Raw genomic sequence first — 123,854 nt, 5'->3', positions numbered from 1 at the left:
AATAAATAAGTAAAAACTTAAAAAAAAAAAATTGCTACGTGGGTCTGCCAAGTGGGGCCAGCAGGGAGGAAGATGTACAGTCACCGGTTGCCAAGCCCTGTATCCCGGGCCTCCAGGATGACTGTGGCATAATTTGCTTTCCAGTAGTACAAGGAAAGCTAGCAGATTTCAGGCAGTAATTTTAGAGAAACATCCAATCCCCACGTATCTGAATCGTAAAACAGCAGGGAAATTCTGGACATGACCCAACCCTCAGGGATCCTCCCTTTGGTCCACAAGCTTCCAGAGTCACTGTTTTACCCTTCAACTTGACTCCTGGTTCTCAGAGTGGAACTGGCACCAGTCTCTCCAATTGTCTGGGGCCACCGTCATGGTCACTTGCCTCTCACTGGTGCCTCAAGGGGGCAGTTTTTGGGTAGAAGTCACAGAGCAGATGTGGGGACCCCTGAATGGCTGTGCAAACGAGAGTTGCTGACTCACATTAATGGTGACGGATTGAGAAGCAAACTCTGTCTTGTTGCACCACTAAGATTTCAGGATTTATTTGATCCTACAGTTTAGCTTAACCTACCCCAATACAGAAATCTATAAGCGAATCACAGAAATGTTAATACCAGTGTATATATAAAAACAATATGAAGACAATATGAAGTTAAGACAATATGAATTTGGGTTTTTTTTTAACTTACATAATTGGCAAGAATTTAAAAATGGATAGAGTCCAGGGCTTTCTTATCAGTGTTCATGATTACTGTTAAATGGTTGAAAAACACAATAAAAATTTTGAGAATTATCAGTAATAACTCCAGAGAGTAGAATGGTGGTTGCCAGGGGCTAGAAGTAAGGGAAATTGGTGGATATTGGTCAAAGGGTACCAACTTCTCTTTTTTTTTTTAATTTTTTTCTTAGCTTTTATTTTTGAGAGACAGACAGACAAAACAGCACAAGCCGGGGAGGGGCAGAGACAGAGGGAGACACAGAATCCAGGCTCTGAGCTGACAGCACAGAGCCTGACATGGGGCTCGAACTCACAAACCGTGACATCATGACCTGAGCCACCCAGGTCAATCAGCTGAGCCACCCGGGTGCCCCAAAGGGTACCGACTTCTGTTTGGAGGATAAATAGGTTCCGGGTATTTAACATATAGCACAGTGACTATATTAATAAAAATGTATACTTGAAATTTGCTGAGAGAGTCGACATGTCACCACACACACATACATACAAAGATAACTACGTGAGGGTGCCCGGCTGGCTCAGTCAGTAGAGCAGACGACTCTTGATCTTGGGGTCATGAGTTTGAGCCTCATGATGGATGTAGAGATTAATTAAAAATGAAATCTTGGGGCACCTGGGTGGCTCAGTTGGTTGAGTGTCCAACTTTGACTCAGGTCATGATCTCCTGGTTCGTGAATTCGAGCCCTACGTTGGGTTCTGTGCTGACAGCTCAGAGCCGGGAGTCTGCTTTGGATTCTTTGTCTCCCTCTCTCTCTGCCCCTCCCTCCCTGGAACTTTTTCTCTCTATTCTCAAAATAAACATTAGGAAAAAAAAAATGTTTTTATGAAATCTCTAAAAAAAAAAGATAACTATGTGAGGTGATGCTATGTTAACTCGAGCATGGCCATCATTTCACAACGTATATGTATATCAAATCCCATTGTACACTTTACATATATATAATTTTATTTGTCAATTATACCTCAATAAAATGGGGAGAAAAAATAATCTGTAACTCTACATCCCAGGAAATCATGGTTTTGGAGAATATTTATCGATGGCAAAATGCTTACACTATCATAGAAGGTGAAAAAAGATACCGATTTTGTGGAATATATACATATGCATATATGCCAACTATATGTGAATGGAGAAAAATACATGGAATTTTAACACACGTTTTCTCCTGGAAAGCAGGAATAGGGACCAATTTTATTTATTTGATTATTAATTATTTTTTAAAGTTTATTATTTTTTGAAGTTTATTTCTTTATTCTGAGAGAGAGACAGAGAATCCCAAGTAGGCTTCCTGCTGTCAGAGTAGAGTCTGATGCGGGGCTCAATCTCACAAACCAGGAGTCAGATGCTCAATGGACTGAGCACCCAGGTGCCCCATGTGAGAGAGAGAATTTTAGTTTCTAAAAATGCCTTCTCTATCTTCAATTTTTCTACAATACATATGGACTCTGTTCGATCACAAAACATTAGACCATGTCTGCATATAGGTATTTATTGATTATATATACTTAGCTAAATATGTATACGAACATGATTAATGCCAAGATGGTACGTACACAAAGCACCATCGAAGGCCAAGATTTTCCAGTAGGCCTGACAGGCCCCTTTCTTTCTTCATTCCGGGGCAATTTGGCATCACAAGAGAAACTCTGTTTCCCCCCTGCGGGGTCTGCTTCCTGCCTCTCTCCTCCTCCGGCTGCGGCTGCACACACTCCCCGTGGAGAAATCCCTGTGCAGATTGGTGAGCCCTTGCTAGGTACTTCCTGTCTTCCTCTCCAACTGGACTGTGAACCCTTTGCTAACAGGAAACGTTGCTGTACGCTCTCTATTTTCCTCTGTACTTTGTAGACAGCCCTGCACAGACGAGGTGCTCAGGAAGTGTGCAAAGCTTTGTTGGCTGATTTATCCTTATTTCCTGCTAGATAATTTACCCCCGCCCCCTGCCGCCCTCTTGACGTTCCTCAATCCACACAATCCCATAAGTGATAATTTTGTCCTTTCCTCTTCTGCTGGATTTATGCGTACATATCTTGGAGATTCTAGTTCGTGCTGAAAGATCACAAATCTCTGACCGCACACCGTGGCTAATCTTCAGACTTGTTTTTAATTATGGCTGACATCAGAAACGGGCTTGGAGAAAATGTGCTTCTCTTCGTGTGCAAGTGATTTATAGAAAGTTTGACTTACAACTCCAGCAACAGTTTATTTATATTTGTGCTCTTAGAAATATCTTTATCTTAAAAAACATTTTTATCCTGTTTTTCTTCAATTTTCATAAGAGATCTCTATGGGACAGATTCTGAAATTGCAATTCAGGTCTAAAGGAATGGAAATGAGTAAGGTGTGTGTGTGTGTGGGGTGTGTGTGTGTGTGTGTGTGTGTGTGTGTGTGTAATTTTTTCTTGTTTCCTTCCTCTCTAGTCTGCCTTCACCACAAAATACCAGAGATCAGTGCTTCTCAACAGGATAGAAGTAGGGGTAGTGAGATGCTCAGTCACCTGTAAAGATCTTTCCCTGGGTTTAGGGCTCACTCAAATAATCCAAGATGAATTCATCCCGAGTTCCTTAATCATATCTGTAAAGACCCTTTTTCCAAACAAGATCACATGTACCCTTTCCAGGGATCAGGATATAGACATATATTTTTTATTTTGGTGGTGGGGGAGCCATGATTTGGGAGGGGTGGTAGGTCAGGAATTCTGTCTTGAAATGTCTGTTAGAAATTCTGGTGATGGGGCACCTGGGTGGCTCAGTGGGTTAAGCGACCAACTCTTGATTTCAGCTCAGGTCATGATGTCACAGTTTGTGAGTTTGAGCCTGGTGTCAGGCTCTGCACTGACAGCGCAGAACCTTTTGGGATTCTCTCTCTCTCTCTCTCTCTCTGCCTCTCCTCCACTCACATGTTCTCTCTCTCAAAATGAATAAATAAACACGGAAGGAAGGAAGGAAGGAAGGAAGGAAGGAAGGAAGGAAGGAAGGAAGGAAGGAAGGAAGGAAAGAAGGAAGGAAGGAAGAAAGAAAGGAAGAAATCGTGGTGATGATGTGAAAGCAGGCAGTTGGATACAAAGTCTGGAATTTGCTAAAGGGTCCAGGCCAGAGATATAAATCTGTGGATTGTCAGTTTACAGAAGGAGCTTACAGTCAGGAGACTGGAGGTTACTGAGGAAACCCATGTGTATAGAAGAGAGATGCCAAAAGGAGCCTGGGTATGAGAGTGAGCCAGCAAAGGAGGCTGAGAAGGAGCAGGGAGTGATGTCGTGTCAGTGTCTCACTGGGTCCAATGATGCTTGGGGGTCTAAGAAGCTTCCAGATAAGGATCAACTGGTGGATGCCCCACATGGCGATCACTGGCCAACCTGAGAAGAGCAGTTTCAGTGGAATGAGGAGGGTAAAAGATGGATGGGCTTCCAAAGAAAATGAGAGCAGAAAAACCAGAGACAGTGAATTTATACAATTTTTTCAAGTTTTGCTGCAAAAAGAATGGAGAAATGGATGGGTGGGAATTGGAAGAAGTTGGACTTACGAGGGAGCTTTGTAATCTAGGGAAACAGCGGCATGGGCATCTGCTGATGGGAGGGGGGACGGCGGGAGACCCAACAAGGTGGAGAGGGGGAGGAGAATCGCTGGAACAAGGTTCTGGAATTGTCAAGACAGGAGATGGGAGTTAGGGCACAAGGGGAAAGCTGGCTTTTGCTGGAGTGCTGGACTGCCCTACCGTAGCCGGGAAAACTGAGTATGGGCGGATTTGCAGGCGGATGGCCAATGAACTGGCTTCTGTTTGGTGCACGAATGCATCCGATGAACTTTAAAACTTGCTACTAAACCACTGGCCACGATCATCTATTCTCAGAAGGAATGGCATTTTGAATCTGGGATTGATTGCAATTTCTCATTCATATAATGGAATTGTTATCAGTGTGCACAACCCTTGAACAATTTAATTCAAGGTTCTCAGGTCAGACTATTTTTTCTTAGCTGTTCCACTCTGGCTATTATTAAAAATCATTTTAACTTCTTATACATTTGGAGGAAACTATTCCTTAGGTGGTTTTGAAAATCGTTGTGTCTCAACATTTGTCTTTAAGTTTACTTTCAATGTTTGAGTAAACCAAGCACGTTGTTTGAAGGGGAGGGGAAAAAGGTAATTTTGAAATAATCTTCAAAATTCTAACTTTAACAACAAATGAATAAATGCCAAATGCTGAAGGAGAAAAATTATTCTTGTGATAATGTTTGTGCTCCATTAATGTTCCATTTCAATCATTCCAAGATATTTTTATTTTAATAACACAACTGTTAATGATGCCTACTTAGGGAATTTCCAAATAATCCAAATTGCTGTTTTTTTAAAGTTTACTTATTTATTTTGAGGGGAGGGGGGAGGAGGGTCAGAGAGAGAGAGAGAGAGAAAAAGAATCCCAAGCAGGCTCTGTGCTGCCAGTGTAGAACCCAATGCAGGGCTCAAGCCCACAAACAGTGAGATCACGACCTGAGCCAAAATCAAGAGTTGGAGGTTTAACCAGCTGAGCCACCCAGGTACCCCCTGAACTGCTGTTTTTAAAAACTGGTAACATTCATCAAATTACCTCTTTACTTAAGGAGAAATTATTGTTTTAATTCCCCATGGGATCTTAAATGAAAAATTTTAAACCCAGCATCCTCTAATTTTAAAAAAGGCAGATAACAAGTGGAAACATTCAAGGATTTCCTTCATCTCTTTTAACAACCATAAACGTTATTTTTTTTAATGTTTACTTATTTTTGAGAGAGAGAGAGAGAGATACGAAGTACGAGTAGGGGAGGGGCAGAGAGAGAGGGAGACACAGAATCCGAAGCAGGCTCCAGTCTCCAGACTGTCAGCACAGAGCCCAACACGGGGCTCGAACTCATGGACCGTGAGATCATGACCTGATCCGAAGTCGGATGCTTAACCCACTGAGCCCCTCAGGCGCCCCAACAACCATAAACTTTAAACGCATCTGTTGTGAATGCCTTTTAAAAAAATGTTTTTAATGTTTATATCTGAAGGAGAGAGATACAGAGCATGAATGGGGAGGGGCAGAGAAAGGGGGTCACAGAATCCGAAGCGGGCTCCGGGCTCTAAGCTGTTAGCACAGAGCCCGATGCGGGGGCTCAAACTCACAAACCACGAGATCATGACCTGAGCCAAAGGCCTATGCCCAACCAACTGAGCCACCCCTATCGTGAATGCCTTAGGGTAGGGCAGGGAATTTCACACACTTTTAAAACGAAGGTATTTTGGGAGACCATTAAAACTACAGGTGTAGATACAGTCACCTCATTGTATTTCCCAATGGTCAGGAAAGCCAGTAACTTTCAGGGCCTGTGAAGGTAAAGGTCTTGACCTGTAAATAATCTGTGTTGGGGTGAACTTAATTTCCATGTTCCTCCTCCTAGCAGTGCCCACTGTCCTCCAGGCGAGGGCAGTAAGGAGACACCTATTCACCCATGCCCATTCCGATAGTTTTTCTCTGAAGCAGAATGATAGAGATTCTCTTTCCTGTACCTGCCAAAGGCCAGATACTTCATTTTAAACTATGATAAACATAAGTGCCTCTCCTGAAAACTCTTGGCAATCTAATCGACGATTTCAGGGTCAGGTTCCAGCCATGTGATGATCAATTTGTGGGGGATGAGGTTAAGAGCTAATGAGGGAAAGCCAAAGACATTTCTGTTAGCCTAAAAAATTTGGGAGTCTTGGTAAGAAGGAATCATGGAAAAAGAATAGAGAACCCAAAGATAAAGGCCAACGGGCAAGCCTTGCTCTGGATGCTTTCTCCTCCCTACCTGAGAGGAAACAGGCCACAGCTAATAATTCTGAGTCCTGACCTGCTTTTCTCCCAGAGTATGGCAGATTCACCACATTATATAAAGACATCACTTAAGAAATGATAACATGTTGGTGTACCTGGGTGGCTCAGTCAGTTGAACGTCTGGCTCTTGGTTTTGACTCAGGTCACGATCTCGCAGTTTGTGAGTTTGAGCCTGGTGTTGGGCTCCATGCTGATGGTGCAGGGCCTGCTTGGGTTTCTCTCTCTCTCCCTCCTTCTCGCTCAGTCTCTCTCTCTCTCTCACTCTAAATAAGTAAATAAATAAAATGACATGTTCATAAGGTGAGACGTTCTGGAAGTAACTAGTTAAGACAAAGAAACAATGAGAAAAATGAGGGAGAAGAAAGAAACAATGAGATGCTATGTCAACCATCTGCAGACTGTGGATGGAAAAGATCTTACAGAATTTCTAGTTCTTATGGCCATTATGGAAAACAGCATGGAAGTTCCTCAAAAACAATTGAAAATAGAAGTAGCATACAATCCAGCAATCTAGATCCAAAGGAACCGAAATGAGACCTGGAAGAGACATCTGCACTTTAATGTTCAACGCAGGGCTCTTCCCGATAGCCAAGATAGGGAAAGAACCTACGTGTCTGTCAACAAATGAATGGGTACACAAAATGTGGTCTGTACGCACAATGGAACAGGATCCAGCCTTAATAAGGAAGGGCATCCTGCCATTGTAACAACATGGGTGCAGCTTAAGGGAATTATGCTAAGTGAACCAAGCCAGTCGCAGAAGGACTAATACTACATGACACCACTTCTAGGAGGAGTTTAAGAGTCAGACTCATAGAAGCAGAGAGAATGGTGGTTACCAGCAGTTACGGAAGGGGTACAGAGAGGTGATGGTTTAAGGTACAAAGTTTCGGTGATGCTACCTAAATAGTTCTGGAGACCTACAATACAGCACAGGGTCTATAGCTAACAGTGCTGAGTTACGTACTTCAGATTTGCTTAGATCTCATGTTGTGTTCTTACGACAAACACCCAACATACTGAGGTAAAGAGTGTGGGAGGGAACTTGGAGAGGTAATGGATGTTTATGACCTTGACGATGGTGGCAGTATCATGGGGACTTATCCCCAAAGTAATTGAATAATAAGAAAGAAAGAAAGAAAGAAAGAAAGAAAGAAAGAAAGAAAGAAAGAAAGAAAGAAAAGGAAAGAAAGAAAAGAAAAGTGAAAGAACAGAAGGAAGGAAGGGAGGAAGAAGGGAAGAAAGGAGAAGAATTTCTAGTTTTTCAGGAAATTTAAAATAATACTAGACTGTGCGGATCAAACATTTCATGGAGACATTTATTTCATTTACTTTTGTTTGTTTTTAACGAACAGCCAATATGTTTCTAGTATTTCAGATGGGATTCCCAACAAATTAAACACCTCTTTTGAACAGCACGTTACTTCTAGGGCTGAACATTTGGATTACTCCAGCAGCATAGTGAAAGGCATGGTCACGTGGAATGAGATAAAAACTATGCAGTTGGGAATGTGGGTCATATTCTGGCTGATTTCTCATTGGGCGACCTTAACCCTCTGAGTTCTTCAAAACTAGCTTTCCGGCTGTGTGAGGCAGCGATGCTCTTTGTAATCGCTTAGAGGCAGGGTGTGCGGGCAGCGAGTCCGCACCCTACGGTAGCCCAGTGCGTGGAGCCGGGCGTTTAGGGGCTTCTCCGCGGAGGCGGTGCAGGGGAGGAGGAGCTTCTCGGGAGTCGTACCAGGTGGTCGACGGGCCCGCCTCCCTGGGACGGGACCGAGGCCCGGCTCACTAGTCCGCTCGCCGGAGCCATGGAACACACCCGCGCAGCCTTACGCTTGCGCACCGTGCTGGGACACCTCGGCCGAACCTCCGCCGGGGCCTACGTATCCTTTGGGCTGCGTGGGGCTCGGGCTGCAAGAGTGGTCACAGCTCTTCCGGGCGCCGGGGAGGGGCGGGGAAGGGCGAGATGATAGGGGAGCTGGGAGCTCCCGGAGGGGACCTGCTCGCTCGGCGGGAGCGTGACAGTGCCGACCTCTGTGGCTGATGTGGCGCCGCTCCGGCATTCTGGGCCCTCCCGGGGCCTCTTGTTTCCCTGCTTTGCGGGAGGGGAGGATGGAAGTCGTGACTGAAGGGCCTGCTTTCAACTACTTTGGCATTTTCTGCACTTGGCCGCTCGTGACCCGGCCGCCCAGAGCCCGAGAAGCGCGAAGCACGGTCGCACGGTAAACGGAAGCGCAAAGCTTTCCGGAGCAGTCGAGACGGGCCGGCCGGGCAGGCAGGCAGGCAGCAGGGCCCTCTGGCGGGACACCCGGCCTCCGCAGGTGGAGGCCGGAGCTGCTGGCGCCCTTCGGCTTTCCCTCCTACGGGCGCGCAGAGAGTGTCTCCGCGCCCCGCAGGAGTCCACGCTGCCTCTCCAGATTTGACCTTCAGAAGTTCATCTCGGGGGCAATGTGTGCGGCCGCCCGGGGTCGGCTCCAGAACGATGTCACTCTATGACACGTAAATCCAATTGCTTTATTAAAAGAAAAAAAATTTTTTTAATGTTTATGCATGTTTGAGAGGCAGAGACAGAGCGCGAGTGGAGGAGGGGCAGAGAGAGGGAGACAGAATCCGAAGCAGGCTCCAGGCTCTGAGCTGTCAGCACAGAGCCCGACGCGGGGCTGGAACCCACGAAGTGCAAGATCAGGACCTGAGTGGAAGCTGGGGGTTCAACCGACTGAGCCTCCCAGGCGCCCCCTCCAGGAGCTTTAGAGAATTGTTTTTCCTACTCCGATTAAGTGTTCTCATTCAGGGGGTAACTTTTGGAAGCGTGGAAAAACACTGCCTGGGATTTTTCTTTAAGGGATGTGATTGGACTTTGCTCTGCTGTGTGCAGGATCCTGAAACCTTTCACGCAAACGATTGTACTGGTTGTTTCATTTATTTTTACTACTGCTCTCCCGGCTGAGTTCCACCCAGTGATGTAGCAGAACCACCATAACCTTAAAATCCCGTCCATACACTAATAAAGGTGATTATCTCATTTCACAGGTGAGAAAACAAAGCTTGAGGCTAGGAGAAATTAAAACCCTTGAGGGGCGCCTGGGGAGGGCTCAGTCGGTTAAGCCTCCGACTTGGGCTCAGGTCATGATCTCACTGTTCCTGAGTTTGAGCCCCACGTAGGGCTCTGTGCTGATGGCTGAGTCTGGAGCCTGCCTGGGAGTCTGTGTCTCCCTCTCTCTTTGCCCCTCCCCTGCTCATTCGCTCTCTCTCTCTCTCTCTCAAAAATAAATAAACGTTAAAAAAATTAATTTTATTTGCCTTAATTCACATCCTAGACAGCTCACCCCACAACACAGGCTGTTTCTTCTACCAGTTTCCATCCTCCGCAATTCCAGTAAGTAGAGCTAATTTTCATTTTTAACCATAAAATGTATATAAAGCTTTTTCTAGTGGTAACTGAGATATAAAATACAATATATCATGTTGCCTGGTGAAAATTCATTATACAAATCCTCTGTTGCCAGGACCTGTTCTAATTAGAACTGTGGAAAATTGTGAAGACCTGGACTTTAATTTTTATATGTATTTTCAAATTCGGAAAAGAGAAAAAAAATGTCAAGTGTGTAATCTGTTTTGTTTTGTTTTCAAATTCAGGCATAGTGTACCTCATTTAAGTTAGCCTGTAGTCTGGTCATACTGCTACATTAGCTAGTATTTCTGGTTTAACTTAAATTACCTTTGTAGGGGGAAGTCATTGATCTCCATGGAATATTCTCATGGAGCCACTGTTCCAATCTAGAAAAATGGACTGGGTGATTTGAGTTTGTGCCTATGCCATACATTTATTTGGATTTTTTGTCACTTTGATTTCCTCTGAGAATGTATGATCTAGACAATGTAAAATATAAAATCTATTCAATTCGTTTTCTACCTGAAAAACCATATATATTCATTACAAAACAAATTTTAAAATCAGAGAAACAAAAGGAATTTTAAAAAATCATCCAAAATTCTGTTACATAAAGGCAACCACTTTTTTGTATTTCTTTGCATTTTTTTACAAGTAATAAAAGGTTTGGTTTTATAGAAATCTAACCATATTTTATTATAATAAGCATTTCTATTATATGCCTTTCATTAAAAAAATTTTTAATGTTTATTTGTATTTGAGACAGAGAGACAGAGACAGAGACAGAATCTGAAGCAGGCTCCAGGTGCTGAGCTGTCAGCACAGAGCCCGATGTGGGGCTCGACCTGAAGAACCGTGAGATCATGACCTAAACCGAAGTCAGACACTCAACTGACTGAGCCACTCAGGCACCCCCCTCTTCATTCTTAATGATTTAATGAATCATATCTCATTGAGTGGATATAATTAATTCTTCTTCTATTTTTTGGTGACAGTAGTTAATGCTTTGGATTTAAACCTTAAAAATTTTTTTTTTTTTTTTTTAATTTTATTTTCAACGTTTATTCATTTTTGGGACAGAGAGAGACAGAGCATGAACGGGGGAGGGGCAGAGAGAGAGGGAGACACAGAATCGGAAGCAGGCTCCAGGCTCTGAGCCATCAGCCCAGAGCCCGACGCGGGGCTCGAACTCACGGACCGCGAGATCGTGACCTGGCTGAAGTCGGACGCTTAACCGACTGCACCACCCAGGCGCCCCCAAAAATTTTTTTTTTTAATGTTTATTTTTGAGACAGAGAGAAGGCAGAGCATGAGCGGGGGAGAGGCAGAGGGAGAGGGAGACACAGAATCTGAAACAGGCTCCAGGCTCTGAGCAGTCAGCACAGAGCCCGACGTGGGGCTCGAACTCGTCAACCGCGAAATCATGACCTGGGCCGAAGTCGGACGTTCAACCGACTGAGCCACCAAGGCACCCCTGGATTTAAACCTTTTTAAAAAATGTTCAGATTAGAGGCGCCTGGCTGGCTCAGCTGAAGAGCATATGACTCTTGATCTCAGGGTCATGAGTTTGAGCCCCACATTAGGTACAGAGATTACTAAGAAGATAAATATGCTTAATAAAAAACCCAAAGACTTGTTTAAAAAAATGTTTAGATTATTTTCTTAGAGTAAATAAAAAAGAGAAATGCCGGGTGGAAGAGTATGAACATTTTTCAGGTTCTTGACACATCTTGTTGGGTTGAGATTTGAGATTTTTTTTTTTCCCCTTTAGGTATACTCTGCATAACGACATTCTAAGCCTAGAACAGAGAAAATTTTATGAAGAAAATGGGTTTCTTGTCATTAAGAATTTGGTATCTGATGATGATATTACACGCTTTAGGTACAGTAACTCTTTGTTATTTTACAGAAATATGTTATATGTATGCAACGGGAACCTGAGTAAGATTAGCGTGTCCGTGTTCAGATATTTTTTGGCGATTGGTTCGCTAGGAAGTGGTTAGGAGCGTGAGCTCTGGAGCCAGACTGGCTGGCTTAGTGAGGAGGCAAAGGCTTCTGGGTTGGCCATTTTCTCCTCCCTGTCCTCAGAACTACTCAGCCTGGGCCGGAGGTCAACCTGGCGCACAGAAACCACCTGCTCGGTCTTTGAGAAGCTTTCCACAGAATGGGCCAGGCAGGTGCTTGAAGCCTGCAGTGATGACGCCATCTGCCAATTTAATTTTCTAGGAACCAGTTTCAAAGGCTCTGCAAAGAGGAAGTGAAACCCCAAGGCATGATGATCATGAGAGACGTAAGCATTGAAAAATCAAAGTTCGTTCCAAGTGAAGAGCTGATTACAAAGGTCCAGAATTTTCACCAGGATGAGGAGCTCTTCAGATACTGCACTCTCCCTGAGGTTCGAGACCCTCCTGCATTGTCTTTCTCTTTCAGTTAATAGCCCACCTGCATGCTTGCCTCTGCAATTGCTACCGTTTAATTTTTTTGTAGAATGTTTGTTTGTTTGTTTGTTTGTTTATTTATTTATTTATTTATAGCAAGGAGGAGACAGAATCCGAAGTAGGCTCTAGACTCTGAGCTGTCGGGGCGCTCAGGTCACGATCTCATGGTCCGTGAGTTCGAGCCTCACGTCGGGCTCTGTGCTGACAGCTCAGAGCCTGGAGCCTGCTTCGGATTCTGTGTCTCCCTCTCTCTGACCCTCCCCTGTTCATGCTCTGTCTGTCTCAAAAAAATAAACACTAATTAAAAAAAAGAAAATTTAGATTCCAAGCTGTCAGCACAGAGCCTGACGCGAGGTTCAAACCCATGAGCCCTGAGGTCATGACCCGAGCCGAAGTCGGACATTTAACCAACTGAGCCACCCAGGCGCCCCTGGAATTGCCGCTTGTACTTTATCTGGCCCCCTTCTCTGGTGGCTGCCGAGGAGTGGTTCTCCACCCGAGGCAGACATTTGTACCTGCAGCCAAGGTGGGTAGTGTGTCCCACCCACGGGTAGAGGCCAGGGAGCCTATAAAATAGCCCCCTCCCCCACAATAATGATATACCCAGCCCCAAGTGTCAGTACTGCCCCAAATAGAGAAACCCTGCTTTGGAGTCTGGTAATTATCCTTGGTTGAGAAGGGCAGGACCTCTGTGTTAGAGAGAGACCCTCTCACCCTTGATATGGGCATATCAACTGGAGTGACACCATGGAGGCTTTTCACTGTACATCCATTTATTTTGTTCTTTTTGTTTTGTGAGTCTGGTCCGTAGAGGTTTATGTTTAGATTTAAACTTGTCTTTTAAGAAAAATTGTTACTCGGGGCACCTGGGTGGCTCAGTCGGTTGAACATCAGACTTCAGCTCAGGTCATGATCTCAAGGTTCGTGAGTTCGAGCCCCCGTTGGGCTTGCTTGGGATTCTCTCTCTCCTTCTCTCTCTCCCCTCCTTCACTTGTGATCTCTCTCTCTCTCTCTCTCTCAAAAATAAATAAACATTAAAAAAATAATATTATTAATCAGGATAAGACACGAGTTAATTTAGAGAATTATTGGCTAACTATATTGGACAGCTCTGTAAAGTACGACAGAAATGGTGACATGGCTCTTGAGTCACTGAGGTTTAGAAAACACTGGTCTGGGGCACCTGGCTGGCTCAGTCAGTATAGCATGTGACTCTTGATCTTGGGGTCATGGGTCCCAGCCCCACATTGGGAGTAGAGATGACTTAAAAAAGAAAAAAGAAAATACAGGTCCAAAGGGGCAACTGGGTGGCTCAGTCGGTTGGGCGTCCAACTTCGGCTCAGGTCACGATCTCACAGCTCATGAGTTCGAGCCCCGCGTCGGGCTCTGTGCTGACAGCTTAGAGCCTGGAGCCTGCTTGGGATTCTGTGTCTCCCTCTCTCTCTGCCTCTCCCCTGTTCACGCTCTGTCTCTCTCTCTCTCCTTCAAAAATAAATTTAAAAAATTTAAGGGAATACCAAAAAGTGACATGCTTTATAAAAAAACAGGTATGAGGCCCGACTCCTAGGATTTGAGTGTTTTGTGCTCAAACTGCCAATATTCCTTATATGGGAGATGAAATGGTGAGAAAGTGCTGGAGTATGCTTCATTTTTTGGAGTCTGGCCGAGTTGGAGATTGAGCACCGTCGCTTTCATTTAACTGGCACTGACACCTTGGCCGGTTTCTTAGCCTCAGGCTCACGCGTGTGGGGCGTTCACTTTAAAGGATGATTCATTCGTGGGGCATTGCTTTCCAGGCCTTGTTGTGTGGTCCAAATGGGAGGCGTAAAGTCCCTGGCGGGTAGGAGGCACGCAGGGTCCTTCGTGCTGTTTGCCCCTCCCCAGGTGGGTTACATGCAGGAGGCAGCGACCCAGCCTCCAGACCCCGGGCCTAATTCCGCCAGCCGTGTCACGTGTTCTCCTCAGATGCGTCCCAGGCACACGTGCCCGTGTCACTGTTTGTTTAACTTCGCCCACCAGGATATAGACGAGGGCAGGGACCTGCTCATCTTGTTCCCCTCTGTGCCCCCATCTCCTGTCACTCTGTCTGGTTGCTAGCCCTCAGTAAGGAGCTGTGGGTTAGGAGGTGCTCTGATTGTGATGTGTCCCCCAGTTCCTGTCCTTCCCTTCCTTCCTCTGGGCTGTGCACGCGGCTGCACATGTGTTGGGACCTCTCATGGTCCCTTCTGGGTTTTTTGTTTTTTTTTTAAGTAGACTCTCTGCCTAGTGTGGGGCTTGAACTCATGACCCTGAGATCAAGAGTCGCGTGTGCAACCACCTGAGCCAGCAAGGTGCCCCTCATGGTCCCTGCTTATGAATAGTCTCGGTGAGGGGAAGAGGAAGCTCCCTTCTCACCAGACAACTGTGGACAGCTTCAGCTGAAAGGAGGGGACTCCTGTCCTTCTTCCCAGTTGACACCTCAGAGAAACTCCTATCTTTTCTTGCAGAAAAAGTGGTTAAGTTTCCAACTGGCTTGAAAAAGCCTGTTTAATTCAGGCTTTTTCCCAACTGGCTCGAAAAAGCCTTTTTAAATTAATTGCAGATTTCCGGTTGCTGACCTTCTCATGTTTTGTTTGCAGTGTTGTGAAATCCCAAATGTTTTTTTTGAACTATTTGGCATCTTGGTTCTTCTCTAGATCATTATACTTTGTGCTGCTTGCCTGTGTATTCGATTTCTTGTGAAACTTCGTTCCCCCTTTTCTCTTAGATTCTGAAGTATGTGGAGTGCTTCACTGGACCCAATATTATGGTTGTGCACACCATGATGATAAACAAACCTCCAGATTCTGGTAAAGGGCTCTTGTTGAGAAAAAAGAAAAAAGTTTCAAGCATTCTAACTATAGCTGTGCATATAACTGCTAAACTTTGATAAATGAATGAATAAGTACTTTTATTTAAGTCTTAAAGTAGTTTGTATTGTAATAATATTGACGTAGAATAGTGATTTCAGAGGTTAACTGTAGGGTTACTGGCTGGCTTCTCAAAAGTGTGGTTTAATAAACATGATGGCTCATATACCATAGGCTCCTATTATTATAATCATGATCTCTGAGCTTTGTTACCCGTTCTCACCTATGAGAGTGTAAATTCTGCTTTCCTGATGTGAAGACATAATTATTACTAACAAAACTAAAACTATTCTCATAAATCATATACTACAGTTCTTAAAATTTCTTGCTAAAATGTAGCTTTTTATTTTATTAAAAAAAATTTTTTTTAACATTTGCTTATTTTTGAGAGACAGAGTGAGGCAGAGCATAAGCAGGGGAGGGGCAGAGAGACAGGGGAGACACAGAATCAGAAGCAGGCTCCAGGCTCTGAGCCATCAGCACAGAGCCTGACGCGGGGCTCGAACTCACTGACTGTGAGATCATGACCTGAGCTGAAGTTGGGTGTTCAACCGACTGAGGCACTCAGGCGCCCCATAAAATGTAGCTTTTTTAAAAAAAGTTTTATCCTCAGAAAATTAAAAATAGACCTACCCTATGACCCAGCAATAGCACTGCTAGGAATTTATCCAAGGGATACAGGAGGACTGATGCATAGGGGCACCTGTACCCCAATGTTTATAGCAGCACTCTCAACAATAGCCAAATGGTGGAAAAAGCCTAAATGTCCATCAACTGATGAATGGATAAAGAAATTGTGGTTTATATACACAATGGAGTACTACGTGGCAATGAGAAAGAATGAAATATGGCCCCTTGTAGCAACGTGGATAGAACTGGAGAGTGTGATGCTAAGTGAAATAAGCCATACAGAGAAAGACAGATACCATATGGTTTCACTCTTATGTGGATCCTGAGAAACTTAACAGAAACCCATGGGGGAGGGGAAGGAAAAAAAAAAAAAAGAGGTTAGAGTGGGAGAGAGCCAAAGCATAAGAGACTGTTAAAAACTGAGAACAAACTGAGGGTTGATGGGGGGTGGGAGGGAGGGGAGGGTGGGTGATGGGTATTGAGGAGGGCACCTTTTGGGATGAGCACTGGGTGTTGTATGGAAACCAATTTGACAATAAATTTCATATATTAAAAAAAAATAAAAATAAAAAAAAGTTTTAATTTTAGGGGCGCCTGGCTGGCTCAGTTGGTTAAGTGTCTGACTTCGGCTCAGATCATGATCTCCCAGTTTGTGAGTTTGAGCCCCACAAGGGGCTCTCTGCTGTCAGTGCATCCCCTACTTTAGATCTTCTGGCTCCCTCTCTCTCCCACCCCATCAAAAATAAACACTTAATTTTTTTTTTTTTTTTTTTAGTTTATTTTAGAAAGAGAGCAAGCTGGGAAGAGGGGCAGAGGGGGGAGAGAGAGAGACAATCTCAAGCAGACTCTGTACCTGCTTGACCCTGGGATCCCATGACCCTGGGATCATGATCTGAGCCAACATCAAGAGTCAGACGCTCAAATGCCTGAGCCACCCAGGTGTCCCTAAAATGTGGCTCCTAAGATCTCACTCCCAGAGAAACTGATTTGGAAACTGGAACCCAGGAATCTGCATCTCTTTACGCCATCCCCAGAGTCTAATGCAGATGGCTCTTGGGCCATGCTGAGAAATTCTGCTATACCAGCAGTAATAAATGGGCCCTTCAAGATTCTTTATCCTTTTCTACTTTTTCTAAAGAAAAAGAGGCCAGGAGAGGTTTATGTGACAGGCCCATAGCTTAACATCACCAAATCTCTCCCACCCTGAATGTCTTGCTTTAGAGAGATGGGGGTTGGGGGGGGGGGTGGGGAAACACCAGGTTCAAATTGCAAAGCAGGGAAAAATGTAAATGTGGTTCTTTGAGCTCTGGTTCTACCCAGAGACTGCATACCGACTGCTTCCAGTTCACTGAGGAACTTCTTGGAGGCCTCTTATTAATTTAGTTAATTGATATTTTTTACATTAGCCACTTCGAAGGCTAATAGGGGACTTCAGATTTGGCACTGTGTTCAATTAATCAAAAATTTTTTGGGGGTAGGCTCTGTGCCCAAACCAGTTACAAAGGAACAAAGCACAGTAGAATTGTGACATATGTAGGAATTGCTAGAAAGTGGTGTAAGTAATGGGGCGCTTGGGTGGCTCGGTCGGTTGGGCATCCACCTTCGGCTCAGGTCATGATCTCACTGTTCCTGGGTTCGAGCCCCGTGTTGGTCTCTGTGCGGACAGCTCAGAGCCTGGAACCTGCTTCAGATTCTGTATTTTCCTTTCTCTCTGTCCCTCCCCTGCTCATGCTCACACAAAAGTAAACATTAAAAAAATAAAATAAACAGCATTTCAGACTTAAAAAAAAAAAAAAAAGGGAAAGATGGTGTAAGTAAGCACTCAGCTACCAGAAACCCAGAAAAAAAGTACAGGATGTAGAATCACCCTGTTGATTTGATAGTTCACTTTGGGGCTTATCTCTCCAGGCTGATTTTCTGTAGTGTCGTTCCACTTGTTTGGTTTTTGCAGGGATAGGTCATTGTTCAGGCAAAGAAGAAGAATTCTGAGATTCAAGTATCTTTTAACAGTAGGTTCTGTTTCAGGCAAAAAGACAACCCGCCATCCTTTCCACCAAGATCTACACTATTTCCCCTTCAGACCTAGTAATAGGATTGTTGCTGCTTGGACGGCCATGGAGCAGGTCAACCGGAACAATGGCTGCCTGTCTGTGCTCCCAGGCACACACAAAGGCTGCCTGAAGCCACACAGTTATCCCCCGTGGGAGGTATGTCTGCTTAGAGGATATATCTTAGTTGGAAAATTTATTGTTTTGATTTCACGTCGGTATACATAAAGAGCTTTAACAATGAGATGGCATGTCCTTTCTTAGCAAAACTTTGTTTTAAGATTTGGAATTAGGATCAGGGAAAATTCAAGGGTGTCAGACGGAATAGTAATTTTTCTTTCAACAAGGGTTGGAAAGTTGATCAGCGTGGAGAACTTTGGTAGGCGCTGTATAGGATCTGAGATTATAAAGCCTAATTGAGAGGGAACACTTAAACACTTGCAACACCAGGTGCATGTGTCTAGCGCCAAGTAAGTCTTACACTTGCTCTGATTGATGGCTCTTAGGATAAAGAAGGGAGGGATCATCTCCTTCCCGTTGGAGAGACCAATGAAGGCTCTGGGAAAGGCTGACTAGTATTCCATTGCATGGGCATTCCATGGTTCATTGACTCAGCTATTGATGATAGAGGACTATTAAAGTTTTTGAGCCCATGAATAGTGAAATCAAGTCAAATGGTGAAATCAAATTCAAGAATCATAATCCTGGGACACCCGGGTGGCTTAGTCAGTTAAACATCTGACTCTTGATCTCAGCTTGATCTTGGGGTCATGAGTTAAAGCCCCGTGTTGGGATCCGTGCTGGACATGAAACCTGCTTTAAAAAAAAAAAAATCATAATTTTGAGGTCTAGAGCAAGATATACTGGAGGTGAGGAGTCCAAAGGCAGAGAAACCGAAGAGACTATTAGTGTTTTAGGTATCAGGCAATAAGGTCTCGAACACCCATAATGATGGTCAGAATGAGAAGAGCATGTGTTGTCAAGGCACGAAGAGTGAATGTGGTTCTGTAGGAAGTCAAGAATGTGGCTTTAAGGCTTCTGTCTCAATTAGAATTCTTGCACTGAGTATTAGTGCCAAGTGAAAACATTTGAGTCTGGATCCTGATACAAAATCTGAAGTTGTGAGATTTATCAATTGAGTTGAGGTTTAGGGAAAGTTTGATGCAGACAATAGAAGTGGGCTGTGGCTGACTTAAGCCAGAGGGGGTGTTTTGGAGGGTTGCGGGCACATGCTGAGTCCGTGGAAAGGCTGGCTGGCTCTGGTGAGCAGGAGGGAAAGTGGGAGTCATTGCTCATTGGGAACAGTGAGGGCGGGGCACCTGGTGTGGGCAGTTGAACCTTGACTATCTCTGGTCCCTTCAATTCTCTGCTCAGATTCAAAATGACTACAGTGCTTAGCTACTTAGCTTAGCTCACATATCTACCCTGGCCAGGAAAGAGGTCCCAACACAGTCCAGCAGGAAAGCTGTCCTTCCTCCAAAGAATGTGGAATAATCTTAGGAAGGGGGATAGGATGCTGTCCTCTCCCCATAACCAGTACTCAAAGTAATAACCAGCTTTGGAAATCGTTATAAAAAAAACCCCACAATGTGTTAATATACATTATTCTTTCTTTTCTCTGGATGTGTCCTGAGTGCTTTGTGAGCTGAGACAAATTGGACATTTTCTCCCCGCTGGTTTGGGAGAACAGTTAGTTTCTCAGAGTTACTCCTGAGTTTTAGAAGAATGATTTATGCAAAGTTCCAGGTTAGGAAACTGTCATGTTGGGAAAGAATGATTACAGATTCAGGCTGGAAAGGTGATCTCCTGTGTTAACTCCACAAAATGCAAAGTTGATGTAGATCTTCATGTACAATTTAGTAATGAAGGTAAGTGGAAATTTCAGATTCTTTATTTGGTCCCCCAAATCCATGATATTAATATAAAAATGTGACTTTGAAAACCAGACATCTGAGAAGCTTTTGTATATTTATAATTTCCTTTAATAACCTATTTACCTCTTTCTCTTGGAAGAAGTTAGGAAACCTTTGCTTTTCCTGATGAGTCATTGATAGAGTTTTTAATTATTGGGTTCCACAAATACAGACTTGTGTTCTCTTCTGCATTCTAGGGGGGAGTTAACATAATGTACTATGGGATTCAGGGCTATGATGAAAATAGCCCCCGAGTTCACCTTGAGATGGAGAAGGGAGACACTGTTTTCTTTCATCCTTTGCTCATCCATGGATCTGGTTGGAACAAAAGTCAAGGCTACCGGAAGGTATGCGATAACATCCCTGTACTTTCCAAAGACGAATTGGTTAGAAACAAAAATGTCAAGATGTGTTAAAATTTATGAGGCTTGTGGCCTATAACTAAACTGGCCTTTAGTCTGGTTTATTTACCAGGAAATCTGTTTGCTACCTCATGCTTTTTTGCTCATATTAGTAAGAAGCCAAGTGACTTCAGGTCCCAATCCTACTGATACTGAATTATGAACATTCATAGAATCGCTTCAGAAGAAGAGCTTACTTAGGAGCCCACAGCCTGTGCTTTTGGAGGCAAAAACAATGGCTGACATACTGAAATAATAAAATTTGGAATATAAATAGTTCATAGTAACTACGTAAGAGGAAAGTTCATAATAGCATTGTTATTGGGAAAAATATTATTGATCCTAAACAAAGGTTCTGAATTGGCTTCCCAGAAATCAGATTTAGCAGGCAGCCATATTTTTCATCCCTTAGCCCCAGAATGTTTTAAACCTAATGATTTCATTGCTTACATTAAAATCTGACAACATTTCTCATGTTCCCAGATTTCTTGCTTCTTGAAAATTCAGCAGATCTGACAGTACTGTGGATTCACATTTCTCCCATGATAACACGGGTCTTGATACTAAATGTTGGGGCTTCTTTGGGGCTGAGGTCGTCTTCTGGTTTGTCACACCAACCCCTATTGTCTCCCTGAAGTCATGGGTCATCTTCTATTCATTCCTGTTTCTACCAGGGCCAGGATGAGGGTGAGGCAAGAAGAGAGTCTCCTCTGGGGCAAAATTTAAGGATGAGCGGAAGGGGCTAAAGAAACCCCTCCATGGGGCGCCTGGGTGGCGCAGTCGGTTAAGCATCCGACTTCAGCCAGGTCATGATCTCGCGGTCCGTGAGTTCGAGCCCCGTGTCAGGCTCTGGGCTGATGGCTCAGAGCCTGGAGCCTGCTTCCGATTCTGTGTCTCCCTCTCTCTCTGACCCTCCCCCGTTCATGCTCTGTCTTTCTCTGTCCCAAAAATAAATAAATGTTGAAAAAAAAAATTTTAAAAAGAAACCCCTCTACAATCCAGTTAAATGATATTTAATGCAGCATTTAAAAAATCAAAACTAATGCAAAAATGTCCATGATGAAGACGATGCCAAAATTTTAAATAAGCACTAGATCAGGGGCACCTGGCTGACTCCCTCGGTGGAGCATGTAACTCTTGTTCTCAGGGTTGTGAGTTTGAGCCTCATGTTGGGTGTAGAGAATAGAGATTACTTAAAAAAAGAAAATCTTTATTGTATTTTATTTATTATTTTTGTTTTCTTAAAAAAATTTAAATGTTTATTTTTGAGAGAGAGAGAGAGAGAGAGAGAGAGACAGAGTGGTAGCGGGGGAGGGGCAGAGAGAGAGGGAGACACAGATTCTGAAGCAGGCTTCTTGCTGTGAGCGCACAGCCTGACATGGGGCTTGATCCCATGAACCCTGAGATCATGACCTGAGCTGAGATCAAGAGTTGCACACTTAACCGAATGAGCCACCCAGGTGCCCCTTGAGTTCCAAGTTTGTATCTTTATAACTTTTTCAAGAATGGGGAGAACCAAGTAACCTTCATTTTACCTTCAGAAGGAAACAAGATGGGTATCGTATGTGAATGCTCTTGGATTTCACATGTCCTTTTGATTTGCAAGGGGGGGGGGTTGTGTGTGTATTATTTTCCTTTACAAGGTATTTTTGTGGTTTTTCTTTCATGATCTACAGCCATCACAGACTCAGCTGAGCAACTTCTGTGACCAAGTAACCCTGGAACACATTCCTTTTTTAGGACTTGAGGACACCCATTCTTTATAATTTTTTTTTTCAACGTTTTTTTATTTATTTTTGGGACAGAGAGAGACAGAGCATGAATGGGGGAGGGGCAGAGAGAGAGGGAGACACAGAATCGGAAACAGGCTCCAGGCTCCGAGCCATCAGCCCAGAGCCTGACGCGGGGCTCGAACTCACGGACCGTGAGATGGTGACCTGGCTGAAGTCGGACGCCTAACCGACTGCGCCACCCAGGCGCCCCTAGGACACCCATTCTTTAGAAAAATCACATGCTAATACATTAAAATCCCCTTTCCACATCACTGTGTTCCCTGCCCATTTTGAGAACAAGAGTCACAGGTAGCTAAAAACCTCTTGTAGGGGCACTTGGGTGGTTTAGTTGGTTAAGCCAAGTTCAGCTCAGGGCAGTCTCACGGTTTGTGAGTTTGAGCCCTGCATCGGGCTCTCTGCTGTCAGCACAGAGCCCCCTTCAGATCCTTTGTCCCTCCTCTCTCTGCCTCTCCCCAGCTCATTTTCTCTCTCTCTCCCTCTCAAAATAAACAAATAAACTTTTAAAAAGTTTTAAAAAATAAAAAACAAAGATAAAACATAAAAACCTCTTGTAATTTCTCAGCCTTTAACTGTACCTGGGGAAGAAGATACTGAACCCTGAGGAGTCTAATACAAGACACCATGGAATAGCTGTCAATCTAGAAATCAGCTGCTAAGTGAAATAAATGACTTTCCTTCAGAAGTCTCCTTGTTTGGTTGCTGGTGTTCGTGGAATGTTTTTTTTCCCCAATATTAATCATTTCGCTTGGCATAGGTAATTTCCTGCCATTTTGCCAGTGCCGATTGCCACTACATTGATGTGAAAGGCACCAGTCAAGAAAGCTTTGAGAAGGATATCCTAGAGACACTGCATAAACTATACGGATTTCCAGAAGATGCCAGCCTAAAGGTACGTTTGTTTGAGATGACAGGTAAAGACCCTTTTTTTCCCCGCCTCTTCTTCAGATGCTTAATAATTCTCATACCTGATTTCCTTTGGAAATAGAAAGTGCTTTGTTTAGAGGGCTTTGCTGAGATCTGCTAACAGTGACAGTGGAATTTCAGTTTGTTCTTGCTTCCCCAGTTGGAGGGGGGGGGGACCTGAGCACCATGTGCTTCTTTATGTCTTTGGTGTGCAGGCTGTCCTGTTCCAGGACTGACAGGTAGGAAAGGCAACATGAAACAGATCTGGAGGAGAGGAAATGACGGACCAAGGCTACCTGCTAAATGCACATAGGGAAAAGTGAACGGTCTGGAGGGAGTGTCTACACTTAATGTAAATCCAGTAAGACTCCCAGAAAGCAATTCCCAAGCAGGTTTTTGTTTGGGTCAATTGGCATCTGGAGTGTCATGAGGAGACAGCTTGGGTGAACAGACATCAAAAATCGCTGATGCTCATCGAGAGGGGGCATGAGACCGTATTTCATGTGCTTTCTGGATGAGTACACATCACTTGCAAATTATTCATTTTTAACTAGTAGACATTCAGTGCTGATGATGATCACCGGATAAATTTAAGTAAACATGTTTGCCTTCTAGACAAAGTACATTTTAGCCTCTGAACCAAGGGGCTGATCCTACTTTTAAATGTGCAGTAATCGTAAATGCACGCATTTCCTATGGGGGTGACACGGCCCCCAAACAGACTGAGTGCAATGATAACCCCGGGCCTTCCAGTCCTGCAAAGACACCAACGCTAAGCTACCAACTGTGTCTCTGGGAGTCCAGAATCTGAAACTCCTTCTCCGTGTAAGAATCTTACTTCTCCCTCGGCCCTTGAAAAGGCACTAACTTCACATTTGGACATTGTAGGAAGTCTTGTCCTTCTCCCCTTTGTCCAGTCCTTAAAATGCTTTACAAAAGGGCATCATATTTTGAGGCGGGGCTTCCATGCAACATTTTGAGTTTTATTTTATTTTTTAAAAGTTATCAAGTAACAGAAAAAAATGTTTATTTTTTTAAAATTTTAAATAATTTTTAGTGACTTTTTAAAAAAGACTATTTATTTATTTATTTTGAGAGAGAGACAGAGAGAGACTATGAGTGAGGGAGGGGCAGAGAGAGAGGGAGACTCTGAAGCAGGCTCCACACTGTCAGTGCAGAGCCCACGTGGGGCTGGAACTCACCGTGAGATCATGGCCGGAGCCGAAATCAAGAGCCAGAGGCTTAACTGACTGAGCCCCATTTATTTATTTATTTATTTTTGAGAAAGAAAGAGAGAGAGAGAGAGAGAGAGAGAGAGAGAGAGAGAGAATCCCAAGCAGACTCCTCACTGTCAGCGCAGAGCACAACGCAGGGCCTGAACTCATGAACTGTGAGATCATGACCTGAGCTGAAAGCAAGAGTTGGAGGCTTAACTGACTGAGCCACCCAGGTGCCCCTGCAACACTCTGAATTTTAAAGTAGAAACAAAAGCCTATGTTATGTTTGAGGTTTGTCAGGGTTGTAATCAATGAATTGCCTCCTGTATTTATTTTAGTTATTCTCTCAGATATAGTTTATCAGCTTTACTTACAATAATGATATTAACTTCTGCCATATAGTTCTTTATGAGGAATAACACCAGTTTCATATCCCTTTTCTTATTTTCTTCACCCAAAACCAGTGGAGCAGTCATTATGGCTCCATGCTCTTTTTGTTTGTTTGTTTTAAGGTTCATTTATTTTTGAGAGGAAAAGAGAGAGAAAGCAAGCAGGGAGGGGCAGAGGGAGGGGGACAGAGCATCCCTAGCAGGCTCTGGGCTGACAGCAATGAATCTGATGTGGGGCTTGAACCCACAAAGTGCTAAATCATGACCTAAGCCGAAGTCAGATGCTCAACCAACTGAGCCATCCAGGCGCCCCTGATTCCATGCTGTTTTTAAAAAACTTTTAATAAATGTTTATCTTTGGGAGAGAGAGACAGAACGCAAGCAGGGGAGGAGCAGAGAGATTGGGAGACACAGATCTGAAGCAGGTTCCAGGGCTCGAACTCATGAACCACAAGATCATCACCTGAATCCAAGTCGGTTGCTCAACCAACTGAACCACCCAGGTGCCCCTGGCTCCATGCTGTTAATGAGAAAGTTAAAAGTCCAAGAGTTTGGCCTAACTGACCTGAAACAGAGCTGGATTTTGGACTCAGCTGAAATTCCAAAATCATTCTTCCCATCATACCTTGCTGTTTGCTCAAAAATAAGCAATAAGAAAGACGGAATTGTTTTATTAAGAACAAAGAAAAAAAAAAACAAAACCTGTAACTCATGACATTATTTTCACTTGGGAGCAGATCACTGTAAACGGGGCAGCACAGTGGGGCACATTGGGCATTGTGACCAAACACCGTGCTTACCCAGCTCATGATCCCTATAGCCAACAGGAGCGCGAAGTAACACAAGCTAGCCGTTTGGAGACTCTGCTGTCTCAGTTTCTTCAACACTATGTAAGATGTTGGCAAGTAAATTATTTGGAGTCTTAGAATATGGTTTATTTATTAACTGATAGGACTGCTGTTGAGGTTTTTTCTATGTGGCCATTTGTAAACGCTAGAACTCTACTTTGTCTTGTGCTGAACAGATTCTCAGGGTTTCATCAACTCATTGTATGTGGCTTTATTCCCAGGATATATTCAGATTAAACGTACAGCTGGTGAAAGGAGAGAGGACCAACCTTTGAAGTAGCCGTTTGCTGGAGCTCTTTGAGAGAAAAGCAAAACGAATCAAGGTGCCTAAGGAAAATGTTTTATTAATGAGCTATTGTAGTCTTTTCTATCACTTGTTAATGAAATTGCAAAGCACGCATCAGGTACTTAGAGGCATATGGTTAATTCTGCACGCAGTGGTGTTGCTTTGACGGAGGAATGAACAGTAATGGTGACGTACTACTGTTTTAAGGAAAATTAACTGAGGGCTGCAACTAATAAAGGTGATTGATGTCTAATTTAAATGTGTTAAATTAGTTTCTTTCATTCAGTTAGCTCTTTGACCAGGCAGAAAGGAATGCTTTGAAACTCAGGGTATGCTGGCTTTTGCACACCCCACTTCTGGAAAACCCACCACCCACCAATTTCATGTCATGAGAGACTTAGCGAATTGACAACAACGTCTAACACAGGCACATTTAATGAAGAGCATCTTGGAGTAAGAATAAGGATGGATGTTTGTGCTTGGACACAGGATTCCTTCCATGACTTCTCCAACCCAACAAACCTCCTTAAAAAGAAACCAAAACAAAACAAAACAAAACTAGGCTGGGGGCACCTGGGGGGCTCAAGTCAGTTGAGCATTGGACTCTCAATGTTGGCCCAGGTCATGATCTCATGGTTCGTGAGTCTGAACCCCACACCAGGCTCCTTGCTGATGGTACGGAGCCTGCTTGTGAGTCTCTCTCCCTCCCTCCCTCCCTCTCTGCCCTTTCAGCATGCTCTCTCTCTCAAAATAAATAAACTTAAAAAAGAAAAAATGAGGCTGGATCTTTCTAAGTCCTTTTCTCTATTCCTAAAGAATGAAGACAGAGGTAACTTCATCTGCTGTTTTTTTGAGTAAGACAGCTGAAAACCTTCAGCATTTATGAATGAAACCTACACTCTTTCAAGGTCCAGGGATTTTTAGATACTTTTGGTTTAAAGGATTTCGATGGGCATGAACTGGGGGGATTTATTTTAATAGAGTGCTGTATTTGTACAGCAGCTGAGGGCAGCAAGGAGATATAGTCCTTATTTTTAAAAATACCAGTTAGGATTTTGATAAGAAAAAGAGTCCTTTTCTTGTCATCCTGCCAAACACAAATTTTCCTAAACCTAGTTTCACTGTTTTTGTCAGTTTCTTTGTGAAGACACAGAGTTTAAGTTCAGTTCCAGCTGGAAACTGGAGAAGGCAAGACCATCGCTGACAGGGTTTAACAAAACTGGATTATGGAATAATTGGACATAAAATGTACGTGAGAAATGCCTGTGTAAACAGCATGGATGGAGCTCTGTTCCACAAAAAACTTTTCAAACTCCTTTCACATTTAAAATAAACTTCAGTAGAACAACTAGACAGCACAATTTGTTATTTCTCTTATGCAGTTTTTTAAAGTTTATTTATTTTGAGAGACAGAGAAAGAACATGATTGGGGGAGGGGCAGAGAGAGAGAGAATCCCAAGCAGGCTCTGTGCTGTCAGCACACAGCCCAACTTGGGGCTTGAACTCATGAACCATGAGATCATGACCTGAGCCGAAGTCAGATGCTGAACTGACTGAGCCACCTGGGCGCCCCTTCCCTTGTGCATTTTCAAGTGAATGCCAAGTAGTCAGGAAGCAATTCATTTCCTATTTTGTGTCCCTTTTGTCCACTGATTCATTTAACAAACATCCAGGCATCCATTCTGTGTAACAGATGTGGAAGAAAGACCACATCAGGGTGAGTTAGGACAGTTCATTTAGTGTGTGCTCCCACCTGGGAAAAGTGGGAGCACTAGTCAGCTGGGAAATGAGCTGGGATAGGAATATCACCAGATCTTGGCAGAATGAGGAATAGCCTGGTTTCACAGAGGGTGTAAGGGGATGTACCCTGGACTAATGTTCATTTCACCAGAGACGAAGCTCAAAGGGCAGAAGGTGTTCAAAGTGTAGATCAAACACGGGGCACCCGGGTGGCTCAGTTGGTTAAGCATCCGACTCTTTTTTTAATTTTTTTTTTTCAGCGTTTATTTATTTTTGGGACAGAGAGAGACAGAGCACGAACGGGGGAGGGGCAGAGAGAGAGGGAGACGCAGAATCGGAAACAGGCTCCAGGCTCTGAGCCATCAGCCCAGAGCCCGACGCGGGGCTCGAACTCACGGACCGCGAGATCGTGACCTGGCTGAAGTCGGACGCTTAACCGACTGCGCCACCCAGGCGCCCCAAGCATCCGACTCTTGATCCTGGCTCAGGTCATGGTCTCACAGTTGGTGAGTTCAAGCCCTGTGTCGGGCTCTGTGTGGATGAGCCTACTTGGGATTCTGTCTCTCCTCTCTCTGCCCCTCCCCGACTATGTGCGTTCTGTCTCTCTCAAAATAAATAAACTTAAAAAAAAAAAAGCTGCAGACCAAAACAAACAAAAAATCCCCTTCTATGATGTAGGACTAACAGCCTAGGAAGAACGGACCTTTGCCTTTGTTATCTGCTTGGAGCTCCTCATTTAAAAAAAAAAAAAAAATTTTTTTTAACATTTATTTACTATTGAGAGACAGAGCAGGAGAGGGGCAGAGGGGGGGAGACACAGAATCCAGAGCAGGCTCCAGGCTCTGAGCTGTCAGCACAGAGCCCAACATGGGGCTCGAACTCACATGCAGAGTTCGGCTCAGGTCATGATCTCACTGTTCATGAGTTCAAGTCCTGCATCGGGCTCTCTGCTGCAGCACTAAGCCTGCTTCGGGTTCTCTGTCCCTCTCTCTCTCCCCCTCCCCCGCTCATGTGCTCACGCTCTCCTTCTATCTCTCTCTAAAAGACAAACATTAAAAAAGCCCACATGTGTGTGTGTAACTTGGGTCATGATGCAAAATGGATTTCTTGCTCTGGACTGTGGTCACCGAGTATGGAGGCCGGTAGCCTTGTTGATGACACACACTGTGTTGTTATGCTCCAGCCACCCTCACAAGTACCCCAGAGGAGCAGCCTAATTACACAGCCTCCTAGTTCCGGAGCCTAGAAGGCTGAGATCAAGGTGCAGGGAGGGCTGTGTCTTCTGAGGCCTCTGTCCTTGGCTTGTAGCTGGCCGTCTTCTCCCTGTGTCTTCATGTGTCTTCACGAGCTCCTTCCTTCTGTGTGTCTGTGTCCTGATGTCTTCTTACAAGGACACCAGTCACACTGGATTATGGCCCATCCCAACGATTTTATTTAACCCTAATTGCCTCGTTAGTGACCCTATCTCCAAATACAGTCCCATTCGGAGCTACCGGGGGTTGGGAATTTGGGGAAACACATCAGCCCGTAATATACACCTTGAAACTTTCAGGGAGACAATGAAGCTTCAGCCTTGTTTCTGTTCTCTTTGGTAGCCTACTTCCAAACATGGTTATAGTTTTAATACATGTCTTTATTTTTCCAGCATCCAGATTCTTTTATTTCTTGGCAGAATTGGTATTTCTTGATGTCATTTATGCGTCTTTCAGCTTAGCCCATCTTTGTTAGTGGCCTGAGACAATTTGAAAACATTATGGCAAGGATGGTTTGGAGATACTTCTAGGAGAAAGGAGGAGCTGGAGCCAAGAGGATAGAAATAACTTTTGTCTTCCTAAGTCCCTGATTTTTGTGTCTTATTTCCTGAGCAAAATGCCTCAAAGAACATGGCCTTTCTGAGAATAAATGTGGTTGGCAGGGTCTTCAACTCCCAGAGTACCTTTCACTATGCATTTATTCATACATTATTATTATGGAGTTTGACATCTTTTCCCGTGCATTTTGTTCCTCGGACAAGCAGAAGAGTACCGTGGAAAGATGATGAGCTTGGAGGTCAGATAAACCTGCATTTAATTCCTGGCTCTGATACTAATGAGCTGTGTGACCTCTCTGGGTCTTACAATGTTCATTTGAAAACTGGAAGTGATAAGGCCCATCTTTTTTTTTTTTTTTAATTTTTTAAAGTTTTATTTGAGAGAGAGAGAGAGAGAGAAAGAGAGAGAGAGAGCAAGAGGGGGGTGGGGAGGGGGGGACAGAGAGAGGGAGACAGATTCCCAAGCAGGCTCCATGCTGTCAGCACAGGGCCCGATGTGGGGCTTGAACTCACGAACTGCAAGATCATGACCTGACCTGAAGTCAAGAGTCATCAAGAGTCAGACACTTAACCAACTGAGCTCCCCAGGTGCCCCCCAGATGCGAGACCCATCTTTCAAAATAAAGCTACCCGGCTTGTTGATGCGATACCAAGTGCCCAGTAAGTGCTAGTTGTAATTAATGTGTATTAACCCTCATAAACGTAAGCCAGGGAGGTCAAATGTATGTTGCTCCTTTTTCTGGTAATACATTCTCTGAAAAGTAACTTAGTTGATTTGTGCAAGAGGTAAGCCAGGCAAGTGGAGTAGTTCTGATTCCCAGCCCAGGCATTTTCTATCACACCACACTCAGCATACTTGCTGATGCCCTTTCCTCACAGTTGCAAAGAAAATCAGGGATTGTGGTTTCGTTTCCTCAGTGAAACTTGAGGATCTGCCACGGGAAATGTCTCTCTTGGCCCTGCTTCCTTAACCTTCAGGGCTGGAGGCAGAAGCGGGATGTCCCAACTCTTTGCAGGAGAGTGAAATCCCAGGAGACAAGAGTGAGGGAAGGGGCGTGAGGCAGGAGAGGGGAGGGAGTGAATGCCAGGTGACACTGTCACAACAAAAGAGCCTGTCGATAGTCACAGGGCATTTACACAAAGGCTCCCTGGAGTCACTGCCATGGGAGGAAAGGTGAGCAATTAATTTAACTGCTGAGTCTTTCCCTTCTCCCAAGGTAGGGACACCCTGCCTTTCCGGGTTGAGTTTCTGGCCCTTCAGGCATTTGCTGGAGAAGCCAGCCTCTGAGACTGCAGTGTGCACCAGGTATGGGGGTGCCTGGGCAGTCGATTATGTTTGAATAATTTCCACTTCTCCTTTAGTAACAGTAGTAGCAAACACTTGCATCATGCCTTACTATATGACCAGCACCGCTGTGTGCACTTAACTTGCATGGATGCTTTTAATTCTCACCACTCTACAGGCAAAACACCGCCATCATCCCCGTTTTACTCATGAGACAACTCAGGCGCAGAGAGGTTAAGTGACTTGCCTAAGATCACACAGCTAGCAAGTGGTGAGCCAGGATTTGAACCCCAGTAGTTGAGCTGCTGAGTCTTTGCCTCATCATTGGAATAATGCATTAAAAGATCTTTTATACATTTTTAGTGAATTTTTTCACTACATTTTCGTAAAATTTCAGCTACACTACAATTCAACTTGTATTTCTTGAAATGTAACAGAGGTAGATGGTGAGTAATCTTTTATATGGATGTTGATCATGTTATGGAAGTTGGTGTTGTAAAGGGATTCTACCACACGCACAGAAACTGTCCAGCAATCTGCTGATAAGCAATTTTGGGCAAGTGAGCAGTTTATAGAATCAGAATACAAAGAACATAAAAGAGAGGGTCTTATGGATCATGTAGTCCAATTGCCTGATTTCACTCATTCATTCAGTTATCAATACTCTGTGCACTTTTTTTTAAAGTTTATTTATTTTGGGAGAGAGAGAGATTGGGAGAGAGAGGGAAAGAGAGAACACGAGCGGGGGGGGAATGGAGAGGGGGGGGGAGAGAGAGAGAGAGAGAGAAAGAGGGAGAGAGGGGGAGAGAGAGAGAGAGAGAGAGAGAGAGAGAGAGAGAGAGAGAGAGAATCCCAAGCAGGCTCTGTGCTGTCAGTACAGAGCCTGACGTGGGGCTCAAACCCATGACCTGAGCCAAAGCAAGAGCCAGACGCTTAACCGACTGAACCACCCAGGCCCCTCTACTCTGTGCACTTTTTGTGAGTCAGGTATATACTGTGTGTAAAACACATAAAGATGATGAGGACATGCTTTCTGACTTCAAGGAACTCGAGTCCCTCTGGGCTATTAAGTCCTGAGCTCAAATGGGCCTCTGGGCTGATACATGTGTCTGCAATTTAAAAATTGCTAACCAAGAAATGAGAATTAAAAACCCCTAACAATACTTTATGACCTTGAAATTTCTGTAATAGTTTAATTTCTATAAAGAGAATGTATTCATGTATTACTGTAATTGAAAATTAATTTTTAGAAACGCTTGCAAATTACTCTTGGTAGTAAGACCACAATGTATTTCATCGGGCTAATAAGCAAAGAGGTCTGCAGGTGTTTTGGTCCTACTGAAAAGAGCAGATACTATTACAGAAACAAATCATTATACCCCAAATCTGCTTGAGTTGGGCATGCACACTTGGTTGAGTGAACTGGTTGCAGGAACCAGTGTGAGCACAGTGGGACCTTTACGATAAGGGTCTCGGGCCAGTCCGTGACCTCTAGAGAGTCAGCCAGGGGCCTAGTGCTTCAGGGAACCTAGGTCTCCTCCAGAAGCTGCTTCATCGTCTCTCCCCACAGACCAGCTTCTCCTGAGTCCCAGTGATGCTGGAAATGGGCTCTCACAACCAGTTCTGAGTTTAGGTCTCCCCCCAAACAGAGCAGTCAGATGGTGAAAATCTCAGCTTAAGTCCCAGATTCCTTGCAACCCCCATGCAAATACCAGCAGCGTTTCTCACAGAACTAGAACACACAATCATAAAACTTACATGGAACCACAGAAGACCCCGGGTAGCCAAAGCAATTTGGGAAAAGAAAAGCGAAACTGGAGGCATCACAATTTCAGACTTCAAGTTATATTACAAAGCTGTAGTAATCAAAACAGTGTGGTACTGACACAAAAACAGACACATAGATCAATGGCACAGAACAGAAAACCCAGGAATAAACCCAGAATTATATGGTCAATTAATCTTTGATAAAGCAGGAAAGTATATGAATGAGAAAAAGACATTCTCTTCAACGAATGGTGTTGGGAAAACTGGACAAAAACATGGGAAAAAAATGAAATGGGACCAATTTCTTACACCATACACAAAAATAAACTCAAAATGAATGAAAGACCTAAATGTGAAACAAGAAACCATTAAAATCCCAGAAGGCAGCTCGGGCAGTAATGTCTCTGACCTTTGCCATAACAACATTTTTCTAGATATGTGTCTTGAGGCAAGGGAAATAAAAGCAAAAATAAACTATAGGGATTCCATCAAAATAAAAAGCTTCTGCACAGTGAAAGAAATAATCAACAAAACTAAAAGGCAACCTACAGAGACAATATTTGCAAGTGACATCTCTGACAAAGGGCTAGTATCCAAAATATATGAAGAGAGGCGCCTGGGTGGCTCAGTTGGTTGAGTGCCCAATTTCAGCTCAGGTCATGATCTCACACTTTGTGGGTTCAAGCCCCTCATTGGGCTCTGTGCTGACAGCCAGAGCCTGGAGCCTGTTTTAGATTCTGTGTCTCCCTCTCTCTTTGCCCCTCCCCTGCTTGTGCTCTTTCTCTCTCAAAAATAAAAATTAAGCAAAAAAATAATATATATATGTGTATATATATATGTGTGTGTGTGTGTGTGTGTATACACACATATATATACGTGTGTATACACACACACACACACACACACACACATATATATGAAGAACTTCTATAACTCAACACCCAAAGAATAATCCAATTTAAAAACAGGCAGAAGAAATGAACAGACATTTCTCCAAAGAAGACATCCAGCTGTCCAACAGACACATGATAAGATGCTCAACATCACTCATCAAGAAAATGCAAATTAAACTACAATGAGATAGGGGCGCGTGGGTGGCGCAGTCGGTTAAGCGTCCGACTTCAGCCAGGTCACGATCTCGCGGTCCGTGAGTTCGAGCCCCGCGTCAGGCTCTGGGCTGATGGCTCAGAGCCTGGATCCTGTTTCTGATTCTGTGTCTCCCTCTCTCTCTGCCCCTCCCCCGTTCATGCTCTGTCTCTCTCTGTCCCAAAAATAAATAAACGTTGAAAAAAAAATTTAAACTACAATGAGATAGCACCTCAGAATGGTGAAAATAAAAAAATACAAGAAACAGCAAGTGTTGGCGAGGATGTGGGGAAAAAGGAACCCCCCTGGGCCGTTGGTAGGAATGCAAACTGGTGTAGCCGCTATGGAAGACAGTATGGAGGTTCCTCAAAAAGTTAAAAATGGAATTGTCCTGGGGCACCTGGATGGCTCAGTCAGTTGAGCAACTGACTTCAGCTCAGGTCATGATCTCACTGTGAGTTCGAGGCCTGCATCGGGCTCTGTCCTGGCACCTCGGAGCCTGGAGCCTGCTTCAGATTCTATCTCCCTCTGTCTTTGCCTTTCCCCCACTCATGCTCTGTCTCTGTCTCTCAAAAATAAATAAACGTTAAAAAAAAATTTTTTTTTAAATGGACCTGTCCTATGATCCAGTAACTGCAGTACAAGGTATTTAACTAAAAAGTACAAAAACACTAATTCAAAGGGATACATGCACCTCTATGTTTATTGTAGCATTATTTACAGTGGCCAAATTATGGAAGCAGCCCAAGCATTCATCGATTGTTGAGTGGATAAAGAAGGTATACATATACCTATATATACATATACACACACATATATGTATATATATTTATACGTATGTGTGTTTATACACACACAGAGACACATACACACACACAATGGAATGTTATTCAACCATAGAAAAGAATAAAATCTTGCCATTTGCAACAACATGGATGGAGCTAGAGAGTATAATGCTAGCTAAGCGAATTAGGTCGGAGAAAGACAAATACCATACGATTTCACTTGTATGCGGATTTTAAGAAAGAAAACAAATGAGCAAAGGAAAAAAAGAGAGCGATAAACCAAGAAACAGACTCTCAACGACAGAGAACTGCCCTGATCTGATCATTTTTCAGCATTATCAGCTTCTCCCTTAAATAATGTTAGCCGAAGAAGCAGTCCCAATCAAGTGTGTCAGGGCGTGGGGGATGAAGGTTGGGGGACACAAGGTATGGATTATGTGAGACAAGGGCAGGGAAGAGCTGACCAAAGTAGCTGTGGCTAGGACAGTTTGTCTACTTGGAAACACATCTCTATTAAAAATGCTGACCCAAGGGCACCTGGCTGGCCCATTTGGAAGAGCATGCAACTCTTGATTTTAGGGTTGTGAGTTTAAGCCCCACGTTGGGTATAGAGATTACTAAAATAAAGAAACTTAAAAAAAACTTGCATTTAAAAAATGCACTGTGCACTAATCATCAGGGAAATACAAATCAAAACTACAATGAGATATCACCTCACACCTGTCAGAATGGCTAACATTAACAACTCAGGCAACAACGATGTTGGCGAGGATGCGGAGAAAGAGGATCTCTTTTGCATTGTTGGTGGCAATGCAAGCTGGTGCAACCACTCTGGAGAACAGTATGGAGGTTCCTCAAAAAATTAAAAACAGAACTACCCTATGACCTAACAACTGCACTACTAGGTATTTATCCAAGGGATACAGGGATGCTGTTTCGAAGGGGCACACATACCCCCATGTTTATAGCAGCACTATCAACAACAGCCCAAGTATGGAAAGAGCCCAAATGTCCATCAATGGATGAACAGATAAAGAAGATGTGGTATATATATACAATGGAGTATTACTCAGCAATCAAAAAGAATGAAATCTTGCCATTTGCAACAACATGGATGGAACTAGAGGATATTATACTAAGTGACATTAGTCAGAGAAAGGCAAGTATCATATGACTTCACTCATATGTGCAATTTAGAATACAAAACAGATGAACACAAGGGAAGCAAAAAGAGTATAAAAGCAGGGAGGGAGACAAAACGTAAGCAACTCTTAAATATAGGGAACAAAATGAGGGCTGCTGCAGGGTTTGTGTGTGGGGGGATGGCTCAAATGGGCAAGGGGCATTAAGGAAGACACTTGCTGGGATGAGCACTGGGTGTTATGTGTAGGGGATGAATCAGTGGACTCTACTCCTGAAATCATCTTTGCATTATATGCTGACTAACTTGGATGTAAATTAAAAAAAACAATAGTCGGTTAAGCACCCGACTTCGGATCAGGTCATGATCTTGTGATCCGTGAGTTCGAGCCCCGCGTCGGGCTCTGTGCTGACAGCTCAGAGCCTGGAGCCTGTTTCAGATTCTGTGTCTCCCTCTCTCTGACCCTCCCCTGTGCATGCTCTGTCTCTCCCTGTCTCAAAAAAAAAAAAAAAAAAAAAAAAAAAATTTAAAAAAAAACAACAAAAAAATAAAAAAATTTAAAAAATGGACCGCGGGTCCATTTCTAGGTTCTCCATTCTGTTCCACTGATCTATGTGTCTGTTTTTGTGCCAGTACCACACTGTCTTAGGAATACTACTCGGCGATCAAAAAGAATGAAATTTTGCCATTTGCAACAATGTGGATGGAACTACAGTGTATTATGCTAAACGAAATGAGCCAAATTATGCGATTTCACTGATAGGTGGAATTTAAGAAACACAACAGATGAACACAGCAGAAGGGAAAGAAAAAAAAAAAGATAAAAGCAGAGAGGGAGGCAAACCATAAGAGACTCTTAAATACAGGGGCGCCTGGGTGGCTCAATCAGTTAAGCATCCAACTCTTGGTTTTGGCTCAGGTCACGATCTCACAGTTCATGAGTCCGAGCCCTGCATTGGGCTCTGGGCTGATGGCGCAAAGCCTGCTTAGGATTCTCTCTCCCTCTGTCCCTCCCCCTCTTTCTCTCTCTCTCAATAAGTAAATAAACTTTAAAAAAAGAGAGAGAGAGACTCTTAAATACAGAGAACGAACTGAGGTTGCTGGAGGGAGGTGGGGGATGAACTAAATGGGTGATGGGCATTAAGGAAGGCACTTGCTGGGATGAGCACTGGGTGTTGTATGTAAGTGATGAATCACTGGGTTCTACTCCTGAAACCAAGACTGCACTGTATGTTAACTAAGTTGAATTTCAATAAATAAATTTTTAAAAATGCACTAATCCAACCCAGCAGTTCCACATCTGGGTAGATATCTGAAAGAATTGAAAACAAAGTCTCCAAGAGATACCTACACACCTATGTTCACGGCAGCATTACCTACAGTAGCCAAAGGCAGAAGCAACTGTGTTCATCAAGAAATGAACGGATAAACAGAACGTTTACGCATACAATGGAATATTATTCAGCCTTAAAAAGGAAGGAAATCCTGACTCATGCTAGAGCATAGATGCACCATGAGGACACTATGCCAGGGAAGATCCACCGGTCACAAAGGGACATATATTGTATGATTGCACCCATATGAGGGACATAGAGACAGCAGAATGGCGGTGTCCAGGGCCTGGAGGGAGGGAGGATGTCCAGGGCCTGGAGGAGTGTTTAATGGCGACACAGTTTCAGTCTGGGAAGACGAAAAGAGGTCTGCGCGTGGATGGTGGTGATGGGTGTAGATTTGGTTAAGCCTAATGGTTAAGACTTTCATGGTAACATTTACGTAATGGTGAAGGTAACTTCTCCATTATGTGTATCTTACCGATATCTTAAAAAATAAAAACAAAAAAATTTTCACATGAAAAAAGAGAACACACCCAAATTTCCTGAAGTACTAGAAAGGAGTATACACCCAACCATAGTAATCTGACAGAAATCGCTTCTCTGCACTTGGAAAGACCTAGAAAGGGCCACCTGGATGAAGTCCCACCCACCCTTGGCTGGGCCCCTGCATTAACTCCACAGCTGCTCCAGTCCGTCCTGCACACAGCCCAGCACTGACTCTGGGAGCTTTGTGATTCAGTCCTGGGGCTCTGGTCACTGGAGGCACGGCTCACCCTCTAAAGAAACAATCTCCTCTTGGTCTTAAACACGCATTTCCTGGCCTGTGAGCATTTCCCAGACCAACAACAGGACCAAAGAACCAAAACAAAAACAGAACAGCCCTCGGTTTTCCTCGGGGATTCCCTTAAGGACCTCCTCAGGCCAGAGGTGAAATCCTAGCTCCATTATTTATACACCGTGCGGGTCAGTCAACATCTCTAGACCTCCGTTTCTTCATTTATGAGATGGGGCTCCATGGGGTGGTCTTGAAGATGAAATAAGAGTGTTGGGTATATTTTTTCCTGTTTGTATTGTTTGTTGAGAAACCTATTCAGACTTCACTTACCAAAGATCTTAAAGATGAGGCCTACGTTGCCACTAAACACAAAGAAAATCACCCCAAAATCAATAACAACTATAACTAGGATATTGCTAGGGAAAAGGGGTGCCTCAGATCAGCTTCAGTTAGGGTGACCCCTGGACCCCTAATCTTGTGTTGGTTCCTCTTCGCTCTGATGGGACCAGAAATCTTCCTCCAAACAAAAACAACAAAAGCAAAAACACGTATCTTCTGTCACCCAGAAGATACAAATTTCCTAAAGTACTAGAAAGGGAGACCCTTGGGAGACCCTCAGATTATTCCCATTTGCTCATTACATATTTTTATTTATTTTTTAAAGTTTGTTTATTGATTTATTTTCGAGAGAGAAAGACAGCACACGAGCAGGGGAGGGACGGAGAGAGAGGGAGAGAACCCAAGCAGTCTCTGCACTCCCAGCACAGAGCCCGACGTGGAGCTCCAACCCACGAACTGTGAGATCATGACCTGAGCCGAAGTCGAGAGCTGGACGTTTAACCTACTGAGCCACCCAGGCGCCCCTTATTACATATTTTTAAACAGCAGGGTTATATATATGATAGGTAATGAGGACATTTCGCCTCATTAAATTCAGATAATTTGGAAAGGATGTGGAAAATTTGGGCAAGTGCATGGGAATGAGCTAATCAGACAACTGGGAACTAGGACTTACAAGATGGCAAAGACAGCTTTAGAAGAAGATCTTAGGCTGACCACACTCTTGAGTGATGTGCAAATTTTGCATATGTTCCTGCCACACTTGTGACTCAGCCCTCCAAGCTGCACTCCAAACAGCCTCACAGACACCCCCAGTCGCATGAACAAACTCCCTTTCACACATCATGACACAGAAGACTGCACTCACACAGGCCCACATTCACCTGCCTGTTGACACTGGTACTGTCCACACAGACACCCTTTCATGAGTTCCCTCAACAGAGAAACCCGGATGGCGGCCAACATGTGCGAGCGCCTGCACACTCGTGCCTCGCCCCGGCGTTCCAGACCTCCTTCCCTCACGGCCGTCTGGACACGGTTGCTGCTTCTTGGGCTGTCCTCCGAATTCTCCACATAAATCCCCTGCGACAAATATTCATCGCGTGACTGTGCCGCTCTGGGCACTGCCATGACCCCCCTGGGAGCAGCAGAACTGAGGCAGAGGTGGTCTTTGCTCTGAAGGAACTCAGTCTACTGGAGAAGGCGGATGGGAAGGGGTGGGGGGCGTGCAAAAATCTAAATGCCTGGGCTGAGGCTGGTCCTAAAACAGAGAGGTAGGGACAAAGGGGAGAGGGCAAAGGGGGCGAGAGGGAGAAGTGGGGCCACAGGAAGAGAAGGTCTCTCTTACCTGGAGAAGGGGTGAAAGACTGGCATTGAAGAGAAGGGGATGCTGGAGAATAACCTTGAAAAATGAGAAAGCCTTTGCCAGGTGGGGAAGGAGGGGACATTGCTCACCGGAGACTGTGAAGAAAGGGAGAATCCGTAGGGATAGACAGGGTATGATACGCCAGAGCACGGAGGGGAAGATGGGGGGGGGGGACAGTGTTGTGGGGGGTAAAACAGGATACACGATGAAAACACTTTTTCGCTGTATGAAGTCACTTGGAATTTATTCGCTATTCAGTGGCGAGGCACTCAGGATGCTTTTCGGGGCAAGTAACAGAAAAAGTTGATTCTGGAGGTTGAACCGATAACAAAATGGAGTAACTCCTCCAACTGGGAGCCCAGATTAAGGGTACAATACGCTCAGTGTCATCCCAAGATCCAGGATCTTCTCACCTGTTTCCTACTCCATCTCTATCATGTGTGTTGCTCATGAACACAAAATGGTTGCGGCGGCTGCCGGCACCGCATCCTCACACAGCATCCAGAGGCAGAAAAGAATGACCTCTCTCTTTTTTGTCTCCTTTTCAAAACTGAGAATCCTATTCCGGAATCTCCCCCATTCCAGCCAGTTTCCTTTCACCCCTCAAGTTCATACACCATTTCCCAAATCAAGAATTAGCAAGAATATTTACTTGATTGGCCTGACCAATTAAGACCTGTCCCCTGGGGCTGGAAATGGGACTCCAGGGGTCCTGGAGGCCCCCGGCTGACAGAGGACGGGATGAAATCTTGGCTCTGCTGGCAAAGGGGGTGGCAGTCACCATCACAGTGCCCTGCAACCCTCGTGGGAGGTGGTGCAATGCAATCACATTTGCAATGCAGAACAGTTACTCTGACAATAGTCTGCAGGGTGAGAGAGAGAAATGAGACCAGAGGCAGAAAAACCAGCCTTGGAGGCATGAAATGACAGTCTCTATCAGGACAAAAGCACTCAGGGAAAAAGGGACAAAAATGGATGCTGTTGAGACATGGAAGAGATGGGGGGACACCTGGGTGGTTCAGTCGGTTAAGTGTCTGACTTCGGCTCAGGTCATGATCTCATGCTTCATGAGTTCAAGCCCCCCATCGGACTCCTGGCCCTGGGGCACTCACTTTCCTGTGCCAAATTCACCTGAGAGACCTCAGCAAAGCCACTCTGGGACTCCCCAAAGGAAGGGCTTACCAAACCCTGGGAGACGCCCCAAAGCAATGAGTAAAGTCTGTTGATCCAGTGGTTGACCAAATTAACAGAAGGCATGCTTGTGATGACATTTTTGTTAAAGTATTTTATTAGCAAATGTTTAATAATGAGGCTTGATAAAATAAATCTTTCTTATTCTATTTTCCAGAAGCGGAGAGAGCAAATGACTTTAATGACGGGTAACAAATCCTTTTCCAACTCTGGTGGTTTCCAATTTTTGGCTTTCATCAAAATTGAAAGAGGTCTCATGGACCTGTCAGCTGACGGGTCTTTACAGATAATATTTTTATTTTATTTTATTTTAGAGAAAGGAAGAGTGTGTGATGGGGAGAGGGGAAGAGGAAGAGAGAGAATCCCAAGCAGGCTCAGAGCCCAACATGGGGCTTGGTCTCACAAACTGTGAGCTCATGACCTGAGTTGAAATCAAGAGTCGGACGCTCAACCACCTGAGCCACCCAGGCGCCTCTACAAATAGTATTTGATGATAGATCACTGTGTGATTTTTGGCTCATAACTAAGAAAGCTTTAAAAGAATTGGGTGACAGTTACTATACTAAAACTTGTTGCCTCATCTATTTATTTAGAAGCAAAGTTTTGTCAGTTCTTCTAGCAATAAAAATGAAAAAACAAACCAGTCCCAGGAAGAATACTGTTGCTGATTGAACCAATGTAGCAATAATAGCCACACAGAAATAACCTGATCTGCAAACAATACACTCATTTCACAAGGAAATGACTAACATCTACAAATAATCATTTGTTGTTTCTAAATTAATAAATAGTAATTATGTTGTCTGATCAGTTATGCACTAATAGCAACTGTGACAACAACTCAATCCAGAAGAAAAAATTCTAACACAAGGAATTATGGCTTCAGAAAAAAAAGAACACCACACAACACTTGTAGAGAAGTATGACACGGTGATAAATGAGCGCCTTACAGCTTAAGGATCCATTGCATCAGGAGAACAGTTTGTGAACAAGTGGGATGGAAGGGCTCTAGGATCTTGGCACCTGCCGTATCATCCCAATGCACTGAAAATAAGAGTTCAAGGAGAAAGAGGAAAATATGTCACAGTTTCAACTGTTAACGAAGACCCTGTTCATTCATTTTTTAAAGAAATGGATGATGGTGGCTATAAAATCACTACTGTATTTGGATTCCCTTGGATAAATTCAAAAGGGCAATACAGGAACGTCACTTAAAAATGTGAATGCATGTAATATGCCTACAGTCCCTTGCAATTATTTAAGCTTTTAAGCAAACTGCAGCTACCACCTTAAAATGCGTGAAGAGATGCATAGTTTTTCCAAAAAAAATTTTTTTAAGTGGCCTCTGTGCCCAACCTGGGCTTGAACTCATGACCCTGAGACCAAGGGCTGCATGCTCTACTGACTGGGCCAGCCAGGTGCTCCTCAAAGCATTTTTTTAGACATTGATGTTGATAAAACATGACACCCCATAACTGCAGAAATCAAAGTGAACCCAAATTTTTATCAACACACACCAAATACTGGTCATAAACAAATCTCCATAAATTTCAAAGGACTGAAATCATACTTAACAGATTCTCTGATCATAAAATTTATCAGGAAGAGTCCTCTGGAAAATCCCCAATTATCTGGGGTCAAACGAGGTCACAGGGGAGATTAGGAACTGTTTAGAAACTAATGACAAAAGCACAACATATCAAAATTTGTGATAACGCAACTAAAGCAGTGCTGACAGGGAAATCTAAGACTTTCAATGTTTACCTGAGAAAAGAAGAAAGCTCCTTAGACCAGTGATTTAAGCTCCCCTCTTAAGAAGCTACAAAAAATAAGACAGACAAAAAAAGAGAAAAATAATGAAGAGCTTAAGTCAATTAAGTAGAAAATGGACAAGCAACGGGGGGGGGGGGGGGAATCAATGAAAACAAAAGCTGGTTCTTCCAAAAGATGAATAAAATCAAGAAACACCTAGCAAAGTGATAAAGAGAAAAAGAGGAAATGGGAGTCTCCAATTTTAGGAATGAAAGAGGGGACCTCAACACACAGCACAGAAAGCAAACAGGTTAAAGAACAGGAAATTGTGTATAGCTTTCTACCAATCAATTTGACAGCTTGGGTTAAACAGAAGATGTGAATAGCTGCATATATACGAGTGTGTATGTATGTGTGCATGTGTATATGTATGTGTGTGTATATACACACGCACACATATATATAAGAAACTGAAACTGTAATTTATTTTTTTAAATATTTATTTTTGAGAGAGAGAGAGACAGAGAGAGACAGAGACAGAGACAGAGTACAAGCAGGGGAGGGCCAGAGAGAGTGGGAGACACAGAATCTGAAGCACAGAATCCAAAGCAGGCTCCAGGCTCTGAACTGTCAGCACAGAGCCCGACATGGGGCTTGAACCCACGAACTGTGAGATCATGACCTGTGCTGAAGTCAGATGCTTAACTGACTGAGCCACCCAGGCACCCCTGAAGCTGTAATTTAAAAATTTCCACAAAACTCCAGGCTCAGAGAAAACTCTAAGCTCCGATGGCTTCACTAGTGGATTTTCTCAAATATTTAAAGAAGAAATAATATGAATCTCACACACAGTTGAGAAAGTAGAGGAGAAGACTCCCTAACTCATTCTAGGAGGCCAGCATTACCATAACACCAAGACAATCTTTAAAAGATATTACAAATTAGGGGCACCTGGGTGGATGAGTCGGCGAAGTCTCCGACTCTTGGTTTTGCCTCAGGTCTTAATCTCACGGTTTTGTGAGTTTGAGGCCCGCTTCAGGCTCTATGCTGACAGCGTACAGCCTGTTTGGGATTCTCTCTCTTCCTCTCTCTCTCTCTCTCTCTCTGCCCCTCCCCTGCTCACACTGTCTCTGTCTCTCTCAAAATAAATAAATAAACTTAACAAAAAAAATGATACTACAAAGTAACCACAGACCAGTAGCCTTAAACACAGAGGTAAGAACTCTAAGAAAATATGAGCAGTAGAATTCGGCAGTAAATAATAAGGATAATCCAATACAACTAAGTCGGGTTTACCCCAGGAAAATAAGGGTTGCACATTTGAAAGCCAATTAATGTAATCCATCACATTAACAGAATAAAAAAAAAAAAGAAAGAGAGAAGGAAAACAGTCTAATTCACAAACATGAAAATCCTCAAGGGTCTATAAAAGCCTACTATAATAAGGGTATTTAGCAAGATTGCAGGATAAAACATCGATACACAAAAGTATATAGGATTTGTGTATATCAGCAGCAAACAATTAGAAAACAAAAAATTTAAATTCCGTCTAAAAAAAAATCTTAAATTACTTAAGAATAAATCCAACAAAAGCTGTGCAGGGCCTCTATACAGAACTGTATAAAACACTGCTGAGAGACATTAAAGATCGAAATAAATGGAAAGAGATACATTATGCCCATTGATTGGAAGACCCAATATTCTTAGGATTGCAGTTCTCCCCAAATTAATCTCCCTAGAGTGCTTCTAAAATGTATGGAAGAAGCAAGAATGTAGAATGGCCAAAGAAGGAACACAGTTGAAGGTCTTATGCTATGTGATTTTAAGACATAAAAAAACCACAGAAATCAAGACAATTGGCATTGACATAAAGGGAGACAAAAGGATCAATGGAACAGAATAATCCCCACAGAAGTATAGTTAGCTGACCATCAAAAATCCCATGGGGAATGGAAAAGTTTTTTCATCAAATGGTGATGGAACAGTTGGATAGCCATAAGGAGAAGAAATAAATGTTGACTCCTGCCTCATACCACACACACAAATCAGTTCAAGGTGGATTATATATCTAAACATAAAACCTGTCTAAGAATATAGAGGAAATCTTTGAAACCTTGGAATAGGTGAAGAGCTCTTAGACAACAGAAAGCACAAACCATAAAACAAAAATCCACTAATCATACTTTGTTAAAGTTAAAAACTGCTGGGGTGCCTGGTTGGCTCAGTTGGTTAAGAGTCCAACTTTGACTTAGATCATGTCTCCTAGTTCATGGGTTTGAGCCCCATGTTGGGCTCTGTGCCGACAGCTTGGAGCCTGGAGCCCACTTTGAATTCTGTGTCTTCCTCTCTCACTGCCCCTCCCCTGCTCGTGCTCTGTCTCTCTCACCCTCAAAAATAAATAAACGTTAAATACAAAAACAAAACAATTTGCTCATCAAGACACAGCTATGAAAATGAGAGGGCAAGCCACAGACCACATATATTTACTGGCAAAATATTTAAAAGTATATTAAAAATTTATTTATTTAAAAAAAAATTTTTTTTCAACGTTTATTTATTTTTGGGACAGAGAGAGACAGAGCATGAACGGGGGAGGGTCAGAGAGAGAGGGAGACACAGAATCGGAAACAGGCTCCAGGCTCTGAGCCATCAGCCCAGAGCCTGACGCGGGGCTCGAACTCACGGACCGCGAGATCGTGACCTGGCTGAAATCGGACGCTTAACCGACTGCGCCACCCAGGCGCCCCTAAAAATTTAAATCTGACAAAATATTGTATCAAGAACATAAACAATCTATAATAAAAAGACAAACCAGTAAAAAAAATGAGCAAAAGACTTGAACAGAAACTTTGCAAAAGAATACATACAAATGGCCAACAAGAACATGAGGAAATGCTCGACATCCTTCATCATCGGAAATGCAAACTGAAATCATAGCGTAATATGATTTTATTAACACTCATTCAGCTAAATTAAAAACAGTAACGTCATCAGATGTTGGTGAAGATTTAGAGAACTGGAATGCATATACATTGCTGGCTCATCACACTCTAGATTTTGAGTCGTAAAGGTTATCTCTGAAATGGGGATAACTGCCCCGCCACAGGGTTGAGGGTTGTACTGAGAATCAAATGTACTAATTCTGGTTCTGGCACTACACACACCCACACCCAATCATACATTGGCTCCCTCTCATCTTATCCTTGAACAGCTATTCCTATGCTTGGAGAATTGTGTCCCTACCCTCTTTGTGCCACATGATAGCCAGTCTCTGCTTCTCTCGGTTCCCAGCTAATTTTTTTTAACGTAGATTTCATTTTTTTTTAAATTTTTAAAAATATTTATTTTTGAGACAGAAAGACAGATCTTGAGTGGGGGAGAGGCAGAGAGAGAGGGAGATAGAATCCGAAGCAGGCTCCAGGCTCCAAGCTGTCAGCACAGAGCCCGACACGGGGCTCGAACTCAGGAACTACAAGATCATGACCTGAGCCGAAGTTGGATACTTAACTGATTGAGCCACCCAGGCGCTGCAGTCCTCAGCTATCTCTATAAGGATGGAGAGCCTCAAGGATCAGGCTGCTTCTCTACCTGTCCATCACTATCTGCTCTTCCTGGAATCAGCTGTGCCAAAAAAGTGCAAGTGGCAAAGATTTGGGGCAGGGGGACTTCTTTTCTTTTTTAATGTTAATAATTTCACCCACACTGACAATTCATGCTGTTATGACACTGTAAGATCTTAGAGAAGCTACTTGCCTTGTTTTAACCTCAGTGAAAACAAAAAACAAATCAAAACAAAATATGAGCTGAACTGAGCTAGGTAGAAGGATGTCAGCCTTCCTTGGGGACTGTCCAGCAGCAGCAGAGAGCTGGGGCAGGATCCTGCCCTGGCAACAATGGCCACAGCTTGCTACTTGCCTTGAGTTCCCAGAGATGTCTGGAGAACTGATGACATGAAAATATAGTGTGCCTGCAAAAGGGCTGCTGTTTCTAGGACAGATTCGTTATATGCCTGAGGCTTTGGTTATATACAAATGAACAATGATTTTTGAGTTTCCATGCCCTAAGGGGCTGTTTTTCAAAAGGATGTTAATCAGAGTCTGCCCAGGTCATAGGACCAGACGTCATTTTTCCCTGACATTCTCTCTGGTCAGAACAGATGACCCCAAATTCAGAATCTTTCCAATTTGGCCCAAAGTCGGACATAGGAAGGGCATGACTTTCCTTCTTTTGTGTGCCCATATGTATATTTGTCCTTCCTTTGTTGGATTTTTTTTTGCTTTATCAAAAGGTAAGACCAATAACCCGTTTAGGATGCTTCTCCTGGTTTCTGTGTTCATCCTTCAGAAACTTGCAGCTTCCTCTACACTGGAGCTTTGTCGAAAGCTTTCCTGTCTATCCTGACCACAATAGACCATTCTTTGTCTATATCAATGACTTTGGTGCTCACAACTTATTATGCTGTCATTAAAACAATACAATACAAAACAAAACTGTTTCCAGTTAATAATCTGCCAATTGGCTAATGTACTGTTTGAGGACAGTGTTCCAAATATGTAATACTTATGAAATTATGACTTTTTAAAAAAAAGATTTTATCTTTAAGTAATTTCTATACCCAGTGTAGGGCTTGAACTCACAACCTTGAGATCAAGAGTCACCTGCTCTACAGACTAAGCCAGCCAAGTGCCCCAAATTATGTTTTTTCTTGGAAATGGAATTGGATTATTGGCAAATAACATTCTAACTATGGACTCTCTTGCCATAAAGTAACCAATTCAGATCTTCCCAAAATAGGTCCTGGATGTTAACAGGTGCTCCATGAATAAAGATGATATGGTCGATTAAGTTTGGAGGGATGCGGCAGTTTTCCAGCTGTAGGACTTGTCAGAGCCTTTAATATGCTCCTGCATTGTGAATCTGGCAGAGAGGAGGGAGATAGTCTAGTAGTTCCCAAACTTATTTGACCCTGGGATCCTTGCATCTTGTAGTGCTAGTGTTTTCCAAACTTTAGGGAAGCTACATCCTAATACATTCCCCAGCGCTGGGGTGGAACTGGGACATCACATAGGACAATGCTTTCTTTTTCCAAGTAAGATACATTTTGACGTTTACTAGGAGGAAGAAGGCCAGGGTTCTTATCTGTCCTTTTCCAGTCCTTTTGGTTTCCCAGGCCTGTCATATACGGCTTAGCCTAGCAGAGCACCCACAGAGGCTTGTTTCAAAGCCATCCCCGCGAGGATGGCAAGACTGGGGCCTGTGTGCCTGTTTCCTTCTGGCACGGTTCGCCCCTGCGTGGGCTTCCTGAGGTGACTCAGTTCCTTTCCTCCTGGGTCTGCCTTAAGCCATGCCGAGCCGCCCAGAATTGTGGAGAACTCGGAATATAAGCCATACATTCATTCACCAGATTCCTGGACAGACAGGGACCCTGAGCAGCTTGGCTCATGCTTCTTATCCCACAGACCTCACTTGTATGATCTTCCATGGGCCTTGCCAATGTATCCTTTCCCTTCCGTTTTCCTAGATAGCCCATGCTGAGACCAGAAAGCTGCTCTGTGTTTCATATCCAGAGAGAGAGAGAGAGAGAGAGAGAGAGAGAGAGAGAGAGAGAGAGAGTGAGTCTTTGTTCAGAGAATTGAACAACTCCAGGCCCAGGTTATCAATAATACCCCTGTCCCTGCACAGATATGCCAGACCCTGCCCTCCAGGCACTTCTTGGCTGGAGAGCCACGATACCAGCATGGAACAAAGAGGAAGTGTCTGTAGTCTCTGTGAAGGTGCTAGATGATGGGCTGGTCACAGGCTGGGAGGAATTCAGGGGAGCGACGACAGGCGGGTGTTGAAGCGGCTCATATAGACAGCTGAGCTGGGTCTAGAAAGATCAGTAAAGTTACTTAAAAAATAGCACTCTGGCTTCTCTCCTTGTGATTATAAATGACTGCATGATCAATGTATAAAACTTGAAAAAGAAACCTCAAAAAACTAAAGGAAGAAAATTAAGACCACTCCAAGTATTTTTCAATGCATATATTTTTTTTTAATAAAAAATTGCAGGAGTCTGTGAATATGGGTACATATATACATGTGCATCTGTACACATGCATAATGAGCATATATATCCTGTACGAGCAGTTCTCAGCCTTAGCTGTTCGTTATAACCACCTGAAGTGTTTGTAAAAAATACTGGTGCTCGACCCCAAATAAATTGAACAAGAACCTTAGAGGCTGGGGTGATAGTTATGTTAATTAGTTTGATTATGATGATGATTTCACAATGTATACAGTTTACATATGTTGTACAGTTTATTTTATTTATTTAAAATTTTTTATCTTTATTTATTTTTGAGAGAGAGACAGCGTGTGAGCAGGGGAGGAGTAGAGAGAGAGGCAGACACAGAATCGGAAGCAGTCTCCAAGCTGTCAGCACAGAGCCCGACTCAGGGCTCGAACTCACGAATCATGAGATCATGATCTGAGCTGAAGTCGGATGCTTAACCGACTGAGCCACCCAGGCGCCCCATGTACAGTTTAAATATATACAACTTCCATTTGTCAATCGTATCTCATAAAGCTGGGAAAAAAATAAAAGGATTCAGGGAATTTTAACCAGTACTCACTGATTACACGTGTGTGTGCGTGTGTGCGTGCACACGCGCGCACACACACACACACACACACACACACACACACGTTGAGGCCCAGGCACTGTGTATTTTTACAGAACCGGGGAGATCTGACTATGCACTCAAATATGAGGTCCACACCTCTAGACCCTTCAGAGTAAAGTGAATGCGCCTCCATCCATCTCAAGAGTGAGAACATCTGAGTCCCCCCAACTGATGGCAATAGCGGAGTCCAAAAATTCAGTCTATGTCCTGCTGAACGTTGAGGATCTTGAGGGGAGCAATACAAAGTGCTTTGGCTGCATCTTGGGAGTTTGGTCTTGGGACAGTGGCCTGGTGAGGCTGGGGTTTGTGCTAGAACCTGGGTTGGTGAGATGCACCCAAGTCTTGCCAGCTGGGCCAAGTCTTTGGTCCCTAAAGTAGCTGCAATTGCTAAGCTGTCGTCATCTCCTAGAGCAGTAAATCCTTAGAGGTGGGCTTCTTCCCCTCAGGTGTCATTTTCAGGAGAGGGGCTTCGAGCTGCTGTGACCAGGATGCTCTTTAAATTACTGATGGGTCGGCTTCTGAGCAGTGAAGATCTGGGCTGTGATACACCAATAGCCATGGACACCACAGTGCCACTCCCCAAGCCAGGGGCAGCGCAGCATACGGGCAGTGTTTCAGTCTTTTAGGTGAAGGTGCAAGAGGCTGCTGGGGAAGGGAGGAACAAGCGAGCCTCAGTCAGAAGGCTCAGGGCCCTAGAGATGGGGGCACAGGCTGCCATGTTGGAGGCTACATGTTGGTGGCTGAGTGCTCTGCTCTGGTAAAGCAAAGGTCCTTCACTTCATATCTTTGGGGGAGAGACAAGGGGCAGGAGAGAGTCTAGCTCAGTCTAGGTCTCAAGCCCAAGGTATAATGAATCTCAGCAATCTTAGTGACCAGCTCTTTCTGGATCCATGGACAAGAAGCCCAAGGAACACAGTCAGGACTTACCCAAGGCTCCCCCCTACAGACCTGAACCACCTCTCCACCTGTCCACCTCTTCCTCTTCCTTCTGAAGTTTCTTCCCGTTCTCACCCACAAAGTGTGAGGCTAATTTTTTTAAGTTTGTTTGTTTGTTTGTTTGTTTATTTAGAGAGATAGGAAGGGAGCAGGGGAAGGGCAGAGAGAGACGCTGGGGGGTGGAGGGGAGAGAATCCCAAGCAGGTTCCACGATGTCAGCTGAAAGCCCAATGTGGGTCTCGAATTCATGAACCATGAGACCATGACCAGAGCCAACATCAAAAGTCAGACGCTTAACTGACTGAGCTACCAGGGCGCCCTAAGAGGGAGGCTACTTTTTGTCATTTGGAGCACTTCTGAAAAGAAAGATCTTTTCACACACTTTTCCTAGACCAGCCAAAGTGATTCACTTTCAGAACAGTGAAGATCTACCTATTCATTCAAGGTGACCTTCTCCCAGAAAAATGGGGTCAACTCACCCTTCCCTTACACCAGTAACTTACTTTACCCTACCGTATTCTAGAAGAATCAGCAAACCAGGAGAACCTGTTGTAGTTACACTGTTATGTCTTCCCTTTGTCAACACCTATTATGATACCATGTTTCCAAGGGTTTGAATATATTTCCAATATACATACCCTTCTTTCACACATATACCGTAACATGTGCTCTACTTTTTCATTTAGATTGAAATCCATTTTTGTACTCTTATAAATAAAGATACTATAAACCTCCTTATACATGGGCTTTGCAGTAGACACAGGATTTCTGACGGTGGTTGGGGGTGGTACTACATAGAGAAAACAGAACAGAGGCGGTAAGGAGAGGTGGACAACATATAAGGTAAGTTCATAGGAACAGTGAGTTATCAGAAAGCCCCTAATTCAGAGTGATATGAAATACGTTTGGCTGGCAAAGGACAGGCACTGGATCAATCAGGCTAGCTGTGGGAGCATAGCAGCGTTCTGGAGGTTCCCTGCTGGGTCAAGCATCACCCACCTACCTACCTACCTACCTACCTACCTACCTACCTACCTATCTATTTAAGAGGGAGAGAGAGAGAGGGAGCGAGTGAGTGAGGGGCAGACAAAGAGAGAGAATCCCAGGAGCGGGAGAGAGAAAGAGAGAGAGAGAGAGAGAGAGAGAGAGAGAGAGAGAGAGAAGTGGGGCTCACCCGAAGCCAGGCTCATATTTTACCTGAAGTGGGGCTCATGTTCACCCGAAGCAGGGCTCGAGCTCACTGGAAGTGGGGCTTGAGTTCACCCCATGTGGGACTCAAACTCCAAACGTGAGATCATGACCTGAGCTGAAGTCAGATGCTTAATGACACAGCCACCCAGGCGCCCAAGCATCACCCCTTTAGGGAACGGATTGCAGAAAGTGGGGTCCTGGGGCAGAGCCTGGGGCACTGGGGCAGTAGAGGGCATTGGGAAGATGGCTCAAGAAAGTGTCTATTTATCCACTAATAAGAAAGTATTTTACTATTTTAGTGATTTTGGAGCCATTACAGTGCTTGTCTACTGAACAGCAACCCAGATAGGGTGATCTCATGGCAGTTCTCTACACAGCTCTAGAATGTCCCATGCCTTTTTTCTGAATGGAGACATCCCCTGTCAGACTTAATTCTACAGGGAGACCTGTAAGGACCATTTTCATAGGGACTGATAATACTTCTCTGCAGCATGTGAGAGAATAAGCTGTAAACAGCCCCACAACACCCTGGCGAGGTGCTTAGAAAAATGAATGGCTTTTACGGGAAAATAAACCAGAGAGGTCTTAGAAATGTTGTCCTGACTCACGAAGCCCTCATTCTCCACACTCTCCTGTGTCGACACAGTTGACTCCAGAGGGACATCAGATGAGTTGAAACTTTGAGTTTGCAAGCTATCACTCTCTTGCTCAACAAAAAAAACATACACCTTTGCATCTAATGGGTTTGCTTCTCACTGCTCCTGAGACCTGAGGAGGTGGCAGGGAAAGTGCTCACCTAGACCTGCTGTGGGGGCTCCTGAGGAAGTTGAGCTCCAGGGAGCTTCTGGTTCCAAGGGTCATGAGTCCCCCTTTTGAGATAATCCTTCACTCACCCTACCAAATGTGCAGGGAGAGCGGGCTCAGGAACATAATTAGTCCATTGAGAATGCAAAATCATGAAAGAACGTAATATATTCTTGATGTCAGGTATAGAAAATGGACTTTCAAATATTTATTCTGGAAAAACGCTTACCATGGGTCATAGCATCTAATAACTTTATTTGTCTGGACACACTCTCCTCAAGGGCCATTTCCACTTGACCCTGGTGGATCAGGTGATAGGTTGAATCAATGACCCAGTCCAAGTTAAATCTGCAAAAAGCAAAGCTAACAGGCAAGGAAGACTTTTCCAGGAATACTGCACCAGAGGAATGACACAAAGGTCAACTCCACTGAAACAGAAATATGAGAATTTTTGAGAGCTGGGGTAGGGGGAATCTCAGGTCACCTGCAGTTATTTTTTTCTATTAATTTATTTTTAAATTTACATCCAAATTAGCATATAGTACAACAATGATTTCAGGAAGATTCCTTAATGCCTCTTACCCATTTACCCATCTTTCCCTCATAATCCCTCCAGCACTCCTGTTTTTTCTCTATATTTAAGTCTCTTATGTTTTGTCTCCCTCCCTGTTTTTATATTATTTTTGCTTCCCTTCCCTTTCATCTGTTTTGTATCTTAAAGTCCTCATATGAGTGAAGTCATATGATATTTGTCTTCCTCTGACTAATTTCACTTAGCACAATACCTTCTAGTTTCATTCGCATAGTTGCAAATGGCAAGATTTCATTCTTTTTGATTGCTGAGTAATACTCCATTGTATGTATGTATAACACCACATCTTCTTTATCCATTCATCCATTGATGGACATGTGGGCTCTTTCCATACTTTGACTATTGTTGATAGTACTGCTATAAACATGGGGGTGCATGTGCCCCTGTGAAACAGCACACCTGTATCCCATGGATAAATACCTAGTAGTACAATTGCTGGATCATAGGGTAGTTCTATTTTTAGCTTTTTGAGGAACCTCCATACTCTTTTCCAGAGTGGCTGCACCAGTTTGCATTCCCACCAGCAGTGCAAAAGAGATCCTCTTTCTCTGCACCCTCGCCAACATCTGTTGTTGCCTGAATTGTTAATGCTAGCCATTCTGACAGGTGTGAGGTGCTATCTCATTGTGGTTTCGATTTGTATTTCCCTGATGATGAGTGATGTTGAGCATTTCTTCATGTGTCGGTTGGCCATCTGGATGTCTTCCTTGGAGAAGTGTCTATTCATGTCTTTTGCCCACTTCTTCACTGGATTATTTGTTTTTTGGGTGTTGAGTTTGAGAAGTTCTTTATAGATTTTGGATACTAACCCTTTATCTGATATGTCATTTGCAAGTATCTTCTCCCATTCCGTCGGTTGCCTTTCAGTTTTGCTGATTGTCTCCTTCGCTGTGCAGAAGCTTTTTATTTTGATGAGGTCCCAATAGTTCATTTTTGCTTCTGTTTCCCTTGCCTCTGGAGACATGTTGAGTAAGAAGTTGCTGCAGCCAAGGTCAAAGAGGTTTTTGCCTGCTTTCTCCTCGAGGATTTTGATGGCTTCCTGTCTTACGCTTAGGTCTTTGATCCACTTTGAGTTTATTTTTGTGTATGGTGTAATAAAGTGTTCCAGGTTCATTCTTCTGCCTGTCGCTGTCCAGTTTCCCCAGGACCATTTGCTGAAGAGACTGTCTTTATTCCATTGGATATTTTTTCCTACTTTGTCCAAGATTAGTTGGCCATACGTTTGTGGGTCCAGTTTTGGGTTCTCTATTCTGTTCCATTGATCTGGGTGTCTGTTTTTATGCCAGTACCATACTGTCTTGATGATTACAGCTTTGTAATATAGCTTGAAGTCTGGGATTGTGATGCCTCCTGGTTTCGTTTTCTTTTTCAAGATTGCTTTGGCTATTCAGGGTCTTCTCTGGTTCCATACAAATTTTAGGATTTTTTGTTCTAGCTCTGTGAAGAATGCTGGTGTGGTTTTGATAGGGATTGTGGTCACCTGCAGTTTTTAATTGCCCATCACAGCCAAGTGTCTATGCTCCCATAGGGATTGGGGGATGGGGTGACATCTCCTTTGAGGTTTTCCTTTCCTTTCCTTTTTTTTTTTTTTTTGAGAGAGAGTGAGAGGGAGAATGAGAGGGGGAGAGAGAGAATCTTAAACAGGCTCCATGCCTAGCACAGAGCCTGATGCAGGGCTGGACCTTATGACTGAGATCATGACCTGAGCTGAAACCAAGAGTCAGATGCCTGACTGAGCCACCCAGGTGCCCTGGTGTCTTCATTCCAAAAAGATGTCTCCCAGGTCCCTGAGAAAGACATTCCTGGATTATAAGACCAGCAAGAGACTGGGAGAAGATCTGCATTACATCAAAGGGGCAGAGAAAGAATTTACAGTTTCAAGTTTTCTAAAGTAAATGCTCTAGAAAAGGGAGCCTATCATCAAGAAGAAACCTGTCTAAACTTCAGTCGAACTGAGGCAAATGTTAAAGCCATCTTGTTTGCACTTTAATCAATCCATGAATGCACCACAAAATTTGTTCCTGCTAACCTTGAGAACAATCCTGAACCCAGGGATACATTAACTTGTAAATTTTGGGTCCGTGTGTGTACCTTCTTATAAATTGTCCACTGAAATAAACTTATAAATGTTTCCTTTTACTGCCCTCACCCAGGAGTATTTTTATTAATTAATTCAGTAAACACTGATGAAGTACATCTGTGCTGGGCATCATTTTAGCAGAACAAGATAGAAACTTCTCTTCATCAAAGAGACCTCACAGCACTAGAGGAGAAAGATGAGTAAATGAACATGTAAAATATAATGTGAGATTTCCTCAAAGGTTAAACATGAAGGTACCATTTGAACTAATTCTGCTCCAAGGTATCTACCCAATGGAAATAAAAACGGATGTCCACACAAAACCATGCAGCACAAGGGTGTTCGTAATAGCATTATTTAATAATAATTAAAAAAATTTTTTTTAAGTTTACTTTTTTGAGATAGAGTGTGAGTGGGGGAGAGGCAGAGAGAGGGAGAATCTCAAGCAGGCCCTGCAGGGCAGAGTCCACGTGGGGCTTGAACCCATGAAACTGTGAGATCATGACCTGAGCCAAAATCAAGAGTTGCACACTTAATTGACTGAGGCACCCAGGCACCCCACATCAGCCTTATTTATGATATTCAAAAGGAAGAAACAATCCAAATGCCCATTTAGTGATGAATGGATAAATAAAATATGGCATATCTGTACAACAGAATATTATTCCGCATGAGGGAGAAATGGGAGTACTGATGTGTGCTAGAACATAAATGAACCTTGAACACAGTATCTAAAGTGAAAGAAACCAGTCATAATGGGCCATACATTGTATGATTCCATTTAGATGGAATGCCCAGAACAGGGAAATCCATAGAGACAGAAAGCAGATTAGTGGTTGCCTAGGGCTTTGGGGGTTGGAGAAAATGGGGAGTGACTGCTAATGGGTATGGTGATGAAAGTGTCCTAAAATTGATTGTGGTGATGGCTTAGTATATTCACAAAATTATTGTTGTGGGAAAATGAGAAGAGCACTGGATTTGACATTAGACCTGGTTTGAATCCCATAAGTGTTGGATACTTGATTTGTCCAATGATATGCCCTTTCTCCATGTTCTCCACCTCATTAAATGGTCTTGCCAACCATCCCCCCCAGCTACTCAAACTGGAAACGTGGGAGCCATCTAAATCCACACCTCCCAGCCTCCCATTGCCCTTAGCTAATTAGCTGAGTCCTACTGATTTTTTTTTTAATTTTTTTTTTTTTAACATTTTATTTATTTTTGAGACCAGGAGAGACAGAGCATGAACAGGGGAGGGTCAGAGAGAGGGAGACACAGAATCTGAAACAGGCTCCAGGCTCTGAGCTGGCAGCACAGAGCCTGACGCGGGGCTCGAACTCACAGACCGTGAGATCATGACCTGAGCCGAAGTCGGCCGCCCAACCGACTAAGCCACCCAGGCGCCCCTGATTTTTTTTTTTAAAGTTTATTTATTTAGAGAGAGAGAAGGAGAAAGAGAGAGAGAGCACATGTATGTGAGTTGGGGAGGGGCAGAGGGAGGGTCTCAAGTAGGCTCCACACCCAGCACAGACCCTGGGATCATGACCTGAGCCAAAATCAAGAGTCAGATGCTCAACTGACTGAGCCACCCAGGCGCCCCACTACTGATTCTTTCTTCAGTCTTTGAAGTGCTTTGTCTTCTCCATTCCTGCCCACCCCCCACCTTTTGCTGACACCATCTCCTACCTGGACTACTGCAGAAGCCTTCTCTAAGTCCCAGCTCTTTAACCTAATCCCTCCCACCCTCCACATCACTGGGAGGGTAGTGTTCCTAAAAAACAAAAATCAAAAAACAAAATCCCTCCTGTCACTTTGCTCAGTACCATTCAATGGTTCATGACTGTGTCCCGACAGCAAACACATATCTGGTGATCCACGCATGCCAGGCACCATTCTAAGGACTTTGGATGCACTAACTCCAATCCTCAGGTCAGTCTACATGGCAGAGGAGGGGATTAGACACGGAGAGGTCAAATGACTTGCCCAAGGCCATGCAGATGGCCAAGTGGGAAGCTGGGGTTGAATCCAGGGAGCCTGGTCAGGTCTGTGCTTACAGCCCACACACTAGGGTGCCTCACAAAGATGGAGACTCCTTCCTGTGACCTTGGCCCTTCCTACCTCCAGCACCTCCACATGCTCCTGGGCTCTGGTGTTACTGAACTATCTGCATTTCCTCAAAAGGGCCTCACTTAGCCTTGCCATCCCAGGCATGGCCAAGAAGCTCACTGGTGAGACAACTGGGGGACAGGCCTCCCACAGGTGCCCTCACTCTCCCCACACCTTCGGGTACATGTGGGCTGTGCTCTAGGCCTAGCGATGGTTGTCATTAAGAACTCTCAACAATGACCAAAGCGCAACTCTCCAGCTAGTAAGAGTCGAGGCTGGCTCATAATCGACGAGAGCATGAAGAACACATCTCCAGAGGGACTGTGTTCTGATGGCCCCACAGAGCTCTGACTGGGTAGCATTCCCACTTCTAGGAATTCACTTCCTCCCCCACATGGGGTGTGCCTTTGTCTCCTTCTAGACACCCATGCTCAGCAGTGGGCTTTTCACACACTGTGCACTGCTCTCCCTCTGCAGTGAAAGGCTCACTGCCTCTCTTCCTCTAAGTCTTGGAAGGGTGCTGGGACCCCCGGAGCAGGGGTCTATGTTTTGCTTGACAGGGAACATCATCAGCTGGGTGACTCGTCGAGGTGAGGGGTACTCTGGTTACGGTTCTAACAGCCCATGTATCCACATGAGGGTTGCCCGAGGGGCTCTTCCAGGCTTTCTGGTCCCTCCTGGCCTAATACCTCAAAGTCTCTCACTGAGGCCCTCTTCCCACCCCCTCTGCAGGCCTTAGCCTCCAGGACTAGAGTCCTCACCTACCCTGGAGCAGATGCCAGGAGCTCTTTGAGATCCTGAGTCTGGGACCGGGCATTCCAACAGCAACTCCTTAGGTGCGGATCTTGGAAAGGCCTCTTCAAAACTGTCTCGGCCGGGGCCCCAACGACAGGCTCTGCTTCAGTGGAGGTTTGCAGGACGCCAAAAACATCTCCAGTGCTCCAGGAGGAGCAGCCAATGGAAGCTGTGGCTGAGACCCCTCCCACTCCCCACCATGGGCATCCGGTCTCCTGCCTCCCTCCCCCCTGGCATGCCTGGCACAGCAGCGAGGACCTGGCGGCTGGCTTCAGGGTCTGCGGAACCCTCTCCGTCTGCCTTGTGGTTCCCAAACGGAGCCTCAGCCCATCCAAAGATGGCCTGGAGACAGCTGCTTCTCGCCTGCTGTCTCTCAGCTGCTGTGCTCCTCACTAGTGAGTATGGGGAGACTCCAGGTTGCGCTGGTGTTAGGTGAGGCTGCTCAGGTGGCCCAGGTGGAAAGGGGGTGCTTACTGTGCAGATGACTGTGTCTGGTGTGTGTGTGTATAACAATAGAACGCAGAGAAAATAGCTTGCCTGCTGGTTTCCTGGGGAGACTGCTCTATGGCTGGTATGTGAGGGACCTGGGACCCCACCCTGGGGCCGGGCAAGACACAGTGCCTAGGAAGGACTGTCCCAGCCCAGCTCAGGGTGAAGGTTCCCCTTGGGGTGCTGCAGCCCTCATGCTGTGCTCTCCCACAGCGCTGCAGGAGGGCGCTGGTGCATCGGTGGGCACCCAGCAGGAGGCAGGACAAGACGTTCGGGAAGGTGAGTGCAAGGGCCACCCCGGGGTGCAGGGCTACTGAGGTGCCCTGGTGAGCCCATGCCGCTCGTGACCGGCCTCTCTCGAGTTTCAGATGTAGAACAGAAGATCTTCATGCAGGAATCAGATGCTTCAAATTTCCTCAAGAGGCGCGGCAAGCGGTCCCCAAAATCTCAAGATGAGGTCAACGGTAAGGATGCTGGAGGCCTGCCTTCTGCTCCCCCCTCCCGTTCTTTCTGTCCCAGTGGGCTGGGCTGTGGGGCAGCAAGGGACCCAGGAGGGCTCAAACTGGGCCATTGGGTATCAAAGTGACAGCAGCTCTGAATTAGAAATTACACGTCCTCGATGGCAGGTCACGTCTTCAACTACACCGTCAGGGTAGGGAACAGAAAGGACAGTGCCACATCAAATGCACTTAATAGAGCTGAGATGCATCCCAATTTTGGAGAAGTTTAAAATGTTAAGGAGAAATACGTTCTAGTCAAGAGGAAACATGGTATCTCAGTGTGTGCTTTTTGGCCTATAGAACAGGGCCTCGCATGCGAGAGCAACAGCATTGCAAGGAGAGGGCACCTGGGAATAGGGGCTGGGACTCTGGGTCTGGTGACAGCTGTGCTAAGTGGCCTTGGCCACTTCCTCCCCTCTGGGCCTATGTTTCCTTATTTATAAGCCCCTGAAATTGTGGTACTCAGCTGGCAGTGTTTTGTTTTTTTTTAATTTTGTATCTAATACATTTGAAAGGCTTTTGAGCTTGGAATGTGTCTCCTCAGTCTGAAGTAGGTCCTGGTGTCCCCTGCCTGGCAGGGACCCTCATTTCCATGACCTGCTGACCCTTGAAGGCATTTGAGTTTCCTGCCCTTGAACTAGATTCTTCCAAGGACTCTGAGCTCTGTCTCCAAGTCTATGGCTTGATCATTACTTGTGTGTCTGAATAAACTCTTTGTTTCCCTCAGCACACTCAGCAAGGTAACTTGCTCGGTAAAAATAACAGGACTGTTTTCAAATAATGAAAATGCTTGGAGATGAAATTCCTCCCCCCCCCCCCCCCCCTCCACAACTGAGTAAATATTAGCCACACTGGGAAAACCTCCAGGCCTCCTACAACTTGAGATTTAGAAGTTAACAAATGTCAAGAAACACTGAAAGGGCTGTGATGGATGGAGCCCGGGCAGTTCTTGATGGAAATCAGAGAAGCAACGTCCTGGCAAATTTTTAGCAGGGAGCAGGAGTGAATTCAGGACAGGAGAATAGTTTCCATCCTCATCAGCTGGTTCAGAACCACAAAGGGCATGGGAAGTCAGAGGCCCCTCACCCCAAACAGAAGCTCTGTGCATCGGTCGTGGGGGGTCCAGGACAGGCTGAACACGCAAGGTGCCCCTGAGCTCACCTGCTGTCACTTGGCCGACTCCGTGCACGGGAGAGCCCAAACATGTCTCAGGGTGGGTAAAAGGCATGTGACACTGATAGACTGGAATTCGGAACCAGGAAAAAGGCATCTGACATCGCAAAGCTTCTGGGGAAAGATGCAGGGTCCTTTTAGCATGAGGAGGAACTAATCCCTTCCTAAGAAGGGACACCCACAGTGCACCGGATGCGGTGTTGACGTGGCACTTTGTCCCAAATGTTGTTGGCCATTGCTGAGTCAGAGGTCTCATCTGTGGCAGCTCCAAAAAGGCAATGTGGGAAGATGATTTCTTTTTTGAAGTACATAGGAATGGTAAATGCTTCTTTAGGATTGGTGATGTCTCCTTAAGGCCTTGCTTCCTAGACTCCAAACCCCTTCCTTCCCATCCTCAGTGGCTTTCTGGTACCTGGAGCACACTGGGGCTCAAGGTGGGTCAAAAGGAAGATGGTGCCATGACAGGTATGTTCTGGGCCAAGGTGTGGAGTGTGGGTACCTGGGGCTCTGGCTTGTCCCAAGCTGTACCCTGACCAACTGTATGACTTCGATTAGGTCACTGTACCTCTGTGAGCCTCAATTCCCTCCTAAGAATTGTATGAATGTTGGGCAAGGGTCAGGGGAGGCTTGGGAAAGGAAATTCCTTCCACCAGGCTCAAGAGTCCCACAATTATGTGGATAAAGGCACAAGTGTGGGGAAAACATGGGATTTACCCAAGGAAATCTGCATGGAGATCAAGTCATAGTTAACTGGGTTTTTAATCTGAGTTCAACGATAATAATATAATATAGTGTAATATATTATAAATAACTACAGCATGTTAGTCCCCCCTCTTTGATGTGATCGTGCCAGAGGGGTGTGAGGTGTCCTTCAGGGTCCAGTGCTTCCTGCACCAGACACGGCCTTCCTGATGTTGTGGATTTGTCCAGTTGAAGCCCAGTTAAATTTTTTTTAATGTTTATTTTTGAGAGAGAAGCACAGAGTGTGAGCAGGGGAAGGACAGAGACAGAGGGAGACACAGAATCCGAAGCAGGCTCCAGGTTCTGAGCTGTCAGCACAGAGCCCAAAGTGGGGCTCGGACTCCCGGACTGCGAAATCATGACCTGAAGTCAGACGCTTAACTGACTGAGCCCCCCAGGTGCCCCAAGTTGAAGCCCAGTTAAAAGAAATATCTTGATACTAAGAGAGCTCTCGATAACTTCCTCCAGACAACCAGAGTCCTCACACCAAAGCGGTCAAGATTTAAGGGTAGAAGTGGATGAACCTGGAAACTATTTTACACCTAAAAATCTATAATCTTGAATGGTTTTCTCAGGCTACTTTCAAGTGTGAAGTGTGGTGAGGTGTGATGTGCTAGTTCAGGTGGGGATTCCCACCGGGGCTCAAGGGGCTACTGGTGTAGCAGCCGCATAGAAGTGGACCTCCAATGTTATCATGTAGAACTAAGAGTTCTCTGGCTTCCAGCAGAGCAAGAGAGGCCCAAGAAGGAAGCCACATTCCATCATGGTATGCCACCTCCAGTTCAGTAGAAGAGTCATTAAGGCCAACCCACACAAAGGGAGGGAATTGCCTAAGGAAATGGATAGCAAGGATCATCTAAGATTTCCCTAACTCATGCCATGATCGTGCCCTGTGTACGCTTCTATCACAGCAACCACTAGGCATGACTTAAAAAAAGATTTTTTTTTTAATCTTTTATTCATTTTTTGAGACAGACACAGAGCATGAGCAGGGAAGGGACAGAGAGAGGGACACAGAATCCCAAGCAGGCTCCACCTGTCAGTGCAGAACCTGATGTGGGGCTCAAACTCATGAACCGTGAGATGATGACCTGAGCTGTAGTCGAACACTGAATGGACTGAGCTACCCAGGTGACCTTGGGCATCCACTTATTGTTATTTCTTTCTCCTTGTCTGAACTACTGGCCCCTAAAGTTGAGGGACACAACCTTTTTTACTTGCCTTTTTAATCTCAGTGCCTAACACACATTTTGGCTGTGACAGGTGCTCAAAGATGTTGAGTGGATTTGAAGGTATGAATGTGAAATTGACTTTAAGTTGATGACTCCCTCCTGATTTTTGATCACAGGATTCCTAGTTTCTAACTGGCCCAGGACACTTGGACGCACCATTAATTTTATGAGTGATTGCTTTTCTCACTTGCAGAATGGCATGGTTGGAGAGGGTGAGTTCCTGGGTCCCTCAAGTTTTAAAGTTTGCGCCAGGAGTCAACCATCTTAGCGAAACCGCCATCCTTCTCCCTCTCAAACAACCCCTCCCAACCAGGTTAAGTTTCTCAGGCAAAACAATTAGTGTTCCCCTAAATGCGTGCGGCTGCCCCCATTCTTGGAGGCAACTCTCGCCTCTTGCCCTTTCCCAGCGGAGAACAGGCAGAAGCTACGGGCCAATGAGCTTCGGAGAGAGTACTACGAGGAACAAAGGAATGAGTTTGAGAACTTCGTGGAGGAGCAAAATGATGGTAAGAGCTCTTCAGCCAGGGTCGTTGGGGAAGTGGGCCTTTGTGGGAAAATCAAAAGTTGCCTCCATGTCTCCCTCAATTTAAATGTTAATTTATTTTATTTTGAGAGAGAGTGCACAGGCAGGGGAGGGGCAGAGAGGGAGAATCCCAAGCAGGCTCTGTGCCTTCAGCACAGAGCTCGACCCAGGGCTTAATCTCACGAACTGTGAGCTGAATGCAAGAGTCGGACGCTTAACTGACTGAGCCACGCAGGCGCCCCATCCCTAAATTTTAATTAGAGGAGGGAGGGAAGAGAGGCTCTTTCAGTTCACATCTTTGGGAGTCTTGAAGGAAGAAAGGCACAGACATGGCTGTAGACCTTGAGAAGGCGAGGAGAGGATACAACACGTAGGTTTCCACTGGCTCAGGGAATGTTCAGCTGATTCTATTTTCTACTCTTACGTGGGAATCACTGTGTTCTCTTAGCGGCTACACCTAGTGGCTTAGCTCGGGTACACGTGGGTTATACCTTTCAAGTACCTTGGATTTACATCAATACAACAGCTCTAGGAACTACTCATTCTGGAAAACCAAGCCCTTCATTTACCTATTCACTCTGATCAGCATTTTATTTGATGGCTGTAAGCAAACCAGGAAACCTGACCTCAGAAAGCAACTCACCCATCGTGTTGGACACACCATACATTTTGTGTTCTGCTTGTGTCCTATGCAGTTGCTGTTCATATCTTTTCTAGGCTTTGGCCTTTGCCTCAGTCTCTTCTTATCAGGCAATCGGCATACTTTATTCCCTCCATTAGCCCTCGGGCAGATGGGACTCCCACCTCCCTCAGGAAATGTTGATTTCATCAAGGCCTCCATGGAGGCAGCTGGGTATGGGCATGGGCAGAAGGAGGTTCTGTCTTTGAATCAGTCTCCCATGGGGTGGGATTTGACTTTGCATCTATTAAGCGTACTCAAGTGGTACCCGGAGCAAAAATGTGTAGGAACGTCTAATAGGCCTGACTGGCTGGCCAGAGTGTGTCGGTTTGAGTCTTTCCTCAATCATTAAGATGGAAATGCTCCTGATGCACTTGAGCTTGGACACAAGGCCCCAGGTTAGATGACCTTTGCTAGAGAAAGTCAGTGATTTCAGTTCTGAAGTTGTGGTCCTCCTGGCTTGTATGCTCTAGTGGATTTGCCCTTTTATGGCATCTCTTAGGAAAAGGATACAATCAACAGGTACCTGAGGGCTGCAGGCCATGCCCACTGCCTCGCAGGTGGCCCCTGAGGTATTGGGCTTGGATCCTGCCAAATCAAGCTTTCCTGGTAACATCAAGACCAAATTCAGGCTGTCTCGACTCAGAGGGAAATATTTCTGTTGGATATGTGTTTACCTTGGTGAACAGTTGGGAGAGGCATTTAAAAAATGAGCATATGGCCTGCAAAATTCCTTCAGTTTTTTGTTTTGTTTTTTTAGCACTTTATTTTGTACATTTTTAATGTTTCAGGTCCAAATCCCTTGCATCTGGGTGGAGAACACTCACTGTTTTCCCTTTCACGATGAGTTAGGGTGAGGGGCCAGGCACTCCGGGATGACAAGTCCTCTACTAAAGGCAGAGGAGACAGTGATCAGGGGCCTCAGGCCTACGGGGACTGTAGTGACGGAGCTGTGATTACTGGCGGAGCACTTGCTCTGTTGGGCACTGTTCTGAACCCTCCAACCCTGACAACCAGCCTCTCAGGCCTTAATAATTTGTTTTTTAGTTTTAAACACTCAGGCTTAGAAAGGATCCCTAAATATCCAAGGTGCCATAGCTAGTCAGGGATTTGAACCAAGGTGTTTTGCCAGGAAAGCAACGTTCTTATAAATGAAGGAGGATCACGTGCAGAGAGGTCTCGAGGACTCACTTTGATCTAGGAATTGGCCCGTGTGGACAGATGGAGTGAGGAGAGAAAAGAAAGCACCCCCACCCCCCAAACCCAGGAGAGGTCTTCTCAGAGCTTGATAAAGGAAGGAGGCAAGGAGGTGAAGCGGGCCCAGCCTGCCTGAGAGTGAGTGGGTGAGCATCGCAGGAAGTGAAACTCATTTCTGTTTTCCTCCTCTTCCCTTGCTTCTGCCCCAGAGCACCGCGTCCTGCGTGGGGGCCGGGCTGGTAAGACCTCTACCCTGGGGGGGGGGGGGGGGGCGTTCCAAGCCCTACACTCTCCTCAGTCAGGACCTTAGTTTTTCAGTTGGCTATCTTGATGTGACAGCGTCACCTGTCTCAGAATAACTGCCAGTTGAGGTTTACCTCCCACCCCTTAAAAGCAAATGCTGAGGGGGGCGCCTGGGTAGCTCAGTCGCTTGGGCATCCGACTTCGGCTCAGGTCATGATCTCGCAGTTCGTGGGTTCAAGCCCCGCGTCGGGCTCTGTGCTGACAGCTTGGAGCCTGGAGCCTGCTTCGGATTCAGTGTCTCCCTCTCTCTCTGCCCCTCCCCCGTTCATGCTCTGTCTCAAAAATAAATAAACGTTAAAAAAAAAAAAAAGCAACTGCTGAGGAACTACTATGGGTAAAGGAAAGGACTTGGATTTTCAAAGCAGGAAGTTTAGGCAGGTGGTCTGCGAGCGATTTCTGGACCAGAGTGACCTTCCTGAGAGGCTGAGAACCCCATCTCCAAGGCCCATCAGTGCATCTAAGACACTGGACCTGTTCTGTTGTGGTGCCTGGCTGCACCTCTATTCGAAACCACCATCTTTACAAGGCAAAGATGCCTCTGAGTTCTGCCTCTGAAAGTGCCAGAGTAAACAGTGTGCTGAGCCCCTACTTCTAAGGTCTGCGTGGCAGCACAGATCTGCTTCCACCTTCAAAGCCAGAAGCCTGGGTCAGGCCATCTGGAGTTGGCTGTGTGACACCTGACTTGGCTGAAGATGCTCAGCCACATGTGGTTCCCTGCACAGAAGGCACATTGTTTGGGTCTTTGGGTCTTTACCAGGGAGGCCTTCCCTCTGTCGAAGTGTAATGGGGTGAGAAGAGTTTGGCACGACCTGGAGAAAAAAACAACTTTTATGCCAAAATCACGCCCTCAAGAGCCTTTTACTTTGAAAAGTTTCATTCATATGGAAAAGTATATATATTTCTTGGTTACCCCCACGTAACCATCACCCAGAATTAACAATGATCAAATTTCCCCACACTTTGCTTCATCCATGCCCTTTTCTGGTTGGTTTTTAAAACATAATGTTGGGGGCACCTGGGTGGCTCGGTCAGTTAAGTGTCAGACTCTTGATCTCGGCTCAGGTCATGATCTTTCGGTTTTGTGAGTTCGAGCCCCACATCGGGCTCTGCGCTGACAGTGTGGAGCCTGCTTAGGATTCTGTCTCCCACTCTACCGCACTCCTGTTTGCTATCTCTCTCTCAAAATAAATAAACTTAAAAAGCAAAATTAAAAAAAAAAACCAAAAACACAACACATTAAGTTTTAAAGCCTGATGAAAAAATTCCTTATAATGCCATTGCTTGAAGTTGACAATCATTGCCTTCCATGATTTTTTTCGACCATAAAGCCCATCATCTCTTTGCATTATTCCTGGGTTATCTTTGTACTTTGTTTCTTACTTGTTATTTCTTTGAGCCAATTTCTGGTGAAGGCCGTGCCCCCTTGGTGATTATGTACGGGAAGGGGCACTGAACCAACACATAGACCTTGACTGGCTGTCCTGGCCTCCAGCTCTTTCACCTGCCTGGGCTTGGCTCTCACCTTCACCAGTGAGGCTTTTGGACTCACTGTTCCCTCACGTCTTTCACTTCAGATCTTCTGTCACCAGTGCACCCAGGCACAGTTTGTTCAGGTCACCACAGGGTAGGCAGTTTGGATTGATGGCTGATAAGAGCTTGGTGGCTCTCCCCAGGTCAGAGTGCTCTCCGTACTAACATGACGGCCTCACCTCTGTTCCCCAGAACAGGAAGAGAGAAGCCGGGAAGCTATTGAGCAATGGCGCCAGTGGCATTACGACGGCCTGCATCCATCATATCTCTATAACCGCCACCACATCTGACCTCATTTTGACAGAGCAGGAAGATGGAGCTTGAAACTCACAAACCTACCCCAGGTGTCTGACCAACGCCTCCACACCAGCAGGCTCCTTCACAGGGTCTCAACTGGGGGGGCTCCTGGGGGGGGGGCTGCCGTGGTAAACACACAGGCCTTTTGTTCTGATGCTTTAAGATGCCCTGGCTTTTGCTTCTTTGCAGATGATTTTCTGAGGTGAGCAAACACCTGCGGGGCCTCCTGGCACCAAACCTTCAGTGACGTCCCCTTATTTAGCCATTGTTCCCACAGTTAAGACTCCTGTCCTGTAGAACAATGAGAAGGGTCGCAATAAAGACGACAGATGACGTGTTCGCTTAAGGCTTAGAAATAAAATTGCTGAGTCAACACTGTATCATCTTGCAAAACCTCACACGGAGCCGAGTGACACATGTCCCCCTCACTGACTTGGGCTTTTGAAAGCCCGATCTCCAGGAGTGCTGCTCGCTAGTTTCTTGTCTCAGCAGTCACGCAAATGCAAGAGAGATGCCAACACAACTGGTTAGGTTAGACCCTTCTCTGGGATGGTTCCTGAGCCCAGGGGCTTCCTCGTGTCTCCGAAGAGACTCAAGGTTCAACTGTGGTTTCCTAATTGCATCCATCAGAAGCCAGGGTTACAGCAAGACCGGCTGTGGCCAAACGCGCAACAAACTGGGTGGCTTTAAAAAATAACAATTTATTCTCTTACAGGTCTGGAGGCTAGAGGTCCCAATTCAAGGTGTCTGCAGAGCCGTGTTCCCTCCCTCTCTTTACGGGAGGATCCTGCCCTGCCTGCTGCAGCTTCTGGCGGCTCCAGGGCCTCCTTGGCTTGTGGCTGTGTCACTCCAATCTCTGCACCTGTTGTCATGGGGTCTCTGTGTCTCTCTTCTCTTCTTGATATAACTTTTTTTTAAAAGAAGTCCATTTATTTTGAGAGCAAGCGAGCACGAGGGCAGGGGAGGGGGAGGAGAGAATCCCAAGCAGGCTCCGCACTGTCAGAGTGAGCCCGATGTGGGGCCTGAACCCCCAAACCACGAGATTATGACCTGAGCCAACATCAAGAGTCGGATGCTTAACTGACTGAGTCACCCAGGGGCCCCTTAAGTTTCTTTCTTTTTTTTTTTTTTTAAATCTTAAGATCAGGAGCCACATGCTTTATCTTCTTATTAGGACACCAGGCACACAATTCAGCTCCTACCAGTGCCCCTTTCTTCTCCTCTCAACCACTCTGCTTCCTGCCCCGGACTCAGCATCTACCCCGCTTCATCCTTGCTTCCAACCACCTTCAGGAATCCCACACTAAGAACACAAAACCACCAAGAACAAGTGCAGCAGGCAGTGGAGTCACAGTAGATTAGAAGATACAAAGGACACCTGTCCCCACCCCTGAGCCCTCTGCTCCCCCGGAGACGTGGGCCCCCGGCCAGCTAGTCGAGCCTGCTTCTGAGGATCCCAGGGCAGCACAGGGGGACTTTGTTTAAGGAAAAGCTGCTCAACGGTGGTACAATACTCCATCAGAGGTGGGGTGAGATCAGGACATTTTTGTAATGAATGCATGTATTTGTAAGTAGTCTTTTAATATTTATTTATTTTTGAGACAGAGAGAGACAGTGGGAGCAGGGGATGGGCAGAGAGAGAGGGAGACACAGAATCCGAAGCAGGCTCCAGGCTCTGAGCTGTCAGCACAGAGCCCGATGCGGGGCTGGAACCCACGAACCGTGAGATCATGACCTGAGCCGAAGTCGGACGCTTAACTGGCCTAGCCAGCCACGTGCCCCTTTAAGTAATCTTTTAAAAGACTGATAAAATCTAGTGATTAAGAAATTGGGCATTTTCCAAATCACCTCGTCAGCCCTGTGTTTTCTTACAAAAAGTCGTCAGCCCCGTGTTTTCTTACAAAAACTCCAAGCAGGAGCGAAACTGGCCTTCAGAAGCCAAGAAGGGCACCGGGCAAACCCTGTCATTAAATGTTGTTACATGGGCAGGTTGGATAGAGAAGTTGTTCTCTTCTCAGGAGTGTGGGGATTCACCCTTTGGAGACTCAGGTTTGGGACACAAGTCCCAGCACAACCAAAGCCCAAGCAGTGCCCAATTTTTCAGTGGCGTGACGAGCTTCTGATGAATGAATATGCCTTAAGGACTGGCAGCTGAACCTTCAGAATACTCGGATTACGCTCTTTAGGAAATCGCCGAGGCGTGTGCTTGTGTGCTGTGCTACCAACACACCCCTTTGCTGTCTGTGGGATCAAATTAGAATGCTTCCAAAAGGAAATCAGGAGAGTAATGAAAACTCCTCAGAACTGGAAAAACATGTACAAAATGTTCAACTGAAAACTGCCATTTCACCACTTAAAATGTTCTTTACACTTTTGCTGCTTCTTACCCAATCTCCCCCTACCCCCTGCCCTCAGGCGCCCCGGATCTTTTCTTTTCTTTTTTTTTTTTTAAACAAGACATTTCTACTAGGAAATTATTTCATTTACAATAGGTGCTCAATGTAGCAAATTCAAGCAGCACAGATATCCATGACACATGGGGAACCTGGCTGGCTCAGTCGGTAGAGCGTGGGACCCGTGACCTCAGGCTTGTGGGTTCGAGCCCCTCAGTGGGTGTAGAGATTAAAGATAAAATATTAAGAAAGAAATCCAGTACACAGGAGGAGTTTTGCCTTCTTGCCTCTCTAATTCAAGGTAAGCCCTGTCAGTCGTTTGGGGTGCATCCTTCCATTTTTTAAAAAATTTATTTGAGAGAGAGAGAGAGAGAGAGAGAGAGAGAGAGAGAGAGATGCATGAGTCGGGAGGGACAGAGAGAGAATCCCAGGAAGGCTCAGCACACTGTCACTGAGGAGCCCGAGGTGGGGCTCTACCTCCGGAGCTGTGAGATCATGACCTGAGCCGAAATCAAGACGCTTAACTGACTAAGCCACCCAAGCACCCCTCCTTCCACTTTTTCTGTCTCTTCTCACACACGTACTTCATTCTTTAAAAGGCAACAGAACACGTGATTGCGCAAACCCAGCTCGCCCCACATCCAGTGCAGAAATGAGACACTTAGCAGATCTTGGCCACACAGAACTGGCTGAGACCGAAGTTGAGCCCTGAAAGCTCCCTCTTTCTAACCCGAGTATTTGCCTTGACCCAGCGGCTCATTATTATATTGTCACGGGCATGTTCCTTGCTTCTTTCCAGAAGCAAGGAGAAGCATCACGGAACAGGATTCTTTTACCGGAAGCCTCTTCGTGGTCGAGCTGGTGCGGCTCCATCCAGTCCCAGCTCACTTCTGTGAGGTAACGGCTACTCAGGGGATTGTCTGTGTGCCTCAGTTTTCCCTCAATAAGCCCTATTTTATATTTCTATCACATGACCCCCACGGCGGGGGCGGGGGGGGGTGGCGCTGTTTGTGTGTGTCTTTGTTCCCTCTCCACATCAGTGAACATGCTAGACTTTATTCACCCATTCCTGTATTAAGGCAGATTTCTGGAAACGAAATGGTAAGTTGTAACTTACACACGTTAAATACGTGTGTATTTACGTATATTACACACGATAAATAAGATTTCTCTTCAAAGAGGTTATGTACTCTCCATCACTGGACGGACACCTTTGCCAACGTTTCTTAAACCAAGCAAACTGAGGATACTTGCGGAAAGGAAGGGAAGGGGGAACTCTTTCATGATACACTAGCCATGTGCCCCCTCAGACTGCAAATGTCACCTTCCACTCTAGTGTCCACATCACGCTTCCCCAGGTTATTAGTGCACACTCCGTCTACAGGAGACACACATTTCCACCAGCCACCCCTCTGCCCTCAGCCCGTTTTCTCCTTCAGACGCCTGCTCTTCTCTGCAGCCTTCAATGAAAGTAACAGCAGCTTTAAATGAGAACGTGATTGCACTGGAAAAAACTGGTATAAAGTAAAAACTTTGCAGATGCCTCAGTATTTCATTACTATTTTTACTTATTACCAAAGGAGACAGATTATTTGAGAAGGGATATTTCAAAGTTTCCAAACATAAATCTCAACAGAAAGGAATGGAGTTCTGCTGTCTGCCTGCCATCTCACATCCCTGATCTAGTAATCTCTACACCCAATGTGGGGCTCAAACTCACGAGCCCAAGGTCAAGAGTCGCATGCTCTTCTGACTGAGCCGGCCAGGCGCCCCCGCCCATCTCTGGTCTAAACTGGAGAAACAGCCAGCCTTAGTGGAACAAAGGTCAGAGCTGTTCCGCTCTGGATCACTGGGCAGGAGAGGCACAGTGGGGCCCGTGTGCACTCCGGGAGCCTTGGCGGAGCAGGCCGGAGACACCCCTGCCCCAGTCCTGCTCTAGCAGGAGGGGCTCCGCGTTAGTACCTAATCCCACACCTGGATACATTCTCATGGAGGAGCAGTTCCCGCCTGTCTTTAGCTGGGCCACCAGGTGAAACAAGAGACGGTCAACCAGCTGGCTGGGCTTGACAGCTGGGCACGATCAGCGCAAGCTCGGCTGACCACCAGCTCCGATCCCGAGGCAGGCCCGCCGGCTGCGGGGCCAGGGGTGCCGGGGAGCTTGCACTTTACCCACATGAAACTGCCGTCTGTTGGCCAGATCCAGTCTCTGAACTTTTATGTTGGTAACCCTAGGTTAATGAGGAAGATGTGTATGTTTGCACATCCAGTTGTGCAACAGAGAAAGAGCAAAGCACTGCGGTCCACCTTAGTCAGGAAAATGGAGCCACATTTTGGCTCATCTTGGTAATAACACATGGGCCCTCTGGTGAGAGCTAGCAACCAGGTGGCTGGCAGCTGATGGACTCTGCCTCGCGGCCAGACCCGCAGCCACCCATGCCTGCAGAAAAGAACACTTAGTTCATACAAAGGTCAAAAATCAACAATGGTCTGGGTGAGGGGCCAGTTTGAAAGAACAAAACAGCTTGTCCTTGTCTCGTCAAAGGCTATGCTGGGCATGTTGGCTCCAGATAAAGCACTCTGGCAGAAATCAGAAATGTATTACCTCGTTTTACCCCTATCCTTAACAAGGGCCCAGTTATGCCTTGACGATTTCAAATTCCACCCAGAATTCTTTCATTTACTAAAAGCCAATCTCACTCATTCTTCCCGGGCAGGGAGTAACATGCCAAAGGTAACATGAATGGGAATGTGGGCGGCCACATTTACTAGGAAATTAGTAATGGAGCAATCTGTATTTTTAGAGATTGGACTTGCCAAACGTGTGGCATTTTGGACACTGTTTTATTTTTAATTTTTTTCTTAATGTCTATTTTTGAGAAAGAGAGTGTAAACAGGGGAGGGGTAGAGAGAGGGAGACACAGAATCCAAAGCAGACTCTAGGCTCCAAGCTGTCAGCACAGAGCCTGATGCGAGACTTGAACCCACGAACCATGAGATCATGACCTGAGCTGAAGTCAGACACTTAACTGACTGAGCCACCCAGACGCCCCAATAAAATTAAGTTTTGGCCAGTGATGCCTACTTTGTTAAGCCTATTTTCTATGATGCAAAAAATCTGCATATTTAGATTAATAAGTTTTCACAAAGTTGGGGCACTTGGGTGGCTCAGTCGGTTAAGCATCCGACTTTGGCTCAGATCATGATCTTGCAGTTTGTGGGTTTGAGCCCCACATTGGGCTCCGCACTGTCACCTTGGTAATTCTCTCTCTCCTTCTCTCTCTGCCCCTCCCCTACTTGCGCTCTCTCTTTCAAAGTAAATAAACTTAAAAGTTTTCACAAAGCTTTCTTGAAGAAGTTTTCACAAAGCTTTGCAAGGAGAGAGCTTTGTAAGGGAATGACAATGTTTCAGGGATATGCCTGAAAAGAACATTCACTTAATATGTAAAACAAAGGAGAAAAGTGTTTTTTCACATAACTTCTCATTAATTTAGACCAGCAGTAATGAGTCTCAAATAACACATTAGTGAGTCTGAATCATTTAGGGAGGAGGCCCCCAAACTTAAAACTTTCCTAAATAAAACCTGCAACCTCATTAATATGAGGCACTGAGGTCAGGGCGCACTGGGTTAGGATTTTATTAGCTCGTGTTTGGTTGTCTGTCAGGCAGCCAGCACAGAATTATGGTACCAAAGAGCAAGATGTTTTCTGTTTTGTAAGATAACCCAAATATACCCTTAAATTGGTATCCTGAAATCACTGTTCAAAAAAGAAAAAAAAAAAAAAAAGCTCATTCCTTTAGTAAATCACTGAAGACACTCTTCCTGTCCCTTAAACTCAAGGTGCTTGAATGACACAATCAGACACCACTGTAGTTTATTTTGGTGTAATAGTTAATTATGCTAAGATAAAGTTCATCACACCCTGAAAAATGTACTCAACCCAGGACTTGATATGGCCTGCCCCTTCTCAAGGCCCGGCCCATTGGTACTCAACTAATAACATCACTAGGGAATGTATGAGAAGACAAACACACTATTATTTACAGATCTTCTTGTCCAACCCTACTCAGAATACACCCTTGATACTTAATGGTGAAAGAAAATGCTTTCCTCTTTAGATTGGGAACAAAAAACAGTCATAGACAGGAACTGAAGTGTTAAAACTTCTCAGGCAACATGATCCAACACAGAAAATCCTAAGGAATCTATAAAAACGCTGTTAAACTCATATGTAAGTTAAACATGGTCCCAGGATACAAGGTCAACTGACAAAAATGCATTCCATTTCTATATACTAGTAAGTAATAAGTGGGAATTACAATGCAGAAAGTAGCCCTTACAATATCATCAAAACTGTAACACATTTAGAAATAAACATGACAAGGGGCGCCTGGGTAGCTCAGTCGGTTAAGCATCCGACTTCAGCTCAGGTCATGATCTCACAGTCTGTGAGTTCAAGCCCCACGTCGGGCTCTGTGCTGACAGCTCAGAGCCTGGAGCCTGCTTCAGATTCTGTGTCTCCCTCTCTCTCTGCCCCTCCCCTGCTCATGATCTGTCTCTCTCTGTCTCAAAAATAAATAAAAAACATTTTAAAAAAATTAAAAAAAAAATAAACGTGACAAAATACATATATGATCTGTACACTAAAACTACGTATAATGTTAACTTTGACAGTTGCTTTCTTTTCTGTAATCCAAGTGTGTAACTTAAACTTTGGTGAGACACCCATTGCAAAGACAACCATCTCAGACAAACACAGTGCCAGCTTCACCAGTAGATTCAAGAGCCAGGCTACTCCCTCTCACGGACAGTCCTTTGTTTTCGAGATTTTGGTTTATGTCTCTAACTGACCACTTCATTTTTCTCTCCGAGTACTTTAAAATCCTGCTCTTATGTTTTAAATTCACCAGTAAAGTGTGAGCCCACGAAATCCTAGATCCGCACCCTTGACCTCGGAGTCCCTTGCCCACATGCGCTCCTTGTACCCAAGACCTGGCTGTTTGGCCCCAGGGGTGCTATGTAATTTCCAGGTCTTATAATTAGCAAACCTTTATTTTCTCAAAGGTTGCTCATGGTTCTTGCTGAAGGACATCTTGCAATCGTAATAGGATTCACAACAGCCAGTCCAACCATAACACTGGTTATTCACAGGCTGGGGCAGGCACTATTACTACCAAACATTGCTGAGAAAAATTAAAGACGTAAATAAATGGAGAGATGTATTATGTTCACAGAATGCCTTAAGATGGCAATTCCCCCAAACCGATCCACAGATTAAACAGTCATAATACCAAGTCCAGGAAGGGTTTTTAGAGTAGAAATCAACAAGCTGCTTCTAAAATTTACACAGAAATGCAAAGGACCTAGAACTGCCAAAACAAATTTAAAAAAGAACAAATCTGGAGAACTAACACAGTCCTGAGCTGAAATCAAAAGTTGGATGCTTAACCGACTAAGCCACCCAAGCTTCCCCAACTTGTAATGTTTTTAAAAGTTAGTATTTTAAAATGTTGAAACTCAATCTGCTGTGACAGGACATTCAGATCAACTACTTTTCTGTGAGGTACAATTTTTGTTTGCTAATCTAGATCACTGCGTTTTAACTCTGTTTGGATGGCCTATGAATATATAATAAACCCTATATTGCCAACAGCTGAGTAAGGAAAAATTAAACACATATTTTGGATTTATATAAAAGCATTTAATACATTGATAAAAAGGATAGTATTAAAAGACTGATCTCAATGATGAATTGTATCTACAATGCAAGCAACTAAGTCCCCTTTCTGGCCCACCCACCCCTTCTTATCCCTGAATACTTGAAGAAAGCATACACACAAAAGACCTCAAATGAAAGCTCCCCCAAGATCTAGAGTAACTGAGAAGTATTTAAGTGATATTTTTAAATTATTTAAAAATTAAAATCAAATTATAAAAAAGGAAGGCATTCAGCTCACCATCAACCTTTACAAGAATATTACAGTACTTCTGTACAATATACCATACACAAGGGAACGGGGACTCTAATGGCACCCTAGGTTCAAACAGGACCGTGTGTCTTTCATAGGAAGGGGATTGCTCAAGGAGCAGCCTGGAGTTCAAGTCCTCAGCAGCCACTCAGTTGTGACCTTCTTCAAATACATAACTCTGTTTCAAGCTTATGGGACAAACAAAATCTACTCTAAATGAGCCATTAAAAACCATAGTTTTGAGTACTACAATATTGTAAATGCACAGAGAACCATCTACATATGAATGAAATGCCACATGATTCAGTGAATTAATCAATTTGAAAAAACAAGAAAGAGGTAACAACAGAAATGAAAGAAGGAACCCGGCCTTAATATCAATATATCAAGACTATGTCAATGGTGACTATAATTATCTATATGGTAAAGATAATTTATTTTTTCTAGGAAACATTATTTGTAGAATTTGAGTCCTGAAGGATACACTTCAAAATCATTTACTCCAAGTCCCCTCATTTTCCAGATGGGAAAACTGAAGCCTGGAAGCTAAATTAATTCTTTTGCCTCTGTGCATCGATGCAAATATTAGAACCTTATTCTGGTAAAGAAGCAACACTGGACACTCTATAACACAAGACACATAGTTTCTGGGCAAAGAATTTGCAAGAATGGAGCCATCAGTAGTGAGAACAGGGAAGACGATGGTTTTTTGATTTACCAATGAAAAGCCAGCGTTAAATTTGGCGTTAAGCCAACCCGAAACAAAATAGGTAGGCAGAACGTGTAGGTGTAACACATGTTTGGACTGTGCCAATCAGAACCTGGGTGATACAGAGCCAACACCCTTGCCCCTCCAGACCCACAAGAAGTAACATAGGTCGTGGGTACCTGTTTGAAGTTAGGGCTATTTAAGGCTATTCAGAAATTTGGCATGTTCTTCTCCTCTTGGTAACAGGGTTTCGCCTCCTATCTTTGGGCCCGTTTTTTCCTGGAAAAATGAAAACAGTTTAGTTAAAAAAAAAAAAAAAATGGGTCAACATTATTTGCATGGGTCACTAAAATCGGTCACCTTGCAAATGACCTACCTTTAGCATTCCATCTCGTTCCCATTTGAAGAGGCCACAGTTACTGAAACAAGAAAAGATTGGATTTACTCAGCGGTGAGGCACAGGCAGATACATAGAGACAATGGGGTTCGCTGCACTCACAGGAAGAGTATCTGCCATTCAAACAAGCTGATCAAGGTAACACTCATAATTATGGGCTAAGTTCTACAGCTATTGAAAACACACACTCCGAAGATTTGAGAAACAGCCTTCAAATCTATAAAAAGCTAGAGCTTTCGGGGCGCCTGGGTGGCGCAGTCGGTTAAGCATCCGACTTCAGCCAGGTCACGATCTCGCGGTCCGTGAGTTCGAGCCCCGCGTCGGGCTCTGGGCTGATGGCTCAGAGCCTGGAGCCTGTTTCCGATTCTGTGTCTCCCTCTCTCTCTGCCCCTCCCCCGTTCATGCTCTGTCTCTCTCTGTCCCAAAAATAAATAAACGTTGAAAAAAAAAAATTTTAATAAAAAAAAAAAAAAAAAGCTAGAGCTTTCAGAGATGGAACATCAAATGAAAGGAGAACAGCGTATGTTCACTGCAGGTGATGAGCACAAGCTTGGTTTCTCCTGATGGGCATCGGGAAGAGACTCAGAAGAGGAAGCTAGCCTTCTGACACCATACAGTCTAGAGCTTTCCCCGTCCCATTTTCTGGAACTAAAAGTTTGTGATAAGAAACTTCTTATTGTCCTTCTGGTCTGGACAATCCTTCCCCCTTTTTCAAACCTAAAGATGTGTACTCTCTTATTGTTCAAAGGGCCTAGAGACACTTGTTCTCATTTTTTTAACAGGGTGAGGGAGCCCAACTCTGAGAAGAGATGAGGCTACTACAGAGAAAACTTATTTAAAACAAATATTTTTAAATATTTATTTATTTTTGAGAGAGAAAGAGAGAGAGAGAGAGAGCCAGCAAGTGGGGGAAGGGGGAGAGAGAGAGAGAGAGACACACACACACACACACGCGCGTGCGCACACACACACACACACACACACACAGAATCTGAAGCAGGCTCCAAGTTCTGAGCTGTCAGCACAGCCCCCAAATGGGGCTCGAACCTACAGGTGGTGAGATCATGACCTGAGCTGAAGTCAGACGCTTAACTGACTGAGCCACCCAGGCGCCCCAAGAAAAGTTATTTTTATACAAAGTTCACTCTGCTGAAACAGGCAAAACAAATACAATCAACTCATGGAAATATGGTTTCCGGTACCCTTGGATTTGAGATGCTCTAGGGCATAGGGATTGCCCTATACCTGCCCCATTCTTCCTCCTTGAAAATCTAGACTCTGTTCCTGCCCTGAGAGTCAGCATGCCAGTGGCCTTGGCTCTAAGCCTCTCCACCACCTTCCCTGTCTAAAGATTGTCTCAATATCTGTTGAGAGAAATTTTCTAGACTACTAGTAGATCAATGACGAAATTATATACAAAAAAATTCTAGTCAGCGGTCGGTAAATTACAACCCATGGACCAAATCCAGCCTGCCACCTGTTTTTATCAATTAAATTTTATTTGAACACAGCCATGTCCTTTTGCTTCTATATTACCTGTGGTTGCTTTTGAGCTATAACACCTAGTAGAGTAGTTATGAAACAGACCATCTGGTTCACGAAATGTAACATTTAGTATCTGGCCTTTGACAGAAAAAGATTGCCCTCTTCTACTCTAGATCAAGAATTGACAAGACAAAGTCCAGAAAAACAGTTGTTACAAAACTACCAGCAACCACCCGGAGGATGAAAAAGCATCTTAAAAAAAAAGTTTATTTTGAGAGAGAGAGAGAGAGAGAGAGAATGTGCCCTAGCTGGAGAGAGGCAGAGAGAAAGAGAGACAGAGACAGACAGAGAGAGAGAGAGAGAGAGAAAATCACAAGCAGGCTCTGCACTATCAGTGTGGAGCCCGATTGAAGGCTCGAACTCATGAACTTGCGAGATAGATCACACAACCTGAGCCAAAATCAAGAGTTGGACGTTTATCCTATTGAGCCATCCAGGCACCCCAGGATGAAAAAGCTTCCTGTTCTTCCATTTGTGAGTTGTACCTACTGCTTATTAACAGAATTTTTCTGATACTCAAGTGTTTTACATAAGCTCTTGCTATTAAAATATGTGGCAGAAGTCAAGTATCAATACACAGATAAATACTTAAAAAAAATCATCATCCAGATCATAACAATTTCACGAAGCAGCTCCTGACAAGGTAGTTAAGTAGCATGCGGTCCGGGTCCCCTCCCCAACCTCAATCAGCCCTGGAGAAACGTGGACTGAAGTATCAGTCCCAGGAACTAGACAAAACCCAAAAACAAACAAGCAAACAAACAGGTGTCGAGAATATCCTCGTGAGATATTCTTGGGAAGACTGAAGGTGATCTCAAAATTGCCTCAAATTCCAAACACTCATCATACAAATTCTGTCCTTTAAGGATGATCCAATAAAGTCAGAAATTTAAAAAAAGAAAAAGATGGCTAAAAATCAATCCCATATATTTGAAAATTAAACATTACTAACGCTTAGGTCAAACAGGAAGTCATCAAAGGCAAAGAAATAATACACTCAGGGGCACTTGGGTGGCTCAGTTGGTTAAGCGTCCGACTCTTGATTTTGGCTCCAGTCATGATCTCACGGTTTGGGGGAACAAGGTCCACATTGGGCTCCGTGCTGACAGCATAGAGCCTGCTTGGGATTCTATCTGTCCTCTCTCTCTGCCCCTCCCTCTACTCGTGCGGGTGCATGCGCTCTCTCTCAAAATAAATAAACATTAAAAATAAATAAATTAGATCTCAAACAACCGAATTTTACACCTTGAGGAGTTAGAAAAAAAAAAAGAACTAGGCCCAAAGTTAGCAGAAGGAAGAAAGTAACAAAGATCAGAAGAAAATAGAGACCAGAAAACAATAGAAAAGAGAGAGATTAAAAGCTAATTCTTTGAAAAGATAAACAAAATTGACAAACCTTTAGCTAGACTAAGAAAAAAAAGAAGACTCAAATAAAATTAGAAATCAAAGAGGAGACATTAAAACATACTACAGGGGCGCCTGGGTGGCTCAGTCAGTTGAACATCTGACTTTGGCTCAGGTCATGATCTTGCAGTTCATGAGTTCGAGCCCCGCGTCGGGCTCTGTGCTAACAGCTCTGAGCCTGGAGCCTGCTTCAGATTCTGTGTCCCCCTCTCTCTCCACCCCGCCCCTGGGTGCTCTGTCTCTCTCTGTCTTTCAAAAATGAATAAACCTAAAAAAAAAAATTAAAACATACTACAGAAATGCACAGGATTGGGGCACCTGGGTGGTTCAGTTGGTTGAGTGTCTGACTTCAGCTCAGATCAAGATCTCACGGTTCATGAGTTTGAGTCCCACATCAGGCTTGCTGCTATCAGCTCAGAGCCTGCTTCAAATCCTCTCTCCTCCCTCTCTCTCTGCCCCTCCCCAGCTTGTGTTTTCTTTCTCTCTCCCTCTCTCTCTCAAAAATAAATAAAAACATTACAAGAAAAAAAAAAAAAAGAAACAGAATCATGAAAGATCTATGAAAGATTATATACCAACAAATTACATAACCTAGAAGAAATAGATATATTTCTAGAAAACTAAGACTGAATGAAAAAGAAACTGAAAATCTGAACAGACCAATAATGAATAAAGACATTGAATCAGTCATCAAAAAAAACCTCCCAACACTGAAAACTCCAGGACCAGATGGCTACAATGGATAATTCTACCAAACATTCAAAGAATTAACACTAATCCTCCTGAAACTTTCAAAATATTGAGGAGGAGGGAATAGTTCCAAACACTATGAAACTAGCATCACTTTGATGCCAAAACCAGATAAGGATACCACAAGAAAATCAAAAGGTAGACAATATCTCTGACGAATACAGATGCAAAAATTCTCAACAAAACATTAGCAAATCATATTCAAGAACACATTAAAAGGATTTATATACAACAACCAAGTGGGATTTATCCCTGTGATGCAAGGAGGGTTCAACATATGCAAATCAATAAATGTAATATATCACATTAATAAAATGAAAATAAAAATCACATAATCATCTCGATACACAGGAAGCTTTTCACAAAATACAACACCCTTTCATGATAAAAATCCTTCACAGACTGGGTGTAGAAGGAACATACCTCAATGTTAATAAGGTCTCATAAACTCACAGCTAACATTATACTCAACGGTGATAAAATGAAAGCATTTCCTCTAAGATCAGGAACAAGACAAGGATGCCCACTCTCACCACTCCTATTCAGTAGAGCACTGGAAGTCTTAGCTAGAGGAATTAGGCAAGACAAAGAAATAAACAGCATCCAAATTGGAAAAGAAGTAAAATTGTTGCTTTTTGCTGATGATACAATCTTATATATATATAGAAAATCCCAGAGATCAAAAAACTGTTGGAGTTATTAATCAATGATTTCAGTAGGGCAGCAGGATATACAATCAACATAGCAGAAATCAACTGCATTCCTTTACACCTGAAAAAGAAGTTAAAAAAACAAAACAAAACTATCCCATTCACAATAGCATCAAAAAAAAAAAAAAATTAAAGGCTTAGTAATAAATTTAAACAAGGAAGTGAATGGAAATCTACAAGACTTTCCTGAAAGAAACTGAAGACACAAATGAATGGAGATACCCTAAGTTCATGGATCTGAACAAGTGAATATTGTTATAATGGCCATACTACCCAAAGCCATGTACAAGAGATTTAATGCAATCCCCATCAAAATACCAAAGGCATTTTTCAAAAAAAGAAGAAACAACCCTAGTATTTGTGGAGACCCAGAAGACCCTGAATAGCCAAAGCAATGCTGAGAAAAAAAGAACAAAGATGGAGGTATCATGCTTACAGATTTCAAACTATACTAGAAAGCCACAGTAATAAAAATAATACGGTACTGGCACAAAAAATAGATACAGCGGCCAATAAAACAAAATAGAAAGCACAGATCTTTCCATATATATAGTTAATTAATGTTTCAACTAATATTCAACAAGGGGCCAAGGATACCCAATGGGGAAAGGATAGTCTCTTCAACAAACAGTGCTGGGGATGCGGTAAAAACACACACAGAACAATGAAACTGGACCATTATCACACCTCCCTCACAAAAACTAACTTGAAATGAATGAAATACTTAAACGTAAGACATAAAACTCCTAGAAGAAAATGTAGAAAAAGCTCATTGGTACTGGTCTTGGCAATGATTTTTTTTTAACATGATGCCAAAACCTCAAGCAACAAAAGCAAAAGTCAATAAATAGGACCACATCAAACGCGAAAGCTTCCTCTACACGGCAAAATTAACAAGAAGCAAAATGAAAAGACAGCCTACAGCACTGGAGAAAATGTTTACAAGCCATTTATCAGCCAAGAGGTTAATTTCCAAAATATGCAAAGTCAGTCAAGAAATGGAAGCCCACTATCATCACTGCTATTTAACATGGTATTGGGGGTCTGGCTAACCTGATCAAGAAAGAGACAGAGGGTTTAAGAATGGGAACAAAATAGGTAAAATCATCTTTATTTGTGGATGATCAACTACGTAGAGAAATCAACAAATTACTGGAATAAGAGTTCGATAAGCTTGCCAGAGTCAAGATCAACTTCTAAAAAAGGTAGTAACACTACACCAACAACAAGCAACTAGAAACTATACTGGGAAATAAGTTGCCATTCAGAGTATCAGTGAAAACTATGACACATCTAAGAATTAATTAAGAATACTCAACATCTCAGTGGAGACCATTTTAAAAATCAATAAAAGCCATAGAGGAGGAGATGAATAAATGGAAAGATACTCCATGATCTTAAAAAATGGATGACTTCATATATAAAAGCCATAAGTCCCCACAAAACTATTTGATTCATTTAACATGATCCTAATCAGGGATTCTACTTCTGAGTGGGATCGTCCTTTAGATCAGTGCTCTGAAAACAACAAGTAAAAGGGAATCAAACACAGGTATCCTGATACAGATACCAACCACTCTTGGAGAGCCCCAATCTCCATCAACAGTTCTGCTAGTGGTCTTCCACCGAGGCAAGACCCAGACCCTCAGCTTCCCATCCGCCCGCCTAGAGTCTGCCAATGCTCCCAGGCAAAAGTGGTCACAAAAGTTAGCTCATTGCTTTCGGGTTCTACCCTAGTTCTGGTTCCCTCGTTCTTGTCCCAGGAACTGTAATACCTTCAGAGAAATGACTTCCGTCTTTCACTGAACAAACATTTGTGAGTACCCACTGTGGGCTGAGCATTGTACTAAGTAGCAGGGATAGAGCAGCGAAGAAGGTGGGGTCCCTTCCCACCAAGAGATTTTAGGGATAGCTGGGAGCTCAATGAGGCACAGAAATAAGGCCTGAACCTCAAAAAGGATCGTTCGATGTTCCAGTAGAACGGCATCACAAAGGAACTGGAGAAAGGTTCAAGAATCAATTCTCCTACCTGCAGTGCTTTTTGGGGAGCCTGTCAAGGGAGATGCTTCTGTTTCCACAGGGACACTTGAAAAACCTCTTCAGGCCGTCATGCCAGTGATAGTCGTGCTGCTCACTGACGCAGGTCTCCAAAGGCTTGAAGTGGGTGTAGGCACACTGCATGAAACCAACAGGAGGGCACACATCTGGTCAGGAGCTTGGGAGGAGAAACTGGCTAGCTGCTAGGAGGGCAATCTGTTCCATGAGGACTTCCCTTTTCTCACCACCAGCCAGACAGCTGGGAGCAGAGAAACCACCTTAACCACTAGTTATGAGGACCCCTGTGGTTTCTGGAGTCCCGCGTAATGATGCCACTTCCCCTCCTGTTGGCCACAAGTGCTGGTCAGGCATCAAGTACATAATAACTTTCTGGAACATCAAGACAATAGTAAGGGAAGAACAAAAGCAGTGGAAACCTCTCAATAGCTTCATCGGGTCTGTCCTAAATTCACTGCAGTTGCTCGGTTATAGGATGACACTGGGGCCTCTTCAGTAGCCCTTTTGTTTCTTCTTAAAAGGCCTCAGAGAAGTACTTAAGATTATTCCTATTCGTCTTTCATAAGCAGCAAAACCAAGACAGAGATATGAAGTCACTCACTTGTAATTCTGACCCTCAAAAGTGTTGAAGAGAATAGGGAACAACAAGCAGCATCGAGACTAAGGAACAGAATGTCTCCAGCACATGGGAAGCCCTCCCCGTGCCCTGTCTAGGCACTGCTCCACTCGCACCCCAGGGGTAATCACTACCCTGCTTTCAAACAGCAAACACTGGTCTGCCTGGCTTTGTACTTTGTATAAATGGAACTGTAGGATACATGTAAAAAAAAAAAAAAAGAAAGAAAGAAAAAAAAAGAAAGAAGGAATTGGTGGGTGAACATCACAACAGGTGCTGGGACACAGCAACGTGATTTCTGGTAATCAGAATCTAGATAAGTGACTTTTGGTTCTGAGCCTCAGAAAGCGCAGAGCAGAGTGGTATGCAGAACAACACGGCCCCCCTGAGACATACACCCCCTACCCCTGGGGAACCCGTGGGCACGTCAGGTTACACGGCAAAGGTGGATCAGGGTCGTTGACTGTAAGATTGGGAATCGATCCTGGATTTTCAGGTGGGCCCAATGGAATCACAAGGGCTTTTAAAAGTGAAGGTGGGAATCCACAGGGAGGAGGTCAGAGGATGTGACTGGGGGGCTCTGAAGATGGAGGAAGGGGTTGCAAGCCAAAGAACACGGGTGGGATCTAGAAGCTGGGAAAGGCCAGGTAACAGATCCTCCCCTAGAACCTCCAGAAGGAATGCAGTCCTGCCACACCTGGATTTTAGCTCCGTGAGACCCACAGAGACTTCTGGCTGACAGAAATGCAAGATAATAAAGCTGTGTTGTTTAAACTATCAAGTTAGTGGTTATTTGTCAGGGAAGCAACAGAAAACTAACACACCAGCTATATCCCTAGGTTTGCTGTTTTGTCAGAGTAAAAGTTGTTACCTGAGCTAAAGCCTTCACTTATTCTGAACTTTCTCAAGGAAGCCCTGCCTTTTGGTGACAGCTGGTTCAGGGCTGTCCCCTAAATGTAAAGCAGAGTCTACAGTTTGAAAAGGGATAGAGAAAATCGTACTGGATGAATTAAGTCTCTTTCTCCTCTTATAAGTGCTTACGAGGGGGATTAGCTAAGTGGTATAAAGTGAGTGCTGATGGCAGGATACTGTTCTGCAAGAACTTTTTTTGGTCCTATTTTATTAATGTTGAAGGACAGGGGATTTATCGTTTTCTAAGAGACTGAGGGTAAAAATTCTACAAAGAATATAATGCAATTTACACTTTGCCTTCAAATTCAATTTAGTAGGTTAAGCCCTGAGTAGAACGAGGCAGTAATAGTTGATCATAACATGTAATGCCAAAGGAAATCGTTCAGGCAAGGTCCCAGGACTGAACTGTGGACTGAGGGTGTGCTAGAAACTTGAGAAGGACATGGAAGAATAAATGGGGTTCGATGGACAAAGGGGAAGAGAAGTTAGAGGCTCGTCTGTAAAACCAGGAACTGAAGTCAGATGAGAGAAGACTGTCACCACCAATGCTCTGCCACCAGAGCCAGGAGGACAAGTCGGCAGGCAGCCAGGCCCTTGGCTGTTGTGAGCAGTTTGGTTTCCAATCTAATGAAATGACCCAGGCAGGACTCTGGTCACAAGACATGGCCCCATATCCCACAATCTCTCTATGTTCTGCTGAGTCACAGCAGCTCAAAACAGAGCCCAAGGTTAGAACCATCTCCCCCACTCACCGTCTTGCATGTTACTACTCGACATTTCACTTCTCTGATGCTTCTCATCTTTTCTTCCATTTGTTCTTTTTTCACCAGTGGCTCAAAATAGCGTTCCTGCAGCTCAGCCTCTGCCTGGAATGACAAGGCACACAGAAGACCTTGTACCAAATCCAACACATACTCAAGGCACCAGTTCAGTAATAATAAAAACTGAAAAGCCAAGCTAACCATTATGAGGACATCTGATAAGACCTCAATGAACTGCAAACCAAAAGACAATCAAAAGTAGACACAAGCTCTTAATTTTCCAGAAAACAGTGGGAAAGCATCCATGACTAAGAAACAGAACATGTCAAATGTAAACCAAAAGAGAATTATTTCTACTGTTCCAATATAGACTCAAGCTATGTAAGGTATTCAGTGCCTCCCCACTTGACAGCCCAGTCTATTCAATACTATTTTCCAGACCAAGCACTTGGCCAGAGTAATCCCTGGTTGTTTGGACTAACAGGGAGTAGGCAGGAGGGCAGAGAGAGATTTACAGCAGAATGTGGTCACAGCTCTGCAGTTGGAGCAGCTGCACAGGGCCCAAGGCCGTTGGTGGCCACAGAGGCAAAGAGCTCAGCTCTGCAGCCTTCCTGGGCTGGCTCGAGCATCTCTCCGGACCACGTTTCAGGTCTAGTAGAATGGTGGGATATTTAACTGTCTCGTTAGTCAGTAGTTTATCAAAAGAGCGGAGTATTCAGAGTACTGACACTAAATAAGGACAGAAACTGTCCCCATGAGGACACTGTGAAAACTGGTGGGAGTACTTTTTTTTGTTACCCCAGTGATTCCTACTCTGCTACTTGCAGGGACCAGGGATGCTATACCTGTGGTGCACAACAGTCCCTCTACATCAAGGGATTCTTCTGACTATTCTAGACGGCACCCATGTGGATGAAAAACCCAGTTATAACTCTCAAACCTAACTGCTTTATAAACAACTCTACAATAGGGGCACCTGGGTGGCTCAGTTGGTTAAGCATCTGACTTCAGCTCAGGTCATGATCTCATGGTTCTTAAGTTTGAGCCCCATGTTGGGCACTGTGCTGACAGCTCAGAGCCTGGAGCCTGCTTTGGATTTTGTCTCCCTCTCTCTCTCTACCCACTCACACTCTGACTCTCTCAAAAATAAACATTAAAAAAATAATTAAAAAAAAATTTAAGAACACTACAGTATTTGTGCATGGTTCAGATATCCATTGAATATTCCAAGAATACAACCGGACAACTCTTCTGTATACAGAAGAACAACTGTAGTTTGTTATCTTCTAAAGGTTCCTGGGTTATTCATGGCTTAAACACACACATACATACACACACACACACACACACACACACACAGTCAAAGAAACAGACCCATGGTATTTAAGCGACCAAAAGACCACACCGAGAGTCTTCATTTCTACTTGTTTCATTTACATTTATCATCCACCCCTCCAACTACTTCTACTTCATTATTTTTCCTGGGATAGTTGTGCCTACACATTTATATAACAAAATACATATATTTTTAATATAACCCCCCGCCCCTTTTCACATTATACGTAGGATATTATACTGATATCCTTGAAGTTTCTAGTTAGGTAATTTATATTATACAAGAATTTTATTTCAGGATAATAAAGGAGCAATCCAAAATGTGAGGCATTGGAAGCAACTATGCCCAATGGGTTGTTAACTACTGATTTACAGTATTTGAAAAGCCAATGGAAAAATATTTGAATGGAAAAAAAATCCCTTCCCATAAGGCAAGGCAGGAAATAATAGCGGTGAACCGCCTAAATGTTACTTCAAAGCCATTAACTACAAGACATTTTTTTTTTTAATTTTTTTTTTCAACGTTTATTTATTTTTGGAACAGAGAGAGACAGAGCATGAACGGGGGAGGGGCAGAGAGAGAGGGAGACACAGAATCGGAAACAGGCTCCAGGCTCCGAGCCATCAGCCCAGAGCCTGACGCGGGGCTCAAACTCACGGACCGCGAGATCGTGACCTGGCTGAAGTCGGACGCTTAACCGACTGCGCCACCCAGGCGCCCCAAGACAACATTTTTATAATACTGAGGCCCATTAAAACAATGTTACATGATATTCTTCAATTCAAGGACAAAGGCAAAGCTAAATTCTATCAGAAATATTCCTGCTCTTCGAAGTCAACTCAGACATATAACTACGTCTCGGGTGAGTCCCACAATAAAAAGTCTCAAGTCTGAAGGTCGTCTGTGTCATCTTTGACCTTTTGGGCTCTTACCTCTCTTAGAACCCCTGTGTGCTTCGACTTTGCTTTTAGAATTTTCTGAAATTCGTCAGATTCCAGGTAGGCAAGTTGTTCTCTTCTTTTTTTCCTGGCAGGCTCCAATTCATCTTCAGCTAGAGCAGAAAGGAAAAACGATGGTCATTACAGAGGAATTTCAGGAAGCCAGTGAGCCTCATGGACTCAGCTACCCCCGTCCTCTCCCTCTCTGCCTAATAGGCCCTTCAAACCTAATTTACCCCACTAGGTACCAACAGAGGGAAACTCTTAAGGAGTGAGGCTGAAAAGGAGAGCCTAGAATATGAGGTATGGCAGATTTGACCACTGAATTAGAATCTCTTCTCCACCTTAAAATAGGAGCTCTGATGACAGGAAACATCAACAAAAATCCTTTTTACAAATTGATGGTAAAATGTCGCTGCCAACTTCAGAGTTTTAAAAATAAAAACAGGGCAATTTGCTAAGAAATTATGCTCCTTTCAAAGCAAATCTTTATACTAATATATCTGTGCAAAGATCCAGTGAGAAACCTTTTTCCAAGCTCTTAGATTGTGCCTAATTTTATTTCAATTTAATGCGATTATAGAAAACGGTCAGTTCCAGTTGTCGAAATTCTATCTAGGTGTTGTAGAGAGGTAAATTTAAGTAAAACAATGACTTTTGATATCAGGGATGGTGGTTATAGTTTAGAACATCTCCTTACAGATGGCTTCATTCCCACTGTTAACTCTGAAATCCACAGTACCTTGAGGAGAAAATGTGTTGTTCTTTTCTACACGTTCCTTCACTTCCAGGACATCCTGGGGGTCCTTCTGCTTCTTTTTAATGCCGTTTGGATCTGTTTTTGTAAGAATCTGACCTTTTGCCCTTAATTTGGTTATAGCAGCTAACTAGAAGAAAAGAGGAGATAAAAATCTTAAAGATGAGACGGGTATCTGTGATCCTAAATCCTTTTTCTAGTTATTAGCCAGTGAATTCTGTTCTCACATACAAATTGGCAAAATAGATCTTCTCTTTGCTTAGCATTATTAACCCGATTATTAAAATTTTAAAGCATGGAGACAGGTCTATGAGCTAATAAATAAAGTTTCAGTTTATTTAAATATCAATAGTTTCATATCAGCTACACTGTGGGCTTCAAAACCCACAGAGGAATCACATAAACATTTTGGAAGTTTGTTTTAGAATCAGACAGAATGAGGGGCGCCTGTGTGGCTCAGTCGGTTAAGCATCCAAGTCTTGATTTCGGTTCAGGTTACGATCTAAAGGTTCATGGGATCAAGTCAAGTCCCGTGTCGGGCTCTGCACTGATAGTGCGAAGCCTGCTTAGGATTCTCTCTCCCGCTCTCTCCCTGCCCCTCCCCTGTTCACACTTTCTCTCAAAATAAATAACAACAAAAAAAGAATCAGAATTAGGATAGAATTTTAGCTCTGCCACTTACTAGTTTGCAACCTTACGCAAGTTAACGTCTCAGTCTTTATAACATGGAGATGTTTTCCTAGGCTGTGTGGATAGAATGAGAGAATGCATGCAAAGCATGAACCTATACATAGAACATGGCATGTGTGCGTCGCTCACAGGTACATGCACAATTGTTATCATTATTATTACTGCAGGTACAGCTTTGGCTTATAACTAGCTTTTGCCCTTCATGTGGTATAGCTACTAACTAGAACAAAGAGAAGACAGGCTCCAGTTGGGGCTCAGGGTGACTCAGGAAGTGGAGAGGTGGGGTTCTGAGCACTCTCGACTCCTAAGTCGATCAGAGTGACTTAGCTCTTGCATAAGAGTTCTTTTAAAGAAGGATTCTTCAAACCACCATTTTATAGTCTTGCCTCAGTAATTCCTAGTTTGTCTCTCTCAGGCCAGTGTTTACGCAATGTCTTTTAGCCGTGTAAGGAATAGCGCTGAGAACGGGTTAACGTTAAATTCATGGCATTATGTTGATACCATCATCACTTAAAATTCCTTTGACTCTGATTATCATGATCAATAAAAAGCTATTACTGTCTTTCCTGGTCATAGATGTATAAAGTCTGCAACTCCAGTCATGTCCTACAGAATGCAAATTCAAATGGTGAAAAAAGATGTCACTTACCTTTTTGGCTTCTGCTAAAGCACTCAGTTTTGGTCTTGGTGGCGGGGACTCATCAAAAAATAGAACATCATCTCCTTCTGAGATGCCTCGTCCAAGCTTGGGCATCGGTGTGGCTGGTGTTCCTTCCAGGCTGGGGAACTCAGCCCCCATTTGTGGAGACCGAGAAGGGGCCCGTTGAGAAGAGGGTGGCACAGCCAGGCTTTCGACCCCACTTGAGCTTTGGAGAAATCTTTAAAGAAATATGCAGTCACACAATGTGCAGACTGGCAGACCGCAGGCAGGGGAGCAGCTGGTAAGTAGCTGTTTGTAAAATAACTCCCCTCCTTTGTCAGTAATTCAGATTAGCACACAGGAAGAAAAACGTTGGCTTTACTAACTCTGGTTTAATTGATTTTTCATAGAATACGACCACGGTTTTACCAATTTAGAACTGATTACTATTTTTGCCAACGAGCTTTCTAGCAAGTGCCTCTACAGAATGCAGCCTTGGGGGCGCCTGGGTGGCGCAGTCGGTTAAGCGTCCGACTTCAGCCAGGTCACGATCTTGCGGTCCGTGGGTTCGAGCCCCGCGTCAGGCTCTGGGCTGATGGCTCAGAGCCTGGAGCCTGTTTCCGATTCTGTGTCTCCCTCTCTCTCTGCCCCTCCCCCGTTCATGCTCTGTCTCTCTCTGTCCCAAAAATAAATAAACGTTGAAAAAAAAATTAAAAAAAAAAAAAAAAAAAAACAGAATGCAGCCTTGCAGGTGAGATGTGGGCCACGCAGGCGCCCCAACGGTAATACCTTTAAAAGGACAGCGCTCCCTATTTCACACAAGGCCACGACTCCCATGTATCTATTTAGCTCGTGTGTATGTAGCTACATGATGCACGCATCTAAAGATATCAAACTCACCTGCCTGAGGCCAAATGATTGCTCGGATTTTTCCAAAGAATTTCCTCTGGACTTTCCTGTTCATGAAACCACTGCCTTTCAGTGGCCCAGATTTGGGACAGTGTAATGGTTCAAACTAGAGCAGAACAGGTGTGAGTCCAAACCTGGCTCCATCAACCACCTGCTCTCTGGCGCTCAGTTGTATCACTCACAAAATGAGGATAAGAGCACCTCACAGATCATGGTAAAGGCCGCGTGAGACACTGTATTTATGCAGGACACAGCATGGCGCTCCATACCCACTGAGCATCTGTGAACCTCGCTCTTATCACTGTTCTGAGAACTTGAGTTCAAGATCCTTTGACGTGTTCACCTTCTGTACCCATTTCTACTTGCTTTTGCCTCTAAAAGGACGCCACTTCCCCTGCCTCATTTTCATCATTTACCTGAACAACTGCAAAATTTACTCACTGGCTTTGCCTGTACTTACGACACTAATTGTGGCAAAACTAAAGAATGAGAGACAGGGAACACGTCGCCCTGCACAAAACCCTCTGCAAGTGTTTCTTTCTCTTCTTCTTGGGATGGTAATTACTATAACCTGTGCCACCTCGTCTCAGATTCTCTGCATGAGTCAGAAATCTAGAACTTAAAATGTTTTCTTCTTAGGTTAGGTTAAAATTGTTTTCAAACTTTCAAACTTAAAAAAAGGTAGCTAACCATCCAAAACCTGAAGGCACACGTTGGAAATCTATTAAGATACTCTGAGAATCCCTGAGATGAGTTATCTGAGCAGAGCATTAAACCTATCCTTCTTACCGTTTCTGTATTTCTTCGGATCTCTTTTTCCTCATCTCCAGCATGTGCTGTTTCTGCTGCTTCAAGAGGGCTGACGCCGAGACAGACTGGAAAGCGGGTTTCAGGCTCCCCGTCAGCCCTAAAACACAAGCCATAGGCTGAGGCGCTCCGAGGGGCCGTGGGGATGCAGTGTGGGCACCAGAGAGGGGAAGGCTGACTCTACCTGATGACCTGGCTTTGGCTAAATGTTGTTTCAAGTTTCTGGCTCCAAATGTAGGCAAGTCCATCAGTTCCCTGAATTCCTCAGAGCAAGACAAGCTTTTCTGATGTATTCCTGGAATATACAAACATCAGCTTTAGAGGACTCTAGTTCAGACAGTTTGAGATCAAGTGATGTCACTTTCTTTGTCCTTTTTTTTACAGTAGGCTCCACGCTCAACGTGGGGCTTGAACTCACAACCCTGAGGTCAAGAGTGCTGTGCTCTACCGAACGAGCCAGCCGGGTGCCCCTCGTGATATCGCTTTTTAAACTCTAGATTCACAACTCAGTTGTTTGTAAATGAAGTAGGTGGAATGCCAAAAGAAAAAAGAATCCTTAGTCTCTAATATGAGACTAGTAGGACTTTGAGGACAGAACAGATAAATCTTATTTCTAGTGATGATTAGAACACCAGTGTCTGTGGGCTCATTTCATACATAACATCTGGCACATGCACAATGGGTATGGTCTGTGCTGGGCCCTCACCACTGTTAGGAACAAAGCCCCAAGTGAGAAGGGCAGAGATGCCATTCTTTGACTTAAGACTTGTTTTAATGAAAAGGTAACTGATGGGTTTGAGCAGGAACCGGATACTATAGATTCTAATGCTGGACATAAGGAGTTAGACCAGACACATCAAGAAAATTTACAAAGCATACCAAGCAAAGACTCAGCCACGATAATATGCTGCTTTTTTTTAAAGATGATGCCAGCCAAGCTTGATTCCTTTGGCTTAGGCCACATCACTCAGGACAGTGATGAGGGAATATTTTTAATTTAGGGTATGGGCCAAGACCATTTTCAATCCTAAAGACGAGATATTTAAACTGCAGAAAGAAATACAGCATCGAGAAAGCAAGTTACCAAGCTTTTGTTGGGCCTCCTGAATGATCAAGTCTGTCCCCTTGACAACCATATTAGTCAGAGTGGTTTGAATCTTCTTTTTAGGAGCAACAGCAGCTGCACTGAAATGACAAGGGTCACCCCCAAAAGGTAAGTCATGACACTTCAATGTTTTGATGAGGTAAGGGCACAGCTGTGTTCATTTATTACAAGCTGCTGGAAGTTTGTCACAGAACTAAGGAAACTTTCCTAATACTGTGGTCCTACAGTGCAGCAGGTGAATGCATTACATCAGGCAATCTGCAACTCTGGGTGAGGTCTTTCTGGACAAGCAACATGGCAAACGAAATAAACAATACTTTCATCAAGTAGTCTGGGAATTAATCTTAAAATGATTGAGGACTATGCAAAAACTCAGGATCTTAACGGGATAAAATATTGTTTGTAATGTTAAAAGTTGGAAACTCCATTAATGTTTACCCACAGGGAACCGTGTTGTCACAGAGTCACCTAAAAGCATACTAAATAGCCACTAAAAATAATGCTGTACGTGTATATTCGATAAGGAAAGGGTTAATTATTTTATGTACGGAAAAAAGTTACTAAGTATAGGTCCATTTTGATCTCATTTTATATTACTAGAAATTTATACATATGGGGCTCCTTTGGGCTGTGCTGTATGCACACATTTTTCATAACACAGCGGTATTGCTTTTTGCAGTTTGGGAAAATACAGAAATTATTTTAAATCTTAAAAACGTGCTTGATGTGGTAAGCTAGGCAGGACGTGAGAGTGCTCTTGCCCAATTTCTGTTAGACTGGGAAGAAAATCTGTTTTGTTCTTGGACCAATGGTAGCTCCCTTGTGCCAGGTCCCCACCTGTCCTCATACGTGCTTCCTACAATACTGTGACAGTGCCATTGATCACCTAGTTTAGGGACTCTATGGAGGGCCTGTGCTCCCCAGAAGAGAGGCCGTGGATGTTTGCCTTGGCAGCACTCCACTCCTAAGGCTTGACTGCTACTGATTCACGGAGTTAAATGTGGATTCCAAGAGGTTTACGAGCTCACGGTAAAAGTCATGAGGGAAATGACTTAAAGGAGGCCAACACTATGATTAACATAGTTCCAGCAGCCATACAATCGCCCCTGACAAAGTTGCACTATGACATCAGAAGCCAAAGGAGAAGCGTGGGCTCCGAGGTAAAGACCATCGTGACACGACTAATTTCTCGCCCCGTGGTCTCCTCTCTACCTGGGCATAAAGGAGGTCCTCGTCTACCCGGTTCCGGGCATTGAGCTATGAAAGATAAAGGCTGTCCAAGTCTCCCAGGACTATTACAGAACAGGACAACCACTGGGATTCTTCTAAGGAGACAAGCAAGATCCCTGTCACAAAAGACGCCCTGGAGAATGTCTTACATGGAGGCCGCGTACGACACAGAAGAAACTCCTCCGTAGTAAAAACCATCCTGACACAGCCGTTCTCTCAGGCCGGTGCCTTTGCGGGCAAACTTCTTTGGAACTCGTCCTCCGGAGAAGGTTGACTGCAGTTCAGCTCGCCTGGCGCTGAGCTTCTTGTACTGGGTCTGGATGTGGTACTGGCAGTACTCACAGTCGTTCTGCAAAGGGCAGAGCAGCGCATCAGGATTAGGGACACACATGGGGGGACAGCATCAATAAACACTGGTCCTTTTGCCCAGCTTCGAGGGGCACTACTCTTTTTTTTTTGAAGTCTATTTATGTATTTTGAGAGAGAGAAAGAACACAAATGGAGGAGGGGCAGAGAGAGAACCCCAAACAGGCTCTGTGCTGCCAGCGCAGAGCCCAATGCGGGGCTTGACTCATGAAACCAGGAAATCATGACCTGAGCCGAAACCAAGAGTCAGACACTTAACCGACTGAGCGCCCCCCACAGGCACCTTTGTGGGGCACTATTCTAGGTGCAGAATCCCCCTTTTGACCTCCAAGCCCATTCCTAAAGGGGAGATATACACAGACTTACTGGAATTACACTTAAAAGCTCTAGTCACATGAAAGAAAAAGTGATACTGTTCACCCCATATGTCCTCTAAAATGGAAGGAACATTAGCTTCTAGAATGAACCTCAAGAACATTATGCCAAGTGAAAGAAGTCAGACACAAGAGGCCATATTATCAGTAGATGGAGGTGAGGGGGTAGGGAAGAGGTTCCTTAATGAGTATGCGGTGTTTCTGTGGGGAATGAAAAGGTTGTGAAACTAGAGAGCGGCTGGTTGCACAAGAGTAAACATGATGGGTATCACCAAAGTGTACATTGTAAAATGGTTAACTGCAGATTGTGTGAATTCTATCTCAGTATGCACTGATACAAGAACACACCAACATCAGCATCTAGTGAAATTTTTCTATGCCTCTGGCTGCCTCTAGGACTAATGCTACTCCTTCAACGAAGGAAAAAAAAGGAAAGCAAGTGCTAACGTTCTACAAGGTGAGCCCTTAGGTGTGGGGACAGTGGGGTTTTAATGATTGTGTTCCTATGTGTAGATCTGTAAGACACTTCACTCTGAGACCTCTTTTTCCAACTCCTTACCTCCTGCTATTCCCTGCACAGCAGGTGATCTGTTAGGCAGGAATGAGGCAACTAATGGAGATGAAACTTGCCATTTAATCCTTTCAGAGAGCTCTAAGTAGCCCCACTTCACCCCCACGAGGACGGCTGTCATCAGAGACCAATAAAGACAGGTGCTGATCGGGACGTGGAGAAAATGCAGCCCTCCTCGCTGCTGGTGAGAAGGTAAAAGCCACCTTGGAAACCAGTCTGGCAGTTCCTCGAAAGCCGAAACACAGGGGTTACCGTTCGACGCAGAAATTCCAGGTATATACCCAAGGAAACTGAAAACATACATCTGCACAGTAACTGCTACATGAATGCTTGTAGCTGCAGTATTCCTAACATGCCCCACTGAATGATGAATAAACAAAACTGATATATCCACACGACGCAGTATTATCCAACCACAAAGAGAACGAGGCAGTGACACCTGCTACAACATGAATGAATCCTGGAAACATGATGTTAAGTAAAAGAAGCTAGACACAAAAGGCATATTGTATAATTCTATTAGTAAAATGTCCAGAAGAGGCAAATCCAGAGAGAGAAAGTAGAGTAGTGCTTACCAGGGACTGAGGGAAGAGGGTCATGGGGACTGACTGCTAATTAGTATGGTTTTGTTTTGTTTTTTTTTTTTGTCTGGGAGGGGGAACAGTACCAAAAATGTTCTGAAATCACATAGTGCTGAGGGTTGCACAACTCAGTATTACAACTACGCAACTGTCCACTTTGAAAGGGTGAATTGCATGGTATGTGAATTATATCTCAAGTTATCATAATTACTATTTTTTTAAAAGCTCTAAAAAAATACAGGGTGCCTGGAGGGCTCAGTTGGTTAGGCATCCAACTCTTGATTTCAGCTCAGGTCATGACCTCGGTCATGGGATCAAGCCCGTGTTGGGCTCCATGCTGAGCGTGGAGCCTGCTTGGGACTCTCTCTCTTGCCCCTCTCCCCTGCTTGCACACACGTTCTTTCTCAAAATAAACGAACATGGGGCGCCTGGGTGGCTCAGTCGGTCAAGCATCTGACTTCGGCTCATGTCATCTTGCAATTCATGGGTTCAGGCCCCACATTGGGCTCCGTGCTGACAGCTTGGAGCGTGGAGCCTGCTTCAGATTCTGTGTCTCTCTTTCTCTCTCTCAAAAATAAATAAGCATTAAAAAAAATTTTAAATAAACAAACATTGGGGAAAAAATGCTCTACGAAAATAAATGTTGGAGTTAACAGACTAAAATAAGGTTTTTAGTGTATTTTATCATAGTGTTTGATCTCTGGCACTACTCAGAATTGAGGGCAACTAAAATTCCGCCTTCCTCATACCTCCTAGTCAGTTGGCAATAAAACAGCACTTTCCTTCCTAACAGTTCAATCCTTCCCGCATCCTTAGTTTTTTAAACTGGCAGTTATTAGCCACACACTGAATTGTCTTACTTTGGTGCTTCCTGTTACGTAGGAAACTCAGTTCCAAGTTGGTCGTTACTGCTACGCTATCTACAATCTACTCCTATTAGCTCCTGTCTTTAGCAGAAACCACCCCAACAGAACTGAAACCAACCAAATTAACAGTCTGTGTACACGGCTGTCCATTCTTCTTCTTTGCTTTACAGGTTCCCAGGTCAAGAGCTTCACCCATGATTAAGATCTTCTGAGGATGATCAACAGACAAACACACCTGCAGAGAAGACACAGGGTGGGACTTAAAAGTGAACAAAGGCATGGCCTTTCATCAGCAAGAATGAGTAAGAGGCTGGTTGGCGGGAATTAGCAAGGCGCTAGCAGTCTATAGGAATTGGAAGGCAGGACCCGAAAAAACAGCTGTAGGCATGGGAGGTAGAGAAGACACGTTCAGTTCTCTATGCGGTAGCCATTATCTCCATCTTTGCTGCAGAATCCGGGTTTCTTGTGGGCTAGCCAACGCTCAGCCTTAGATGATGGATCCTGTTTATTTTCCCAGCATCCCCTGCAGCTAGTGATGGTCATGTGACTACGTTCCGTACAAGAGCCTGAGGCAGGAATTCCGGACAAAAGCAGACGGAGTGGGGCTGGTCCACTTCCTGCCTTCAAAGGTGATGTGAGGGCGAGAACTTCAAAGCCATCCAGGGACCAAGAGGAGAAGGCTGGGAGGCTCACAGACACTGACTGACGTCACTACATTGCCTATGTCGGGCTTATTTATTATGTGAGAAAAACAAACCCCACTGTTTACCATTAAAAGAAATGGTAGGGAAGTTTTTGTTACTTGTAGCCAAATACTTCTGAACCAACAGATGAAGATTTGTTGCCATTCTCTGGTGAAAGGAAAGAAGTAACTTTGCCTCTCACTCTCTGGTATTATATTAAAGATAATATGTAGTAACAACAAAATGATGCTTCTTGCCGGTCAGGTGGAGAGAAGGTCTGCTCCTGTTCACAGGAGATCTCGGTTTGCCCTCCTGCTGCTTGAGAAGATGACCTCACTGATTCTGAGCTGCAGCTACAGCTGTACTAATGAATGGAGCCAAGTCCCCTCCCCTATAAAATCCTGCCTTCTTGATGCAGCCACTGAAATCTATGGAAGAGATCTAAGGAGATCTGAACATAATTCAAAAACACTCCAGGAATCTTGAAACTAGTTTGGAAAGATAAGATTTAAATTATGAAACACTTAAGCGTAGGTAGAAATTCAGAATATTGGTGGGTAAAGAACAAAAAACCAGATGAGGGGAACGTAAAAGTATGACTCAATATGCAGGGGTGGACCAGTCACAAAATGTTTCTCATAAAACTTGGCTAAGCTGCAAAGACCAAAAAAAACCAAAAACAAAACAACAAAGAAAGAAAACCATGGAAACAGATTTTTACCTCCTCAGAACCATCCCTGGGCTTCATGGGGTTCGCGTTGAGCAACCCTATGACAGTACCCTGTTCAGTCTTCCAGAGTTGTTTGTGAACTTCTCCAAACAAGAACAACGACACGTACCGCGTCAGGTCACGGAGATCATTCAGTCGCCAGATACTAAATGTTTTCCCCTGGAACAAATATTTATTCTTATTTTTACTAAAAAATTTTTTGAAAAAATTTAACGTTCTATTTATTTTTGAGACAGAACACGAGTGGGGGGAGGGGCAGAGAGAGAGGGAGACGCAGAATCCGCCAAGTAGGCATCAGGCTCCGAGCTGTCAGCACAGAGCCCGATGCTGGGCTCAAACCCCTGGGGCACGAGATCATGACCTGAACCGAAGTCGGAGGCTCAACTGACTGAACCATCCAGGCGCCCCTTATTTTTACTAAGTTTTGCACAACGGGCTATACTGTCTCCATGTATAAGTGCTCTATTGTGGAAAAATATATAAATATATCCACTCTGAATATATAATCCTGAGAATGTCTGCTAATTATAAATTAATCCTCTCTCTAGGCTTTAGTATTTATTACCTCTCTTTCATTTTTTTTTAAATGTTTATTTTCGAGAGAGAGAGATAGAGTATGAGCAGGGGAGGTACAGAGAAAGAGGGAGACACAGAATCTGAAGAAGGCTCCAGAATCTGAGCTATCAGCACAGAGCCTGACACAGGGCTTGAACCCATGAACTATGAGATCATGACCTGAGTTGATGTCAGAAGCTTAACTGACTGAGCCACCCAGGTGCCCCTGTTGTTCTCATTTTAGAAATGAAGGTGAAGTCAGGCAAGCCAATGGCCCATGTGTTAGTGAAGCCTCTAGTCCTCAGGTCTAAGTACTCAATGGGATAGTACCACCTTTCTAACTACACACACAGTGTTAAAAGGACCACTGCAAGTAGTGGCACTACCATTTAAAAACTTACTGACATAAATTTAGTGGTCTACTATTTATCACTGATGATATTCTTAACAATAATAAAGAAGTATCAGCTCTATGCTATTAAAATCTTTGCCTAGTTTAGAAGAAAAACAAAAGCCTCATTTAATGACAACTGGCTATGTTTAATGGTCAAATTTCAAAAGCATTATCATGGATCTGAAGAAATGTAACTCAAAATGCTGACTGTATCAACAACTTCCACTTTCACAGATTTTTTTTTTTTTTAAAACAAAATAATTTCAATACACAATCAAGCTATTTCACAGAGGCAACCCAGAGTGGATGTGGTTATAGGTTATGGTGAGCCACTGACTGGATTTGAGTGTTCTATTTTCCCATGGATTTGTACAATGCCTTTCAATGTCATCATAGCCACTTATTGACACAATTCAGAACCTAATCAAATGAACCAGACGTGTTCACGTTCAACTCGACAGTAATAGGGCTAGAGAAGGACTCACTAATCTGAAAGTCAACTCGTTGTTGAGGAGGCCAGGCCTTGTAGAAAAATCCAAGGTTGTCCAAGATCTCAATTAAGAGAAAGAAATCAGTAATGACCATGATCATAGTATTTTGAGAGGTGGAAGAGAATTCTGATAGAATCAAAAGCCAGTTCCTTCCTTTAAAAAATAAGCACATGGAAGTCCTCAAAGATTAAAGGTAAACCTAAGTTCACACAGTTAAAGGGAGAATGAGGCTTAGAACCCAGATCTTGTGACTTGCCACACCACAAGATAATCTTCTTGTTATGCCTCAGTCAACTGCGATTTTAGAACTTGTTAGATTTCTTGTAATATTCACTGTGCTCACAAGGACGGCAATTTCAGAATTTCTGCAGTTGCCCTCTTACTTCCAGTCAGGCTGTCCAGAGAGTCTGTGCTCAGCCTCTCCTCCATAAGCGGGAGGACACCGTCACTGGGGCAACCCACATGTACCACAAAAACAATGACAAGTGAGATGCAGCAAAAACAATACAATGAAAAGCCCAAGGACCCTCTACAACCAGATCTTCTATAAGTAGGGCATTCTCCACATACACCCCTCTCAGACAGCAATCCAACAAAGGTGAGGCAATCTGGGAACTTATGAGCAGCTATTTCAAAATGAAATACTGATGGGCTTGGGCTAGAAAAATCAAGAACATGAGTCCCCACTGTTAGTTTGTGATTGAGCAGCTAAGAAATCAGTAAGATGCTTACACTATTACAACTCTGTGGAGTGATTTTCTTCAATATAACCCCAAAAGTCACCCAGTCTATTTCTTCCAGCTTCTCACTTGCCATCTTTTCCTTGAGCTGAGAAAGTCTGATCAGTTTTCGGCCAATCATTTTCTTGTTCATCTCTGTGGAGGACACTCGAGGCCGCCTGGGTCAAGACACCAGCAATTATTAGATTATTATTCTAATAAGAGATTCCCTGGCACTGTAGCAGTTTGGTAAGAAGAGATGTTATGGACAGAGATCTTCTCTGAAGTCTCGGCTCTCAGGGAGGTTTAGTTATGTAGTATGGGCAAAGCAAAGATGGTTTGTTTTTTTAAGTAGGCACCATGTGTGACACAGGGCTCCATCTCACGACCCCAAAATCAAGAGTCGCTTGCTCTTCCAACTGAGCCAGCCAGGCGCCCCAAGGCAAAGATTTTTATGGCAGATAAATAAAAATAAGATAATTCTTAAAGCTAGGTTTGTGCTTCCTTCGATAGAGAAGTGGAGCTTATATAGAAAACAAGAAAGATCATACACTCTTTTTCTTATACATTATAATGTATGTTACAATAGTCTTTTAAAAGTTATCTCTGAGTTTAATACAAAATCATAAATTGAGATTACAAAATAAGATATTTAAATTTCATCAACATTTTCAGAGAACAATAAACCAAGGCTTCGATTAATATATTCTTATTCCTAATGAGACTCCAACAACTGTGTGATCCCCTAAATCTGCAGGCCACTCAGGAGCTCTGGCTGAGTAGTTCTGACTTTGTCTACCCACTTCAATTTATGAGCACAGTGCACTCACACTCGCAACATCTTCATCTGTGGGGGATTTCAACCAAGAACTTGTTGCAGTGGACAGGATTATCTTGGTAGGGGGACGTATACCTTGGAAAAACCTTGCAGCGCCCTCAGTGAGAACCACAGCTTTTACTGTATTCCATGCCACATGTCCCAGGTGTCATTAAAACACTGAGTACTTTCTTCCGATTTTGGAGTATGGAGTCTTTAAATACACATCTACGGTGTGGTGGCACCTACCTGCCTCTCCGCCACCGCTCAGTAACGTGTAATTTAAGATCTTAGCAGTTTTAGTTTAGATTGACAAGGGTTAGGTGTTCTAGGATAGCACCTAGCTACTCAGATGGACTGTACTAAAAGCAATCTGGTCTCAGCGTAAGGATTATTGCCCTGCCCTGGGCTTCGACAGAAGTGTTTGTGGAGCTGCAATGGACTAGTGATGGGGGGCACAGAAGACTTAAAAGTCCAGGCTCTGAACTGAACTGATCCTGGGATGTATTCCTATTTTAACAGAGAATCTTAATCTCCCCACACAACCGAAGCAAAGGACATAAACGTGCCTTGAAAGTTATTAGAAAGAAAAAGAGCGCAGGTATTTTTCTTAACATTAATTACAAGATACTACAATCCCGGTTAAACTGTGAACACCTTTATGTATTTAAAAATAGTCTCTATCACTGTTTCTGATTACGTACACTATTATTTATTTGCCCATTTCCTTTTTACAGATGCATTATCTTTTACTCACCATGTAAACATAAAAAATCTTCTTTAAACATTTCACATGCCAACTGTACTGTACGTTATGGTTACTTTTACTGCCAAGTTTTGCCAAGTTCAAGAGCTGTTGGTGTTAAGTGGATCTGCTGTACAAATACATTGTTTGTAGAAGGCTCAGTCCTCGGGAAGGAGGACAAGGCATCTAGTGGGGCAGGAGAACAGAGTGAGAGGCCTTTACAGTTACTGACCTGAGTCTCAGGCCCGAGAAGGCTTCCACAGAGATCACGGTCTGCGGTTCTCCAGAACTCCTGGGGGTCCCTGCGCTGTGATCTCTGGTCAACCCACTAGGTTTGTTTCCAGGAGTAGTTCGGAGTGGTTGGGAAAGTGTACTTGTCGTCCCTGAAGACGAACTTTTGGGCTCTAAAGAATTAACATAAAAATTAAGTGAAAGGAAAATCACACCAACCCCTACAAAATTTGTTTTTATAGAATTCTTTTTAAATCAATATGCAATAACCAAATTTTGAGAGAACAAAGGAAGCCCACAAGACCATTGCTGTACTACCCTCCAAATCTCTGCAGTGCAGTCTGAAAGAACTTCCTGGGACCATGGAAATGTTTTATACCCATGCTGTCTGGTATGGTGGCCACAAGCCACATGTGGCCATAAGTACTTAAAATTGATTAGTGCTTCTAAAGAAATGAATGCCTAATTTTACTTAAACTAATATAAATGTAAATAATCACACGTGGCTAGTGGTGGCTATAGTACAGTGCAGCTCTGAAAGAGAGTTCCTTTGTGCAATGACATTGAGCATTCCCTATACACAGAGCACTGTGGTAGATTGCATAAGGGAGTAAGAGCCCTCCTTCAGGGATCAATGATTAGTGATTTGTGTACAGATCAACTTTCTACCTGAAGAAAATGTGAAGTTAACTCCCTTTTGTTTCTGGTTTCATCTCATTCCATTTGGTTCCATTTCATTTTATTTACAGGGTGGGGCAGGCGGATCTAGGGGGACCAGGGTATTCTACTGACTTGCTTGCATTAAACATCCCTGATGTGGTTACTATTCTTATTTTAGAAGCATTTGATAATGTTCCTGAAGGTCAGAAAACCTGGATATTTTTCCTTAATACAATTTCACTCTCTCTAAGACTGTGTTGTTTACCCTCAAACAAGACTTTGGATCAGCGCTCCCAAGCTAGGAAGCAGGGCAACCCAAGAACTTGAGAATCTCTAGAAAGCATGCCCATGCCCCACGCCCTCAAAACTGAACTTTGGACACCGCCTAATGACATACTAATGTTAAAGATCCTAAAGGGATGGGTGCCATTCATAAGCGGATACAAGGAATACATAATTTTTGTTAAATAAATATGAACACGCAGGGCTGCTATTCCCTACTACAGAGTCATATGCCACTGCTGTTCTAAAGGGCCTTTTTTTTTTTTTTTTTTTTTAAATTTTTTTCAACGTTTATTTATTTTTGGGACAGAGAGAGACAGAGCATGAACGGGGGAGGGGCAGAGAGAGAGGGAGACACAGAATCGGAAACAGGCTCCAGGCTCTGAGCCATCAGCCCAGAGCCTGACGCGGGGCTCGAACTCACGGACCGCGAGATCGTGACCTGGCTGAAGTCGGACGCTTAACCGACTGCGCCACCCAGGCGCCCCTCTAAAGGGCCTTTTTGAACATACGTGGTGAATAGCAGCTATGTTATCCAGACCATTCTGTCTTAGCTCTTCCAAAGAATTATTTTTTTTTACTATTTAAATATACTTCTTTGAATTTTATTTTATTTTTTAACTTACATCCATGTTAGTTCACATATAGTGCAACAATGATTTCAGGAATAGATTCCTTAGTGCCCCTTACCCATTTAGCCCATCCCCCCTCCTAAAACCCCTCTAGTAACCCTCTGTTTGTTCTCTATACTTGAGAGTCTCTTATGTTTTGTCCCCCTCCCTGTTTTTATATTATTTTTACTGTCCTTCCCTTATGTTCATCTGTTTTGTATCTTAAATTCCTCATATGAGTAAAGTCATGTGATATTTGTCTTTCTCTAATTAAATATTTTTTAATGTTTATTTATTTATTTTTTTTTTTAACTTTTTTTCTTTAATCTTTATTTCTGAGAGAGAGACAGAGTGCAAGCAGGGGAGGGACACAGAGACAGGGAGGCACAGAATCTGAAGCAGGTTCCAGGCTCTGGGCTGTCAGCACAGAGCCCAACGCAGGGCTTGAACTCACAAGCCGTGAGATTATGACCTGAGCCGAAGTTGGATGCCCAACAGACTGAGCCACCCAGGCACCCCTAATGTTTATTTTTAAGAGAGACAGAGAGTGCACATGTGAGCAGGGGAGGGGCAGAGAGAGGGAGACAGAGGATCTAAAGTGGGCTCTGCGCTGACAGCAGAGAGCCTGATGTGAGGCTCGAACTCACAAACCGTGAGATCATGACCTGAGCTGAAGCTGGACGCTTAACTGCCTGAGCCACCCAGGAGGCCCGAGATCTTCCAAAGAATTATTACCATGTGCAAACTGAGGCAGTGCAATAAAATCAATACATAGTGCTTATGAATATTTTTCAGTTTAATTCTACGTGCTTATATGTGGGCTGAACTAGAACGGTGTTTGAATATACATCTCTACTCCTGGCGAAGAAGTCTTTTCTAAAGAATGGACCTTCTGCTTTAATACAACCTCACTTCAAATAAAACCTGGCCATTAAAAGGAATCTGTGCCTTGAACTCACAAGCCTGAAGACTCAATCTCTGGATTGCACAAGAACTCAATCCAGTGGTTATACTTGCTACAATTCAACTACAGGACTGTAGAGCTTCAAAAACATTTAATTCGTTGTTTTAGTAAATACCTACTCTGCACCTGAGGGTTTTCTGGGCACTTTAAGATGCAGAGGAAGATTACAAAATAGAGCATATGGCTCTCACTCCCAAACAAACTTACTTTTCTCAATGGGCAGTTAAGACAGACCCCCAGCTGTCCCCTGCAGGTATGACAGTGCTGAACTGAATTTTAAACAGAGCCAGACTGGGGCGCCTGGGTGGCTCAGTCGGTTAAGCAGCCGACTTCGGCTCAGGTCATGATCTTGCGGTCCGTGAGTTCGAGCCCCGTGTCGGGCTCTGTGCTGACAGCTCAGAGCCTGGGGCCTATTTCAGATTCTGTGTCTCCCTCTTCCTGACCCTCCCCCGTTCATGCTTTGTCTCTCTCTGTCTCAAAAATAAATAAATGTTAAACAGAGCCAGAGTAGCGAAAAACCAGGCAGGCCTTGAGTACTGTACCTGCAGGTGAAACCTTCGGAGTCCGAGCCACCCGCTTGGTTTTCGGTAGAGCAGGGACATCAAGCTCTGCAGCGAAGCACGTTGACTCCTGAATTCTCTGAACTTTCTTCTCCTTTAGAGGGGGACGTGGGGACTTAGCTATGTTATTAAAAGGAAAGAAATTAACAAAGCAAATTTAGAAAGGAACTCAAAGGCTATTTTACCAGCAGCTGAATGCAGAAGTAATGCTATAATTTTTCTTTCTCTTTTTTAAATATTTATTTTTGAGAAAAAGAAAGTATGCATGTGTGCGAGCACGAGCAGGGGAGGGGCAAGGAGGGGGGGGAGAAAGGGGGAGAAAGAGGGAGAGAGGGAGAGGGAGGGAGAGGGAGGGAGAGGGAGAGAGAGGGAGAGAGAGGGAGAGAGAGGGAGAGAGAGGGAGAGAGAGGGAGAGAGAGGGAGAGGGAGGGAGAGGGAGGGAGAGGGAGGGAGGGAGGGAGAGGGAGGGAGGGAGGGAGGGAGAGAGAGAGAGAGAGAGAGAGAGAGAGAGAGAGAGGGAGAGAGAGAGAAAATATGAATCCCAAGCAGGCTCAGCGCTGTCAGTGCAGAACTTGATGCAGGGCTTAAACTCACAGCCCATAAGATCATGACCTGAGCTGAAATCAAGAAGTGCATGCTTTACCCACTGAGCCACCCAGGTGCCCCTATAATTTCTCACTAACAGAGATGCACGTTATTCCTAGAATTACAGTCTGATTACCAGGAGATTTATGCAGAAGGGCTGGACTTGCAGGCTGTGTAATTGTTGCTATTTTTAGCTGTTCTTGTAAGGATTTCATCTGCTCTTGCAACTTCTTTAATTCATCTAGGAAAGAAAAGTATATTGACTTAAGACCCAGAGCAGAAGAAATATCATACATGGCAAAAATGCTGGAATTACTTTTGGTGTCTACTCCCTCACCCTGAAATGCCAAGAGCCACAATATAATCACATACTGAGAACTCACCATTAACTTTTGCACTAAGAGGTCCCTTAGAGAAATAAACTTTGTATTTTCAGTAATCAAGTCTCTAATACCTAAGCTAGTCATGAATTTGTTCTACTGACAAATATCACAGATACATATCCCCAGTTAACAAGTTTTTAGGAATCAAGAAAAGTGATTAGTATTTCATAAACTGAATACCATAATAAATGCTGGTTCTTGCATTAGAAGAAACAGCAAACCACTGAATTTTATTATAATTTCAGAATATATAAGAGACAATGCCATGAATAAGAAAAGGGCACTCCACAAAGCTTCTGTTCAGAAATGGTCTCCTGTCCAAAAATAATGTGGAGAAGCCTGCCATCTTGTCCCTGGCTCCCCATGCATATGAGTCTCTGGGTAATATTTTTCTGTAACAGGCATGAAAGACGTTAGAGCCATTCTGGGAGGGACTAAATTACAGCTGGCCTCTGCATGCTGAAATGCTGGCTGTGAATGTCTCCTCTACTAACTCCCACGATTTCTTTCTTTCTTTTTTTTTTTTTTTTTTTTGCCAAGTCATGTATCTCCACTCTTGACTCAGCAGCTATTTTGATGAAAACTGTCAGGTTCCATCTAGTCTACCATGAAGAGACTAGAAAAGCAAGTAGTTAGGGCACCTTGCAACTCTTGATTACTTTTCCCTTGACTGGGAGCAGGAGCAGTGGGGACGCTGTTTTTAGTTGACTGCGGTGTGGGAACTTCTTCTTCATCTGTTAAGTCCCCCATATCTCCAAAGAGAGCGGCCAGATTTTCCTTTCGGTCCTCAGTCTCTCCCACTTCTCCATCAGCAGGCTCCTCTGAGTAAGATTCACCGTCATCATCTGCATCAAAGAGCTCATCAAATGCATCAGGTTCACGATCTTCCTGGGTCAAGCGGTGACTCTCTTCTGAATTACAGTCCAGGGCTGACTCATTCTCCTCCAGCAATGCAGTCAGCAGAGACAAATCATCTTCCTCCCCTGGGGAAAAAGACGAAGGACAGAAAGTAAACCTACCTGAGAAAAACTGCTAATGACAAGCAGTTAATTAAAACACTCAACATTAATAAGGCAGTTAAAATGGCTCACCATTTTGCCTGGTAAATTGTTGATCTTCTGTCCACCTTTCCTCTTCCCAAGTGCTTATAGGGCACTGGGTGAAGGAGAAAGGGGCCAACACCTGCATAGTGACCACACTGGGCCGTTCACTGGGCTGATCTTTCTCCCTGTGCTACTTCAGCTAGTGAGATAACTTCCTGCATACCAACTTCCATGAAATCCAACCCATAAGGGAATAACTCAAAAATACACTAAACATGCATTTAGGCTTTAATTGTTTGAGGGGTAAAAAAATTTCAAATGTAGAAAAGGTACAAACAACCATATAAAAAGTACTTATATTTCATCAACCAGAATGAGTCATTTATGTTTGCTTCTTGCCTTTACGTTAGATAAGTAAACTTAAAAAAAAAAAGTTTATAGTTTATCATGCCAAATCTTTTTGCAATGTGTATATGGTTTAAGTGCATATGTGAATTTTTTTATCATGCCAAATCTTATCACAGTTCCTAACCACCGCCTCCACACCCTACTGCAATAAGTATCCTAATTTTGGTATATCAGTCTAGTCCATTTTTCAAAATTTTAACATAAATACATAAGTATTCATAATCCATACAGAGTATTTGGTTGATTTATAATATTTTCGGGACACCTGGATGGCTCAGTTGGTTAAGTGTCTTACTTCAGCTCAGGTCATGATCTCACGGTCTGTGAGTTCGAACCTGGTATCAGGCTCTGTGCTGACAGCTCAGAGCCTGGAGCTTGCTTCGAGTTCTGTGTTTCCCTCTCTCTGTCCCTCCCTCACTCATGCTCTGTCTCTCTCTCTCTCTCTCTCTCTCTCTCTCTCTCTCAAAAATAAACAAACAGTAAAAAATAAAATATTTTCATAAATTGTTGCACACTGTAGGTATTCCTCTGTATCCTGGTTTAATTCAACATTGCATGTTAAGACCGACCTGAATCAAAACATACAGTTCTAGTTTCTTTCAATGGCTATATGGTAATTCTTTTCCAATTCTTTCCCACCACAAACTATGCAGCAACCATGACGATGTCTTGCATACGTGTGACAGTTTCCCAGGAATACCTAGCACGAGTGGAATTGTTGGGCTGCTGGGTGCACATTTTCCGACTTGCCCAGATACGGCCAAACCCGCTCCCAAAGTGATTACTCACTAGCACTATGCCAGTGCCACTTCTCCCTAACACCTCACCAATATCTGATGTCACTTTAAGTTTTTTTGCTAGTCTGATGGAGGATTTTAAAAGGCATCTCAGTGTTCTGATTTGCATTTCCAGAGAAATCTCATGAGGTAAAGAATTGTTTACATTTATTGGCCCTTAGGATTTCTTCTTTCTTTCTTTCTTTCTTTCTTTCTTTCTTTCTTTCTTTCTTTCTTTCTTCTTTCTTTTCCTTTTGGTGCCCATTTTTTTTCCCCCTGTTTGGGTATTAATCCTTTATAAAATCTGAGCCATTTTAAGACATTAAGGATATTTCATGCACCGTGCCCCCCTTCAGCTGAAAGACAAGAGTTAAAGTCCAGAGACATCAAGGGTCTGTTCAGGACCATATGGCAACACAGGTCAGCACAGGAGCCTGGCTTAGGATGGAGATCTCTAGGCCAGCAACCCAATATTCTTTGCACCGCTCTACACTCTCTTACCAGATGGAAAAGAGCCAACGCACAAACTCATGGGCTAGAATCTGATGAAAGGGTCTAAGGCTTAAAGTTAGATAATGATCTGCTGGAATTTCTTGCTCAATAATCACTGCAAAACTGGAGGGCACAGGAAGAAGAGGCGACCTGGCTCCCTGTGCTCTGGGTGAGACTGCCACGTTCCCTCAAGGGAGCCAAGAGGCCTTCCTCTCTCCTGTTCTTAGCTGCTGAAGAGAGTACACTTCAGGAAGAGGCTTTGGTTCACACCACTCATAGTTGATGATAAATGTTGCCCAGAGCTAATCTGTGATGCCTCCCAGCCCGGTTCAACTCAGTCACCACCAATAATCCTGTCTTCATGTTATGCTGACCCAACCTCCCTGCTTCATTTATACACTGGACCCTCTTCCTCTCAACCCCCCAAGGATGTCAGCCTATAATCATCAGCTCTCCTCCCCACATCACCCATGATTCCCTGTCTTCTGGAGCATTCCCCTCGGCATATGAATTCTTTCTAGTGTCTTCCATCATACCAACCAACTACCTGATTATCTTCCTACTTATTTGTTCTTATCTTGCTCTCTGTACTAGAATGGAAGCAGAAATGTTGTGCAACCGTGTTTCTCTAGCACCAGTGTTTCTCTAGACCAGATTTCGTCCACACTGGACCAAACTGTTAGCACTGTGCCAACCAAATGAATGTTTATTAGATACAACGGTTTCTTAGAGGACACATACCCATTCACCACTTATTTTCATAACTATCTCGTAGCAAATAATTATACTTTATATTATATTAACCGCCCTGAAGGTAATTTGATGATTTCAGGAAACAGGACGCTATTATTATACCAAAGGTATAATCAATGTCACGTGTTATCACAGTGTGAAGAATTTCAATAATATTTGGTTCTACTTTTTTGAAAAAGGAAGAGGGTAATAAACTTGGATTTAAAACCAAAATCTAGTTTCAGATAATGAGCTCATTATATAACCAGAAAAATAATGCATTTTATTTGTCAGCATCTCTTTACAGCCAACACAATCACTGCTAAGCTACTCCCAGGCTAAGCTCTGTTAATCAGAGTAGCCTCTTTTTATTAGGTAAATATTGTGCATACACCTCTGCAAAATAAACAAAATGAGAAAGGACTACAAGAATTTAACTCACAGCTACACTGAAGCGACTTCAACATTAACTGTGAACTCTGAAGTCAGGCTGCCTGGGTTCAAATCCCTACTGTGGCAGTTTCACCTGGGACAAATTACTAAACATCTGTCTCCTGGTGTAAAAAATATGGCTGCTCATAGGGCACCTGGGTGGCTCAGTCGGTTGAGTGTCCGACTTCAGCTCAGGTCATGATATCATTGTTCACGACTTCAAGCCCCACATCGGCCTCTGTGCTGACAGCTCAGAGCCTGGAGCTTGCTTTGGATTCTGTGTCTCCCTCTCTCCTTGCTCCTCTCCTGCTCACAATCTGTCCTCTGTTCTCTCTCTCTCTCTCAAAAATAAACATTAAAAAGCAAATAACATTCTCTGATTGAAGTGAGATCTTTTCTGAACCACTCAGACAATACTTGAGGGTGAGGTAGCCATTTTCACTATTCCGCAAGTAGGATAAATAACAAGTCCATGGACAAAAGGGTGGTTTTCCATGAAACACACATAACTTGAGACAGCTGCCAGAACTTACCATCCATGCTGTCAAGAGAACAGTTGTGATAGAGAACTTCAAAGGAGAATCCAGTGCCCAGGAGATGGCAGGAATGTCGAATCTCGGCTATGAAATCAACATTAGAAAAGTCACCCTTGATTGTTCTCGCTTTCTCACATCCCATATATAAAGAATCAGGGATCTCACAAATCCTACGGGCTTGAAGCTGAGGATTCGTCCAAAATCTATTTCTCCCCTCCACCCCCACCACTCCTTTTATCTTGTTTTCAAACTATGGTGTAGAAACTCAGTTGAGCTATGGAGCAGTTTGCTGGGTACTAGAGCACATGGATGAGACCGACTGTGAACAAGTATTATTGAGAATGGCGTAAATATTAGGGCTATTATCCCATGTTATTTACTGTGACACATTTGATGGCTCCCTTATCCACAGCAATCTAGTGTGTGGCTCTACTTAGTTGCAACCTTCGTCACATCAGGATTTCAATTCAATACTACTTAGCAAAACGCAGAGGTGGCAGAGCTAATTAGGGTAAATTCACATTATTGTGTGCACTTTCCTTTTTTTCCTTTAAATGATTTTAGTGACTGCAAGAAAAAAGCTCAACAGATTTTGTCTAGGCTCTTATTCAATGAATATGAGCTTCTATAGCTGGCTTTGGGAAGTGCAAGGTCAAGTATTAATTATGATGCTTTCTTTTTATTTATTCGACAAATACTTCCATGGACCTATTGTGTGCTCCCCACTGTGTTGTCTCCTGGGAAATCTGCTGGATTGTAAGCTTGTTGAGGGGTAGCAAACGGTCTCACTCACCTCTATAACCAACCGCCCTCCCCACTCCCCCCCCCCCCTTCATACTCTACCTCACCCTCACATCCAGGACCTCCCAACAACTATCGGTTCTATCTCCAAAACAGTGCTCAGTCTTTTGTCTGAACCATGAGCTTCCTGTATCGGTCTCTGTCTGTCTGTAATCTCATTTCCATACAGCAGCCACAGTAGTCTTTTCTTTCCTTAGTAATCTCTGAGGAATATAAACCAGATGGTAGTATTCTCTTAACTAAAATTCTTTAACGATTTTTCATTACCATCAGAACAAAATTCAAAAGTCTGTGAGTTAAGTGGATACTCTCTCTCTTGCCTACTTCTACTCAGACTAGCCTGCCTACAACTTCTTGAACACAGAGAGTGCTCTCAGGCCTCACGCTCTTTGGAAAGTGCTCCCCTAGCTCCTTCTCACTCTTCAGTTTCCCCTTAAGCATGGAGTGTTCCGAGCCTTCCAGACCACCCTATCTGACCGGCTCCGCGGCGCCCGCCCAAACCTCATCCTTTTCGTGACTTCACTGCACTTTCCACTGTGGTGTGCGTGTTATCTGTTATTCTTTTTAGATTCTAAGCTTCACGCGGGGATAAGTAATGTGTGTTTGGAGGCCTGCACATGGCACACACTCAATAACTTCAAGCAAATCACGAATTGAAAACAAAAAATGAAAAAAATAAAAGTCTCCACGGCATGCATTTTAAAAGGTTACTTGAGAAAGAACCCAAACCTGGTCCCTTAAGCAGAGAGGATGGCCCGACGCCTGGTACCTCCTTGGTGCCTTTAAGGCGCCCCTACCTTTCGGTCGCTCGGCACCCAGAGCCCACCCGGCCGCGCGGACACCGCGCTCGCCCGATTCCAGTTCTCCCCCACCTGACCGCCTCGGGCTCCGCGCTTCTCGGCCTCAGCGCTCTCCAAACTCTCCCGCAGACCCGCGTGGCGGGCCCCCTACCTCACCCCCGGGGGACCACCCACACACCCAGACCCCAGCTGCTTACCCTACTCGGCACCCCTTCCAGACCTACAGCCAGACCCGCCAAAATTCCAACTTGGCCCCACCCCCCCGTCTGACGCCAGACGCACGCCGACTTAGGGCCGCGCTGATTGGCTACGTCAGCTTTCTTGGCGACGACTATCTGGCAGAGATGGTAAAAGGCCCATCTTGCATAGAGCGATCTGATTGGCTCACGTGACCGGGCGCCCTCTTTGTTGGGGGCAAGAAGACTTCCGGTCGGTGACGTCCTGCGCTCCTTTAGATAAAGTGGTGTTGTGGTGCCTCCCAGCGCTTGGAAGTTTAAGTGTTCCTGGAGGATATTTTTACAGGAGGTCGGAACTGAATTCCAGACACTCTCCCGGACTGTCATCCACTCCTTTCTACGAAGCCAGGGGGAAGGTAACGCTTGAGGCCGAGAGGCCTGCACAGAAACGCTTAAACCGGAAGCACATTGCAAACGTTTCTCCTACCCTCACAAATGTCCTGTGGTGGGACTGATCCTAGAGAAGTCTGACCGAACGTGCTGGATGATTATTTAACAACCCCTTGTGTTCCACTGAGATGACTGGACTCAAAATCAAAACTCTGGTTCGCTTTGAACTCTATCTGACCTTGGGGAACTAACTTCTCCCTTTGGGCTTCTGCTTCACCATCTGTGAAATGAGACCTAAAGGCTAGGGGACATTCTTTGAGGCAGTGGAAACGACATTTTCCAGAAGATTTCGTGATCCAGAGAATTGGAGAATTGTAACTTGTGTCGGACTAACTTGTTAGGAGGTCGTATTTTTCACAGAACATTTTTTAGTAAAATTCAGATTTTGGGGGGGGGGGGGAATTTACATTCTAAAAATGGTGTTTGTACATAATTCTGAGAACTGCCCTTTCTAAATGCACAATTCTATTTAGCTTATACATAATTTAAAAGAATTCAAAGCAGAAGAGTTTTTGATGGAGCAAATGACCATTTTAAGTCTTTTCCCCCCTCTCACAGGCACTCTTCAGGCCCTGTATTCCCACCCTCCCACCCCGCGCCAATTATTTCATATAAGATGGTATCTCTCTATCCATTGTGTTTGCCTTCGTTTTCATAAAAACTAAAATCAGCTTTAGGATGATGAAAATAAACAGCCCAGATACCATCTACATTGATTTTTTGGGTGTGTCCTAATGAAGTATTAATGCTCCTTATTATCTGAGCTTATTATACTGACCCAGGAATGGAAATAATACCACTTTTGAGAGCTGCTAGTGTTGAAAAATTCACAGTAATGTTAGCACCATTGTAATCAAACTGACAAAAGGAACTTTTAAATGCATCACTACATCTAATTGCAAAGGTTCGTCATAGACTTATTAGCCATGACACGGACATTCTTGGACCAATTCTGATTTGTTTTCCAAAGTTCTTTTCTTCAACTTGACTTTCCAGGTCCACTGTGCACCCAAAGCCGTGCCAAGAAGTAGAAAACGATACTGGTCTAAGCCCTCAAATTTTCGTCCAACGAGGGATCAAGAAACTATTACTGGAATTAGCACAGCGGTGATTTTGAGAAAGAACTAGACGGGTGCCTGGGTGGCTCAGTCGGTTAAGCGTCCCACTTCAGCTCAGGTCATGATCTCACGGTCTGTGAGTTCGAGCCCCGCGTCGGGCTCTGTGCTGACAGCTCAGAGCCTGGAGCCCGTTCCAGATTCTGTGTCTCCCTCTCTCTCTGCCCCTCCCCTGTTCATGCTCTGTCTCTCTCTGTCTCAAAAATAAATAAACGTTAAAAAAATTTTTTTTTAAAAGAGAAAGAATTAGAGTAGATTCTGGACCCACTGGTGGAAGGGAGGGAGGCAGAAGACACAGAAAGGAGTTCAGGGTGTTTTTCTGAGGCAATGCACTGAAGTAGAGAACACGGGCAGCACAGAACAGGTTTAGGGGAGAAGACAGACTTGGTTTTCGCTTTCAGAACAAGGTATGAAAGACGCTGATTTAGAAAAGCTTCATCTGCAGATCTGGGATTCAAAGGAGAGGTCTGTACCGCAGGCTCTTACCCTTCTGGCAAAGCGTGATCACCGACCCCTTTGAGAACAGAATGAAAATGGTTTCTTTTTTCCCCCAAGGAAAATGGACACACGTACATTCGAGATTTTGTATACCTTCTGAGGGGATTCACACGTCTTCCCAACGACACCCCTTCAGATAAAGAACCTCCGGTGTAGGAGGCCAGCGCCCTGGGGGCACAGACTTCTGAGCCAATGAGAGAAGGTGGGCAGGTGCGGCTGGAGTGTGGTCAGGAAAGCAGTGTCACTCTTGGCCCTGAGTCTGGGCCTGATCTCCTCGTGTCCCTGTGCCGGTCGTCCTCTGGCTGTGTCCCTCCCCACAGGGTGAGGCTCACCCAAATCCTGGGCAACTCCTGGAGCCAAAGCTCTAGGTCCTGGGACCCTGGGATTGCACTGAGGCGGCTTTGAGGTCCCGCGTGGCCTCTTCCCCAGGTTGTCCTTTGAGGGCGGATCCCTCTGTCTACGGGGTAGCTCTTTGGTGGTGGTTGGGCAGGTAGAGGGGCTTGAATAGCAGGCAGGGGTGTCCGCACACTTGGAGAGAGGTGGCGCCCAGGTGCCGCACAGAACGGAGTCTACGTGGGAGGAGAAGCAGGGTTTACAGGGCTGGGCCCACTTCTCAAGATGCCATGTTTCTGCGGGAAACTCTGAGGAGACTGGTAGCTTGATCTCTAAACTTTAAAACTTCACACACAGGATCTCTGTATTCTCGCCCCAGTGTAAGGGGTGGGCCTGTAAGAAAAAGATGGCACAGGATGCCAAGGGAGCAGTTTTAAGAAGGGAAATGGCAAATATCAATGTGATACAGCAGGGGTTCTCAAAATCTCGTCCCCAGAGCAGCAGCTTCAGCAGCACCGGGGAACCTGTGAGAAATCACACGTTCACCCTCCGCGCCAGACCTACTGAGTCAGAAACCCTGAGGGTGGGACCCACCGTTCCGTGTCCGGTCTCATGTGGCCACTGCGTCTTTCTATAGCAGTGGTTCTAAAACTTTAGAGGGCACCAGAATCATGGGTGAGCCTCTAAAACATATCACAAAACAAGAAAGGGAAAAGTAGAGGGAGAAGTTAGCAGGCTCCAGCCTCCTCCCCCAGAATGCCATTGGGCCCTATGGCTAAGTACCTCCCTCATCACCCCTGCCGGAGGTGCCCATTCTCTGTGTCCACTCACCCCGTCTTCCAGATCATCTCTCACATCTCCTGAGCCCACCCCCTCTTCTCCATCTTCACTTCTGTGACCCTCCCTGACCCCTGGTCACCTCTCTGTTTTTTACTTCTAACTAGTCCCTATCTGATCTCACTCACCTCCAATCCATTTCCCTTATTGCTCCCAATTACAACATCATCTTGGCCTGGATGTTCCCTGAACAAAATTCATCAACAGCTCCTCAGTTCCTGTAATTCCAAACTTCTTGCCATTCAAGGACTTGACTTACAGACCTGAGTCCTGCCTACTTTTCCACTACCCTCAGCTCTTTTCTTTCTCCATGGGATCAGTCTTTCTTCCAGCCACGCTGACCTGCAACTTCCTCTTCCTAAATATTCCGGGCTCTGGCATGCCTCAGAGCCTTTGTACATGCAGACCTCTCTGCTTCCAAAGCCTCAAACACTGAATCAGCTCCTACTTATCCAACCAACCTCAATGCAGGCATCACCTCCTTTGGGAATCTTCTCTGGCCCTTTGGACTAAGCATTGCTACTCAATGCTTCCTAGAACTCAGGAGTAGGAGGGTACATAGAACTTTCCACACTGCATCCTAATCGTGGACCTCTTCTGCTTCTTCTCACCATGATGTCAGCATCTGGAGACAAGGGAACTGTGTCTTGTTCATCTTTCTATCTCTTCTCTGTCTTCCCTCCTGCTGCTGGTGGCCGGCACACAATAAATGTTACAGAAAGAAAAAAAAAATCGAGTGGAGTATTTGCTCCTTAACCAATCATTTAGCATTTGAGGGCGAGTTTCTTCCTCTGGAAAGTGCTGATATTGGCAGAACGTGGAATAGAGGCTATTTTAGGAAGGATCAAATGAGGATTTCCAGGACATTTTCACACACTGGTTATCAGCCATAATCACTTACTGCCTCAAGTGTACGTGATGTTGGGCAGAGATGTGGCCCATATTCTAGGAATTTACACTCCAAGTTGGGAGATGTGACATATGTATAAAATATAAATGACATAAGGTGACGACCAACGAGCACCAATCTTGCTGGACAGGAGGGAACAGACAGATGGGGTCAAAACATTAAAAGAAGCAGATCAAACAAATCATGTGGAAGATGAACAGGTCAAGAGCGATATTCTATGGGCAGTGAGTTTGTGAGCAGGTGCGGGAAGCAGGTAGATGTAACGAGGAAAGGAGTGGCCTAGTGCTTAGACTCGAGTGAATTAAGACTGCATGGTTTTTAACCTCCTGCCCCATGCTAACTGTGCAACCTCGGGTAAATTACTTAACCTCACAGTGCCCCCACTTACTCATGTGCCAAACAGGGATACTGACAGTTATTTCATAGGGCATTGTGAGGATTAATGACAAAAGCTTGAAAACACCATAGTGTGTCCAGCATATGTAAACATAAATGTGTATTAACCCCAGGGTGCCTGGGTGGCTCAATCAGTTAAGCATCTGACTCTTGGTTTCAGCGCAGGTATGAGTTTGAGCCCTCCGTTGCTTGGGATTCTCTCTCTTTCTCTCTGCCCCTCCCCCTGCTCTCTCTCACTCTCTCTCTCAAAATAAATAAATAAACTTTAAAAAATTAAATAAAAGTGTATTAACTTCTATTCTTGCTACTTTTCTAAATGCTGCTTAGGGACAGTAAGCTAAAAGACAGGGGCTCAGGAACTGAATATACCAGAAAGTGGAGGTAGAGAAGCCTGGCCAAAGATCGTGACAGTCCCAGACTTTGGGAGTTCAAGGGAAGAGGCCAGTGGGAAAGACATTATGAAGGAAACCCTCTCTGCTTTGGTAACTGGCCAAAGAAAGTTACTTTTTGCAGGAAAAGGACAGGACGATGGCCAGGTTGGCATCACTTGGGCACCTGGCAGAATTATGGGAAGGGACTGGAGTGCCCAGGAGGAGGTTGCCGTGGACAGTGGGGAGATGGCGAGCTCAGTCTGAGGCAATGGTGTAGATTTCAGCAGGTGCCTTTGGCCCTGTGACCGAAGCCAGTGGGACATGCAGGGCTTCATGTAGGTCTGGGGTGTGGTTTGGTGAGTACACATGAGTTCTCCAAAACAGAGATGGTAAAAGCCAATATCCTCGAGTATGTCTACCTGGTTATGCACCAGACCATTAAATCACCTCCTCCATCCTGAGGCCTGGCAGGCAGTGCTCTTCAAAATCAGAAAATCAGACCTTCTAACTGAGAGTAATAGTCCGTTTCTAAAGCCCCTCCAGCACCATTTCCCTCCTGCCGACGTCTGTTTACATTTGCCTTCGTATCTTCCTTGCTATACATGCAGAACTCTCTAAGTCTTATCCCAAACTGGAATTTGTCTGGACAAAGATTCTGTACTGAGAAAAATGTGATCCTTGCTCAGAGGGAACCCTCTACTTAGAGAAAGAGGGAACCCCACCTCCTTGATTTTGTTAACAGGTTACTGTCTCTGTTATGCAAATAAATGTCTATTGCTTTTCAAATAACCTAGAGGTTACTTTAAACACTACTCAAACCAGCCTTGCTGGTTTTAATTAATTCATAAGATTGTTGAACACATTTTTTTCCTTGATTTTGCTGGGTTTATAACCCAGCAAACAACAACAACAACAACATATGATACATATATTTGTAAAATAAATTTTACCTGTAATTATGACTCCTTATATTTAAAAGCCAACATTGCTACATAAATCCATCAGCCTATTGAGAGTTTCTGAGTACTTTTTGTTTTTTGTTTAAAAAAATTTTTTTAAATATTTATTTTGAGAGAGAGCGAGAAAGAACCTCAAACAGGCTCCATGCTGCCAGGGCAGAGCCCAGTGTGGGGCTTGAACTCATAAACCGTGAGATGATGACCTAAGCTGAAATCAAGAGTCAGTCACTTAACTGGCTGAGCCACCCAAGCGCCCCTGAATAAAAAATTTTTGTATTACATTTTGCATCTTTGCAATTACTTGGCCAGAAAAAAATACCACTTAAATTACTCACCGATGACTAACAGATTTATAACGAGAGTATGTAATGTTATCTCAGTAATTTTTAAAATGACGAATGATGTAAATCAAAGGATTCAACAGACTGTAAAATTATTTCTATGTTTTATTTGCTTTTCATAGCAAAGCAGTTTTGGTATCTTCCATTGCTCTACTAAGACATTTGAATATTGGTTCATATACTTGAGTCCTGTTACACTTAAAAGCTGCAACTGGCTGTTGTATCAGCTTTCCTCCATTGAATTAATGATGGCAAAATACATTTATTTCATTGAAAGCAATTCCAAGTTACCCCTTTCATTATGGGTCAAATGGAAGTGTTAACCAATCTTCACAAGAATCTTGATTTTATGACACACACAATACATTTTAGGTTCATATTAAATAATCTTCTCAAAGTTAATTTTTTCATTTTTTAGGAAATAATGGACTTTATTTTTTTAGAACAGGTTTAGGATTACAGAAAAATTGAGTGCAAAGAAAAAAGTTCCCATAAAGCCCCTTCCACACACAATTTCTCCTATTATTAACATCTTGCACTAGTATGGGACATTTGTTACAATTGATAAGCCAATATTGGTACATTGTTTTTTTTTTAATTTTTTTATGTTTCTTTTTGAGAGAGACAGACAGAGACAGAGCGCAAGTGGGGGAGGGACAGAGAGAGAGAGGGAGACACAGAATCCGAAGCAGGTTCCAGGCTCTGAGCTGTCAGCACAGAGCCTGATGTAGGGCTTGAACCCATGAACCGTGAGATCATGACCTGAGCCGAAGTCGGACACTCAACCGACTGAGCCACCCAGGCGCTCCGATACGTTATTTTAAACTAAAGTCCACAGTTTACATTAGGGTTAACTTTTATGTCATACAATGGATTTTGACAAATTTATCCACCATCATGGTATCATGCAGAATAGTTTCACTGCCCTAAAAATCCTGTGTGCTCTCATCTATTCATCCCTTCCTCCACCTAATCCCTGGCAACCAGTATTTTGTCTCCATAGTTGTAACTTTTCTAGAGTATCATACAGTTCAAATCATGTAGCACGTAGGCTTTTCAGACTGGCTTCTTTCATTTAGCAATATGCATTTCAAGTTCCTCCGTGTCTTTTTGCAGTTTGATAACTTAATTCTTTTTAGTGCTGAATCACAGTCCATTGTATGGATGTACCATACATATTTATGCAATTATCTATTGATGAAAATCTGGGTTGCTTCCAAGTTTGGGCAATTACAAATAAAGCTATCATAAACATTCATGCACAGGTTTTGTGTCGACATAAGTTTTCAATTCATTTGGATAGATACCAAGGATTGTACAAGAAACCGCCCAGCTGTTTTGTTTTGCAAGAAACCGCCCAGCTGCCTTCCCAAAGTACCATTCTGCATTTCCACCACCAATGAATGAGTTCCTGTTATTCCACATCTTCTCCAGCATTTGGTATTGTCAGTGTTTTGGATTTTAGCCATTTTAATAAGTGTGTGGTAGTGTCTTACTGTTTAAATTTGCAATTCCCTAATGACACGTTGAGCATCTTTTAATGTGTTTATTTACCAACCGTACATCTTCTTTGAGGAGGTATCTGTTATCTTTTGCCCATTTTTAAATTTAGTTGCTTTCTTATTGTTAAGTTTTAAAAATTCTTTGTATATTTTGGTATCAGTCATTTTGCAGATATGTTTTGTAAAGATTTACTTCCAGTCTGTGGCTTAATTTTTGTGAAAGGTTTAAGGTCTGTGTCTAGATTCATTTTGTTGCATGTGGATGTCCACTTTTTGTTCCAGCATCACTTGTTAAAAATACTATCCTTTCTCCATTGAATTGCCTTTTTTCCTTTATCAAAGACCAGTTGACTATCTGGGTCTATTTCTGGGCTGTCTATTCTGTTCCACTGATATAATTGTTTATTCTTTCACCAATACCACAATCTTGATTCCTGTAGCTTGAGAGTAAGTCTTAAAGGTGGGTAATAACTGTCCTCCAACTTTGTTCTTCTTCAGTATTATGTTGGCTATTCTGGGCCTCTTGTGTCTCCATATAGACTTTTAGAATCACTTTTTCAATAACCACAAAATAACTTCTTGGGATTTTAATTGGGATTGTATTGAATCTGTAGATCAAGTTGGGAAAAAATGACATCTTGACAATACATGAACATGATCTCTCCATTTATTTAGTTCTTTGATTTCTTTCATCAGATCTTATACATATTTTATTAGATTTATACCTAAGTATTTAATTTTTTTGTACTAACATAAGTGTTATTTATGTTTTTAAAGTTCCAACTGCTCATTGCTGTTATACTGATATTGGTAATTTGTGTCTTCTGTTTTCTTAACTAGCTAGAGGCTTTTTGTTGATTTTGTTGATCATTTCAAAGAACCACCTTTCAGTTTCATTAATTTTCTCTGTTGATTTCCTGGTTTGAATTTCATTGATTTATGTTCTCATTTTTATTATTTATTTTCTTCTGCTTCTTTTGTGTTTAATTTGCCATTCCTTTTCTAGTTTTTTTACTGTGGAAGCTTTGATTATTGATTTTAGATCTTTCATTCAATGCTGTACACTTCCTGCTAAGCATGGCTTTCACTTCATTCCACAAACTTTGTGTTATATTTTCATTTCATTTAGTTTAAAGTGTATTTAAAGCTCTCTTGAGTATTCCTTGGCCCATGTATTATTTACAAGTGTGTTTAATCTCCAAATATTCTTTGAGGGTTTCTAGTTATCTTTCTGTTTTTGATTTCCAGTTTAATTTCATTGTAGTATGAGAGCATACTGTGTATAATTTTTGTTGTTTTCAATTTGTTAAACTGTGTTTTATGGTTCAGAATGTGGTCTATCATGGTGAATGTTCTCCATGAACTTGAGAAAAATGCATATTCTGCAGTGGGTCTATTAATTGCTGATGGACAGATTTTGAATTCTTTAACTATTCATCTATTTTTTTTCCTTGCACTTCTATCACTTTTTGCCTTATGTATTATGGTGCTCTGTTGTTAGGTGCATATATGTTAAGGATTGTTATGTTTCTTAGAGAATTGACCTCGTTATCATTTTGTAATGTCCCTTTTTTATCCCTGACAACTCTCCTTGCTTTGAAGACTTCTTTAAATTAACAGTTATCCCACTTTCTTTTAATTAGTGTTAGCATACTATTTCTTTCTCCTTCTCTTTATTTTTAATCTATATGTGTCTTTATATTTAAAGTGGGTTTCTTATAGACAGCATATAGGTGAATCTTGTTTTTGTTTTTGTTTTTTTTAATCCACCCTGACAATTTCTGTCTTTTCATTGGTATATTTAGAGTATATATTAGAGGATGTCTAAAGTGAGTATTGCTATAACTGGATTAATATCTACCATATTTGTTACTGTTTTCTATTCTTACCCTTGTTTTTTGTTTCTTCTATTGTCTTTCACTCTATTTCTGGATTTTCTGCTTTTAACTTAACATTTTATGTTACTCCATTTCTCTCCTTTCTTAGTGTATCAATTATACTTCTTTAATATTTTTTTTTTCAGTGGTTGCACTGGAGTTTGCAATGTACATTAACTACTAATCCAAGTGCGCTTTCATGGAACACTGTAACACTTCATGGGGAGTGGAAATACTTTGTAACAGAGTATCCCACTTCCCCTGCTCCCATCCCTTATAACATTGCTGTTATTCATTTCATTGATCCATTAGCTATAATCACTGAATACACGTGGCTACTTTTATTTTGAACAAACTTAATCTGTTAGATCAATTAAGAATACAGGAAACAAAAGATTTTATCTTCATTTATTGTTTCTCTAATGATTGTCCTTTCTTTACATAGACCTCAGTTTCTGACCCATGTGACTTTCATTTTCTCTGCAGAACGTTTAACATTTCTTATGAAGCATAAATTGGCAACAAATTCCATAAACTTTTGTCTATTATGAAAGTCTATTTCTCCTTCACTTTTGAAGAAAATTTCCATGGACACAGAACTATATGTTGGTGGGTTTTCTCTCTCAACATTCGAAATATTTCACTCCTTTCTTCCTGCTTTCATGGTTTCTAAAGGTCTGATATATTTCTTATCCTAGTTCCTCTACAGATAAGATTTTCTTTCTTTCTGGCTTCTTTCAAGATTTTCTCTTTGCCTTTGATTTTCTGTAATTTGAATATGGTATACCTAGGTGAAGATTCTTTTCTGGCATTTAACCTGCTTGATGATCTCTGATCTTCATGATCTGTAGTTTTGTGTCATCAATTCTTCAAAATTCTCAGCCATGATTACTTCACCCAGCTTCTTTCTTTTCATTCTGATATTCTCATTGCACATATATTACATTTAAAAATTTTTCCCCACAGTTCTCAGATATTCTGTTGTTTTGCATTCTTTTTTCTCTTTGCATTTCAGTTTTGAAAGTTTCTGTTGACATTGCTTCAAGTACACAGATTTTTTTTTTCTCAGCCATGTTCAGTCTATTGATGAGCCCATCAAAGGAATTCTTCATTTCTGTTACAGTTTCTTTGATTTCTAGTATTTCCATTTGATTTTTTCTTAGGGTTTCCATCTCTCGGCTTATAGTACCCCTCTGTTCCTACATGCTGTCACTCTTTTCATTAGAGCCTTTAGGGTAGTAATCATAGTTGTTTTCAATTTCCAATCTTATAATCATCATATCTGAGTCCGGTTCTGATGCTTGTTCCATCTTTTCAAACTGTGTTTTGTTTTTTAGTATGCAGTATAATTTCTTGTTGAAAAATGGAAGTGATGTAGCAAGTAAAAGGAACTGAGGTAAGTGAGTCTATAGTGTGAGGTTTTATGTTTACCTGGCTAAGAGCTGGACTGTGTTTACTGCCTGCTGCAGCTGTAGATGTCACAGGCTGAAATTTCCTCTGCTGTTCTTGTTTTGTCTCCTTTGTTGTCTTCGGATTTCCCTATATACTTTTTCTTAAGTAAAGCCAAATATGAGTTCTTCCAGCTGTAATCTCGTTATTATGCAGGCACCTTGTTGATGTGGTAAGGTATGTGTGGGGGAGAAGAGTTCCGCAGTCCTGTGATAAGGTTTCGGTCTTTTACTGAGCTCTGCCTCTAGGGGGTGACCTTTACAAGTGCTTCTCAGACTTTTTTCTCCTCTTTAGGTGAGGGGAGTAAAAGCAGAGGGGGCTGGAGTTGGGTATTTCCTTTCCCCCAGGTCAGTGAGGCTCTGATAATATCCCAGCAAGGTTAGACTCTGGTAAAACAGTTTCCCCTGAGGGAAGGCCTTCCTAAGAAGAACAGAGAGCGCGGTGTATTTCAAAATGGCTACTTTCCCCCTCCTCCTGCTAAAAAGCAGGGGAGAATTTTCAGAAATATTCACTATGAGGAGCTCCTAGGGCTCCTGGAGCTAAAACTCACACAAGTGTGGGGGCCTCTTAAGAATGGACTCCTGCTAGCGTTTTTAATTCTCAAGTTTGTCCACACCAAGCCTTTGGCAATTCTTCAATTAGTTTAGGTTCTCCTACTCAGATGCTGACTGAGTGCTTTCTGCTCCTGAGACCCTGATCTAGTAAAATCTGAGACTCTTTGTACCTGACTGTCTCTCTAATTTCTGGGCAGTGGTTTGCCCTGTGACTTCAGTTCTCTGAGGGATTTAAAGAGAGTTGATGATTTTGAGTTTGTCCAGTCTTTTTCTTGTTACAAGGATGGAAGTGATGACTTTTAAGCTCCTTATAGGCCAGACTAGATCAAAATGACTTTAAAATACAATATTTGAAGGATCAATATTATGAAATTAGTTAGGTATAAAATTTTCATTGGCTCGTTCCTATCTCTTTCCAGTTTCCATTTTTCTATTGCTCCCAGTCAGCCACACTTCGAGAACACGGTAGAGCTGGCCCCAGAAGAGGGGCCAACATTCTGATGAGGTGTCATTACCTGGTTACATGGAACCAGGCCTCTGAAGAGACTAATTATTTAGAGAAGGCATGAACAGAGTTTACAAACTGTTTACCAAACTGTTTGATTCCCTCAGTAGAGGAGCTTTAATTTAAGGTGATTTTTTGAACTAGCCTTCTTTTGCAATCCTTTTAATTATCCAGCAGACAATTTGATCACAGGCTTAATAAGCCCACTCACACTGTTACTTCAGGGTTGGGATCAGCTTAATATGTTTACTTGAACAACATAAAAGGATAGTCTCTTAACTTAAATGTGAAACCATTTGGGTTGCTTTTCTATTTAAGATACTGTTGAAATCTATTTCCTCTAATACAAAATAGTAAGGAAAAAAGTTTAAACTAGAAACGATAAATAAGAAATTAAAAATGAGAATTTCATGGTTATTTTAGAAATGTCTTTAAGAAGCATTCTCTGTGGACTGACATGGGGGAATCTCAGTTATTAGTGAATCTGTGCAGTGTGGTCTCTTGGCATGAAGACAGAATTAGCAGTTTTGATTCCTGGTTTAAAAAACACAGATGTACACACACACACACACACACACACACACACACACACACACACGTGTGTGTGTGTGTATTAAATCAAGTTTGCCTAATTTTCTTCTAAACGTTCCAGGATATAGACACACAAGGACACTGTTTACTTTTATGACTGGCCCAGTATTAGCTAATCTCAGTAAACTGTAGATTTACAAAATATGGCAAATCTCTATTTTTTCACCTCCTTAGCAAGAATAATTTTTAATTCAAACAACAAATACTAGCCTCTAGTAAAGGGATTTGTATATATTCATAGACTTAGCAAA

The 123,854-nt window shown here is 43.7% G+C and overlaps 3 protein-coding genes across 3 annotated transcripts; 2 read left to right on the top strand and 1 right to left on the bottom strand.

The window, feature by feature from the left end:
* Nucleotides 1-8,169: 8,169 nt before the first annotated feature.
* On the top strand, nucleotides 8,170-25,974 carry PHYH (phytanoyl-CoA 2-hydroxylase). Its single transcript, XM_030321778.2, has 9 exons — nucleotides 8,170-8,453; nucleotides 9,888-9,946; nucleotides 11,733-11,843; nucleotides 12,188-12,356; nucleotides 15,146-15,227; nucleotides 17,943-18,124; nucleotides 20,076-20,225; nucleotides 22,827-22,961; nucleotides 25,651-25,974. Exons 1-9 carry the CDS (start codon nucleotides 8,379-8,381, stop codon nucleotides 25,702-25,704), a joined length of 1,017 nt encoding a protein of 338 aa, XP_030177638.1. The 5' UTR covers nucleotides 8,170-8,378; the 3' UTR covers nucleotides 25,705-25,974.
* Nucleotides 25,975-57,588: 31,614 nt separating this feature from the next.
* Nucleotides 57,589-65,912, top strand: UCMA (upper zone of growth plate and cartilage matrix associated). The gene is made up of 5 exons (XM_030321910.1): nucleotides 57,589-57,650; nucleotides 57,958-58,023; nucleotides 58,113-58,208; nucleotides 61,798-61,896; nucleotides 65,815-65,912. The coding sequence occupies exons 1-5, from the start codon at nucleotides 57,593-57,595 to the stop codon at nucleotides 65,910-65,912; spliced, it is 417 nt and encodes a 138-aa protein (XP_030177770.1). The 5' UTR covers nucleotides 57,589-57,592.
* On the bottom strand, nucleotides 64,415-109,215 carry MCM10 (minichromosome maintenance 10 replication initiation factor). The gene is made up of 20 exons (XM_032593823.1): nucleotides 109,136-109,215; nucleotides 105,361-105,702; nucleotides 104,473-104,577; nucleotides 103,734-103,871; nucleotides 100,676-100,847; nucleotides 98,895-99,060; nucleotides 96,714-96,881; nucleotides 95,428-95,544; nucleotides 92,701-92,900; nucleotides 91,301-91,401; nucleotides 90,401-90,511; nucleotides 90,199-90,316; nucleotides 88,510-88,738; nucleotides 87,156-87,300; nucleotides 86,408-86,526; nucleotides 84,131-84,244; nucleotides 81,825-81,970; nucleotides 75,366-75,408; nucleotides 75,169-75,268; nucleotides 64,415-64,901 (listed from the first exon to the last, which is right to left on the bottom strand). The coding sequence occupies exons 1-19, from the start codon at nucleotides 109,140-109,142 to the stop codon at nucleotides 75,185-75,187; spliced, it is 2,625 nt and encodes an 874-aa protein (XP_032449714.1). The 5' UTR covers nucleotides 109,143-109,215; the 3' UTR covers nucleotides 64,415-64,901; nucleotides 75,169-75,184.
* Between the last annotated feature and the right edge of the window lie 14,639 nt (nucleotides 109,216-123,854).

Source organism: Lynx canadensis, chromosome B4 (genome assembly GCF_007474595.2).
Source record: "Lynx canadensis isolate LIC74 chromosome B4, mLynCan4.pri.v2, whole genome shotgun sequence".
NCBI classification, from domain to species: Eukaryota; Metazoa; Chordata; class Mammalia; order Carnivora; family Felidae; genus Lynx; species Lynx canadensis.
This window is presented reverse-complemented; position numbering and strand designations above follow the sequence as displayed.

Excerpts from the sequence above, each read along its gene's own strand:
- PHYH (XM_030321778.2), top strand. The coding sequence starts at position 8,379 with ATGGAACACACCCGCGCAGCCTTACGCTTGCGCACCGTGCTGGGACAC. Across the intron at positions 11,844-12,187 it reads GATGATATTACACGCTTTAG|GAACCAGTTTCAAAGGCTCT; the intron begins GTACAGTAACTC and ends TTAATTTTCTAG. Across the intron at positions 22,962-25,650 it reads CAGAAGATGCCAGCCTAAAG|GATATATTCAGATTAAACGT; the intron begins GTACGTTTGTTT and ends CTTTATTCCCAG.
- UCMA (XM_030321910.1), top strand. The coding sequence starts at position 57,593 with ATGGCCTGGAGACAGCTGCTTCTCGCCTGCTGTCTCTCAGCTGCTGTG. Across the intron at positions 58,024-58,112 it reads AGGACAAGACGTTCGGGAAG|ATGTAGAACAGAAGATCTTC; the intron begins GTGAGTGCAAGG and ends CTCGAGTTTCAG. Across the intron at positions 58,209-61,797 it reads ATCTCAAGATGAGGTCAACG|CGGAGAACAGGCAGAAGCTA; the intron begins GTAAGGATGCTG and ends GCCCTTTCCCAG.
- MCM10 (XM_032593823.1), bottom strand. Across the intron at positions 92,901-95,427 it reads GTACACAGACTGTTAATTTG|AACGACTGTGAGTACTGCCA; the intron begins GTTGGTTTCAGT and ends TGCCCTTTGCAG. Across the intron at positions 90,512-91,300 it reads GGAGGCCCAACAAAAGCTTG|GAATACATCAGAAAAGCTTG; the intron begins GTAACTTGCTTT and ends TGTATATTCCAG.